Here is a 144,179-nt window from a genome sequence, read left to right as displayed (position 1 = left end):
ACCCATCCCATGCTGTCTCTTTAAAATGAAATAATAAAATATGCAGATAAAGGGCTTAGCCCAGTGCCTGGCGCACAGCAATCTTGAATATATTATCATTGTCGTTGTTACCACTATTTTAATGATAGTCAATATTTTAATATTGGTCTGCTCTGCAAGGCATCTCTTGGCTCGTCTGTAGGATATGAACTCCAAGCACAGATCTGAGTGGACAGAAGCCCATATTCCTTGAGTCATTTGATCTTTGCTTATCTTAACTGCCTTCTGCAAATGTCGATAACAAGGTCCCCATCCCAACCTCGATTTGTCATCGCCCCAAGTTTTCTCTTCCAGCAGTCCTTCAACTAAAATGATCCTGAAAATTGCCTTTTCTTTTTATAGCAGCTCTGTATTAGTTTTCTATTGCTGTATAAAAGATTATCTCAAATTTAGTGGATTGAAACAATACACTTTTATTACCTCACAGTTTCTGTAGGCCAGGAGTCCAGGCACGGCTGAGCTTGGTCTTCTGCTCAGGGTCTTACAAGGCTGCCATCAAGGTATTGGCAGGGCTGCATTCCTTCTGGAGCTCAGAGTCCTCTTCAGAGCTCATGTGGTTGTTGGCAGAATTCAGTTCCTTGTGGTTGTAGGACTGTGGGCCCCTGGCTTCTGGATGGTTATTGGCTGGAACCCACCCCCCAAGTCCTAGAGGCCCCCCACAGTTCTCAGTCACATGGCTCTCTTCATGGGAAGCCCACATCAGAGCAGTTTGCTTCTTCGAGGCCAGCAGAAGAATCTCTCCCCCAGTCTGCGAAGATGGAGTCTTACCGAACAAAACAATTGAGGGAATGAGATCCCATCCATCACCTTTGTCATATTCTATTGGTTAGAGGAAATTACACAAGTTGGGTCATTGAAGCTCATACTGGGGTGTGTCCACAAGTTTCCTGGCTTCAAATTTAATTCTTCCCCCACCTCAACTTCCTTTTCTTCCCCAAAGAGTACCAGGTCCCATTTCATCTTCATTTTCACATCCACACAAAGCACTTTCTTACTGTGTCTATAAAGTTCTAAAATTCATTCTTTTTTCCACATTTATAGAATAGTAGGAGTCCGAGCCTAGACCTCTCGTTTTCTTTCCATTTCACCCAGGACTATAGTTTATTCTTTTTTGTGTGTGTGTGGTACGCAGGCCTCTCACTGTTGTGGCCTCTCCCATTGCGGAGCACAGGCTCCGGACGCGCAGGCTCAGCAGCCATGGCTCACGGGCCCAGCCGCTCTGCGGCATGTGGGATCCTCCCGGACCGGGGCACGAACCCGTATCCCCTGCATCGGCAGGCAGACTCTCAACCACTGCGCCACCAAGGAAGCCCTATAGTTTATTCATTTTTAACAGCTTATTAATATGTAATTTACATACCATAACATTCAAAGTGTACCACTGGGTATATATTTAGAGAATTAGGCAACCATCCCCATGATATAATTTTAGATCTTTTTTCATCACCCCAGAAAGAAACTGCATACCTTTAGCAGTCACCCCGCGCCATTTCCCCTGTTCCCCTCAGCCCTTGGCAACAACAAATCTGTTTTCCGTCTCTATAGATTCATCTGTCCTGGACATTTCATATGAATGGAACCATACAATATGAGGTCCGTTGTGACTGGCTTTTTTCACTGAGCATAATGTTTCTGAGGTTCATGTGTGTTACAGTATAAACAATATTATTATGGCTATATAGGAAGTTCAGAGTGTTGTAGACAAAACAGCCAGGAAATGAAGGAGTTTAACTTACAAAAATAGGGTTAGGGCTTCCCTGGTGGCGCAGTGGTTGGGAGTCCGCCTGCCGATGCAGGGGACACGGGTTCGTGCCCCGGTCCGGGAAGATCCCGCGTGCCGCAGAGCCGCTAGGCTCGTGAGCCATGGGCGCTGAGCCTGCGCGTCCGGAGCCTGTGCTCCGCGGCGGGAGAGGCCACAACAGTGAGAGGCCCGCGTACCACAAAAAAAAAAAAAAAAAAAAAAAAATAGGGTTAGAAATAAGCATCTTCACTCATTTTTCCACCTCTCAATTTTTTTATAAGAACTTATTATACATAAGTCCCTGGAGAGAAGAAAAGATAAATATGATTCAGCCAATGGCCCTTAAGAAGCTCAGGCTGATAAAGAAACCAGGCAATTCACAGGTATAGAGAACAAACTAGTGGTTACTAGTGGGGAGAGGAAGTAGGAGAGAAGAAGTATAGGGGGAGGGGAGTAAGAGGTACAAACTTTTATGTATAAAATAAGCTGCAAGGATATATTGTACAACATGGGGAATATAGCCAATATTTCATAATAACTATAAATAGAGTATAACCTTTAAAAATTGTGAATCACTAATTGCACACCTGTAACTTATATAATATTGTATAGCAACTATACTTCAATTAAAAACAAACAAACAAAAAAGCAACCAGGCAAAAACACAACTGATACACTATAGTTTTGCCAGGTTATTCAGCACCCATAAACATCAGAGAAGAGGAAATGCAGAGTGAATTTTCAACTCACTGGGATAAAACAGAAGCCAAAACTAATCTAACATGTGAATTGTTTTTTAGAAAAAAAGATAATGTTAACCAATAGTCTTCACTTTTAGTTATACGGAGCTTGATGATTTTTTTAATGGGGAGTTTTGGCTTTTGTTTGTTTGTTTGTGTTTGAGAGCTGTCACGTGTGGACCCGGCAGAGAGCTGGGGGGAGGGGCAGGTTTTCCCCAGGGGCTGGGGTTCCCTGTCCTGACAGCAGCCCCAGGAATCCCGCAATCCGTTCTGTAGCGATCAGCCCATGGATGTGTGCTCCAAGCCTGGAGGATTTTCGCTGCGACTTCGCAATTTTTCTTTTACCCAGAGGTCAGCATTTGACTATGGAAAACAGTTCTGACTCAGACAAGCGAGGAATGATGAGCCTAAAGGGTTCTGTCAGCAGGAACTAACCTACATGTGGGAACTCTGGATGCTTCAGAAAAGGGCAAGTTCAAGAATCCTTGAAACTAAGAGGTGTCTGTCACATCAGCTGAAGAAAACAGTAAAATAATGAAACATTTACCACAAAAGGAATACTCATAGCGTTTTCAAACATTCCTCTGGGATAAGCAAGATTCTTGCTTAAGATTTTCAGACGGGGCCTCACGATTTCAAGCTCCGGTCATGGAGCAAGGCCAGGGGCTCGGCTGTGGGACCAGCCCCTCCCATGGCCAGCAGCCCAGCCCAGGCCTCCATCATCAGCCCCGGCTACCTTGGAGCTGGGGGGTTCTGGGATCAGGCCTACAGTGGCCTCAGGAAGATTCTTCACCCCTCAGCCCCTCTCCCACCTGGCTCGCTGCTCTGAAATTCCACCCTTAGACATTTAGATCTTTGCTCCAACGCAAATACTCCTGGGAGAAGCAGCACATTGTTTATCAGCCATTTACACCTCAGTGCAAATGTGTTTATCAGAGCTTTTGCCAGCAAGTGTTTTTAGAGGAGAGAAAGTGAAAGAAACTCAGAGGAAAAAACATGCTTGAGGATGAAGAGAAAGTAACCGAAAGTCACAAAAGGACAGAAAAGGAACACAAGGGGCACCGAAAATGAATAAACTCCGCCTCTTCCCAGGAGTGGTGCCTACGTGAGAGGATGAACAGCTGACTCAGACTTGTTGGGATCTGATGGGAGTCGGGGGAACTCACGCTGTGCCCCTGGCTATGGGGGGGGGGGGCGGGTGGTGGCTCAGGACCTGACCCCTGGTTTGGACGCCCAGCCTGTCTTCTCTCCAAGCGGCGACACGCTCAAGGAACAACGGCACGTTGAGCTCACCAGCGCTGCCCAAACAAAGCAGGAGGAAGCCAACACCTGTCCTTCCAATCACCGAGAGAGCTTCATTCCTCCTTAGAGCACCGCCAAGAGCCTGGAGTCTACTTAATCACACACAGACCTTCTGCACTGAAAGAAAGTGGACGGTGTTTGTCTAACAGAACGTGACCTCAAGCCCTGTGAGGGGAAGCCCCACCCGGTACTCACGCCGCGCTGCGTCTCAGACCTGTCAACAAGGTGGACCCCAGACCCGCGAGAGGCTTGCTTGTTTATGTGACATGATGATTTCACAACACTCACAAGGGATTAAAACTCAGAGCAGTCCAGTTCTACTGCAGGTCAGGGACCCCGATGAGAAGCTGTTTCAGAATTAATTAAATTGCACTCAAAAAAATCTGCTTGGCTTCCTATAGCTAGTATTATTCCAGAAAACCATAATTCATAGTCAAGCCTCTTTTTTTTTAATGTTTTTTAAAATTTTTACTGGAGTATCATTGTTTTAGTTTCAGGTGTACAGCAAAGTGAAACAGTTATACCATAACCAAACCTCTTTGATGAGCCTGAATTTCCCAAACTTATAGTCAGTTTAGGTTACTGGGAACAAACCCACAGAGTTGGACTGTCTCTGTGTGCAGACCAGACCTGGGATATCGATGAATAATGGTGAGACAAGGGACACATTTAACATCAGCTCTAGATACGTATATATCCACATCTTCATTTTTAAGATGTATGCATTTAGAAAGTTCTTTTTCAAAAAAGATATGAATTGCTATCCTCAAAGAACTGGAGAGATTTACACAGAATGCTCCCCAAGTGATTTCATCTGCTAAAAACACAGTTTAAAAGCCTGGAAGAGGAAGATCCAACTCTCTTTAATTTGCCAAACCCCCACGTCTCATTCTAGGGAATTTCATTCTTCTGGACTTTAAGAAAGAAAACGCCTGCCTCAGGAACGACAGTGTTAACAGATCCTCCTTGCAAGTGAATGTCTAATGAACTGTAAAACCCATCATAAAACACTTCATATGGCTTTAGTTACTCCACAAGCCAAACTATGCCTGAGGTATACAAAAGTATACCTTGCTCATCTTTTCAGATGCCTTAGAAACCTCTTTTGAGAGTACTCCTTTTTCCCCAACCCAACGTTTTTGTTATTCTTTCTGACCTTTCTTTTTGGTTAAAAAGATTGGAGAATCTAACTGTCTCTCTCTTCCTAGAGAACGTTGGCTCTGAAATGTTTTTTAAAGTGTGTTTGTGGCATCTGAACGTTCCCTACTCCCCGCACTCAAGTTCTAAAGTTTGAAAGAATACATCATTCCTAGTTTGATGTATATCCAAAACCGAGAACACAATGCAAGGGAGTGTTTGCCATATTTCACTCCACAGTGGAGTCACAGTTTTTCCTTAGACATGGTTTTAGCATAAAGTAAATAGTATTTCCAGGATTGCTGCCAAATGCAACAATACAAATAATGATGACCAAAAACAGCAAAATGTGAGTGGACCAGAAGTGGTGACGTTTCATAAGGAAATCCCAGATATGTTCTAAAGATACGTTGGTTTTACGTGAAGATTAATTAATTAAACCAGGTTAGCAAAGTCCCAACATATAGAACTGTACTAGGAGAGAATTCAGTAGAAACTCAACAAAGACACCAATACTGATTCAACGCTTCTTAGCAGAAATGATGAGTTGTATCTCAACAATCAGCGATTCTGAAAATGAATCTCAGAATAGTCTGTCTCGTTTGTTTGTTTAGGGGTTGGTTTTTGTTGTTGTTTGTTTGTTTTTAGTATTGGTTTAATAATCAATAGTGACTGTTCTCCAGACTCTCTAAGTTGCTCCATTTCCAGATTACAAGGATTTCTAGCAAATCATCATCACAGCGGCATCAAATTATTCATAAAACAGCCATATGAGTTTGCCTCCTTAATATTCTTCAACTGAGTGTGGTGTGGAGCAAAGAACTAACATTTATTCCGTACAGGAATTTTGCTAGGCTGTTCCAACATTTTCTCATGTAATCCTCACAGCACCACTATGAGATAGGTACTAGTGTCTCTATTTTACAGATAAAGAGATTTAAGTTCTGCAAAGTAGACTATTCAAGTTCAAATACACTGTAGGTTTCAGAAGTAGAAAGCAAACAAGTAGGGGCTTTGGAAGAGCGTTGTTCTATATCCTCCTCTACACCATTCAAGCAACTCAAGTTTAGTTTGACCGCTTTGGACGAGCGGGCTTCAGACAGCCGCGCTTCTTTGGGACCGAGGCACGCGCGTTACAGCTTCACTGGTGTGGTTGGTGCTTTACCAAAATGATGGGAGAAAAAATATTACACAGTACTATAATATGGTATAAAGTCACCAAATCAAAATGATTCTTTCTCACTTGTCTTTTTTTTTAATTGAGGTAAAAATTATTTTTTTTAATTTTTATGTTATGTAACATAACGTAAAATTGACCATTTTAAAGTGTACAATTCAGCAGCTTCTAGTACATTCACAGCACTGTGCAAACAGCACTTCTCTTTAACCCTTCAGACTAAGTCAAGGGGTAAGTCTGTTTGGTGCTGCTATATCTTTAACAACTCTAATATTTTATGATCTCTCTTTAAAAAAAGAAAAGGGAAAGCAAACAGAGTCTTTGGTATATAAACATGCAATTAGAATTTGATAACCTAAATTTGGTGTTTTATTTGTATTTATTTTTTATTTATCCTGAATTTCTATTTACGTAGTAACAAAATTTCCTTATTAAGTAAATATTTTCAGTGAAATGGTGAGCTGATTTAAAGAAAAATTTTAGGTAAATAGTTAGCATTAGTGGTACATACATATGGCAAAAATCACGAAAGAGGTACCTCTGCTCGTCTGGCGGTTGGATGGAAAGTGATAAGGAGGACAGGTGATGGGGATTTAGAAGGAGCTGGCTGGGGACGTCCCTCCTGGCGGCCCAGTGGTTAGGACTCCGAGCTTCTACTGCAGGGGGCACGGGTTCAATCCCTGATTGGGGAGCTAGGATCCCGCATGCCATGTGGCATGGCCAAAAAAAAAAGGGAGGCGGCTGGAGCAGGATGAAATAACCTGTCAGAACGTCGTAGGGATAAGGGGCTTGGATTCAGGAAGGTAGAGTCTCATTATAGATTCTAGAATGTAGGCTGGGCCTGAGTCTTCTTTCCTGCAAGTCCACTGGTCCAGCCTGACTTCTACCCTGGTTCTGAAGGCGTGGAGATCCTGGCATTGTCTCCACTGTCTGAATTACAGAAAAATACCCCACCTCAGAGCAGAAGCAGATCCCCTCTCAGGCTGGGCAGGCAAACGAAAGGCAGCCACCCACGAGGGCTGCCTGTGAAAGGGAAGGGAGCTCGGAGATGAGCTGAAAGAGTGGGCCACGCAGCCCAACAATGGCGGTAACACAAGCAGACTTTTCAGTCTCTCAGATAACTGTTAAGGAAGGAGGGAAGGAAGAGAGGCAAGGCCAGGGACTACAGAGCAGTTGTCCATTTGCCTTCAGGCTGTTTTCCATGAAGGCTGGGGTTAGAGCGGGGTGGGCTTGACCCGGGTAAGGTGTCGTCTTCCCTTCCACAGATCTGCTCGCTGGGCCCGCTGGTGCAAGAAACTGAGTGTGTGCCGCAAGGGTGAAGCTCTGCTGCTGGGAGATGCTTCTCCGCCTACAAATCTGTTTCTAATGATTCACCATTTGTAAATGGAACTCCCATCCCAGGCTCTTTGTTAGTAAGAGGTTATCGAGAAGAAAAAGGGGGCACCCATCTGGAGATTAAAATCCCTGATGCCGAACAGATCGTCAGGAAGATTTCCAGCCCCCTAGATGTGAACACAATGTACACACACACACACACACACACACACACACACACACACACCAGAGCTGCCTTAGCCAGAATATTCATGTATTCTAGGTGCCCCACGTATGCTGGACTATCTACTATATGAAAGACAAGGTCCCTCCTTTTAAATCACAAACACATGTGAAAGAAACAATACATTAAGCCACAGTCCTATACAAATTGGTCTAACACCATGTAAGGTGACGCCACCCCCTAACATCTAGGAGAGATCAGATAAACGGGAAAAAGAGTTAGATCCCTAGAAACTGCATTAGCTTCCACTCACTGCCATGTTTCTGTTTTCCTTCCTGCAAAATTTGTCCCAAGGGCTGGTCATTGTCCCCTGTACACATCTTCGTGCTCACCCCCACTTGGCAAGGTCACCAGTGACCTCACATTGTCCAGCCCAATGGCCACTTTCCCATCTTTCCTCCTCCTTGGTTCTTGGCAGTCAGACCCAGTTGAGGGCTCTAACTTGAAAAGCTCTCTTATCTTGGCTTCTGTAACATTAAGCTCTTCTGATTTTCATCCAACCTCACTGGCCACTCCTTCCCAATCTCCTTCCCCTCTGTGCTACTTTCTAGAAGTGGGAGAACACCAGGGTCACGGATCTTTTCTCCATCGACAGCCTTTCCCAGGGTGACGGCATCTAGTCCAGGGGTGCTGAAGACCACCTGTAGGCTGCCAATTCCTAATTTATATCTCAGTCCTGACCCCTCTCCAGAGTTCTGAACTCAAATACCCAACTATCTCCTTGATCGCTCTTATTGTGTGTCGAATAAAGTACTTGGAATAAAGTACTATACAAACCTTTAACTGTGGTCTAAAGGCCATGCCTGACCTGGCACTGCCACCCTCTCTTGGGTCCCAGTTCTAGCCATAACATAAGCCAAACAGCTAACCTGAGCCTCTGAATTTTGAGGCTTAGTTCTTGCTGAGACAAATGGATATCGAGAGCCACAATTTAAGGTAACTCATCTTTCCTAGTGGTCTCTCCCTTTTAACTCATCTTAGACTTAACCTAACTATTTTTGCTTGGCTATACACAATATTTTATCTGGACTCTTAAGATACATGATATCTTAGCCAATATCATGGGAAACAGCCTACATGAATCAATCATCAATAGCACAGCCACGAGGGGAACAAATTCAAATAGGGAACTGTCCCTTGTTCTTAAGGAGTGGATTTGAAGATTCTCAAATTTGGGGGGAATTAAATCAAACAAGGGTAGGCCACATATCCCAGTAAGGACATTTTTACTTTCTCCTCTCTCTTCCTGGTTTAATCTCATTGACCCGTGAGCTTAGTGTGATCTGCATCTCATAATTGTTTGACTTAAGTAATTAATGGAAATTACCAGGCCATAAAAACAAGGAACAAAGGTACATTCAAGAACATCATGGGATTTTATGAATAAGATGAAAAAATGTTAACCCTAACCCCACTCCAAGGAAAGGTATGAAGACATTAAAGCAAACCCATGAAAATAAATGTGTTGAATCTTACATGGTTCCCATTTCATCATTTTTCTTCAGTAAAATTAAATTATCAGATTACATCCAGTTAGACACATTTAGGAGTGGAAAGCAGATAAAACAGACCAGTTGAGGAGAGCAGATGTGTATAAATAGAACAACTATATAGCAACCTTAAAGCAATCTTCAATTCACTTACAGTAATTTGGTACATGCAGACCATGGTCAGAAATATTATGTATAAAAGACAGATCACTGTGGGATGGGGTGAGAGCAGGGAGTCTTCAGGATTCTGAAGGGAAGGGATCATGTGGCTTAAGGGAGAGGAGGCGAGGAGCTTCTCCAAGGAAGGTAAAGCATAAACAAAGACATGAAGATGGAAAAATACGAGTAAAAGAGAGAAGAGAGCACGAGGAAAATGAACTTACTGGAGTAGGATGTGTTTAGTGAGATACTCTGTGAGAGAAAATGTAAAAATATGATTTACTGAGCAAGGCTTATTGTTAGCAGGTTAAAGAGTCCAGACTTGAATTAATTAGCGTAAGATCTTCATCAGGGGAGAGAGATGCTGAAAGCAATGCTGAGTCTGGCGGCAGCCTGTGGGATAGACAAAGTGAAAAAATGAAAAAACTGGTTAAGAGGCTGCTTCAGTCATTTATATGGGTCTTGATAGGGACTTGGCTTTGAGAGGTGGCAGCTGAAACTGACACCCAGGGACAAATCCAAGAGATTCTGAAGTCTCTTGGAGAGGTGCTTGTGAATGACTGTACACAAGACGTGGAGGAGAGGAAGGAGTGAGTGGAACCCTGGACGGGGCAGCGGTGGTGGCACAGAGCAGAAGGAATTGTTGACGTATACAATGCATCTTTCAGATTAAATTTTGTAACACTTATTACTGAGTTAGTCATCGTGGACCCTTTCTTTTTAATTTCTAATTCTAAGACACATGGTTAAAATTAAGATTAATATTCTTGTTGGCTTTAGTTTCCTATAACTTTAAAATTTACAAAGTGTCTGTGGGGGTGGGGGGTGGGGGGGGCAGGGAGCACACACATCAACATAGTATATACTCTCCAGATCATGTTTTAATCTATAACAGGATAGCAGGGCAGCGCTACATGTAATCAAAACATATTTTACTAGGAGAGGCAATCAGCACTCAAAACCAAAATGGTTCTTGAACAAGTATCACTGGTATAAGACAGCTAACTGACCTTTTAAGTATCGTGTAAACCTGACTTTTTCTGCTCTTTTTTATAGTTACTTCTGTAGCAAGTTGAAAGTGGTGCAACTAATGCCAAAATCTAAAGAGAAATAGACCCTCCGCCCAAAGTAAGGTAGACACTGGGAAAGATGTTAAAAACCTGGTGAAAAGCAAAGCATGCAAATTTCGGGAGAAAGAAATGTTCATATGTGAAATGAATGTAAACACAGAGATCTGCCAGGAGGAACGGCGAAAGGCAGGGAACGAGCAAAACCTCCCACCAGTGAGCGGAGGATTTAGGAGAGAGAAAGTTGGTAAACAGAAGATTCAAAAAGTAGAAAACGAAATCTTTACCAGAAACTTTAGCCTTTGACAGTGTCAAGAGTAGAATCTCTTCTCAGATTCCTGAACCTTCAGTGCCAGAGCAAAGGTGGCATCATTCATGGTGCCGTGGAGGGTAAAAGAGAGCCAATGGGAACAGAAATAAGTTCTTCAATAAAAGAAGCATGTTCAGGATCTCTGCCATAGTATCCCCAAAGGCAGGGCTGTAGAATTAAATAGTTCCTAACCTGCAATCCCACTTCTGGGTGTATATCCAAAGGAAATGGAAACAGGATCTCGAAGAGATATCTGCACTCCCATGTTCATTGCAGCATAATTCACAATAGCCAAGATATGGAAACCACCAAAGTGTCTGTCAACATATGAATGGATAAAGAAGATGTGAGATATATGTGAATATTATTCAGCCATGAGAAACAAGGAAATCCTGTCATTGATGACAACATGGATGGACCTTGAGGGCATTACACTGAGTGAAATAAGTCAGACAGAGAAAGACAAATACTGTATGATTTCACTTATACGTGGAATCGAAAAAAGCCAAACTCATAGAAACAGAGAGTAGTGTGTTGGTTACCAGGGGCTGAGGTGTGGGTGAGAGTGGAGGAAAGGTGGAGATGTTGGTCAAAGGGTACAAACTTCCAACTAAAAGATGAAGAAGTTCTGGGGATCTAATGTACAGCATGGTGACTACAGTTAATGACAGTGTACTATATCCTTGAAAGTTGCGAAAAGAGTAGATCTTGGATGTTCTCACCACAAAAACGAACTGGTAATTATGCGATGTGATGGAGGTGTTAGCTAACACCATGGTAGTAATCACTTTGCAATATCTAAGTGCATCAAATCAACACATTGTACACCTTAAACTTACACAATATTACATGTCAGTTATATCTCAACAAAGCCAGAAAATAAAATAAAATAAAATAAATAGCTCTCCAAATTTAGATGCCATAGGTGAGATGATAGAAGGGAGAGAAGTTGGGAATTTATTTGAAATTAAGGTATATATCAGGAATTTCTAATTTATCTCCAATATCTAATCCTCCCTTGTTGCTCAGTAACAGAATTCCCACATGTCAGCAGGGCACAGGGCTGCCTAAGTTAAAGACTATATTTCCCAGCCTCCCTTGTAGCTGAGGTGGATCCATGAGACTGAGTTTTGGTCAATGGATATGCAGAAGTATTTGTGCAACTTCAGGAAATGCCTTTAAAAGAAGGGAGCATGGCTTGTTCTTGTGCCTTTTTCATTCTTGGTCACTGAGATATAAGTGCGATGGCTGAGACTGGAGAAGACGTCTCAGGCCTTGGGGTGAAGGCCACACACAATAAGGAGCCGGGGTCCCTGATGATAACAGAACCGCCATACCAACCACGGAGAATGTTTCCTTGACAGTGAGATAAACTTCCGTCCTGGTGAGTCCCTGATAATGACCTGACTAATTAAGTTATCCTGAGAGTAACTAGAACTTACAGAGGCAGGACAGGCTCAATCCAAAACAAGCTGGTATGAGGCTTCTAGCGCTAGAAAGCTGACAGGGTCCTTTCGAAAGAAATATTCGGGTAAATCTGATCCGTGTAAACAAACACGAGTTTTAGCTTGAGACTGAGAAAAAAAGGAAAATAAGGTCACAGAACCACCTAGTTAGACAGGTGACAGGGTCGGGGTTGGCGAAGATGAAGCGGACATACATAGGTACCTTCTGTGCTTAGAAACATGCGAAATATTTAAAAAGGATTCGGCTCTTGAGCTGAAAATGCGGGGCTTTACACGGTAATCATTAGTAAAAGAAAAATCAGCAATGCACCAAGAGCTTTCCATTACAAACATGAGAGAGGGGGAAGCGTGTTTCCAGAAAAGAGGTACCTTGTGTGTGAGGCACAGAATCAACCACAACCTTGGAAAAGTCTTGCAGAGCTAAGAGAGAATTTCATGGTTAAATCATGACTATGGGGCGACAGAGTTTACTATAAGCCAGAATCTGTGAGATGAAACTAAAAACGTTAAATGAAAGTGTAGAAACCACCAGATCAGGAGAGGCAGAAAAATGGTGGATCTCGTGTTATCATACAAGCTGACGAAACACTGCTGGGGATCAAACGAAGGATGGCTCTTTAGAATTCACAGACAAAGGGAATATCATGTCTTGGCTTTGAGTGCCAGATAAGAACTTACATAGGGAGTATTTTAACAGGAACCACTATGTAATAGTAGTTACAACACGGTTTAGTTCCACATTCTGGCAGAAAACTCAACAAAATCCATTATGTAGTCACCCATCTTTAAAAAGGGAACTGTGCCCAACCCACAAGCAGTAAGTGGGAAAGGTTAAAAGGAATCACATAAGGAGAAATTAATTGAGAAAGCCAGGTTATTGCTTAAACATTACTAGAAGCCCAAGAAAAGCATTTGCCAGGAATTTTTTAAAATTTATTTTAAAAAAAATCTGTATAACCACTAACTGTTAAAAACAAACAAACAAACACCTCTATTTTAGGAGGGGTATCTTTTTTTTTTCATGTAAAGATTGACCAAATGAGAGGGACAGAGAGACATAGAGTTTGAGGAGCAGGTGTAAACCAAAAATTGGGCGGCAAAAAGGATGTAAAGCCTGGTCAGGAGCTTCAAACATGGGGGTAAGAGAATATGACAGCCTGGCTGGGAGTCTGTGGGACCCCTTTCAATCATGGTGCAAAATAATGGATTCAAGATGAAAGGGGAAGACAGAGAAAGACGAATACTGTATGATGTCATTTATATGTGGAATGTAAAAAACAAAAACAAAACACAACTCCTAGAAAAAGAGATCAGATTTGTGGTTTCCAGAGGCAGAGGTTGGGGGTGGGGAATTGGAGGAGGAAGGTTCTCAAAAGGTACCAACTTCCAGTTATAAGATAAATAAGTGTAAAGAAGCTGTTGCAGTGGAGGATTCCTGGACTGAATGTCAATATTATGACATAGTGTGAGTGTGTTTTGTGTTTGGTAATTGCAATCATTGTTGCTTTTGTTGTGGTCATCCATTTACAATGCTTGGGGTCAGTTTATTTACCTCTTGTAAAAATAAAATACAGTGTGTGTGTGTTAAAAAAAAAGATAAATAAGTGGTAGGGATGCACTGCATACCGTGATGACTGTAGTTAACAATGCTTTATGATATATATGAAAGTTGCTAAGACAGTAGATCCTAAGAGTTTTCATCACAAGGAGAAATTTTTTTCTCTCTTTTTTTTTTTGCTTTTTCTTTTTAGAGTATCTACATGAGATGAAGCGTGTAATCACTTCACAATATATGTAAGTCAAACCATTATGCTGTACACTTTAAACTTACACAGTGATGTATATCAATTATATCTCAATAAAACTGAAAAAAAAAAGATGAAAGGGGAAAAGAGAGACTAAATGAAGTTTTTAGGGAAATTTTGCTTCCCAAATTCGGTTTGGAAATCCACTGATGGGAGATATTAAATGTCCAGAATGTTCTAGACATGGCTGATGGAACAAAAGTCATCACAACCAGAGAGCAGCTACTCAAGGTTCTGAAGAAGCCGTTACCCTCATCAAAGCATGACCCTCAGTAAGAGTCTGAGCCACATGAAAATCTTGAAGAACATGCAAACTAAACAGGAGTTTCGCTTACACAACAGGTTAACTAGTAGAAGACAAACCAAGCAGAAACCCTACCTATTTCTTAATGGACCAAAATGGGGGCGAATCATGCTAAGTTAACCTAATATTTTAGGAGAGAAAGAAACACGAAGACAAGGAGGATGCATGGACGTAATTTATTTAGAGCCTCGAAGCTCCTTCCATGGATGCCTGTAATAGAACAGGGCCTGTTTTGAAAAACAAAAGAAAGCAAAACAACAAAACTCGGCACTGTTTTTCATGATGAAGGAATGATGTGTGTACACATTGTATAGCAAAGTGCTGAATTCTTTCAATCTCTCTCTTCTCCGAGTCCTTCATCCTCAGGCAGCCCTTTCTCCATCCCTCTGCCACCCCTCTTGGCCCTGAGGGCTCCCCTCTTCACCCTCTCTCTCTGCAAAATCCTGGTCATGGCACACTCTGCACCTCACCGCCATCACCCGCTCAGACCCAGAAGGCTAGCGCCAGCTCAATGACATTGAAAACATTAACTACTTACAGTTCTTTGTGCTCTTAGGAAGACGCAATTCACACAGTCACTAAGATAGAAATTGTTTCGAAAAAACCTTAAAACATCGTTCTATCTTTGTGCACATGGGAAAAAATGACGATAATAACAAAAGCTAACGTTTGTTAACAGCATTTACTATTCCTGCTCTATTATATTAACTCCTTTTCTCTATCACCATCATCATCATCACCTCCCCTTTTTATTCATGAAGAAGCTAAGGTCACCCAGCTTACTTAGCAGAACACGTTTCTGATTCCTGCTCTTTAGTCTGGCTCCGGAATCCACGTTCCTAACTACTATCGCGTATGGACTCGTCTCTCCCCAGAGAGAGTCCCTTCCTGAGTTTTCTGTCTCTGCGGATGGCACCCCTGCACATCCACTAACCCCCTCTCCCTCACCCCATCCACTCGGCACACTGGGCCTGCGTGGATTCCTGTGGCAGCCTCTCCCTCCCTGTGTTTCTGCAGGAGCATGTCCATCTACTCTCTCTGTCTCTCTCTCTGTCTCTCTCTCTGTCTCTCTCTCTCTCTCTCTCTCACACACACACACACACACTCCATCTTTTCACCATATGTAGCCAGAGTGTGGGTGTCCAGCTCTTAAAGCCAGCACTACAGCTTCTTGTCTAATGAGATTAAACACACACACACACACACACACACACACACACACACACACACAAAACAACAAAGCAACAAGGAACACGAATATCCACTTTTAAAATTATTAAAGATTTTGAGTGTGTAATGGGGTGTTGTAAGACCAGATCTCAACATTTCCGAATGCCTGAGGGTGAAATCAGGGACAAGATGTACTGGAAATCTTCCAGAAATTTTCTTCCTGTGGCTCTAAAATTGGAAGTAAGAACGTGTCTCCTGGGCGGGCTCTTCTTGGTTCTGGAAGGGAGCAAGTCAACGACCTCAGGGTAGTGGCCACTCAGGGTGCATGTGGCAGTGGACACTGGAGCCTGTCCCAAGCCAGCCCTCCCAAGGATTTTAAAAGGAGAATGTTTGGAGCAGGCTAGCTTGGGGTGGCCCTGGCTTGCATGTTGGTGAGAGGAGGAGAGCACTGATCCGGTGGGGGAAGGGCAGGTCTGACAGCACTCGAACCCCTTTACCCTTCAAAGAACAATGGGGTGCCTGCAGCAGTGACCCCAATCAGAGGACCAGACACAGTGCGTCTTTGGGGACAGAACCAGCAACAACAAAGTGTTCTTGGAACACAGCAAGGGGGTTCCTCCAGCCTGGGGCACCTGTGTTCTGGGCCAGCATAAGGAGATAAGTAGAACCGAGACCCTGTGGATTACTGGCCATATAAGGGGGAGAGAGGGGCAAAGACAGAGACCAGATTACCTGCTTCTCTAGGAATACAAAATGGAGTACAAAATGTATTAATTTTCTTTAAAAAGGTGGAACGTGATCTTATTTGTCTCTTCCTATACATGAAATGGGTCATATCAAATTATATTGGTTATTATTATAATTACTTCCTTCTCCCTTTCTCCATCTATCTCTGAGACCATGGCCTAGAACTTGCACCTCCTTTGACTTTGCCTAAGTCAACTCTGTATATCACTGTGTCTGACTGCGCTCTGCCATGACCTCATCTCTTCATCAAAGGGAGCCTTACACTTCAGTGAGAAGTTCATGTTCTGGTCTGGTCCTTCAGTGTCTAGGACCACACAATGCACGTTATCTGTTTGCTCTGTATGATCTGATGGCTGGTAACTTGATTCACACTAATTAAACCCACAAAAGGCTGATTCATGAGCTCAGAGAACAATATGTTAAGTTACAGAGAAAGATAAAACTGGCCTAAAAAGCAAGGACGTACATTTGAACTGGACATTGTGTTTGGGGTAAGTCCACCCAGGAAGCCAAACAACAAAGCAAAGCATTGCCTTGTCGACAGAAAATCAAAGCAAAGGAGTTAGAATACTGTCTCATGATATTTCTAGAAAGTTCTGGTAGACTGAGAATTTGCCTTCCATGATTGCTATGCTTGAAAAACCAAGACAAGTATTTAGAATATGTCCCTCTCTCTCGAGGGTGCCAGACAATAAGTTCTCACAGCCCAACGCTCATTTTTCCCATTGTCAATGAGAGACACCCTCATTCTGTTTGTACGTGTTACTATGCTTAGAACTGCTGAACCTGCAGGTAATTTGCAGCATCATATCTTAATGGATAATTTAGATTGTGCCACGTAAGTCTAAGCATCGTATCATCGCACGAAGGGCTAAAAGGACACCTGCAATCATCTAGCTCCCCGGTTTTCGAATTGTGCGCCATGGATCCAAGGGGCTGCTGAATTAGGAAACCACAGGTGTAGGGAGGACGCTGAGCCCACAGGCTAGAGCTGACCTCCCCCATGTAAGGAGTGTGGATTCTTCAAAGAGCAGAAACCATGGATATGTTTTAATATCTAGGGACAGGATGAAGTTCACACTTTAAATACCAATCTGGAGAAAGTGACTGGAGGAAAGCAAGAGCAGAAGTAAGAAGACCACCTAGGAAGGTACAGTATTTGTCGAGGGGAGATACGATGATGTTGGGATCAGGGTAACAGCAGCAGAGCTGGAGAGAAGTGGATGGATTGGAGACGTCAACTTAAAAGCAGAATAGATAGGACTTGGCTAGTGAGGGAGCAGATGTTATCAAGGGTTCACTCACTTATTTATCCCATCCAGAAAACTTATTGAGTGCTTACAATGGGCTGGGCCCTGGGCTAGGTGCTCTTCTAGACAGCCAAGTCTCCAGCCTTCCTGGAGCTGATGCTCTAGTGGAGGGAGACAGACAATGGACAAGCATACAAGTAGGTAAAATATTAACGTGCTCTGGACTTCCCTGGTGGCACAGTGGTTAAGAATCTGCCTGCCATTGCAGGGGACACAGGTTCGAGCCCTTGTCCGCAAAGATCCCATGTGCCATGGAGCAACTAAGCCCGTGTGCCACAACTATTTAGCCTGCCTCTGGCCCCCATGTGCCACAACTACGGAAGCCCCCATGCCACAACTGCTGAAACTCGTGTGCCTAGAGCCCATGCTCCACAACAAGAGAAGCCACCGCAACGAGAAGCCTGGGCACCGCAACGAAGAGTAGCCCGCGCTCGCCGCAACTAGAGAAAGCCTGCGCACAGCAACGAAGACCCAATGCAGCCAAAAAATAAATTAAAAAATACGTGTATTAACGTGCTTGGAAAGAGCCTGGGAAATCAATTTTCAGGCTCCATGAATTGTGTCCTGTCTCTCAGGCCTCACTGTCCTGCTCCACTTCTTCTCCAACCAACCAGCTGTCCACCCTCCTGAAAATCATTTCCTATATTTTATCCAGTTTTCAGTCTGTAAGATGGAAGGGTGAATCTACCCCCTGTTAATCCCTTCATGGCCAGAGGTGGAAGTGACCTTTTCTTGCATGAATTTAATATAAGGGATAAAGGAAAGGGAAGAGTCAAAACTCACCACCAGGTTCTGACTCTAATAGTACAGTAGATGGTTGTGAAGCAAAACCACATGGCTTTGGATTTATTTTTGTCTCTTCCTCTCTTCTGTTCTTCTTCCTTTCCCTCCTTCCTTCCTCCCCTCCCTCACTCCTTCCTGCCTTCATTCTCTCCTTCCTTCCTTCTTTCCTTCTTTCTTTTTGTGTATGTGTGTTTTAAAATTTGTTTTGCCTTGAAGATTCTTGAGAGCAGACTGATGGTGGCAAGGATGGAAATCAATAGACTAGTTTTGGACACGTAGAGTTTGAGATGTCTGTAAGACATGTGAGGAAGAGTAGGCTAGACATATCCTTCAGCACCTGGGCATACGGAGATGTAGTTCACCAGGATGGAGAATCCTGTAGAAAGAGCAGACATTTGGAGGGAGATCTGGAACTCAGATGTTTGAGATGTTAAGTTTGAAATGTTTACGAGACATTCCAATAACAGTATCAAGTTCACAGTTCAATATTTACATCTGGAGCTCAGAAAAGAGCACTGGGCTACAGCTATGGATTTGAGACTCTCCAACATATACGGAGAATTTAAATCATGAGAAAGGATGAGGTTACTTCAAAAGAGAGAGACAAAAAAGGGAGAAAAAGAGAGGAGAAGAGAACCAAGGAGAGGAGGCAAGACAAGAAGGCCCGACAAAAACACACCATGAGGAACAACAGCAGTAGAAGCTGCAAAAGAAGATGAACCCTCAGAGCAAAAGAAAAGGGAGCAGCCATAGAAGAAGCGGGAAACCAGAGAGGACATTTTCAGAGGAAAAGAGTATTTCAAGAGGGAATACCAACTGGGTCAAGTGATACTGACAGGTCAAGTAAGACAAGAATTTAAAAGTATCCATTAGATTTAGTAGCTTGGAAGCCAGTTTCGGTGGGATGGAGGAAGGGATAAAGAATGAATGGGAGGTAAGTGGAGGCAGCATATGCAGACAGCTCTTCCATGGGGAATGGAAAAGTAGGGTAACAGACTTCCCTGGCGGTCCAGTGGTTAGGGCTCCGTGCTCTCACTGCTGAGGGCCCGGGTTCATCCCTGGTGGGGGAACTAAGCTCCCACAAGCTGTGCAGTGCAGCCAAAAAAAAAAGCAGGGTAATCCCGGAGAGACATGATGAGTTAGTAGAGGTTTGCTGTTTATTTTTAAGATAGAAGACACAGAGAGTGAGAGAGTGTTTGGGTGATAAAGCCAAGAGGTCAGGAATGCAGAGAGAAGGATTAACAGAAGAGCAAGTCTCCTGAGAAGGCTCCTGAAAGGTCCAGGATCCAGAACTCACTTTCTAGCAGCCCTACTACACCCTTCTGTCAGCCTTAGCAGGTCTCCCCTAACCAACGAAGATCTCTCTAAAAGCAGGGAATGCCTCCTCAATTATTTTCTGAGCCCATGTGCGACATGGCATACAATAAGTGTTTGATGTATATTTCTTCAACAAATTAATGTATACATCACACAAATGAATGGATAAGATTTATGTTGTAAAATCTGCCCTGAAAAGAGGAGCAAAGACATCTATGTATTTAATTACCTTGAGATCAGAAGACACTTTCTGTAGAATTTGGATAATGTCCCCAGAGTAGAAAATAAGCACAATAAAAACAAAATTCTTATTATTCATATTTTGGAGACAAGGAATGTGATTTTTTTCCAAATTAATCACAACTGATGAATAGCGACTTCCTGTGTCGATCCAAAGGCTTCTTCCAGCATTCTAGGGTGAAGAGTAATTGCTGTATTTCACATCTGAAATCCATCCTCATTTATCAAAAAACACTTTAGTTTGGAAGTACTACATAATTATTTCCATTATTTCCATAACATCTCTGTATGTTGACATAGTATTATTATGCCATCAATTCTCAATCATTAGGCTAGTGATAGAATCAAATCCCGGGTAATCCAAAGCAGTGAATAATAAGCTGAGTTGGAGACAGCAAGCAGGCTTGTCATCCTAATCTGGGCTCATTTGGGCTAATAGCCCATATCAACCTACAGATGACAGAGGTTCAGCTCAGAACCGTTTGGTGTGGCAAGGGGTCTGCTGGGGATTTTTAAATATCTGAGATTTATTCACAAAGTAGATCAAGAACTGGCTAAAGGATAGACCCCTCTACAGGAAGAAGGCTCTATAGTCCAAGGACATGGCAAAAGGCAAAATTAGATTCAGAGGATTTAGAACTAAGAACAAGAACTAAGAAACCACCCCGTCCTTCCTCCTCATTTTACAGATGAAAATAAAACCCAGAGTGATTCCACAACTTGCTCAAGGTCACACAGCGAGTTAATGAAACACCCTCCCGATAAGTGACTCGTGTTCCTCCCAGGCCAGTGCGCCACATCGTCTTCATCCACAAAGAGTTCTGGTTCCCTTTTGTCTTCTCCAGCAAGAAGAATTGTTTTCAAATTCTAAAGGACATTTTAAAATGTAAAGAATAGATTGAACACCAAGATAGATAAGGCATTAAGGGAAATTCAGATTTTTGAAGCTTACGCTACTCCAGACACTTTCCCAGCTGTTAACTCATTTACTCCTTTCAAGCCCCTGTGAGGTTTTATCCCCATTTACAGATGAGGAAACAGAGGCTACAAAGACTAAGTCATTTACCACAAGTCACATCATAGCAAATGATGCAGCAAGACAAGAATGAGGTCTACACTCTAGTCTGCTTCCCTTTTCACTACAACACGATTCAAGTGGGATCACACCTTCCAGCCCGGACAGATCATAATCCAAAGTACTGAAAGACTCAAAGATGTAATTATGCAATCACTGTTGGCAATCTTTGGGGGGAAGAAAACATGAAGAATAAAGAGGTGCCAGAAGACTGGAAAATAGTTTTTGATTGTGAAATTCGAGAAAGCCTAGATTCTGGGAATTACAGTTTGGTCAAAGCAAATTCTTGATGTCAAATCTTGGCAAAATTCTAGAATAAAATTACTAACTAGATGGCTTGTGAACCACTTAGAAAAGAATGCTGTGATCACGTGGAACCAACACGGGTTCACTAAGGTCAGGATGCCAAACCATCAAACATATCCACTAGGAAATGAGGTTAAGTCTGTTGGGATGTCATTGTGGTCAAATTGAAAATACGTGATTGAAATTATTGGACAGTTGGATATGTTCACAACTGGTTGCCAGTGGCCTGTCCTATGACCCTGCCTAATATAATTCCATTAAAATTTTTAGCAATATCTTTCTTTTTTCAGCTTTGAAAATTGTCAATTTTGTGGATAACTCAAAGTTCAAAGGGAGATGTTATGCAATAAAAACCAGTAATCATTTTGACAGACTGAAATGATGGTTACCCCTCAGTTTTAGATTTAAGAAGGAAAAGTATAGTTATACATGTAAGTAAAAATTAAAAATGGGTAGATGATAGCAAGATGACAGTCAGATAGATAGATAGACAGATAATAAATAGATGATAGATAGGTAGATAGATAGGGAGTCAGACAAGTTCCAAATGGAGAAAATGTGACTTGATCAAAACCTGTGGGAGAAAAGACTAAAGTTTAATTGACCACAAGCTCAGTACAAACCAGCAGTAGCACACAGATGCCCTCTTAACATAGTGGACAAGAACTTGAACTTCAACATCAGCAAAGCTGGACTCACAGTCTAAGTTCATCACTTAATAGCTGTGTGACCTTGGGCAATTTGCTTAACTTTTAAAGCCTTGGGCTCCTATTCTATCAAATGAGTATTCTACAATGTCATATTACTAGTGATAGAACTTGGTTTACAATTCAAGTCTTCTGATCCTCATCCAGTGCTTTTTCCATGGAGGGCTACCTTCAAATGGTTGAAAAAGACATTTTAGGAAAAAGGATTAGAATTATTCCATGGGATCTTAGAGGGCCAACCAACATCAGATCATTGGAGGGGCTTTATGAAGAAGCTGATTGCAGCTCAAGTCCTGGAAGAACACCGTGCCTGGCAGGCCAACATGGAACAGGCCCATGAAACAGAGCCTTCATGGCACCGTACAGAGCAAACAGGCAGCAGGTGTATGATCAACTGTCGGGAATTCTGCTGCAGTCATCCAGTGAGGATGAAAAATGGGACCAGTGGTCTATGAGGTCTCTCCAGCTCTAGGATTTCAGAGATTTCTATGATTCTGGGTTTCTATGATTTTGCAAGTGACGTGAAGAAAGGTTTTTACCAAAGAATCTATCATCATCGACTTTGCTTTATGGCAAGCCAAATTTACATGTATTTGAAGTGACAGGAAAAGAAATTCCCTTTCTCAGCATTCACCAGAGGGTGAAAGTAATAGCACAAATGATTCTGAAGTCCCCCACAATTCCAAGCGGCCCACAGAACAACCATGAGCTTCTCCCCTATTTTCTAGTAATTACTTTTTTGCCTTTCGGCAAGTTTGTGAAATATCACTGGCACTGCACACACCCCAAGTTTGCTTGTCTGCTCTGTCCGTCCCCTGCTGCAGATGCCTTAATTTCCTTGTGCTGTTTCCCATCCCATGGAAACCTGATGTAAGCAACTTCATTCTCCTTAAATCATTAACTTATTCACTCATTCATTCATTTATTAATTCAGCCAATATCTATGACTCACTACTTATAAGAAATAGTTCCCATTTGATGAACACATGTCACGTGCCTGGTGTTTTACACACTTCAGCTCAACTACTCACGTAAGCCACACTAGGAGCTTTACACCTTTTTAAGATAAGAAGATTAAAACTCACAGAATCAAATGAATCCACTCAAGATTGCACAGCTAAAAAGTGATGAAACTTTGCTGTTCTCATTCTACTACGTTCTTACAAGTCAGGCCCTGTGCTGTGAGTAAGCTGGAAAGCAGAGCTACAGTCTCTTCTATCCATCAGCTTACCCCTGGACAGTGAACATCCCATGCACACAGATGACTAACTTAGAGGTCTGTACATGATAATTACATAATACACTTTGGACAGAAACATGATTAGAATAGCCCTCCAGGGAGCAACTTGATAATATATATCAAAAGTCTTTAGAAGCTGTAATGGTTAATTTTACATGTCCACTTGACTGGGCTAAGGGATGCCCAGAGAACTGGGAAGACATTATTTCTGGGTGTGTCTGAGGGAGGAGATTAGCATTTGAATCAGCAGACTGAGTAGAGAAGATCTGCCCTCACGAATGTGGGTGGGCATCACTCAATTGGTGGAGGGCCTGAATAGCACAAATAAGGCAGAAAAAGGGCCAACTGCCTTCCTCTCTTCTTGAGCTGGGACATGGGACATCCATTTTCTCCTGTCTCCGGACCTCAAGCTCCTGGTCTTAGCCTTGGTCCCTGGGATTTACACTGTCCCTCCCCTCTCCCCTCCCCCAGCCTCCGCCCTCCCATTCTCAGGCCTTCAGCCTCATCCTGGGACTTACCCCGCCAGCTCTCCTGGTTCTCCAGCTGCTGACGACATATGGTGGCCTATCTCAGCCTCCATAATTGCATTAGCCAATTCCCATAATAAATCTCCTCTCATGTATCTACACTGGCTTTGTTCCTCTGGAGAACTAATACAGAAGTCCATATTATTTGACATTAAATGATCACTTCTGATAATTTAACTTTCCAGCTATGATGTAGTAGGTTTTAGCAGACTAATACTCCCAAAGAAAACAACTAGAAAGCTGAATATAATACAAAGGAACAACTGTTCGAGGTCGTGAAAGAGCTGCTTGGACAGCCGGGACATGAGAAGCCAAGATTCTAGAATGAAGAGAAGGTCTTTGAGGTAACCCCAACATTTTGCATGCAGCTGTTTTTCCCCCATGACATTTGTTGATTCTCAGTAGAATGGTAGAAGAAGCTGGAAAACTAGAAAAAAGACAGCTGCTAAGAAGCAGGACATCGACAGATCTTTCAGCAATCCCACAGGATTGGAAAGACAAAAATTAAAATTGGGGGAGCATGTAAAAAGGACAAACTTCCAGTTTTAAAATAAATAAATCATGGAATGGAATGTACAGCATGGTGACTATAGTGGATAACACGGTATTATATATTTGAAAGTTTCTAAGAGAGTAAATAAAAACTTCTCATCACAAGGAAAAAACCTCGTAACTGCGTGTGGTGATGGATGTTAACTAGACTTGTTGTGCTGATCATTTCACAATATATACATATATCAAGTCACTATGTTGTACAACTGAAACTAATGTTATACGTCAATTACATATCAATTTTAAAAACTTCCTCCCTGTCTTAGACCATTAGTGCTGCTCTAATAGAATACCATAGACTGGATGACTCCTAAACAGCAACCATTTATTTCTTACAGTTCTGGAGACTGGGCAGTCCAAGATCATGGCACCAGCAGGTTTGGTGTCTGGTGAGAGCCTGCTTCCTCATCTTCTCACTGTCACCTCATATGACAAAAGAGGAGAGGGATCCTTCTGGGGCCTCTTTCATAAGGACACTAATCCCATTCATGAGGAAGTGAGCCCAACATTTGACAACTACCTTTGAGGTACTTTCCAAAGTCTTAAGCTACACAGGGAAGCTATAGTATTCTCACTATGATGAAGATTAAAGAAAAAAAGATTGGCGTTTAAGACCTTCCAGGAAGAGGCTCCTCTAGTAAATACTAATGCTCTAGTAAATAGTAGGTATTAGTTGGGACATCTGGACATTCACACCATAGAAATGAGGATGAGGAGCAAACCAAACAGAAACAAGCCTTGCAGAGACTGCAGCTCAGTCTCAGAACAGTCCTACTTGAACTGCCTATTGGAAGATGGTGTAAGTCCTTTCTGGAGGAAGATTGTTTCATCCAGAATACTTCTTACATTTTTTTAATACAAAATGTCTGGCCTTTAATAAATAATTACCAGCCATGAAAAGAAACAAGACCAAAAAATAAGTAGGCAATAAAAACAGACGTACAGGTAACCCAGATATTGGAGTTATCAAACAGACTTTAAAATAATTAAAATAACTGGGATTTGTATGTTCAAGAAAATCGATGACAAAATGGAAAATTTGACTAAAAAGGGAGAAGACACACAATGGGGCAGAAGCAATGTATTAAGAGATAACACCCTAGATATTTCAAAAACTCACAAAAGTCATCAAGGAAAATTCAGAGATGCTCTAGAACCTAAGTGGGATAAACATAAAGAAAACCACAAGTTTGTATATCCTCATAAAACTGCTGGAAACAAAGACCAAAATCTTAAAAGCAGTCAGAGAAAACACAGACCCGTTACATTCAGAGGAGCAACAGACCAAAACACAGACAAAAAACAAAGGAATGATGTCTTTAAAGTGCTGAAAGAAAATAAATACCCACCGAAAACCCTATATCCACTGACTGAAGATATCCTTCAAAAATGAAGATTAATTAAGGACATTTCAGGTATATAAAGACAGCGAATTCATTGCCATCAGACTTCCATTAAAGGAAATACTATGTTGTGATGGATGTTAACTAGACTTATTGTGCTGATCATTTCACAGTGTATACAAATACCAAATCACTATGTTGTATACCTGAAACTAATACAATGCTATTTGTCAATTATATCTCAATAAAAAAAAGAAAAAGGAAATATTAATGAAAATTCTTACATAAGGAAAATAAGACCAGGTAAAAACAGAAATGCATGAATAGAAAGGGTAAATTAGTGACATTAATTTTGACAGTATCAAGAAACAATAAAAACGTTTTGTAGGGTTGGAAATGTATGTAGAATTAAAATGCATACCAGCAATAACAAAAAGAGGCAAGAAGACGAGACGGGTTACGTTATTCTTTAGGAAGCTTTGTTTAACATGAAATGGTAAGCATATAACTCAGATTAGAAGCCAATAAGTCAAGGAACGATATTGTCATCGCTAAGGTAACAACTAAAAGAATAGTAAAAGGATGTATAACAAACAAGCTAATGAAAGGAAAAGTGGAATAATAAAAAACACTTGATTAAAAGAAAATAAGACAAAAAGGAGAGAAAATGAACCATAAGACAGGTGAACATAAAGAAAGCAAATGTTAAGAAGATAGATATAAACCAAATTATCTCAGTAATTACATTAAATATAAACAGAATAAGAGCTCCAATTAAAAGACAAATATTGTCAATCTGTATAACAACCACAAGAACAACAAAACCAAAACACTATGCAGCTTACAAGATACACGCCCTAATATGAGGAGATGATTGAAAGTCCTCAATCACAGAAAGATGGAAAGTAAAACATGGGAAAACAAAAAACTATTATATCTACATTAATATCAAACAAAGTAAACTTTAAGGCAAGACACACCACTAAAGATAAAAGATATTCACAATGATAAAAACTCGAATCCATCAGGGAACTATGATAATTCTAAATAATATAGTTTCACAAATTGAAGAACTAAAGGAAAAATATACAATGAAATGACAGTAGGTGACTTTAACAAATCTCTTTTAGCATATGAAAGAAAAAATAGGCAAAAAATTAATAAATCAGGAAGGATATAGGAGATGTGAATAACAAAATTAACAAATTTGATTTGACATATGTAGAATACTCCACCCAACAATAAAAAAGTGGTCATTCATTCCAAGTATGCATGGAACATCTACAAAATTTGCCTTATGCTTTCCATAAATAAATTCTCCAGAAATTTCAAATTATTAAAATAATTCAGAGCATATCTGCTGACCACAGTGAAACACCTGAATGTTTGGAAATTGAGCAATTCCCCTTTTAAAATAATTAATATTTTTAAAGATCCACCCTGAGTCAAAGAATAAATCACAATAAAAATTAGAAAATATTTTGAATTATACTATAATGGAAATAGACATCAACCTTCAGAATGTGGCTAAAATTATGCCTAAAGGAAAATGTGTCATGTTAAGTGCCTCTACTAGCCAAGGGAAAAGGCTGAAAATCATCTATTTATGCATCCATCTCAAGCAGTTAGTACATAAAATGGTACATTGAATCCAAAAATGTAAGAAACAATAAAAATAACAATGTGAATTAATGAAATAGAACACAAGCGTACAAGAAAGAAAATCAATCAAATTGCCTCTTTAAAAAGATAATAATAATAAACACCTAACAAGACCAATCAAGAAAAAAGAATGCAAAAGTTGCCAAAATCAAGAATGGAATGAAAAAGGAAACATCACTACCAATTCTATAGACTTTAAATGATAATAAGAGATTGGCTCAGCCACTCCAGGTGGCTGGGTGGGACCTGAGGTGACAGGGCTGGTAAGGTCCCAGAGGAATCACTGTCCTGCACAGAGGCAGGTCTGAGGGGCTTGCTGACCCACACCAGAGCCTGAATACGGACGGTCAACTGGCCCCACTCTGCTCACGGACTCTGATGGCAGCAGCCAGGCTGACAGACCTTCCTCGTTCTCCAGGCCTTCACCCGCCCTGACCTCCACCCAAATCCTAAAGCCACAAGTGAGGGGCACCCGCTCACATCTCTGCAGCCCAGGCCACTGTGTCCAGGCCTGTGAGGTTCTCCTGGGTGGGGTCCCATTTCTGACAGCCAGTGCGATGGAGTGTGGGAGGAGTGTTTCAGGCAGAGGGACCACCGTGTGTAAAAGCTGGGAGGTGGGACTGAGCCGGGAAGATTCAGGAAACCTGGGTTCCTTCTTGTGTCTGAGGGAATGGAGAGTATGAGCAAAGTCATGCCTGGAATGGCAGGCTGAGGCATTGGACTTCATTCTGAGGGTCCTGGGGGGTCGTGAACAGGAGGAGGATGCAGTCTGAGTCAGGGTTTTAAGAGCTTTACAATGTATTCAAATGTCAAGTAACTATGGTGTACACTCGAAACTAAAATAATGTTGTATGTCGATCATACTTCAATTCTAAAAAAAAGAAAAAATAGGTAAGTTGTACTTCATCAAATTTTAAAACTTTTGTTCATCGAAGGATACTATCAAGAAAATGAGGGGACTTCCCTCGTGGTCCAGTGGGTAAGGCTCCACGCTCCCAATGCAGGAGGCCTGGGTTCGATCCCTGGTCAGGGAACTAGATCCCACAAGCATGCCGCAACTAAGAGTCCACATGCCGCAGCTAAAGATCCTGTGTGCAGCAACTAAGACCTGGCGCAGCCTAAATAAATAAATATTCTTAAAAAAAAATGAGAAGACAACCCACAGAATAAGAGAAAATGCTTGCAAGTCATATATCTGGTAAAAGGCTAATATCCAGAATATATTAAAAATGCCTACAACTCAACAAGAAAACAAACACCCCAATTCAAAACTGGACAAAGGGGGCTTCCCTGGTGGCGCAGTGGTTGAGAGTCCGCCAGCCAATGCAGGGGACACGGGTTCGTGCCCGGGTCCGGGAAGATCCCACATGCCGCGGAGCGGCTGGGCCCGTGAGCCATGGCCGCTGAGCCTGTGCGTCTGGAGCCTGTGCTCCGCAACAGGAGAGGCCACAACAGTAAGAGGCCTGCGTACCGCAAAACGAAACAAAACAAAACAAAATGGACAAAGGACTTAGGCATTTCTCCAAGGAAAATGTACAAATAGCCAATAAGCACATGAAAAGATACTCAACACCACTAGTCATTAGGGAAATGCAAATCAAAGCCATGAGATATCACTTCACACCCTAAATAAGATGGCTCATAAAAAAGAAACAAAAAATAACAAGTGTTGACAAGGATGTGGAGAAATTGGAACCCTTGTGTATTGCTGGTGGGAATGTAAAATGGTGCAGCCACTGTAGACAACAGTTTGACAGTTCCTCAGAAAGTTAAACATAGAATTACCATATGATCCAGCAATTCCACCTCTAGGTATAAACACAAAAGAATTGATTCAAACAGATCCTGTACACCCATGTTTATAGTAGCATTATTCACAACAGTCAAAAGATATAAACAATCCAAAAATCCATCAACAGATGAATGAATAAACAAAATGTAGTATATGCATGCAAGAGAGTATTATTCAGCCTTAAAAAGGAATGAAATTCTAAAAAAAAAAAAAAAAGGAATGAAATTCTGACACATGTTACAACATAGATAACCCTGGGGACGCTATGCTAAGTGAAATAGGCCAGACAAGAGGACAAATATTGTATGATTTCATTTACATGAGAAACCCAGAATAATCAAATTCATATGGACAGAAAGTAAAATAGAGGTTACCAGGGCTGAGGGAAGAGGGGAATGAGAATTTATTATTTAATGGGCACAGCGTTTTTGTTCAAGATGCCGAAAACATTCTGGAATTGAATAGTGCACAACATTGGGAAGGTACTTAAGGTCACTGAATTATACACCTAAAAATGGTTAAAATTGTCAATCTTGTGTTAAGTATATGTTACCACAATTTTTAAAAGTAATACAGAAAATTCAATCAACATAATTCACCAATTAACAGAATGAAGAAGAAACACCATGATCATTTCAATAGATGTAGAAATACCATTTGATAAAATTCAACACCCATTTGTGAATAATTTTATGTCTTCACTTACTAGGGATAGAGGAAACTTAACTAAATATCTGTAAAAATCTTAACTAAGTATCTTTTTTAAAAAGTTACAGCAAATGGGGCTTCCCTGGTGGCGCAGTGGTTAAGAATCTGCCTGCCAGTGCAGGGGACACAGGTTCGAGCCCTGGTCCAGGAAGATCCCACATGCTGCAGAGCAACTAAGCCCGTGAGCCACAACTACTGAGCCTGTGCTCTAGAGCCCGCAAGCCATAACTACTGAGCTGGTGTGCCACAGCTACTGAAGCCCGCACGCCTAGAGCCTGTGCTCCACAACAAGAGAAGCCACTGCAATGAGAAGCCGGTGCACCGCAACGAAGAGCAGCCCCGCTCGCCGCAACTAGAGAAAGGCCGCACGCAGCAACGAAGACACAATGCAGTCAAAATAAATAAATTAATTAATTTTTTAAAAAAGAAAGAAATATTAAGCTATAGTAATTAAGACAATGTAATTTCATCACAAAGATAAATAGAGCGATAGAACAGAATAGAGAATCTAAAACCTGGTCATATGTATAAGGTCACTTGACTTATGACAAAGGTGACCTTACCACAGAGTAGGAAGATGATGGATGGGTCTTTTTAATAAATAGTGTGCTATCGATCAGGGATCCCAAAGGGGAAAATCCACTTTGACCTCACACCAGACACAAAAATCTATTCCTGATGGCTGTCGATAGAAATGTACAATGAAACTATAAATCTTCTAGGAGAATGATCTTGTCGGTGGAAGCAGATTTAAATGGGACACAAAGAGCAATGTAACAGTGATTCTGGAGTCAAACTGCCTGAACTTGAAATCTGATTCCAACCTTGGGCAAGTAATTTAAACTTTCTGTGCCTCTGTTTCCTCCTTTGTAAAATGAGGATAATAATAAGCAGATTATGTTGAGGACTATGTGATGATACACGTAAAGGGTCCAGAGCGGTGCCTGGTGCACAGCAAGCACTTACCGAGAGTCACTGTTACGTCCTTTCTGTGAGTATTGCCAAGGCCTCCCCTGAGGGGGAGGGGCTTGGTTTCATTTCTCATAGAAACTTTATGTTCAGTCCTTTGACATGCGACTTTTTTATTTTTTAACAGGAGATACCCATGTTGGAGGCACCGCTTTACCGTCCACAGCATTTGCTGACTACCTGCTGCGTGTGTGGCTGGAGGGAAGGGAGACGGAGGTGAGGAAGATGCTTATAGAGGAAGCAGCGGACAGATTTCTTCCCCGTCCCAAAAACCTCCCCGCATCGTTGGGCAGTAAGACGCAGACCTGAGAAACCACTGGAGAATGTGACAGCACTTAACTAAGAAAGGGCTCCACTTCGCAGAGCACCTAATCAGAAAACACCACTGCATTTTCTAGGTGCTATAACTACACAGAGAGACGTGAGGGTTACATGGAGGAGGGAGAAATCAAAGGCACAGGTGAGGCAGCGACACTGAATCACGAGAAAGTCACGAGCAGCCGCCCCGGAATACAATTTATAAAAGGTGGCAACCCCTCACACTGGCAGGACCTGCTCTAGTTGCTTAAGAAACACCCAGAGCTGGAATTGCCCGGTCAGGGATTACAGGTTCTGGCAGGGAGAGGAAGGGCAGGAAGTCGTCCGGGGGACACCCACCCACGGCCCTCTCCCCGCTGACGTCAGCCCTCTCCCTGGCACTTTGTCAAGTGATAGCTCTAAGAAGTCCTTTGTGTGCCGGCCTGGCGCTGCTGGACGACCCATGTCCAGCAAAGGCCCGTGTATGCATCTTCTCCATCCCACTCTCAGTTTCTTATTTAACCAGATTTGGGGGCAAAACGGTCTCTCACTACTCTTCAGAACCCACCCCCAAAATAAGATGACTAAATCTAAAAGAAATGAAATTCGAAAGACACGTAGGCAGTTTATGGAGCTCACCCACGCAGAGAAACACAAGGGTTTGAGTCCATAGATTCGCTCACTTGTGGCTATATCCTTAGATTCTTTCTTAACTTCTCCCAGTCTTGCATACTAGGTACTCCAACCTCTATCTGATGTAAGTAGGTGAACTGTCAGTTTATGGATTATCCAAGCTCTATTTCTTCCTCTTCCTTCTACTGACTTCATTTTTTGCTATTCACCAGTTATTCTAGAATCTTCATCACAGGATAATGGGGGCGGGGCGGGGGGAGGAAGAGAGAGGTTGAAATGCATATAATTAAATGTCAGAGAAAAGGTGGAAAATATCTGAATCAGGATTTTTATATTTTTTTAACTAGTATTACTGTATTTGGTTTTCCTTTATCCAGCCTCCCTCTTAATATTTTTTCAAAGATTCTCCCCCTGCCAATGATAAATCATGAAGGTCATTTAAGCTTGGATATTGCTTGGTTCTGGCTGAGAGTATACGACTATGCAACTTCCTGTTTAGACATGCTTTCTGAAGATTTTGTTATTACAAATAATTTTTTCGATTATTGAATTCCAGATGTAATGAAAGAAAAGCACACTTGAATCACTATCTTCCTAGACTGTAAGGTCTAGGAAGTTCTTTCAAAAGGAGCAAAATCATCTTCCCCCCTCAAAACATGTTCTTCCTTTTTTATTTTAAAAATATCTCAGTGGGTGGCACCGCCATTTTCTCAGTTGTTTACACTAGACGGTTGGGTGTCGCCCCCAGCTCTCCCTTCCCCTCGCTTGCACCCCAGCAATCACAAGTCCTGCTGAGTTCACCTAGTATTCACTTCTCTGTGGCCCTGCCTCTCTCCTTCCCCAGGGCAACTACCCACGTCCCCTCCCCAGCGCTCTCTCCCGTGGCCACAGTGGTCCTGTCCGCAGACCCTCACCTCAGGTCTCCCCCTACAATCCGTCCTCCACACAGAATGATCCATCTTGATGAGAATATATAGTCAATCAGTGGCTCCCCACAGCCTTCATGGTGAAGGTTAAAGGGCCCTGGTGGAGCAGGAACGTCTCCAGGATCAGCCTCTTCCCACCATTCGCAGATTGGCACAGATTTCCACTCTGGCAACCTGACTTCCTTGTGGTTGCCCCAACGTTCCCTACTGTTTCTTACCTTGATGCCTTTCTCAACCCAGAAACCCTCCTTAATCCATTCACCACTTTCTGCACCTCAATCCATTCAGGTACCCCCATCACTCCATTCCCTACGCTGGCTCATCACTCCCAGTTTATGTGTCCATCCCCTCCCCCCTGTTCAGACTGCCTTCCCTCTGCATTGCCAGCCCCTAACTTGGCACACAGTAGGTGCTCAACAAATATTCACCGAATCCATTGTGTGAATAGTTGCATAGGAAACATGTATATTTAAATTGTTTAGAAGTCAGGTATAGAGAACATAGCAGACGAAAGAGTAAAAAACAAATATGTTTTTGAAACTTTTTCGTTGCTTTGGATCCAGAGCACAGAACCAGTCCTTTGTTCTTCCCACAAATCAGTGGCACATAGCCAATGCATGGGATTGCTTCTGCTTCCCGAATAATCAGAGTAAACATCTATTGCATTACTTATTAAAGGCAGGTGCTGAGTGCTTCACGTGGACTGTCTCACTTAATCCACAGAACTACCCTGTTAGGTAAGAATAGTATTACATTTGAGGAAACTGAGGCTTAGTCAAATTAATGTTAGTTGTCGTTGGAGCTGGGATTTAGAATTTGACATCTGACCCCAAAGTTCAGGCTCTTAACCATTATAATTTCCATAAGAGTTAGGGTCAGAAGGGAGGATACTGGTGAAAAGCATGTAGAGTCAAAATTACTCTTGGAAATTCCTTTTCATCAGAAATCTGTACCTCTTGGGCAGGAAGTTAGAACCTGCGTTGTAATTCAGAGACACAACTCATGGTCCAGGCTCTCTAGACACAAGTCCAATGCTGTTTCAGTCTTCACCAAAGTCTTCTATATATTTGACTTGTCTCCTTAACAAACATTTCAGTACTTGATACCACAGCTTGACTTTTCTCTTGCCAATCTTTATGACCCCTGTTACACTGAATCACATTGGAGAGGGCCATCCCATCTCCTGAAATCTCAGCACAGCCAGCTCTTGCACTGTGAGTTGAAACTGACCACTGGCTTCAGATGAAGGTGATGACTTACGTCTGGAAGCCATGCTGTACGGGAAGAAAAACTGCTAGAATCACACTCAGCAGGAGGAGATGTTTGCACAGAGAGCATGTAAGAAAGCCCAGTTGCGAAATAGCAAATTCCTCTGTCCCCATCCTGTCTTCCTGTGGGACTGGAAAGCCTAGTTGTCAGGTCCCTCCTCACTCAAACTTATGCGTATTTGAGCTCATGTAAATTAAATACACAGAAGGAATGATTCCATTACAGCAGGATGCTCCCATGGCCTTGAGGGTCAGGGCATCTGTTGTGGACAATGATATCCATTTTTATTTTGAGATCTCCATCTTGGGGAAATGGGATAACTGACATGCAGTTCTTCCTTTCCTTTGATCTAAATCCCTTAAACTACATCTTAAAATGATCCCTACCTGCCTTATACTTCTCAGAGGTACAGCACTGATGCCCCAACCCCAGGGGGTCAAAAGACCTACTTGAGGGCTTCCCTGGTGGCGCAGTGGTTGAGAGTCCGCCTGCCAATGCAGGGGACACGGGTTCGTGCCCCGGTCCGGGAAGATCCCACATGCCGCGGAGCAGCTGGGCCCGTGAGCCATGGCCGCTGAGCCTGCGCGTCCGGTGCCTGCGCTCCGCAACGGGAGAGGCCACAACAGTGAGAGGCCCGCGTACTACAAAAAAAAAAAAGACGTACTTGAAACCCCTAAAATTTCTGTATTTCTTTCCTTTGCAATAATATGATTAAGTCTGATGTGTGCAAGGTCTTTGAACCATAGATTGATAGATAGATGAGAGATAGATAAAGAGATGATAGATAGATAGATGATAGATGGATAGATAGATAGATAGATGATAGATAGATAGACAGATAGATAGATAGATGACAGATAGGTGCAGAACTGAAAATAGGGGCCAATAAGTGCTTTTTAAATTCCTTTGAGAAAGTTTAAAGAAACCCACTGTTTTCTCATGGGAAATTTTGATTTAGGCCTTTTTTTGTTTTTTTCTGTTTACCCCAAGTACACTAGGGCCAAACTCTAATTAACTTTAGGTAAAGGAGGTCAAGAACAGAAGGACTGAATATTTCTGCCCTGCAAACCGGTTCATCTGTACCATTTTTCTAGGTTCCACATACATGCGTTAATATACAATATTTGTTTTCCTCTTTCTGACTTACTTCACTCTGTATGACAGTCTCTAGACCCATCCACCTCTCTACAAATGACCCAATTTCATTCCCAAAAGGACTGAATTAACATAGAGGAATCATCAACACAAAGAGCACAACAGAATCTACTGTGTGATTTTTTTTTTTTTTTGGTGGACATAGTAGCTTAGCAACGCATATTTACTTCCTGTTATAAAAAAGATAGGTGCTATAAAATGAAGAGTTCCTGAATGGTGAATCATTTATGCAGCCACAGTTTTCCTTTAGAAATTAGGTGCACAGCCTTAGGAAATAGAAGGTGATCACGAGCCATCCTCGTATAGGAAAACTCTATGTCAGCAACAAGGTGGAGGACTGAAATAAAATTCTGCAACAACGAGTCCAAAGTTTCCAGCAGAAGCATCCCAAAGCAAGTCAAGGTCCTCCTCGTGCTGGTGTTCAATGCCACGACCACCCACCACAGCTCAGGGAGCCCAGCAGGCAGCAGAGAGAGCTGAGTTGCCTCCCAGCGACTGTTTTTTTTTGGTGGAGGGGGGTCCATGGTCACCCAAAGCTAGCAGGTGAGACCAGGCCTCTCCACTCCACACACACCTAAGGCTGCACACTCCATCTTCAGGCTCCTGTGTTTTCAACTCTTGCCTGATTTTTTACAATTGTGGTAAAATACACATAATATAAAATTTGCCATCTTAACCATTTTTAAGTGCACAGTTCAGTGGCATTAAGTACATTCACATTGTTGTACAACCGTCACCACCATCCTACCCCAGAACTTTTTTCATCTTGCACAACTGAAACTCTATCGCCATGAAACACTAACTCCCCAGTTCCTCCCCGCCACCCCTGGCAACCACCATTCTACTTTCAGTCGTTTTGAATTTGACTCCTCTAGCTACCTAGAGAATCATAAGTAGAATCATACAGTGTTTCTCCTTTCCTGAATGGCTTATTTCACTCAGCATCATGTCCTCAAGGTTCATCCGTGTTGTAGCGTGTGTCAGAATTTCCTTCCTTTTCATGGCTGAATAATATTCCATGTGTCATATTTATTGTGTGCTACTGTAGAATATTTGTGTGTGTGAGGGAAGTAAGAGGCTGATTATGTAATTGGCCCACTCCTCTCACCCCCTATAGGATGAACTTGCTGCCTGGATATCACTTTGTCCCTGTCACTAAAGGGGCCACAGAGTGTCCAGAAGAAAAATCCCTTCTACAAAATATGAGGCCCAGAGTTTAAACCAGAGATTCTAAACTGGAATCCATGGTTGGGCTCCCAGAAGTCTGTGAATTCCCTGAAGCGGAAATCAAAATTGTGTACCTTTGTCTTTTTCTGGGGAAAGAGTCCTTAGTTTTTATTATCTTTTCAAAAGAGTCTTTGACCCCCAAATGCTAAGCATCACTGGTCTCAGATACACCTCATTCAGGCTGAGCTGAGAACTGGATGAACTGCTGTTTCTCCCTCTCAGTGCGTGGTTCCACGAGGATGACAGCGCTTCAGAAATACCTACACCAACTCTCCACTGTACCTTGAACCCCAGAGCACTGCTTCTCGGGAGTCTGTTCAGAGGACTAGGGAGTTGGCTGTGCTAGGTCTAGTTATTCTCCACAGTGTATAAGAAACTATTTCTGCAATGACAGAAGAAAAGTTAATACTCAAAATATTTTCACTAGATTAAATTCAAAAGAGTATGGTAACGGGAGGTAGCAAAGACACCCGAACTGTGGTCCCTGATCTCGAGGAGCATGAAATCCAGTGAGAGGCACGGATTGGACGCCATCTGTGAGCACTAGTGAGCTCAACACAACCAGCGAACGGCACGGATGTGCGGCACCGACTGCGTTTGCTGGAGGTATTTTCTTAGGGTCACAGTCTGCTTAAATCACACTGCCCCATGGAGAAAACTCGTATTCATGCTAAGGTCCAGGAAAAATCAGACTTCCACTACCAACTGGTAGGCTTTAACCTCTTGGACAAGGAAAACTATGTAACTGACCTCATCTCCCTCCAAAATGTGGCCACCGGGAAGCTCAGACTCATATTTCTGGCTCAACAGCGCTGACTCTGTAAGTCCGCATAATCTCCGCATATTTGTTTTATTATCCAGCCTTCTTCTCCCATTCCTTATACTTGGCCTTTGTGTTTTCTGTGGGCTGGATTCTGTTTTTGAATTTTATTTCTTCATTGTGTGTTTCTGCTGCACACTGGCCCAATCCTTTGCAGAATGAGGTGTGTTGTCTGTGATGCAGGCAATAAATGGGAGCTGGGATAGAAACAGGAGACGAGCTTGACGTCTGCCATGCTGGCTGTTTTCTGCCGCCCTTCAGAAAACTCTCCGTCTTTCTTCACCTGCTCTGTATCTCCCTGCCAGGCTGTGTGCTGGCAGTGGCTGCGTTCTTTTACCAAAGTCCCCAACTCTTATCCGGCCGCCTTCTCCGAGGCTCGTAGCTATAGCTGTCCTGGATTTTTTTGTTTGTTTTGTTTGTTTGGCCATGCTGTGTGTCATGTGGGATCTTAGTTCCCCGACCAGGGATCAAACCCGTGTGCCCTGCAGTGGAAGCACACAGTCTAAACCACTGGACAACTAGGGAAGTCTCCCAGCTTTCTTGGGGTTTTAATAACTCTTTCCTCCTCCTGCCCCTTCAGCCAGAAGTGGTAACATCACTCCCTTTCTACGCATGCTAGCCCCAGGGTGTGTCCTCAAACCTTACAGGCTCCTTTCAGCCGTGCCCACACCTCTGTAAGTACTGGCCGTGAAGTCTCAGCTATTCCACTCGAGTGTGAGCTGATGGTGGCCGGCGAGGCTCTCAGAATGAGTCAGATTTTTGCCATTGTTCTCCACACACAGTCTGTTCCACTCACCGTGCTTTACGTGTATTTCTGTGAAAGCACCGGCTCCCTCTTGCCTCTCAGTCTTTATATGCTCTGGCCCCTCCACCTGAAATCCCCAGTCCTCGAGCTCATCCTCCTTGATTCCCTTCTACGCACTCCCGGTGACGGTGTGATGCTACCACACCAACTAATCCCACCGACCTGTCACTCTTTGTTTCTGAGTCTGTCCCCTCCACTGAACTGTGAGGGCAGGCTTATGTCTGAGTATCTGTTTTGTTCCCAGCACCTGGTATTCAATTTAAAAAAAAAATTGTTGAATGGAGAAATGAATACATGAGTGAATAAAAACACTTCTGGATCTTCCATCAGCAGTGCCACCTCTGGGCTATGTCTTGGGGCATGACTGCAGGGCTGCCAAGGTGTCCTCCCCTATGGCCAATGGAGCTGTCAGCACCCAGCGCAGGCCCAGAGCTGCCTGGAGAAGGCACAAAGGTGGGATGGGCTGAGTCCACAGAGGGCACCCGAGGGGGTGTGCTTGTGGAGACTGAGGGAAGATGAGAGATGAGAAGAGGAGGGGAGGTCACCGTAGGCACCATCGTGAGACTCTTGGGCTTGAGTTGACTTTAAGATAACTGGAAGTCACCTAGGCTCCGAGGAGCAAGATAGTGCCACCAAAAGAGACCAAGCGAAGGTGTTTGGAGATGGATATGGAATACAGGTAAGAGGACGCATGCCAAGGACAGGGCATCTGCTGGGGGAATGGGGTGGCAGTTGAGCCATGAGAGAGAAGGAGGAAAAAGACCAGAAGTGGATCCCACAAAACTGACAGCTCCCACTCCTTTCTGGCATCTCCCCAAACTTTCCCCCAGTCCCTGTGTGGCCATGGCAACCTTAGCAACTGCCCTGAAGCAGGAGGTTCCAATAACAGGCAGCTTTTGAGTAGAGTCAGTAAAGTTTAGGGACTGAGAATGTGGCCTCTGGTGTCCTAAAACCCTCCTCTGAGTCCTAGCTCTGCCCCACTAGCCGCGTGGCCCTGCTCAAGTGACCCACTCTCTCCAAGACGCAGTCCTCTCATCTGCAAAGCGGGACGGCCGTGGCACCCACCGCCTGCGGTCTGTTGAGTATTAATTTTTTCCACACGTAGAATGTGCAGCTTACCTGGCACATAATACAAATTTTACTGGTTTGTTTTATTCCTTTTATTTTATGGATAATTTCTAAGGTAAAGCACCAGAGGGAAATCAGCTAAGATACTAAGTAAACAAAATCATAGAAGTTCTACTAAATCTGTCCATCATATTCCACATAAGAAGGGAAAAATTCAGACAGTAGCTTACAATGCTAAATCATAAACACCACAAAAGATTCCACATTTCGAATTTCTATCACCATTGGACCCAGGTTCAGCTCTTTTCACACATTATCTTGACCCATGACAGTGACCCCTAAATTCAGTATAATCTCCCCCACTTTGAGGACAGGACGAGGGAATGGAAACTGAGAAGGCTGCTGGCTTGCTGAGGCCACACAACTGGAAAGAACAGAAAGTAAGAGGTGGCCTATAGTCTGTGCCTGTCCTCCGGGCCGCTGTACCTTCTCAAAGTGACATTTTCAGTGGTCCTGACATTATTTAGATGCAGCTGTTAATCAAAAAACATGAAACTCAACGGCAATGTCTATTAGAAAACCCCTGTGTGTTTACAAAAGAGAATATACTAGTTAGTGTAAGTGATGTATTTTAAACTGCTGACCCACGACATCCATCACAGGTACAGAAATGTATTCGAAATTCTTCATTTGAAGTTGAACATCTGTCGAATTGGCCTCCTTTGCGTGCGTAAGCTGGTCCCCTGCATGTGGGGAACGTTTCAGCCCCCACTGATGCTGGCACTAGGTGATCTGCATGCACGGGTGAAGCCTGCACCCGTGCCCTGGAACATCTCTGAAATTCTTGTCTCCATGTGTAATGTTTGGACCGTCTCTGAGCACCATCACCCAGCCTGTACTACATCCTTGACACGTCTGCAGACACTCTGAGAGAGGTGGAGTTGAGAGAAAGAAGTAAAGCCCAGAAATGATTGGGCCCTAATAGTTCCAGCCCTACACAAGTGCTATTTTGGTATCTGGCCTTGTACCTGACAAATGAATGGGAATTCTGAGTGGAAACATAGATGTCCATTAGTAGGAGAAATCAAGGAGGAAGGGGTGGGCCCCTCTGAACACCCTCTTCATTCTCAGCTACTTGTTCATTTGACCTTGTTCCCTCAGAGGACAGAGAACACGCCAAGGTCTTCCAGTGTCTACACCCAACTGCCACTTTCATTTAGCTTGTCCTTAAAATGTCCTACAGGAAAACAAAAGCCAAATTATGATAGCACACACTTTAAAGCCTACACAATGCACCCATGTGTGGTGACTTCACAGCAAACCAGAGAAATAGGCAGGGCTGGTAGCATTATGCTCACCTTACAGATGAGGAAACTGGGGCACCGAAGTTAAGGCAATTAGCCGAGGTCACGGAATTGGAAAAAGCAAAACTCAAATCCAAGATCCCATTGTTCTGAGTCCAAGTCCAGTGCCCCTTTATCTCACCTTATATTTTTTAAAATCTCAGTGCTAGAAGCAAAAATGCATGGATAACATTTGGGAAAGTAGCAGGACAGGGCGCCACAGTGAGGCGCTGTCCCCCTCAAAGACCCCCAGGTCCCAGCCCTATAAATGGGTGTCTTCACCTGCGTCACTGAGCCTATCCCCTACCCGCTGCTGTGGCTTTGCTCCTCTCTGCTCTGACAGCCACACTCCTCCACGGGCCTGCTTGAGTCAGGAGACACCCGAGGCTGCAGCCAGGGTCCCCTCATATTACCCCAAACAACAAGAAAACAGGAACAGAGCAGGATGGCTCATCCTTGACAACACAGCTCGATCCCTTCCCACTCCTGCCCAGCCCTGCCTTGTCCTAAAGGGCCACTGGCCACACCCCGCCTGCCCTGTGAGGCCCACCAAGGCTGAAATGCACAACTCCATATAATATTTGTCATCTACTGGCTCCTCTCCCCCAGTTTACAAAAGAGCAAACCGAGCCTCAGAAATAGGAACGCTGGTTGAGCCCAAGGTCATGCAGCCAGTTCATGGCAGAGCTGGGAACCATGGCCCAACAAAGGCTGCCCTTCGCTTATCTGCAGTTATCACCCGCGCACACGCAGGCAGGCGCAGTGCAGGTTAGCGGGGACCTCGAGGCGCTGCAAAGGCGTGGTGAACGGGCCTGGGAAAAGGGCCCAGCTTTCCTGGATTCCAGTATGGGACTCCAGCCATGGGATCACGTCACTCTCCCTCAGTAAATCAATCTGGAAACGGACAGTGGGTCTCACTAGAACAAGGCTGTCAGGTGTGAGGGTATTTTCCAGATGAATATTAGGGAAAAGAAAAAAAATGGAGCTCAGATTAACGCAGAGATCTATGGCCCAAAATACCAAAAGGGAAAGTACGGTAATTCACAGAGGGCTGAAAAAGAAAACAAAGGAGGGAAAATTGAAACAAAAGCTATCTCTTTAACGATCTGCCATTTCCTTTTTTCCAGTTGCTTTTTTTTTCCCTCTTGGGAAACTGGCATCTGTCTCTCCCCTCACCAAACACATAACATGTAAAGACAAGGACTTGAATAGCTGGTCTAATGAGGCATTAATAGAATGTGACTGCAGAGACCAGGTATCCATGGTCCCCTGAAGGACACCAGGCCCTTTCACCATAGCCAGGCAAACGATGTCCCACCTGCTTGGGAAGCTGTTTATTGACACTTAGAGGTTTCGACAAGGCCATGAGTTTTAAACAGGCCCCTTTCCTGAATTTTATTGTCTGGTTCCATATTGTTTGACAAAAAAAATTAACTTTCCATAACATGACTTATACTGTGCTTTCATTTAGCAAAAGCAAGGTTTAAAAAGAGACCTGAGGGCTTCCCTGGTGGCGCAGGGGTTGAGAGTCCGCCTGCTGATGCAGGGGACACGGGTTCATGCCCCGGTCTGGGAAGATCCCACATGCCGCGGAGCGGCTGGGCCAGTGAGCCATGGCCGCTGAGCCTGCACGTCCAGAGCCTGTGCTCCGCAACGGGAGAGGCCACAACAGTGAGAGGTCCGCGTACCGCAAAAAAAAAAAAGAGAGAGAGAGCTGAGAGCTTAGCAGAAAACAAACAAATATGTAAATAATCCAAAAAGAAGGAAAATTCACCTCTAGGCCAGTCACCTTTTTTGAAATTTGAAAGAACTACTAAACTTTCTTGAAGTTGCTAAACCAGGTAAGTACTTAAATGGAACCCTGTGATAATGAAGCAGTTCCACTCTGTCACCAGATGAACATAGATGATTCTCAGTTTTCCTTTCTTATGGCTGGAGTTAAAAAGGCACACCTCCCCATGCTGCTTTGGCTGGTTCATCTCAGCTGATTTCACTCCACTGGTTGGTGTGGTACACAGGATTTTTAGGAACAGCCCCCAAGATTCCACACACAAATGTCCAGAACATGGGAATGTGATGGATGATCATATCATGTTATATTACATGGTACTGTTGACCTTAAAAGGGGGAGATAATCCAGGTTGTTCTATTCTAGTCACATGGGCCCATGAAAGCAATGAACTTTCTCCAGCTGGTGGCAAAAGAAGATGGTGGAAGAAGACAGAGGGATTAAAGCATGAGAAGGAATGCACCATTGTTGGTTCCAAGATGAAGAAGACCACCTGCAAAGGAAGGCAAGCAGCCCCTAGGGGCAGAGAGTGGCCCGGGTTGATCAACCGCAAGGAAATGGACCTCAGTCCTACAACCACAAGTAACTGGATCCTGCCAACAACTTGAATTTTCAGCTTGGAAGCAGAATCTTCCCCAGAGCCTCCAGATAGGAGCCCAGCCAGCTGACATCTGATTTCAGCAAAGCCCAGTGGAGCCCACCTACACTCATGACTTACAGACCTACGAGATAATAAGTGGGTTTTGTTTTAAGGTACTATGTTTGGGGTAATTTGTTATAGCAGCAATAGAAAACTTATACAGTTGGCAAAAATGACAGCACTCAAACACTGCGACAGAAACAGAAAAAGAAAACCATCAGGGCAGGACTGTGGAAAAGGAAAGGCAGGAGGAGATTTCAGACTGGGACTCTCTAAATTGCCACTTACTGCCATTTCAAGTCCTGGTCTAGTCAACTCAGATCATCAGAGGAGTAACTAGAGAAGTCTCTTCTGATCCTTAAGAACTTTGTTCTCTTTCCAAATAGTGAGTTTTTCTGCTCCTGACCAATGGGTACCAGATTGTCATCAGTTAGGCAGTTCTGCTAGGTGACATGAGGACGATTAGAGCTTTGTGAAATATCTACCAGGTACAGCCTCCTGGAAGAGAATGGTGGGTGCCCAGGGCCATGGCGGGAGGTCATCGTCTCAGAGCCTTCAGCCTCCAGAATCCTCCCTGTTCTCTCAGCCACTAGCTCCCCCCAAAAACGCTTCCTTTTCTCTGTTGGCTTTCCTCCTTGTCACGGTCTTGGCCAGATTCTACTTATTTTCTTGAAGGCAGTCACGATAGCCAGAAAAGAAATATTATTTGGGAGCAAAGTTATTGTTGAAGGGTTTACTCTCCCTACTCAAATCCCATCTTTTCCGTAATGTTGAATCAATTTAAAATAAATGTTAAGTAAAGGAAGATAATGGGAGGTTTCAGGGATCTCCTGGAATTTAAAATATCAGATTCACTCTTCTATATTTCACCCAAGGGCTCTTACAAATAAAAGAATGAGCCTTCCATGTCACTAAACTCTTCTGGATACTGATCCAAAAACAGAAGGAAAGTGTTTGTATTTCATGTCTCTCCTTCCACCTTCCATCTCATGGGTCTGGACTCCCAACTCACTACTGTAGACAATGTATTGCTTTCTTTCTCTGGGGGATACATGTCCAGTGGAGATGGAATTATAGTCCTGGGAAAAGGAGGGGTGTCACACCAACACCCCTCCCCCACTGTCTACCACTCAGGTAATTCCCCAAATGTAGCAGCCAGGCCTTCACTGACAAGCTTGGAAACTGCTTTTTAATGGTGAATGATTCTCTCAGTTTTCAGAAAACAAATGTATATGTCCAAAGTTTCCAGAATCTCTATTTCCAGAGTACCTCTCTATTTCTCACTCTGTGTATAAAATGGAAGCGATGTTCCACGTATTTCTGTAGACACTGCTTATTATGACCAGAAATATTTATATAAAGTACCTATAGAGTGGGTTATATGTAGCAGACAACCACTGGATGGAAGGTTTTCTTTGATTCATAATGATTGTGATCATTCCCTACTGCCCTCTGAGCATCTGTACCGAGATGTCTCAAAGTGTCCTCAAACTTAACACCTCTAAACCTGAACTCATGATCTATATTCCCAAATCTGCTCCTTGTCTGCTGCGTTCTGCTTCTGTCTAACGGTACTACTGCCCACCCGATCACCCAGGCTACCTTACTTCATGTCTTCTTCCTCTCCTCCTCCCCCCTTCCCCTCCTTCTCCTCACTCCAAAAGGGTTGGGCTTTATGTCCTGAGCATTCTATCTCCCAAAGATGACTTGAATCCATTTCACTCACACTGTATTAGTCCAAGATTTTATTATTTTCTGCCTGGATGACAACAAAAACTATATAACTGTCTGTCTGTTTCTACTCCACCACAAACCATCCTCTCCATTGTGCTCTGCAACTTAAATCTGATCACGATGCGCTCATCACTAAAGCCCTTCAGTGACTTTGCACCATGAACAGGAGTGCCCAGCTCCTGGTCACACACGAAATGCCCTCCACAGTCTAGCCCCATCCTACCCTTCCTGCCTCATCTGCCGCCACCACCCGCCACTCTGGCCTCCACTCCAGCCACTCCAGCCTTCTCGCTGCTCCTCAGAGGTGCCGTTCCTTTTCATTCCTCCATGCCTTTGCAGTCACACTGCCTCTGTTCAGAATGCTTGTCTCACACTTTTCCACTTGGGAAACTTCCTCCTCAAGAGCTGATTCGAACATTCCTTCAACTTGAAGACTTTGGATATCTGGATATCGGATATTGAATCAAAATTAATCTCTCCTTCCCTATATTTACATAGCATTTTCTAACAGCTTTATTAAGATAAAATTCACATACCATAAATTTAACCATTTAAAGTGTACCACTCAATGGTTTTCAGTATATTCACAGTTATACAACTATCATCACAATCTAATTTGAAAACACTTTCATGACCCATAAAATAAACCTTATACTCATTAGCAGTCACCCCTCCTTCCTCTGCCCAGCCCTAGGCAACCACTACTCTACTTTCTGTCTCTATCGACTTGCCTATTATGGATAGTTCAATAGAAGTGGGATCACAGAATATGTGGAATCATACAGTATCTTTTTTGACTAGCTTCTTTTCTTGTTTGTAAGGTCTATTCATGTTACACATACATCAGTGCTTCATTTTTTTAATTGCTGGATAATATTCCATTGTATGGATATACCACGTTTCATTCATCCATTCATCAGTTGATGGACATTTGGGTTGTTTCCACTTTTTGACTATTATGGATAATGTTGTGAACATTAGTGTACAAGTTTTGTGTGTCCCATAGGAGTGTGCACACAACTCCACTATGACATTGCTCACTACTGTAATTATCTTTATATTCCTCTCCATTGAATAATACAATCTTCTAGGGCCTTACCACTCTCAGGAACTGCCAAGCCACAAGCAAATCTGATGATTGAATGAATGAATGAATGAATGAAGCTAATAATAAGCGGACACTTTTTTTTTGTAGACATTTTTTAGAGCAGTTTTAGGTTCACAGTGGATACTCTTTTGAGCAAGGTGGAGCATGCATGGTCATATTTATTTTCAAGTAAGCAAAAGAAGAGTTTTGCCAATAAGCCAGGAAGTCAGTGGCAAAGTAGGGACAAAGTAATCCTAAACTCAACTAATGAAATAAATGACACCCACACCTTCCATGCACATGTAGATACTGCTTTATGTCTTCCCTTGTCCTTTCATAAGATCACCTCATCTGATAGCGTGAGGTTGGCAGGAAAGGCTGCTATGAAAACCAAGTGAGGGACTTCCCTGGAGGTCCAGTTGTTAAGACTCCACACTTCCACTGCAGGGCGCGTGGGTTTGGTCCCTGGTTGGGGAACTAAGATCCCACGTGTCCCGCAGTGCGGCCAAAAAACAAAAACAAGTGAAGTGTCTCACCGAAGCCATGTCTGCCTGCAGAGGAGGATGCTGAGCGCTTCCCAAAGCCACCCAGCTGGATGCCAGCTCTTCTCTCCCCACACCCCCCAACTCTCCCTCAGTCATGCTGGCTCCCGGCTCAGTTTTGAGACCCACGTTATTCTAATCACTTATTTTTAGTCCCCTGAGGGCATGGGACATAATACCTGCAAGAATCCACTGCAGACCACACCTCCTTCGTACCCACATGGAAAACCAGCAGGATGGCTTGTCCAGAGGTCAAGGCAGAAGGACTGTCCTCAGACACTCAGGGCAGGACCACTCGCTGGATGAGTCATCTCTCTTTGAATTTCCTGTTGGACGATTTAGACGTTATCATAAAAACTCCCATGGGTTTATCTCCAGAACGGCCTGGAGTTCACCTCCCTGGAGAATATGCCTCATCCTCTTTTGAGCTGATTAGAAATGACAAAGCGCATTCAATGAAAAGAGCTCGAGCCTGACTGGTTGCTATTTAGAGCACATGATGGGCCACCCAGACCTCTGGGTGCCTCCCCACCCCCCGACCCTGTGCACTGACACTGCTTCTCCAGACACCTTCAGTCACCCCTGAAGGTCAGGAGGTTCCTGGTGACAGCTCAGAATGCACAGACCCTAAAATAACTGATTAAGAGGTGGGTGCTATTTCTTTTTTTTTTAAATAAATTTATTTTATTACTTTTTTTATTTTTGGCTGTGTTCGGTCTTCGTTGCTGCCCTCAGGCTTTCTCTAGTTGCAGAGAGCAGGGGCTACTCTTCATTGTGGTGCGCAGGCTTCTCATTGCGGTGGCTTCTCTTGTTGCGGAGCATGACCTCTAGGCGCACGGGCTACAGTAGTTGTGGCACGTGGGCTCAGTAGCTGTGGCTCACAGGCTCTAGAGCACAGGCTCAGTTGTTGTGGCATGTGGGCTTAGTTGCTCCGCGGCACGTGGGGTCATCCCAGACCAGGGCTCAAACTCGTGTCCCCTGCACTGGCAGGAGGATTCCTAACCACCGCGCCACCAGGGAAGTCCCGAGGTGGGTGCTATTTCTAAAACAGTACAGCCTGTTCTGTTTGGGATGTGAGGGGATTACGTCACGTTATCTATTCCCGTCACAAGGAGATGCTTTTCTGGCCTCCGGAGTACCAGCTCCCAACACCTACTTTACTGAGTGGCTCGTGCACATGCTGGGTCCAGGAATCCCAACCAGGTAAAAGGTAAGAGTTTCGCCTCCCATCCCAAGGGAGGGATATTTGAAAACGTTCCATCGAGAGAACAAGCATTCAGGTTGACATGCTTGCTGTGTAGGAGGAGGGACTGAAACCCTGGAACTCAGAGAACTCCCAAGTGACCTGAAGGAGCTGCAAGCAAGGCTCAGTCCCAGCCAAGGAGAGCAGCGCCCTTTCCCTCAAGCATGTGACAGGTGATGTCAGGAGAGGGGAAAGCGACCAAGCCCGTATGTCGCTGTGCCAGGAGGAAGGGTGCAGTGTCGGATCTCAGCTTCCCACGAAGGGGGAGAATGTACGTGACCCGAGGTCACCCACCACAAGCCGGAAGTGGGGAAGAGCTCAGGCTGCCTGGGTTCGGATCCTAATTCTGCCACTTGCTAACAGGACACCCAAACCATCCCTCCACTGAAGAAGGAGGTCAATGTAAATATCCAGTGTGTAGAATTTTTATAAGGACTAAATGAATATTGACAGTTTAAACCTTTTTAAAAGGCCTGGCACATCAAAAGCGACATGTGTTTATAACATGAATTTTAAAAGTTCGACTGCCACGCTGACTCAGGAAGGATTTTCTTCGAACCATCACACACTGCTGCATTTCTGTGTTGATTAAGCCTGGGTACCAGCAATCAGAAATCTCTTCATGCGTCAATTCTTCTAAGACCTGGGACTAAAGATACTGTGAGCGATGAAAATAGTAAAAAATAATAATAGTAATATAAATGTACAATTCAACAAAGGCAGAATCTGAACTGGCAATATAGGTAAGGCCATTTACTCAGATCCTTTTTTACTATCAAGGAACGCCTGTGATTTGGGGGGCTCTTCTAAAAGTAAGCTTGGGAAGGAAGAAAATTTTGGGTTGTTTTAGGTTTTTTTCTCAATCCCTAAATACTTCAAACTACATAACAGATTCAAAAAACGATTATTATCATCCGTTTCTGTCTGAAGCAGGAAGAAACCTTCATGTGACAATGGAAGGCAAGAACATCCTTGGATCCAAATATGTCAAATGCTCTATGACCTGTTTCAATATTTTAGGGGGAGATTTTTATTCATTACAAAAGAAATTTAGCTTTTCTGTTCAGGGACACACCATGAGCTAAATTTCAACTCTGGGCTGTGGGGCGCACCTGTGCAAACAGACTCTCCCACTTGGACCTGCCAGAGCCTGGAGATGTGCGTCTGTCACCAGCCACCCGCGGAGTGTAGGAGGGAGGGGGTGCAGGCAGGTCCAGGATGAGACTCCGCCCACAGGCTGGGGCTGAGGGTGGCTTCGCTGGCACTTGGATGTAAGCCTCAAACACGCAGCGGTTCTGACCACAAAAGCTGCTGCAAGACACACTATCTTCCTATCCTTTCATTAGTATGTTTTAACTAAATGTCTACCGCCGCAAGGATTCCTACTTCAGTAACGCTATCTGCCACCTGCAATGGGAAACTTTTCTAGGATTTGAATGTTATCCGCGCTAGGACATGCCTGTCACTCAGTACCATTTTAAGACATATAATGAGAGAACCAGGAATATGTGTTTTCTCGAGAGGAGCATCTCAGGAACATAAAACCAAATGCATATCCAGAAGAAATGTCTGTTAGGCTTCTAGAAACAAAAACCAACTGGAATATTTAAAATCATGAAGAAGGGGGAGGAAGAGAAAAAGAAAAATCTTAGATGTAAAGCAGGTGTGACAAGGTTTGCTTTCCTCATCAGTAAGAACAAAGTAAATATTAAGTAAGATTCCTTATTATATTGCACACACACACACACACACACACACACAAAATGGGCGGCAACTCATTCCTTCACTTTGACAAATACATACAGATACCTATGGCTCCTGCCATGTGCCAGGCCTGCTCTAGGCACTGCAGATCCATCAGTGAACTCAGACGCAGGGCTCTGCCCTCCTGGCACTTCCTCTCCCGGAGCAGGAATACAACAAGCAAGTGAAGCATATGGAATACTGGTCGGTGCTCAGTGCTACGGAGGAGAATAAAACAGGGATTGGCCACCTGCCAAGCAGGAAGACAGCCTTCTCCAGAAACTGAGCCCTGACGGAAACTCGAGCTTGGACTTTCCAGAGGCCAGAACTGTGAGAAAATACATTTCTGTTGTTTAAGCCACCCATTGGTGCTATTTTGTTATGACAGCCCAAGCAGACTTGATTTGGGTACCGTGGAGTGGGGGGAGGATGCTGTAACAAATACCTACCATGTGGAAGAGGCTTCGGGACTGGGAAACGGGTAGAGGCTGGAGGAGTTTCGAGGCGCATGTGAGAGAAAGCCTACATTTCCATGAAGGGACCATTGGTAGAAAGATGGACCTCACAGGCAATGCTGATGAGGGCTCAGAAAGAAAACAGGGGCACTGGAGAGACTGTCTTCATCATCTCAGAGAACAGAGAAAGAATGTTGGCGGAAATGTGGACCCAAAAAGCCACTCTGGTGAGGTCTCAGATGGAAAGGAGGAACATGTTATTGGAACTGGAGAAAAGGCCACCCTTGTGATAAAGCGGCTAAGAACTCGGCTGAATTGTGTTCTAGTGTTTTGTGGAAGGTAGAACTTGTAAGCAAGCGATCGGACTGGATATTTAGCTGAGGCGATTTCTAAGCAGAGTTTAGAAGGCTTCGCAGTGGTTTCCCCTTACCACTTACAGTAAAATGCAAGAGGAGAGGGAGAAATTGAGGAAAATTTAAGCCAAGAAGAACGAGAACTTGAAGATTTGGAAAATTCTCAGCCTGTTCATATTGCAAAAAAATGAGAAGAACGTGTTCTGAAGAGAACCCTAAGGGTGTGGCTGAAACACTCACTCTCTGATAAGGAGATTAATATGGGTATGAACCACAAATTTAATCCACTGCCTCAGAAGAAGCCCAGAAGAGACGGGATTATACCAGCAGAAACACTGCCAAGACCAGGGAGAGGGAAACGAAAGATGAAATGAAAGAAGGCTGCTGGATTTCTTGGATCCCACAGGACTGCACAACAGGGCTGCGAATGTTCGCTGCTCTTCAAGAGAAGAGAAGAATGACCCCAGAGGTGACTCGGGTCACCGGGGCTGCCTCCATCTTGGTTCCAAAGGGTGGAGCCACCACTGTGGTTTCAACGGGCTGAGCTGCAATGACCCAAAGCCCCTGGGGGCAGGGTCACTTGGCAGAGCCTGGGGTAGGGGGTACCCGCACCTAGCAGAGCCGGGGACGCTTGCCTAGAGCATGTGGGTGGCCGGAAGGCAGAGCATTGAACCAAAGAGGAAAATTCGTGAGCCTAATGGAATTCTCCTTGCTCGTTTTTGGATTTGCTTAGGACCCAAGGAAGCCAGTGGGGCTCAAGCAGAGTGAGTGAGGGGGACAGTGGTGGGTGAGGTGAGAGAGGAAACAGGAGTCAGACCACATGGGGGCTTGGAGAGCTCAGGCTTCATGGTTTTTTTTGGCCACACTGCACTATCTTTTTTTTTTTTTTTTAAGATTTATTATTATTTTATTTTTATTTTTGTCTGCATCGGGTCTTAGTTGAGGCACGCGGGATCTTTGTTGAGGCATGCCGGATCTTTTATTGTGGCGTGTGGGCTCTTTGTTGCAGCACACGGGCTTCTCTCTAGTTGTGGCATGGGCTCCAGGGCCCGTGGGCTCTGTAGTTTGCAGCACACAGGCTCTCTAGTTGAGGCACGTGGGCTCAGTAGTTGTGGCGCGAGGGCTTATTTGCCCCAAGGCATGTGGGATCTTAGTTCCCTGACCTGGGATCGAACCCGTGCCCCTCTGCAGTGGAAGTGTGGAGTCTTAACCACTGGACCATCAGGAAATTCCCTCATGCTTCATTCATGAGTCTGTAGTGAGTTATAATCCACACGTGGTGCTGGGGCTATAATAAAAATATCCTCAAGTTAAAATAATAAAATGTAAATATAAAATCCTCAACATTAAAAATCACAAAATAGGGCTTCCCTGGTGGCGCAGTGGTTGAGAATCTGCCTGCTAATGCGGGGGACACAGGTTCGAGCCCTGGTCTGGGAGGATCCTACATGCCACGGAGCAACTAGGCCCATAAGCCACAACTACTGAGCCTGTGCGTCTGGAGCCTGTGCTCCGCAACAAGAGAGGCCGCGATAGTGAGAGGCCCGCGCACCGCGATGAAGAGTGGCCCCCGCTTGCCACAACTAGAGAAAGCCCTCGCACAGAAACGAAGTCCCAACACAGCATTAATTAATTAATTAATAAGCTCCTACCCCCAACATCTTCTTTAAAAAAAAAAAATCACAAAATAAATGTGAATAAGTTCTACCAATAAAAAGGTGAGCTTAGTTAAAGAAAAAGTATAGGGCCCCTTGAGGGTATATAAAACTCACCCAAGCTGGGGGGTGAAGGGGGAGTTGGAAACGTCTCCTTGAGGACGAGACATCCCAGTTGAGATCTGAGATAAAGAGGATTTAACCAGGAGGACAGGGGTGAGGATGCAGTTGAGGAGAGAGGATTTCAAGCAGAGGGGAGGCCTACGTGAAGGCTCCAAGATATGTTGAAGACCAGTGGTTCCAGGAGGTGAAAGGTGAGCTGATATTCCTGATCCAAGGGCAAGTGCACAAACAGAGCTGGAACAGAGGCAGGGCTGGATCTTACAAGGCCCTGTGAAGTACGCTTAGATTTTGAACTTTAGAGCAAGGCGATGTCAAGATGATTTTAAGTTAGAGAAACATCATTTTTCCATGTGCATTTTTAATGGAAAATGGATCATAGGAACAAACAGGAACCAGTGGAGACCTACTGGGAAGCCCTCACAAAACGTCCAGATGAGAGATACCGGCAGGTGGGTCTGGGGCAGCGGTTATTATATATCACCTGAAGCAGTCTACAAAGGCTCTCATGTAATTCCTAAGCCCAAGCATAAAGCAATGAAATGGATCATCAATGCAAAGGAGGGAGCAGGGCTGAAGCAACAGGCCCCAGGCAAGGAATTCACAGCTATGCTCCCCATTGTTGGGGACAGAGTAGGGTAAGGTCACCTCCACTAGTGAAAAGAAGAGAGGAAGAAAAAGAAAACTACTGCATACTACTGCCCGTGCTGAAGCTTTGAGCAAGTTACAGCCCCAGGAGGACAAAAGGACATGGATATAGAACAGATTCCTCACCACCACGAACTGAGCCAAGCTGCCTGCCTGTTCTGTGACCAGCCCTGTAATAGCCCCAAATCACTGCAGGACCAAAGTTCTGAAAAACCATTATAAGCCTGGATCTGGGCAGGGGGCCCCAGAGAACAGGTGGAGGAAATCTTAAAACCACTAGAGAGGGAAGGGTAAGACAAACGGGGAAAAACTAATTCAATGAAAGAAAGCCAACAAAATCAACAATCTGAATAAAACCAATGCCAAATTAAATGCATCTTCTAGAATACTATAGAAATATTATATATATATATATATATATATATAGGAATAAATTTCATTTTAAAAGTATAAGAAATTAGGAGACAAAAACAGTAAGAAATGAAACATGAACAAATGGACATAAGTAATTTTAAAGCTTGGAAGTAAAAAGATTGTCATTAGTATAATAACAAATAAATGGGACAGACTCTAGTCTAAACAAAACCAAAGTGTTCACTTCAGCAGCACATATACTAAAAAATTGGAATGATACAGAGAAGATTAGCATGGCCCCTGCACAAGAATGACATGCAAATTCGTGAAGCATTCCATATTTTTGGACATGGAAGCAACCTAAGTGTCCATCGACAGATGAATGGATAAAGAAGATGTGGCACGTATATACAATGGAATATTACTCAGCCATAAAAAGAAATGAAACTGAGTTACTCATAGTGAGGTGGATGGACCTAGAGTCTGTCATAAGTAAGTCAGAAAGAGAAAAATAAATACTGTCTGCTAACACATATATATGGAATCTAAAAAAAAAAAAAAAAGTGGTTATGAAGAACCTAGGGGCAGGACAGGAATAAAGACACAGACGTAGAGAATGGACTCGAGGACACAGGGAGGGGGAAGGGTAAGCTGGAACGAAGTGAGAGAGTGGCATGGACATATATACACTACCAAATGTAAAATAGATAGCTAGTGGGAAGCAGCCGCATAGCGCAGGGAGATCAGCTCAGTGCTTTGTGACCACCTAGAGGGGTGGGATAGGGAGGGTGGGAGGGAGACGCAACAGGGAGGAGATATGGGGATATATGTATATGTATAGCTGATTCACTTTGTTATAAAGCAGAAGCTAACACACCATTGTAAAGCAATTATACTCCAATAAAGATGTTAAATAAATAAATATATAAATAAAAATAAATAAACAAAACCAAAGAGAGAATATCGTATAATCAGAAAACTTGCTAAGAGACTAGAACTTAATTATTCCAGTCATGAAAAAGAAATGACAATTATGTAACATGAGAGAGGTGCTAATTTTCACTCCAACGGCAATCATATTACAATACATAAATGTATCAAAGTAACACATTGTACACCTTAAATTTACACAATGTTATATGTCAATTATATTTCTTTTTTTAATTTTAATTTTATTTATTTATTTATTTATTGCAGGATCTTAGTTCCCCGACCAGGGGTCGAACCCAGGCCCCGGCAGTGAAAGCGCCAAATCCTAACCACGGGACCACCAGGACATTCGCCAATTATATTTCAATAGAAAAAAAAAGGTATGGGAAATTGCCTTATTGTTCTAGGTTCTCACTTTTCCCTATATTCATGCCTTTTGATGTGTGACTTTGTGGTTGTTTGGGGGTTTTGTTTGGGGGGGCTCTTTTTGCTGTTTTTAAAATATATAGTGTTAGTCCTTTTACATTAGTAATAATAATGAAAGTGAACCTTTATTAAGTGCTTACTATATGGAGGAAGTGTTCATTTGACTAATTTTCTTACAGGGTTTGTAGGGAGAATTAAATGCAGACATTTTTACATCACAAAAGCAGGAAACCGTTGAAAGTATTTAATATCCTACATGTGGTTTACATAGTTTGGTCTGTCAAACTGTGCTGTTGTTTTCCTTTGTGTGATAATAGACAAAATGTGGATGCCACATTTTAAGACTGACATGGGTAAACGAGAGTACTTCCTGAGGAAGTGATGGGATGGCAAGAGTATGGGAAACAAGGCCTGTAAGGACCAGTGAAAGGAAGTGAAGGTGTTTATACTAGAAGGAGAAGGCTTCCAGGAAACACAAGAACTGCTCTCAAACCCAACAAGACAGTGTGTGAAAAGGGGATTACATTTATTCTGAGTAGTTTGAGAGGATGAACTATAACCAATAAATGAAATGCATATGATAGTAGATTTTGGACCAAAAAAAAAGGAAAATGCACCAACAATTCAAGCTGTCTAACACGGAAGAACCTGCTGCGTGTGAACCAGTGGGTTTCTATTCCTGGATGTCCATGAAGATCAGAGCTTTGGAGAAGCAATTTGTAAATTAAGTTAAAAATTATACCAGATGATATGAAAAGACTCTTCTAAATCTAAGCTAATATATGACATCACCAATATTATAATCCCTTTTTTTCACTACACCTGCTACTGGATATTGAAATATATGCTTTATATATAAATCTCCAAAATGCACCTATGGTGAGTTCAGTCTGCATAAAAGTGATGTTTATGAACTTCAAATAGATACTACACTGAGTGAGGATGAGAGGCTATTGCTGAATTAACGATTCATCATTTGGGAGAGAATGGACCTTTTCAAAGAAATACAGAACAATATTTAAAGTCTACAAAATGCAAGTGTATTAGACGGTATATCGACTTCTTGTGCACCTTTAGTATATGTTTAAAATCACCGTATCCACTTCTGACCAAGCCTCAATTCTGTCCTCTGCTGAGGATTTAAGAAATCTCGTCAAGCAGAGGCAAGAAGAGCCCCCGCCCTCAGTCTCAGGAGCCAGCAGGACTCTGAACCCCCAGGGGATAAGAACAGCCCTGCTTCTGGCCCAAAGCACAGGGTCTCCCCCCACACGCATGCTCTCCAGGGAGGTAGACGTGACCTATTCATAGTAAGGAAGAGAAACTCAGAGGACTTAAGTGTGCCAAGAAGGGTCTTTGTTTTCTTTCTGAGTCAGCAGCAGTTTGAATGCTCTAGCTTAGTGCATTAGAATGGCCTTCAGGATGGGGTGGAAGAGGGAAAGGGGGAAAGAGAAGGTGCAGCACAAGGAGGTCCCTGGTGGGGTCACCTTGATTAGGGCGGTGGTCATCCAGATATGCATGTGAGATAAAACTGCATAGAACACACACACACACACACACACACACACATATGCAAATACCGGTGAAAGCTGAATGAAACCTGTAGCCTGGTTGCCAGTTTTGTACCAATGTCAGTTTCCTGATTTTGATAATTTCCTAAAGCTATAAGAGATGATACTGATGGGGGAAGCTGGGGGAAGGTTAGAGAGGACTCTGTACTATTTATGCTACTTCTTGTGAGTCTAAAATCATTTCAAAATAAAAAGTACAAAACAAAAGAAAGGAGGAGGAAGAGGAAGAGGAAAGGGGAAGAGGAAAACTTGCCTCAAAGCTGTGAATGAAGAGGGAAATACGAAAAAGAGGGAGAGAAGGCAAACCCCCATAAGAGCTGGCTGCCTGTTTCCTGGATCCCCTAGTTGCATGAAGTCCCTACGAGGCTTCCTTCTCTAGCCTCACCTCCCTTCTCTAGCCTCACCTCCCTCAAGTCCATCTTCCTCTAGGGCACTGGATATACTTTTGAAAAATCTGACCAGGTCTCTCTCAAGCTTACCCATCATTAACAGGGCCCTCTTACACCTGCTCCCCCCACCCCATGGACTCGGCCGTCTGGGGATGCCTGCACAAGCCTTGCCTTTTAACACTTCTCACTTGGCTCAGCTAATGCCACTGCCTGTTACACCCTTTCCCTCCGCCTTCAGCAACTCTGCCTCCTCTTTCAAGTCATCAGCTAAGTAACCCAGATTCTGAGGTGTCTCTCCTCCCCGTCCCAGGGCTGAGCTAAGTCCCCCTCCCCGGTGCTCTGCTTGCTTGGGTCCGGGAGATATTCAGTTCTGTCTGTCTGGGCACCATCGACTCAGAACAGGAGCCCAAACAGTCAGAATGGAGGCTGGGCACAAGCAGCAGGTTTGGCTAAGCCCAACAGTCTGAGGGACTTTCAGGGGAATTCCCCTTCTTCACCCCTCAATCCAGCACATTGTCTTGAAATGACAAGTTCATGTCTCCCCCCACCCCAGACTGAGAGCTCCTCAAAGCAGGGATGGTCTTTCTTCTCTGGACCCTTGGAGCCTAGCAGAGCGCCCACCGCAGGGTTGGTTCTCAACAAATCTATGCTCTGATCACCTGACCTAGAAGACAGACTTCCTGGCCACATGTTGCTTAGAAGCAAGCACTTCACGTCCAAATCCATAAGGCAGGATGAGTAGCCTTTTCCCGAGATTGTAAAGAGGCAACCAGAGAAGTCACTGCTTCCAAGGCGGGTGCAGCATCCGGATTGAACCAGAGGGAGGCCATGGAGGCCGAATTGCCAGAGCCAAAGGCGTGGCTCCTGCCCCGACAGTGACCAGCCACACAGCCAAGGCACGGGCTCCTCAGAGACCTGGGCACCTGACCAGGGTGGAATTTTCCTGAACACAGAAAGAGGAGCATCTCCCATGAGTAGAGAAATTCATCAAACTTAGAAATGTGCTGATGCAATAAGGCATCACAGCAGCCAAAAAGCAGTAGCAATTAAGGTTGAAAGCTGCACGCATTTCAAAAGCGACCCGCCCCTGCAGCTAGCCTAAGTGTAAATACGGGGCAGCAACAGGAGACCCCGAACGCGCAGGTAAGCCAAGGAGAGCGAGGACTACCAGGGCTGGCCCGTCTCACAATCCGGGGTGAGGTGGATGCCACAGCTAATTCTTCTGTAGTCTCTTCAAAGTTCCCCAGTTTTATTTGGGTACTTTCGCTGTGGAGCACAGGCTCCGGACGCGCAGGCTCAGCAGCCATGGCTCACGGGCCCAGCCGCTCTGCGGCATGTGGGATCCTCCCGGACCGGGGCACGAACTCATGTCCCCTGCATCGGCAGGCGGACTCTCAACCACTGCGCCACCAGGGAAGCCCTGGGTACTTTTAAAAAAAATTTTATCTTATATTGGAGTATAGCTGATTAACAATGTTGTGTTAGTTTCAGGTGTACAGCAAAGTGATTCCCTTATACACATAAATGTATCTATTCTTCTTCGAGTTCTTTTCCCATGTAGATTATTACAGAATACTGAGCAGAGTTTATCTGGGTACTTTTCAATTTAAATTTCCAAACTTCTGAGTAACAGACACTCAGCTAAGGACAGTTAAAGGAGAAACAATTTAAAGTAGAGTGGAATTAGTCATCATCTCAGCCTGATGTTAACGCCCTTACTGTGACTGCCCATAACTTAATCTTCCAGGCCTCCAATCTCATAGACACTTGTTAGCCACTGGGGCTCTGACTTAGGGAATTCTAGAGATCAGGCCTCCTCTGACCTTGCAAAGCCTCTGTGATTTGGCCGTGGTTTGCACTTAGGGAAGCCTTCAAGTGTATATGACTCAGTAAGGCAGTTGCAGAGGAAGAAGAGGACAGTTCAGCCCAGTGATGCTTTTGAAAGGACCTGGGACTCATATACATCAAATATAAAGTCCTTCAGGCCACCGGGGCAAATCAGGCAGTCAGGGCTTCTCCCCTTCAAACACATCGCTCAGACTGCCCCTTCTCCTTGAAGGCTGCCCTAGGCATCCGCTGAGACCTCACCATTTCATTTGTCCAATTTTATTCTGGAGAGGAGGGCTCTCAACCAGCAGATGTGGGTCTCCTCTCTCCTCCCCCTCCATTCCCCAGCCCTTTAGGATATCAACTATGAACAGCTGTATCCACCCATTGTGGGAACTGGAAAGCCGTGGGAACTGGGAAGGATGCTCACGTTAACTGAGGACCCATTTTGTGCCAGACACTTGTCACAGACCATCTCACACAGAACAAGGAATAAAGGGCTTCACTAGCAAGTGAGAAAGATAACTCCCAAAAAACCCTTTTCAGTTCCAGTTTGATAATTTCTCTTTGTCATGTCCATTATTCTCTAAATTTAGGGTGGCCCCATGTAGAAGTAACTCTGCCACGATCGTTGCCTTCAGCTTGGAATCAGAGGAAGTCGGGTTTTTGCACCTTGCCTGGAGCTTCTGAAGGCTAATCTTGCCTCGAGTCAAAGGGGAATGCCCTGAGGTTTCTAATCGTGGGAGCTGAGGAATGCCTTAGGACAGGTCTGCTTTTCAAATATATTTACATTCCAAGGTAATGAATGGGCAGTACCTGGAAATTAGTCAGGGAAAATGTTATTTTTGGTAAATGCCAGCCTCCTGAAAAGCAGCCCTCCCTTTTCCTATTACTCCCACAATAGCTAAAAAAGAAAAGGGATGGACAGTGGGGAGAGGTCAGGAAGAAGCATCCGGGGTTATTTCCCAGCTGGGCTTTATGCAGGGAGTGGAGTACTAGCAAGGACAAGAGTGCTTAAATGAGAGAAGTCAGTGAAAAAGCAAAGTTTTTTACAAGCAGGTGCCACCTTGGGGCAGTTTGTGATTCTAGAGCTAAAAAAATTTTTTTTAAATCACCTTTATGTTTAAAATAGAAAGACTGGAAGACCAGCATGTGGAAGTTCAATCGCCTGACCATGCCTTACACCGAGGGAGTGGAGATTTGCTGAAGAGCCTTCCAAGGCCAGCCCCACTCAGGGAGAGAGGAACTGCCCTCTGGAGAAGGGGCTTGAGGGGCACCTGAGGTTTACTGCCCCCAGAGAGTCCAGAGGGCCTCTGTGTGGGTCTCGTCAGAGACTCACTGACTCAGAGAACATCAGATCTTAACAATTCCAGCTCCTTCATTTTACAAACAAGGACCCTGAGGTCTGAAAAAGTGATGTGCTATCCAAAGGTTCAGAACAAATCGGCAGCCAGCACCTGTATGTAGGAGCATTTTCCCAAATGTAAAGCATCATTGTGCGCTAACCCATATTCCTGACCCTGAGCAGAGGCGCTGCCTCCTACAAGAGGCCTCGCAGGGGCCTGTCCCACCCATCACAAAGGGCTCCCAGACAACCAGAAAGAGCTGCTGAGAGCAACACTCAGACTTCACCTTTTTTTTTTTTTAAGCCAAATGAAAAAAAAAAAGTAACCCAGAGTCTTCATGACTAACATTTTCTAACGCAACTGTGCGAAGTATTTGCAGAGCGCCCTTAGCAGAGCCATTTGGAAAGTTTTGTATTGTTTTCCTAGAGGCCCACGTGCTGCCTGAGCTCACTGTGAGCGTGAAAGACGTTGCCCTGACACTCTCCGCTTCCTGCTCATCCTCCTGTTAGCAGGATGTGAAGCGGGTAAAGAGGATGAGAGAGACTTCCTGCGGCCACACAGCTAAGCCTGGGCTGACCCGAGCTGGAGGAGGCTCTGTCCAGCAGAGCCAGGGAGAAGGGAATCTTGTTTCCTCTTAAGTCACCCAAGAGGTGGCACAGAGGGATGTGTAGGAAGTCAGTTAATTGTTGCTCAAGTCACAGTCTGTTGCTTAAACAGGAGGGTCACAACTCTGATTATCTCAGAGCTGAGAGAGAAGGGGGAATTGAAGGAAAAGTTTCCTCAGTCACTTGGAGAAGCAGCAGCATTGGCTGAAGAGCTGCCAGTGGCTCAAGAAGGTCACATGATGCTCTCAGCCCCAGAGCCAGGACCCAGGCGCCCTGAGTGCACTGGCCTCCATAGCCAAAGGCCAGTGGGCACCCCGCTCAGCTTTATGCCAAAAGCAAGCAGGAAAATAAGTCTGGTTTTGAAAGCTGCTTCTCTATATTTCAGACAGGACCTTTCACATGCTTGGGAGGGGGCCCAGGGAAGGAAGACATTTGGGAACCATTGTTAGCTGGAGAAAAAAACACTCACACTGTAAACATGTATAAACGCCTGGGTAACTTAGCTGCCCAAGATCCTGTCGAGAACTTTTACTCATTACTCTTGTTATTGTTACTATTGGAGACATTGCCTCCTACACATCCTTCCTTGCTCCTGGCGGGAGACATGTCTTGATCAAAAGCAAAGAGTATCCACGCTCCCCTTCCAGTTTTGAAGGATGGGGCTGGATGGGGGTGAGGGGCAAAGTCCACCGTCAGAGCAGTTGTCCACCATTAGTAAGAAATGGGGATTTTCATAGGCATCAGACAAGCAAAAACATTTAGTCCAAACTGACTTCTGAAAAGGAGATTACAAGCCGCATGATTCAGAAAGCTATGAAGAGCAATTTAGGAAAATCTTTCAGAAAGGGGACACTGACAGCAAGCTTTCTATCAGACGCACAGAGACACGATACCATCACAGCCAGGGACGGAATGGTCTCCACTAAGAATTTACACTAAAGAAGGCTTAATATAAATGAGGCAATCTGAAATGGGGCTGCATTTTTTTCCCCATTAAATCAGGGAAAAATAAGTCCAAATTTATTTTGCCATCAGTGAACATCTGAGATCGAATGTGGGAGTCCATCCCTCAAGGTCCAGGTCCAAATGCCACTTCCTCCTGGAGGCCCTCCGGGATTTCCCAACCAAAAAAAATCATCCTTTCTTTGTGATCCCACAACACCTTCCTCTTACCTCTACTCATTTCCTCTGCTTTGTATGAGAGTTATTTGAACACATAACTTCTCCTTCCCTAAACTGTAAGTGCTTTAGAGCAGCGGTCCCCAACCTTTTTGGCACCAGGGACCAGTTTCATGGAAGACAGTTTTTCCACGGACCGGGGAATGGGGGAGATGGTTCAGGCCGTAATGAGAGCTATGGGGAGCAATGGGGAGCAGCAGATGAAACTTCGCTCCCTCATCCACCACTCACCTCCTGCTGTGTTGCCCGGTTCCTAACAGGCCAAGGACTGGTACTGGTCCATGGCCCGGGGGTTGGGGACCCCTGCTTTAGAGAATGGAGGCCGTCTTAAGGACTTTCGAGTCACATGAAATTAAATCCCAACTCAGCTTGGTATGAGCTCTGAAAACTTAAGCAAAGTCTTTAACCCATGTAAGACAGTCTCATCATCTGTAAAGGGACATCATAATATTACCGACCTCATTCTTTTTTTTCAACAAATATGTACGTGCCGGACACAATTTTAGGTACTGAAGCCAAAACAGTGAACAAGGGGCAAAGGCTCTACCCACATGGAGGCTTCATTCTAGAGGAATTATTATGAGGAAGTAAGATAAGACATAGAGAACGCTTTGCTGGAACATAATAATCCCTAAATAAATGTTCACTTTAATGGCCTATTAAATCAAAAAATCAGTGAATGAGTGAAAGATTAAGAACCATGGACAAGTCTTTCAAGGTGAAAGCACAGCCTCTATTCTCTAAGTGCTTTGAAAATATTTATCCACTTCTGGGAGTCTATCCTAAGGAAATAACCTTTTTGGGAGGGACTTACTATTCACTTCCTAAAGACTGGAAATTGAAAAAAATAAAGATTGTACTCTGAGATTTGAATGTAAAAAGCACGTCCAAAGCAAGGAAAGGAATATTGGTAACGTAGTCCTCAACTGTAGAGAGAAATTAACTCTTTCACCCCAGAGTCCAGGGTCTTGGTGAGAAATAGCACACAGTATTTCTGATCTAGTTTTTTTCTGAGTTGAGCGCTGGAACCAAGATGTTAGAAAATGCTCTTCCATCTCACGTGCAAGAGAAAAGAAGTTGGGGCATTGTGATATTTGCTATGGCCTTCTGCCTCTCCCCGCCCTCTCTCACTGGGGGACCCCTGTTTCCATCATCAGGACCATCTGTCCTCAAGGGTTCCCTCTTTCATTGAAGAAGGCGAGCTGCCTTCCTTTGCTCCGACACACCTCCTTTCCCGGTGCCAACTCCCACCTGGAGGAGACTTAAAGGATTTGTTTGTGTCAGGAGTGGCTCAGCCTACCTCTCAGTCTTCGGCCACCCTCCTGCTCCTCTTGGCTTCACCACCTAATTCCCAGCAGCTGGCTTTGTTGCCACAACAAATGGGAACTCTTTCTTAATGTGGCCCAGAGGTGTCTGTAGGCAGCCAGCCCTGGGACACCGCTGGCCACAGCTGGCTAAATGTGGCTTTAGAAACTTGTTTGTGCCCCAGTGTGACTAATACTTAACCTACCGCCTGGCTGACAAGAGACCTCTCTCCTACTCATCTGGCGCTTGGAACACAATCCATTGGCTTCTCAGCCCTTAGCAAACTCATTCACAGGAGAGGCAGGGGGACGGAGTTTGGGTGGGACTGGAAGATAGGGCCCCCAGAGGCCCTCTCAGCTGACTGGGAGCTTATGGGTGGTCTGAGTAAAAAGCAGGGAATCCATACGAAGGCCTTTAACATTCTCCTGTAGTTGAACATGTCTTTGCTCACAAAATAACGTCATGTTTCATTACAGAAAGCTAGGTTCAAAGCAGTCAAGAACTTAGAGTGATAGACAGCACAACACAAGCTGTGGGTTGAAAGAACTGGTAAATAAACAAATGAGTGAGTGAGCGCGTGAGTGAACAGACTGTTAAGGAAACATGGAGGAACAGGGGAGGCAAACAGCCTTGTATTCTAAGAATTTACCCAGCGGGTACCCTCCGTACATGTCCAATGACTAATGAACAGATTAAATAAATTACGGTACATCCCTGTTATGGAATACACCACCATGTGACTGTTAAAAAAGTGAAACATAAGGGCTTCCCTGGTGGCGCAGTGGATGAGAGTCTGCCTGCCGACGCAGGGGACACGGGTTCGTACCCCAGTCCAGGAAGATCCCACATGCCGCGGAGCGGCTGGGCCCGTGAGCCATGGCTGCTGAGCCTGCGTGTCCGGAGCCTGTGCTCCGCAACGGGAGAGGCCACAAAAGTGAGAGGCCCGCGTACCGCAAAAAAAAAAAAAAGTAAAATAAAATAAAAGTGAAACATATATATACATATGGATATGAAAGTATCTACCATCTACTTTATGTGAAGAAGACAAAAGCTAGGAACAGAACAGCGTGAATAGCACGCCACTATCTGTGTGCATATTTTTTTAAATATATGTCTGTAAATGCATAGACTATCTCTAGAAGGACACAGCATAAATAGTCACAGTGGTTGTGTGCGGAAGGAGAAGAAGATGCCTGGGACCAGAGGTAGACGGAGACTTATCACTGTGGCCCCTTTCACATCTTTTGAATTTTACATATATTACCTATTCCAAAAAATTAGTACATTTTTATCAATAAAAAATAAAATTAAAAGCATAAGGTAGATCTATATCTATAGAAATAAACGTATCAATCATATATTAAACATGAGAAAAGTCACACAAAATATATACAGTATGAAACCATTCATGTTTTTAAAAACACCCTGCATGTGTGTGTATACACACACGTGTATATGTTAAGACACTTTAAAAAGTCGCGGGAAGGGAATGGAAAGGGGCTTTCACTTTTTATTCTGTATATTGTATATTATTTAAAGGTTTTATAACTTATGATTGTTTAGTAATTATAAATTTAAAAATGAAACAGCTCTACACATACCAATAGTTATCATCTCTAAGATAGAGTGCTAGTTAAAAAAGGGACAAAATCGTATGTATATTTTGCAACCATTTGTGGGAACTGTGCACATGAATGCACAGAGATTCTCTGAAAAGATTTATGTGGAATTGGCACAGTGGTTCCCCCTCATGGGAGGGAAAATGAGTGGCTAAGGCAGCAATCAATGGGGAAATATCCTTCCATGGTGTACAATTTGAATATTTTGTAATCTTGCACCATGTGTACATAGTTTCTAGTCAATTTTTAAATTTATTTTAATTTTTAAAATATAGCTCTTCCTTATTAGACTAGATTATGTCAACAATAAGATTAAAAGCCTAAAGGAACTTGGAGAATCAAGTGGTTTATTTCCCTCCACACATGTGCACACGATTCCCATTCTAGAACCTTGTGTTTGCTTGGCACCCATGAAAACACCGCCTCAAAAGACTGAAACACAACTCCTCCTGTGCCCTCGGCACTCACCATGCTTTTGACATCCAGCCTAGAGCCCCCACCCTGCATAAAACTATATGGAGTCAAGACTCAAATCAAACTACCGCAATATGTGCTCGAAGCAAATTATTCTAACGATTCAAGAATTATTCTGTTTATTCAAGTGACTACTATGTGCAGAGACTGGCAATTCACACTCCCATTTGTCTCTTAAACGTGCCAGCATCACCAACCAAAAGCCAACTGAATACAGTTGGATAGAATGTTGATTTTTAATTCTACCTTCTTCGAAGCATGGAGAGTGGGTAGAATGTATCTTCTGGCAAAATTCCCCTCCTCTGGAAGTCACAATTTCATTTCTAGTCACAATTTGTCTAGATGTTTAATGAGTAGCTCTTAAAATAATTGCTTGAAAATTGGTCAAAGTTGTCCGGAGTCCCAGAAGAGGGTCCCTTCTGTTCCTACTGTGCCTACCCTGACCCAGGCCAGGGCCGGGGGCAGGGAAGGCGGTGCAGTCAGCTGCCACTCAGCCTCTTCACTGGTCCCCTCCTAGCTCCTCCCTTCTCACCCCACTGGGTGCCACTGACTAATAGGGTGATTCATGGTTCTCCACGAATACCTCACTCTCTACCCGCATCAGCACTACCACTGGAAGGTCTGCCCCTTTCTTGCACAGTCTGAAGCCTGCCATCAAGGCCAGCCTAAGCCTCAGCACTTCCCTCTTTCTCCAGCCACCGTCCTGGACAACCCTCTTCTTCCTCACTAGAGTCCTTCTTTTTTTTTTTTTTTTTTTTGTGGTACGCGGGCCTCTCACTGTTGTGGCCTCTCCCGTTGCGGAGCACAGGCTCCGGACGCACAGGCTCAGCGGCCATGGCTCACGGGCCCAGCCGCTCCGCGGCATGTGGGATCTTCCCGGACTGGGGCATGAACCCATGTCCCCTGCATCGGCAGGCGGACTGTCAACCACTGCGCCACCAGGGAAGCCCCGAGTCCTTCTTTTATACTGACTACAATTCATTGTGCACCTCCTGGGACACCTGATGCTCCGCTTACTGGGAGTTCCGTGACTTGTATTTGCTGGTAATAATTACAGTGAGCAGGACCTAGGGCTTGGGAGGCGGAAGAGAAGTGGGCTAAAAGGACAGGAGTCGGGTTTCTGTGGTCCAGCCTGGCAGTGAGGAGGGAACCAGGTCAGATGCACCAGGGCCTTTTCGCCACCTTCCTGCCCCTGGGGGAGAAATCTGGATGGGATAGGGTGGGAGAGGGCGGGCAGCCTAGCCCTTTGGGACACCTCAGGCCTGGTCAGGAGAGGGGTCTAAGAGCAGAAACTTTAGTGCTCCGCCCACATCCCACCCAGCCCTCCCTCCCCACCCCCACTTCAAGAAGCTGTCGATCCTACAGCTTCGCCCTCAGGCTCTTCTCTGGAGGACCGCCCTCAGGTTACTGGAACCACTTTACCCAAAGGGCAGAGAGCAAGAGGGCCTGGGAATTCTTCCCCCAGGGCAGCCCTGCCCAGTGAAGGCCAGGTCCTGGGATAACTGAGGCATAACTCTCTTTCCAGGATTCTTCCACAGAGTGGGGCTGAAGCCACCCCCTGGGCCACTCCTCCTGAACCGAGCCCTGGCCCGGGGACCTTGGCTTCCCTGCCTTGATCTTCCTGCTCCCTTGCCTGTCCCCCCAGGGAGCAAGTCCTGATAAACCACAGGTGCGGGAGGCCTCCCTCTGGGGAGCTGGAACATGGTTTTGTTTGGTTTTGTAACTTCCTAAAATACCCAAGTTCTTTTGTGCTCTGGGAGTATTGGCAACACCAGGAGATGTAAGATAACAGAATGGTGCTTTGATTTCTCCTGTCCTTAGATCTCATTGACTAAACTGGTGAGCAACCAAGGTCAAGGGCTAAGTATTAGACTTTATTCATAATTATTACCTCCACTTACTGGACCCTCCCTATGCAAGCACCGTGCCAGGAGGTCTAGGCCCACTCTTTCGCTCTCTCTCTCTTAATTCTTCAACACAGCCCTCCATAATATTATCCCCATTTCATAGATTAGGAAACTGAGACTCTGAGAAATGAGGTACTTGGCCCAAGGTGACAGAGCAGGGACCAGGCCTGCCTACTTCTGCCACGTGCATGTTTAGCCCTGATTCTAGACTCTGCGTCCGCCCCCCACCCATGCCCACGCCAGGACCTCAAGATCAGACTTACTCATAATTCTTTATTGATTGCTCTGAATGGGAGAACCCTCAAAATAACCAGAAAGAAGCCTCAAAATAAGAAGATTGCAAAGTGAAATAACCAGTTTTACTAAAATCTAAAGTAATATTGTTGGGGGTTGGGAGGGATTTTAAAAACAGTCTTAAGATCACAGATTTCCATCATCCCTCCCCCACTCCCCTGAAAAGGCCTGGGTGAAAAATAGGTCTGAGGTCCCCATGGTTGTTCTGATTTCAACTTTATAACTTGATAACTTCCACTTTTTCCCTAGTTATATGTGAGTTTTAACTTCTTTTTTCCCTCTGACCTCCCAAATAGGCCAGGTGAGAATTTTTATAGAAATGTTCTTTGTACATACATAAAAAGTAAGGGGGAAGAAGTGAACAATGAACTTTTCTGGTTGTCAGGAAATGGTATCTACTTTATAAAACCAAATTCAAAACATATTGTGGGTCATAGGAAAGAGTGCCACACAGATGCACGTGAAATTCTTCTCAAAAGAGGTTAAAAATTAGTCCCTTTGAGATTAATCTCCAAAATATACAAACTGCTCATACAACTCAACAACGAAAAAAAAACAAACAACCCGAAACAAACAATCGAAAAATGGACAGAAGACCTTAATAGACTTTTCTCCAAAGAAGACATACTGATGGCCAGTAGGCACATGAAAAGATGCTCAACATCACTAATTATTAGAAAATGCAAATCAAAACTACAGTGAGGTATCACCTCACACCAGTCAGAATGGCTATCATTAAAAAGTCTACAAATAACAAATGCTGGAGAGGGTGTGGAGAAAAGGGAACCCTCTTGCACTGTTGGTGGGAATGTAAGCTGGTGCAGCCACTATGGAAAACAATATGGAGGTTCCTCAGAAAACTAAAAATAGAATTACCATATGATCCAGCAATCCCACTCCTAGGAATACAACTGAACAAAACTATAATTCAAAAAGATACACGCACACTTATGTTCATAGCAGTGCTATTCACAATAGCCAAAACATGGAAACAACCTAAATGTCCATTGACAGATGAATGGATAAAGAAGATGTGATACATATATACAATGGAATACTACTCAGCCATAATAAAGAACAAAGTAATGCTGTTTGCAGCAACAGGGATGCAACTAGAGATTATCATACTAAGTGAAGTAAGTCAGAACGAGAAAGACAAATACCACATGATATCACTTATGTGTGGAATCGAATATATGGCACAAATGAACCTATCGACAAAACAAAATAGATGCATAGACATGGAGAACAGACCTGTGGTTGCCAAGGGGGAGCGGGGGAGGGAGAGGGATGGACTGGGAGGTTGAGGTTGGTAGATGCAAGCTGTTACATTTAGAATGGATAAGATCCTACTGTATAGCACAGGGAACTATATTCAATATCCTGTGATAAACCATAAGGGAAAAGAATATAAAAAAAGGATGTCTATATGTGTATAACTGAGTCACAGAGACTGCCACAACATGGTAAATCAACTATACTTCAATTTTAAAAAATTGAAGGGAGATCAGTTCAGTGCTTTGTGACCGCCTGAAGGGGTGGGATAGGGAGGGTGGGAGGGAGGGAGACGCAAAAAAAAAGAAAAAAGAATAAATAAATTTAAAAAATTAAAAACTGAAAAAAACTTAGTCTTTTTGTTTGCTTCATTAATTGGAAAGTAGTTCCACATGCTAGCTTACTAGGTGGTTATTAACATATTTTAACAGCAACACAGCACCGTTATGGAAAATGCTGAACACTGCTTTTCTAAAAGAAAAATGAAAAGAAAGCTCCATTGTATTTATTAAGCTTGCTGCCCCTCTTATATATCTTTGTTTTTGGCTTAAATTGTGAGCATATGGCATAGGACCTGCAACCTTCTCTTCCCTGGGCAGCGGGGTCAGTGGAGGGGTCGGGGCAGGGAGGCGTGTCTAGGAAGCAGCAGTGAGAGTGAAGTGAAACCACAGAGGTGATACCAGGCCCAGTGGCCAAGCCAGAGGCAGGAAGGGAAAAATGGGGGACCACAGAGGCAGCCGACCAAGGAGGCATTGGGAGTAGTGGGGAGATTGATGACATACGGGGGTCTGAGGAAGTAAATATATTAAGGACCATGGGAACCTGTTTCTCATCATCAGAAAAGGAATTTATGAATATTGAAAAGGAGAAGGCTAAAAAGAAAATGGCAGTGTTAGATTAGAATTAGATGTATCAGTGTACACTCATTTTATATGTGTACAGGAATATTGATGTATATGAGTGTATATGTCTGTGTATGAACCAGATTCCATTCTTCTCTAAAAGGAACAGTTCTTTAGAGAAGGGGCTGATTCCTAGCCTGAGGCAATGAGTCTGGAACATGTGGTGCCACAAAGTAAGGAAAAGCTAAAAGAATGATGGGGCATTACGGTGCCAGTTTGAAGAGGTTCCCACTGGTCAAACATGTAGCTCTTTGAGCATCAAAAATAAATAATGATAATAACAGATAGCCCTACAACAGAGTACTACTCAGCAATAACAAAGGATGAAATCTTGCCATTTGCGACAACATGGATGGATCTTGAGGGCATTATGCTAAATGAAATGTCAGACAGAGTAAGACAAATGCCACACGATTTCACTTACGTGTGGACTCCAAAAAACAAAACAACAAACAAATAAAACAAAACCCAGACTCATAGATACAGAGAACGGATTGGTGGTCACCAGAGGGGAGGGGTGTTGGGGTGGAGGGGTGGAGAAATGGGTAAAAGGGATCAAGAGGTACAAACTTCCAGTTATAAAATAACTAAGTCATGGGGATGTAATGTACAGCATGGGGAATACACTTGATAATATTGCATTAACCTTATGTGGTGACAGATGGTAACCAGACTTATTGTGGTGACCATTTTGCAATGCATACAAATGTTGAATCACTGTGTTGTACACATGAAACTAACATAATATTGTATGTCAATTACACTTCAATAAAAAAAACCACCCCATTAAATCATAGGAATTTATGCATTCATTCATATATATGTGGATATTGTATATCACATATATTATATATGTGAATATTTTATATATATGTATATATATACATAAATATATAACAAGCAAATAAATGGAGAAGGGAAAGCTCTGCTTACAATGGAATGTCAGTAGAAGGCAGAAGGAATGATAAAAATAGAAAACCGTTATTTGACAACCATCATAGAGGTGGTTGATTCAGAAGGCAGTCATCAGGGGAGACTCAGGCTGGTGGGAACAGGATACTGATGTGGTCTCCTCACAAAATCCTTATCATTTATGAAGGGAAAATGGAAACTTTATGGTGAGAAACATCTCCCACGGTGATACAGCTGACAACTGCTCAGTGCACGGCATCATTTCTACAGGATTCCTGCCAAGAATATACGGCCTGAGTCTGGACAGGAGGAGGTATCAGACAGACCAAGGGGTGGCCCGCCCTACAGAACAAGAGGCCAGTCCTCATTCCACTCAAGGTCCCGAAAGAGAGGGAAAGACCAAAGAGCCATTCCAGATCAAAAGACACTGGAGACACTTGACCACTAAACGCAACACAGGACCCTGAATAGTCTGCAGGACAAGAAAGAAAGAAGTGACATCATTGGGACAGTTGGCAAAATGAGAATGGGGTCTGTGGACGAAATGATAACACATGACAGTGACTTGGATGGCTGTATGCTGGTTGTGTAGGGGTGTCCGTGCTTTGGGGCAATATACACTGGAATAATGAGGGGTGATGGAGTAGCACGACTGCAAGTTATTCTTAAGTGGCTCAGAAAAAGACTTCGTATTAATTATTTATCTATGTATATTATGTGTAATTAAACTACATATATGGAGAGACAGAAGGCAAGAGAAAGGGCTTGCACATATGAAATATTAATAACTGGGGAATCTGGGTGAAAAAGATACCAAGTCTCTTTGTACTGTTCTTACAACTTCTATAAGTTTAAAATTATTTTTAAATAAATTATTTTTAAAATATAGGATCTAGGCAGGACTTGAGGTGACCAAGAGAGGAATTGGAATGAAGAAAAAAAAAATGAAATGGGAGGTGAAGAGAAGAAAGCAATAAAGCCATATATGACCTTCTCCCCCTTGTCCCTTTTAAAATAAATGACTTGTCCACAAATAATAAACGCTGGAGAGGGTGTGGAGAAAAGGAACCTTCCTACACTGTTGGTGGGAATGTAAATTGGTGTAGCCACTACGGAGAACAATATGGAGGTGCCTGAAAATAGAGTTGCCATATGATCCAGCAATTCCATTACTGGGCGTATATTCAGAGAAAACTATAATTCAAAATGATACGTGCACCCCAATGTTCACAGCAGCACTATTTACAATAGCCAGACATGGAAGCAACCTAAGTGTCCATCGACAGATGAATGGATAAAGAAGATGTGGCACATATATACAATGGAATACAACTCAGCCATAAAAAATAATGAAATTTACAGCAACATGGATGGACCTAGAGATTATCATACTGAGTGAAGTAAGTCAGGCATAGAAAGACAACTATTATATGATATCACTTACATGTGGAATCTAAAAAATAGTACAAATGAAAGAAGTGACATCATATTTACAAAACAGAAACAGACTCACATACATAAAAAACAAACTTATGTTACCAAAGGGGAAGGGGGGCAGGGTGGGAAGAGAGATAAATTGGGAGCATGGGATTAACAGATGCATACTACCACATACAAAATAGAGAAACAGCAAGGATTTACTGGATAGCACAGGGAACTATATTCACTATCTTGTAATAAACTACTATGGAAAAGAATTTTAAAAAAAGGAAAATAGATATATATTCCGAATCACTTTACCATACACCTGAAACTAACACAATATTATAAATCAACTGTACTTCAATTTTTAAAAAATTTCCTAAAAGCCAAATGGAAAAGGAAAAAATAAAATAAAATAAATGGTTTGGAAAATACCTGAAATATAATTCCAGTGGGCTCCCTTGCATGCCAAACCCAATTCTATGTATTAATATTGTGAAGTACAACAAGCGGGAGCTTTGTTGTCAGACGGACCTGGATGCAGACGCTGCTGCAGCACTTACAGCTCTGCTCCTGGGCACATTATCTACCTTCTGAGCCTCAGTCTTCTCATGTGTATAATGGGGATGATCACATCTATCTCACCGGTTGTTATGCAGATTGGGGGGAATCAGACCACATGGGGTCAGTTGTTGAAGCAAAGTTCTCCCTGAGGACTCACTATTATTTTGGATTTACACCACGCACATTGAGGTTTGGATTCCCGGAAGCTTAACTTTCATCCGAGTTTGTCGCTTAGGAGTTTGTGTTTAAAGGACAGTTTGCTTTATTAGGCAATCCAAAAAACTGTTGCAATTAGGGATCAGGATTGTTATATGCAGAAGATGGGATAAAAGGAACTTGAGGCACATTTATGATTCTGACACCTGGTGAGACGCCCACTGTTTAAACAAATTCTAACTTGCTGAATGTTATTTATCTACCCTGTGCTTGGCAGGATGTGTGCAGCAAAATTACCTCCATCCCCTTCTGAAACAAGTACCCGTCAGTCACACTCCTTCTTCTACGCCCTGAAATGTATGACATCTCAAATAAAACGTCTGTTTCTGACATTTGCTGGCCTTGTGATAGGGTTTCTGTATTGACCAATATTGACTCATCAGTTTTCTTTTACTGTGAGCCCCTCAAACTCCACCTTTGTAACCCACGGAGGTAGCCAGCGGTGGGTCCAGAATTTCTATACAGTAGAGCATGAGGTTAAAAGGAGAAAATTCAGGAATGTGTCTTGAAGAAGTGTTTTTTATAGCAAGCATATCTTTGAGGCAAGTTTAATAAAAATAGCAATGTTCCTTTAGAATTATATACAGAATTCAAAAATAACATTGTCCAGATCCAAAGATATTATGAGGATGACTATTTTCATTGCTGGGTAACTTTAGCAGGGACTGGTGGAGACAATGACGGTGGCAAATCCACCTTTGGTGGCTCAGCCACTGGCACATAGTCTACTCTCATGCCAGCAGAGCCCTGTCTCGCCAGCTGAATTGTAGAGACTTTTAGATTCAGCTCCCAACCAATGACCAGGCAGAGTCAGTCACTCTGCCTTCACTGTGCTATTAGGTGTTTCTCTGTCTATCCTGAGAGTCTTACACTCACAGGCAGTAGAGAAAGCCAGCACACGTGAGAAATAAAGGCAAATACAGCCCAAAGAAGGTATGTAACTAATCACGGCTGTGTAGCCCCGGTGGTGAGGAACTGTAGGAGTGACTGCAGGGATGGGCCGGCTGGGGTTAATGGGGAAGAAGCCTGGGGAGGGGACAAGGTCAGCAGACCCAGTGCTCATTGCTTGCTGCTAATTGAAAACAACAAGAAAGGTAAATGTTATTTCAGATCCTCTTGCCAAGGTAGATGATTAAAGTGGTCATGGGGAACCCGCTCAATATTTTTAAATCGATGGCACCTCCCCAAACAGTCTAAATGATTGAGCCACCCCCAGATTCCCAGGTTCCGCCCTTCATTCTTTCCAGGGACTGCTAATAGCCTCGACTTGCCAGTCTCTCTGACGATCTTTCCTGCAAGAATGGAAGCACGGAAGGCAGCCTTTTGGAGGCTTTGGCAAGTGGACCCAAAGGCAAGGCCATCTCAGAGGGCCTCCCTGCATCCACGGCTCTGGACGCCTTTGAGTCCATGGCCAGACTCCTTGAAAGAACAAAGAAGTTTGAAGCTCAGAACATTCTCTCCTATCCACAGAAGCCATCCTGTAGATATGAAACATGTAACTTAACTGATCATTAATCACCGGGAACAGGTTTTGTGGGCAGTACAAACACCCACCTGCCATTAACTTGGATGGCAGATGTCGGTAGGTGAGAACGCTGGGCTCTGAGTACCAGGAATGCGTTTCTCCAGGACTGGAGGACGGTGAGGTGAAAAGAGAGATTTAGGCGATGCAAGCTCTTTCTCTCTTTTCTTTCTTCCTTGGATTTTTCTCTGTCTTGGGTAAAGTTCGGTTTTTAGAAGATCAAGCCAGGTTGTAAACACAGTCTCTAAAACCTTTGCACTGCTTTACTGCAGAATTTATGACTTGTTTACATTTGAGGCGAGGAGAGGTAATCCTGGGGCCTTCGGGAGACTACTCAAAAGAAAAAAGGGAATGCAGGACACACGAATAAAAATACTTCCTTGTTCCATCCATGATTTGTAGGTGCAGAATTCTCCCAGAGAGAAAGGTCATGCCCTAAGGAAATTGACCCAACCAGCCCTTTGTAACCATTAGAATAAGCCCCTGAGTTCTTGACAGAAACTTCCAGAAAGCCACAGATTTCAGGATTTGGAAAGCGCACGTGAGAAAAAATGAGACAGGTGCCTCCAGTGTTCTCTTCTGGGAACTAAAGGACCCTCACCAGCTTGGCCTGGGATCCTCCCTAAGTGGAAACGCAGTGCAGTCGAGTCCAGGGCCACAGAGCAGACACTTGGAACAAGAACCTTCCAAACAGAAACCCAGGCATGAAGTAGCCTTGTGGTGAGGATTTTGCAGAAGTCAGAAGCCAAAGAGAGTGACTTAGCAGGAATCAAATAATCCAATTTATGTTTTTCAACATCAATCAAAGATTTAAATTCCTCCCTCAGAGTTACACAAGGATTTGTCGTCTCAGTAACAGAAGGTTTAATATAAGTGAACAGACAAAGGAGAGGAATGAAAAGATCTGGGCTCTAGTGAGAGCTTGTACCTACTACCTACTCATACCTACTGGTTATGTGACCTCCAGCAAATGACATACTCAGCCCCAAGCCTCACCAGCAATATGGGAACACTAGCACCTGCCACTCAAAGGTACAATGAGGATAAGAGGGCATGTGAAAGTACGGGAAAACGTTAATCCTATAAAATGCAAAATATAATAATGGTGATAATGGCTATGATAAATACTTTTGAAATAAACTATCAGCCCCTACTCTAGAACGAACGGGTTTTAGAAAAAGAGAAATGTTCCTCTTTTCTTAACAGGCCACCCAGGAGGACAGCTGCAGCTTCTGCTGGTCAGCCTCACCTGTATGAGTTCCCAGCTCAAGGTGAGTCTGAGACTTCTTTCTTCAGAGGGAGTGTTGAGGTCACGGCTGGGAGTGGGCATTGCCGTGAATCACTGGTGTCAGTCAGGAAAACTGGGTTCCATTCCTGGGTCATCACTAACTATCTCTGAAACTTCAGGGAAGTTATTTGATCGCTTTGGACCTCCAGTGTTTAGGTCCGAGATAAACCATAGGTTTCCTAAGTCTTTTCCAGTTCTCAATTCCTGTGACTCTCTATCAGGTAAAAATAATAAATAGTTGACTTCAGGATATGTTTTTTTTCAGTATAAGTCCCGTGTTAAGTAACAGAAGGGATTAAGCTAAGATGGATTGTGAATTGACATCAAGCAAGAATTAACTTGGATTTTGTTGAAAAGATGTTTTTAGTTACTGTACAACTCATATCTACACTAGGCTTGTCAGCCATTCTTACTGTTTGAAATACAAGATTAAAAATCTTTAATCATTGATTTAAGGAATTTCAGTAATACTGTTTGGCTTTTTCCCAAGCATCGTCAATGTTTAAGAGAGAATGTGTCAATATTTGGGTTAAACAAAAGCAAGATGCAAGAACATATGCACCCTGTTGGTTACTGAGACAGTCCCCATTTCAGAAACGAGGTGGATTTTGTGGCCAGCATAAAGCTGCCCTGGTGTCAAGCTGGAAGAAATAGAGCAGGGAACAATTTGAATTCATGCAGATTCCATACTCTTTAAAGCTTCTTTGAACCAAAATATGTTACCTAAAGTACATTGGATTACATCACATAAGTATGGAGGGAGCCAGTTATTCAGAGGTTTAGATTGTACCATGTAATTCCACAACATAAAGAAGATAATGTGAGTGAGAAACTGTCAACAATAAAGCTATGTAATAACAGAGCACTCTCGGGACTTCCCTGGTGGCACAGTGGTTAAGAATCCGCCTGCCAATGCAGGGGACTTGGGTTCGAGCCCTGGTTTGGGAAGATACCACATCCCGCGGAACAGCTAAGCCCGTGCGCCACAACTACTGACCCTGTGCTCTAGAGCCCACGGGCTGCAACTACTGAGCCCACATGTCACAACTACTGAAGCCCGTGCACCTAGGGCCCATGCTCCGCAACAAGAGAAGCCACCACAATGAGAAGCCCGTGCACTGCAACAAAGAGTAGCCCCCTCTCGCAGCAACTAGAGAAAGCCTGCGCACAGCAACAAAGACCCAACGCAGCCAAAAATAAATAAATAAATAAGAAACAGAGCTTTCATTTAAAAACAGCAAATGGGGCTTCCCTGGTGACGCAGTGGTTGAGAGTCCACCTGCCGATGCAGGGGACACGGGTTCGTGCCCCGGTCTGGGAAGATCCCACATGCCGCGGAGCGGCTGGGCCCGTGAGCCATGGCTGCTGAGCCTGCGCGTCCGGAGCCTGTGCTCCGCAACGGGAGAGGCCACAACAGTGAGAGGTCCATGTACCACAAAAACAACAAAACAAAACAAAAAACAAAAAACTTCTCTCTTAGAACTAATTTTGCTCCATCCCATAGGTTTTACGTTGTCATGTTTTGTCATTTGTTTCTAGGTATTTTTTGATTTCCTCTTTGATTTCTTCAGTGATCTATTGGTTATTTAGTAGTGTATTGTTTAGCCTCCATGTGTTTGTATTTTTTCCTGTAATTGATATCAAGCCTCATAGCGTTATGGTCAGAAAAGATACTTGATACGATTTCAATTTTCTTAAATTTACCAAGGCTTCATTTGTGACCCAAGATATGATCTATCCTGGAGGATGTTCCATGAGCACTTGAGAAGAAAGTGTATTCTGTTGTTTTTGGATGGAATGTCCTATAAATATCAATTAAGTCCATCTTGTTTAATGTGTCATTTAAAGCTTGTGTTTCCTTATTTATTTTCATTTTGGATGATCTGTCCATTGGTGAAAGTGGGGTGTTAAAGTCCCCTACTATGACTGTCGATTTCCCCTTTTATGGCTATTAGCATTTGCCTTATGTATTGAGGTGCTCCTATGTTTGGTGCATAAATATTTACAACTGTTATATCTCCTTCTTGGATTCATCCCTTGATCATTATGTAGTGTCCTCCTTTGTCTCTTGTAATAGTCTTTATTTTTAAGTCTATTTTGTCTGATATGAGAATTGCTACTTCAGCTTTTTCTTTGATTTCCATTTGCATGGAATATCGTTTTCCATCCCCTCACTTTCAGTCTGCATGTGTCCCTAGGTCTGAAGTGGGTCTCTTGTAGACAGCATATACATGGGTCTTGTTTTTGTATCCATTCAGCTAGTCTATATCTTTTGGTTGGAGCATTTAATCCATTTACATTTAAGGTAATTATTGATATGTATGTTCCTATTACCATTTTCTTAATTGTTTCGGGTTTGTTTTTGTAGGTCTTTTCCTTCTTTTGTGTTTCCTGCCTAGAAGGAAATGTATGTTTCCTGTGCAGCTAACATACAAGCAGGACAAATGATGGGAATTTGAGGTAGCACAACACAGAGAGATATTTTGACCCTAGGAGCCTCCGGAGATCCATCGAGTGGGTATTCACATGGTTTAAGCATTAAAAGCCAGCCTTAGACAAGCCACCCCACAAAAAGCAGAGCTTTAATAGGTGGCATTTGTAACAGGGCGAGAACAACAAGAATCACTTCCTATACATACTTCTTTTACTGTTTACAGAGCACTTTCACATAAATTGTCTTATTTTGATAATGATGATGCTGACACATGTACTTGTGTGAAACTAAAAGCTTACACCCAAGTGTCTCTTTAAACACGCCACTCATCATGTTATCACACAGGACAATGGAGCCATTTGTATTTTTGAAGGCGATTTTTATGAACTTAGGGAAACAACTATTTTTGTTTGTAGGTTCACTCTTCTACTTCCTCCAGGTAGGCAGGAAGGGACTTGAAGCCATTTTCATCTTCTTTTCTAGTACATATCTCTGTAGTGTGACCATCTCCACACCCTGGAATATTCGTGGGCGGGAAGGAGAACCAATGTCTTCCTGCTAAGAAACCTAATAGCAAGGCAAGCAACATGTCAGGAAGCAGTGTTCTTCAGCCAAGGAAGCATTTACGACTTCTTGACCCTTAAATACATAAAGGGAGATATCCTTCCTCATCCTCTCCCCCACATCCCCACCACCCTATCCACGGTGGGATGAGACAGGAGACTTCAGGGAGAGGGTGGAAGCTGGGGACCCCAGGAAATTGGGGGATGGATTTCCCAGGGCATCACCAGCATGTTAGACCCAACCCAAGACATGAGTTTCCAGCCAGGACCTCTGCACCTTCACACAAACGTAAACACCACAGGGGTATGCCTGCTGAACCTCCAGGTGGTGGAACAATTCTTGCTTCTACCCAAGCACACATTCACAACTCCCCGGATTCCAATTAGGAGTAGGAGGCAGAGAGTGGAAAGGCAGGTCAACCAGATACTTCAAGATGAAACATCCCAGGTGTGAGGCCAGAGGCCAGGTGGCTCTGCATGAAAGAAAGGTGGCAGTTTTTGTTTATCTAGAAAATGCAGGAGGGGAGGCCTGGCACACTCAGATACCCATGTCTCTATTCTCTTCATCCAAACTGAAAGTTGAGCACCACAGGTCACTGGGAGAAGAAGAGATGTCACAGCATCTTAGGATATAACAAAGTCTAGCTGCCGCTTTCCAAAAATCTTACTCTTCGAAAAATACCCAGGTAGATATAAAGCCTAGTCAAGTTAGGTTTTATAGGAGAGGCACTAAAGCAAATGCAAGAGTATTGCACACTTCACTTTTTAGTGTCTCTAAAACTCTGTTCCACAGAATACCTGGGTTTCCATAGTCAGACTCGATGGGGAAATGCTACATATGATTCCCTGCTCATGAAAACTCCTAACGCCTGAGAGCATATGCAACGCTTTCTAGATGGATGGATGGACGGATGGATGGACAGATGGATAGACGGCTAAATAAAAATCTTTATATCAAAAAGAAAAGAGATAACAATTGTTGGTGAGGATGTGGAGAAAAGGGAACCCCTGTACACTGTTGGTAAGAATGTAAATTGGTGCAGTGGAAACGGCATGGAGGCTCCTGAAGAAATTTAAAATAGAACTTCCATATGACCTGGCAATAATTCCACTTCTGAGTATTTATTGGAAGGAAGTGAAATCACCATCTCAAAAGGTATCTGCACCCCTATGTTCATTGTAACGTTATTTACAGTAAAGAAAATGTGACATATATGAGATGGAATATTACTCAGCCATAAAAAGGGAAAATCCTGCCATTTGTGACTACACAGATGAACCTTGAGGGCATTATGCTAAGTGAAATAAGACAGAGAAAGACAAAAACTGTATGACCTCATTTATATGTGGTATCTAAAAAAAACACACTCTGAGGGAAATAGGGAGAGGTTGGTAAAAGGGTACAAAAAAGTTGAATGAAATCTGAGGATCTGGGCTTCCCTGGTGGCGCAGTGGTTAAGAATCTGCCTGTCGATGCAGGAGACACAGGTTCGAGCCCTGGTCCGGGAAGGTCCCACATGCAAGTGGAACCCTTGCTTAGTTAATTATAATAAATTTTAAAAACTTAGAAACCACACTTATAGAAAGGAAGAACAGATTGTTGGTTGCCAGGGGCAGGGGATAGAGATGGAGGAAATGGGTGAAGATGGTCAAAGGGTACAAACTTCCAGCTATAAGATGAATAGGTCCTGGGGATGTAATGTACAACACGGTGATTAGAGTTAACAATACTGTGTTGTATACTTAAAAGTTGCTAAGAGAGTAGATTTTAAAAGCCCTCAACATAAAAAAAATATGTAACTACGTAAGGTGATGAATGTGTTAACCAACCTTACTGTGGCAATCATTTTAGGGTATACACACATATAAAATCAGTACATTGTACACCTTAAAATGCACAATGTTATATGTCAATTATATCTCAATAAAGCTAGAAAAAATTAAACTAAAAACTCTAGCCCCTAGGTGATTGCATCTGGGTGTGCCCACCTGGACCCTTTAGTTTGCCAATAGTTCACTTTCTGAGCTCTAAGAAACTGCTAGAACAGCCACCTTGGAGACAGCTGATGCTCTTTGATGTTTAACAGTCTGCCAGCCTAGGATCTCTTACGTATATTAAAAAGCTAGTGTCTGTTTGACACCTGTAAACTAAACAGGTCCAGAAGAGTTAAATAACAAAGTTAACACTGGGGATAAAAGGCATTTGCCTGAAAAGTTACATTTTAGAAACTTCTTGCAATAAACCCTCTCTGAGGGAGACAAGATCCTTTTAAAAGGCAGAATTCCAGTGACCACTACAATTTCTAGCACATACTCAGAACATGTTTGTTGAAGGGATACATGGAAGAATAAATGCATTTCAAACCATCTCTCTGAGACTGAATTTGCAGACACATGTGCCAAGCATCAGATCAGTCACTTTTCCAGCTGTTCTCATGCTCACCAGCTACGGGATGATGGAACCAGCAACTTGAAGAAATAATCTGAGAGATAGGCGTTTTGGCTTCCCATTTTATGAAAGTCTGCTTGTTCCCACAACCTTATGATTTTCAGAAACTGACCTTCTAAACTTCTGGCCTGGTCAAGTTCAAGGAATGCAGTAAAATCACTGAGTTCCACTCTAGGCTTAATCCAGATGCCCTGCAAGACCGGAGTCACGAACCTCTGATCGTGGAACGTAGATCTTCTAAACGGTTCTCTCTGCTACTGATTTGCCAACCTTTCAAACAAATGATATCCGCAAAATGGATCTGAACCCAGGTTCAAAAAGTGATTGAGCAAAAGAAGCCAGTGAAATGAAGAAAAACAAAGTGGAGAGATGACACGACGTAAACGTCAGGCTCAGCCTCTCAGTGGCTCACAGAACTTCCAGACAACGGTCACCCAGCTCTCTGTGCAGGGCCCGATCACCCTGCTGGCGCCTGCGCTGTACTATGCTCGGAAAGGCAGGCAGAGGAGGGGCCAAGACCCTCACTCTGGATGCTGCACGTACAGCGCCCACACCCATCCCTCCCCTGGTCCACTCCCCACTTAAAATAACCTGTTCTGTACTTAATGCCGCAGATCCATATGCTAAAAAATGGTTAAGATGGTAAATTTTATGTTACGTATATGTTACCACAATTTTTTTTAATGAAAAAAGAAATGTACTCATTACCAGTGGAAGAGCAAACCTAGCATTGATAATATGTGTGAGGACAAGTTAGCCTTTATAATAGCAATAATAGTTAACATTTATTGACTAGGGGACTAACTTAAACACAATCCATCCACCTAATAACCATATGTGGTAGAGACCAATATTACTGCCTTTTCATAAATGAGGAAACTGAGGCACAGAGAGGTGAAGTAACTTGCCCGAAGTCACACAGTAATGATATTGGATGTACCAAGAGACCCAAAGGACAAGATGAGCAATTTATGTAATTCAATTAAAATGCAATTTAAACACTTATGCTTCTCTATTAGCAGAGGGCAAAAATGTTCACTTCTGGTAGGGCCACAATTTACTGGAGATCAAATCAGCATTATCACGGCAGCTCTGCAGCATTTCTGGAGCAGTTACAGCATTCCAGAAACACCTTAGAAGTGACAACTCTCCTTCAACCCACACGTCAGAACATTTCTGTTTAAATGCCTCATGTGGGCTTCACATGGTGTCTAATGGGTTCTTCAGCTGACCGGGCTTTCCTTTCCTCCCCTCTTCCAATTCTGTTTCCTGAAAATACCTGAGGCTGTCATTTCTGGGCCTCCTGTATTGACCATTTCACCAATACAAAGTCCAATGGGGTCTCTGGTATTTTAACAACACAAGAATGATACCCATGAGACAGACAGAAAGACTGTAAGAAGAGACAGTGGGAGCAAATCACGGAATACTCACAAAGACAAAAAAGGATGAGATTACACTAGAAGTTACCATCACTTTTCATGTCAGAGAGACAGCACACTAGACAAATACATAACACTGCGTTCAAACTCTGACTTAACAACTGAGCGCCTGAATCCCTTACCTTCTTCTGCCTCACCGTCCACTTCTATAAGTGGAAGCAGACCTATATCTACTTCACAAGTTGTTATAAGAATAAAGAGAAAATGTATATTAAAATGCTTGTTGAGCTATAGAACAATATGTAAATAGAAGTATAGGTACCCCTCCTATGCAAGTTATATAAACATAACAGCAAATTCATAACCACCAACACATTTCAAATACGAAAACAGATTCTGCATTAGAAAGAACCCTTTTGTAGAAGCATCTTACTCAGCTAAGTTGTTGTAAAACCTGAAGTGAAGGGCCCTTACCAGATAGGGTTTTGATTTCTCTCCTACTTGACGTAATTTCTGTTCAACTCATGAAAGACCTTAGCTAAAATTATCTAGGAAGGTTAAGTATATATCACTAATATCTTAGGATAAAGTCAAAAAGGATAACAGAGAATGGATGTCAACAGAGGATGGATGGTCCCGCTGGCTTGATCCAACAAGGGATTTTTATACCTGAAAAAATCCTCTCTCAAGTTCACCCTCCATTCTGAAACTTCGAGTATTAAAATATAGAAACTGTCAAGGAGTTCCAGTCCTACTGTTCAACGTCATTGAAGGATTATCCCAAAGCTATTTGCTTGTCATTCCCCTGAATTCAACTTGGCAGGACTCAACATGCTCCATGGAGCTATATCTGAGTGGCCAGCACCCCATCCAAGCACCTTCTCGAGTGGCAATATCCCCCGGTAGCAGAAGCCCCAGACATCGCGTTTTCTGAAAACACAGATGACAGCTCAGAACTGCCCCCTTCCTGTGAAGCCTCTTCCCTTAGTGGTCCTCCCAGGAAGCCCCATTCATTTCTAGCACAGGTCCAACCTCCCTGAACATTTCTGCACATCTTCCGATCACTGACACCTTATAACGACAACATTGCCCGTTGGCCAGGTGCCAGCAGGGCTCTCTGTTCTCCATGGTGCATGTAGAGGCAAGGCCCTTGCCTTGAGGGCTCCTGATGTAAGTGGGATAAGAAATAATATTGAGCTAAGACATCAGATCCAGAGACTGATACAATTCAAATGCATGTAGTTCCCCTACCCTCTCCATCCCTCCAAGAACAGATCTTCAGAAAGGAGCCAGGAGCGAAAAGATGGATCGGTCAGACGAGACCCTTCCAGGGATGGGGAGACGATGTTTGCGAGGAGTCCAAGAGGCAGATTTGGGTTGAGGAATGACAACGAGAGAGGGAGTAGGAGAGAATGAAGGCAGAAGCGTAAGTAGGAACCTAGGACAGATATTTTAAAGCGACTGAATAAGCACTTCAAAGAGCAGCCTCGTGAGACGGTTTGAAAGCACTGAGCATCTCCCTCCAGTGTGGACAGAAGCAGAAGAGTGATGCCATCTGCCCAGCTAACTTGCTTTCAGTTGTCACTGCCGGTATCTCCTTAAGAAAGAAGACAAAGAAGCTACACACCAAAATGTTGCTGACCAGCTCAATAACAGAAAATCTAGAAAGAATCAAAATGTTCATCAAAGGAATTGGCTAGTACATTCAAAGTGTCAACGTGATAAATATGGCGCAGACACTGAAAATTATCATGATTAAGGCAACGCATAGGTATGATATCATATTAAGAGAGAAAAGTACAGTACTAAATGGTTATGTTACAGTGAGGCTGTCACAATACCAAATGCCCCGTGTGGGCAAAGACTAAATGCTACAGTCACATTAGGATGGGAGTGTTATGAATTTTTTCATTTTTTCCAAACTTCCTTAGCATTCTTTTGACATCCATCTTCTCAGTTTTAAAAGTCTTGACTACTATGGTGGTTTCATTGGTGGAGGCATCCTTCCATTGTTAATCCAAGTAGCTCAGAAGGGAAGAGAACAGGAGGAGTCGGTCTTCTTTTTAAACACTCACCTATAACCTCCACTGCTGTAATTCGGTAGAGGGGTGCTAATTAGTAACTTCTCACATTTGCTAATGAATAAGCCACCTCCGGGAAAACTGGTCCGAGGTGTGGAACACAGGTCACTGGGGGGCCCAGCTGAGTGACTGGCTTGGAATGGAAGCTGTAAATTCGAAGACGCTAAAACAGCCACCTGGACCATTTGCCTCAAATCCAGATAATCGGGCTTCCCTGAGGGCCTCGTGGTTTCACCCAGTTTCCTCTCTGTTCAGATGAGACCTTAGCTTGGCATCCCTGAGCCCCGCCTAAACATTTCACTCAGCCTTGTTTTCCCGGGTAGTTTGTTTCTTAAAACTTAGCTCCGTGGATAAAAATGAGGCTTATTTAAGCGCTTGGCAAAAACAGCATAGCCAAATGAAAAAAAAAAAAAAAGTCCTTTTAAAGAATTGCTTTGTTATATTGTTTTCCACCCTGATCCTAAATCTCTTTGAAAGTTCTGTCTTTGGAAAAATCCCGCAAACGCAAACACACACAGGGTTAATTTTCTCCCTCAATGGCTAACCAGTAAAGCGTCACCTATTTCGCTGACCTAGTTAGTTTTTAAGCAGCATAAGTGGGACCCCAGGGCTTAGACCACAAACCTTGGGATGCCCGAGGAAGAGTCCTGGGAACGGTGGTTCATGTTGTCCGCAGCACACACGTCACGCACGTCGCCCACGTCACGCACGTCACACACGTCACACACGTCACGCACGTCACCCACGTCACCCACGTCACGCACGTCGCCCACGTCACACACGTCACCCACGTCACGCACGTCGCCCACGTCACCACGTCACCCACGTCGCCCACCGGCATGCCCCTGGGGCTAGTCATTTCCCTCGCAGGTTGCCTGCTTCTTCATTATCTGCAGGACAAGCAGCAGCAGCCACCCTGATGCTATCATTCACCACTCCGTTTACCAGACACTGTCACTAGAATCAAATGAGATACAGGAATAAAACGTTTTATACATATGTTAGTAATATTATTAAATAAACCAAAAAACTGAGCAAAACTCATAAAAGGGCGTGTTTCAGGCATGCTAACTGCCCCAGGAATTGACGGTGAGGGCACAGCGTGGGAACTGGGCTGAAACGTCTATAAACTAAGGTCCGGGCTGCCTGGTGTTAGCAGAGCCCTTGAAAGAGCTACCACGGGTCACAACCATCCATTGAAGAACAAAGAGGAAACGCAGCCCAGAACAGCGGAGAGAAGCCGAGGCCAGCGCCCGGCACTTGCGGGCGGGCAGGAGCCCACGGCCAGAGCCCCAGGCCTCAGTACCGTCCGCATGGCCCCCTCCCACCAACTCCAAGCCTGGGCTGCTCACCGCCAGCGGTGCGGGCCCTGAGTCACCCACATGTCAACACCCTGGGTTTCCCTTGGATCCTCTCCCACTGGTGTTGCCAGATGATGAGATCATGGCACTTGACAAAATCCTCTCTTTCAAAAGCACCTTTTATCCAAATGGATAAAAAAAGAATTTAACAGGCTTTATCTTACTGGCTGCCCCATCTTTGGCAAAGCTCAGGGCTCACATATTCAATTGTAGTTGTTGTTTTTAACATATATCTTTAGAGCAGTTTTGGGCAAAATTGACTGGAAAGTACAGAAAGTTCCCACGTACCCTCGTCCCCATACATGCACAGCCCCCCACTGCAGACGTCTGCACCCGGGTGTCACATCAGTAACAATCCCTGAACCCCTTCATCACCACAGCCCAAAGTTGACATTAGGTTCACTCCTGGTGTCGTGCATTCTGTGACAGATTCCGTTTTCAAGGAAGGAAGCCTGCAGAAGGGGATAGGAAATTCACAAACCAGTCAGTAAGCAAGGACTCCACTCTCCACAACCAGAACACCCTTCTGTCATTCTTAGTGTGATGCATTTCTTCTTCAGCCATCAAGCCAGGAAACACTTGATGTTTATTAACACGTGGGATGAGTTTTTTTGTTTTTTTTTTAAGTCATTTAAACCAGTTTCATGTGAATATGTATCCCCTGAGAATCTTATTAAATCCAGATTTTGCTTGAATAGGTCTCAGGGGAGCACCAAGATGCTCCTACAAGTCCCTAGGTGACACCCATTCTGCCAGACCACACCTTGAGAAGCAAAACTCTGGCTTCAAGCTGTGTTTGCAGGGCGGGGAGCTTTCCAGCTAAATGGGTTTGGGTTAAAATCATAGCTCAGCTCTGAAGGGAGAGGAAGAGAAGGGAAGGGAAGGGAGAAAGAAAAAAGAAAGTGTAATTTGGGGTGTTATCGACTTCATACTTTATTGAGAAAGAACTGTTTTCTACAGTTACTATTCACGATTATCATTATCCCGTAAAAAGGAAAGAATATGTTAATGCCAAATAAAAAAATATATAGAACGAACATAATCCTAGAATAAAGGGCATTCTTAAAATTTTTAGGTTTATGAAAAACTCAATGGTATCTCCTTATTTTTCTCATTTTATTGCAAACCAGCAATCAGAAGTGATCACTGGTTCTTAATCTACGTTGAGTCACAAGTGCCTTTGAAAATCTGATTAATGAACCTTTCCCCAGAAAAATGCACATAACTATATTCATATAAAATTTCACATCACCTGCTCTTAGCTGACAATTTAGCCTCTACCTGACTCACTAATGACTTTATCCTCCGGTCATCACTAATGGCTCTGAGGTCCTCTGTAAGCTGTAGTAGTCTCAGGACAAGATCCCACACTCAGGCCCTGAGGCTGTCAGGACTAGCCTTCTGCACAGTGGCACATATTTTGATGAGAGGAATAACAAAGATGGAGCTTCTTATTCTGTTACCTGGACCCTGCCCATCAATGATACTGCCAAACCCAAAAAGATCTCCCCAGAAAAGCCCCAAGCCCAGAAGTTCATCTGAGCCCGGGACCAAAAAGCTCCACCTGGTAGTTTAAGGTCTTTGGAATCTGGGAGGTAGACCAGGGAGAGGGAGTGTCCCTCCAAAACAAGATCAAGGAACACAGATTTAGGTCCATCTGGGTCTCACATCCAGATCATTCTCAAAGTCCTATGGAAGAGGCAGCAAAACGTAAGAGAGCTAAAAGTCAGTCCAGATTCAGCCCGGCAGGCAAGGGTGTAGGAGTCGGGTGAGGGGCACCTAAAAATCCTAGAAACCGTGTCTGGTGACATGGGAAATGAGGGATTGCCAGGTACACTCATAAAGAGATGTGTGTGGGTGACATCATCACTGCTCTTGAGTGATGAGCAATGGAAGATGCTTCTTGACCTTGAGTGGCAGGTAGACATCAATGCTGCTCAGAATGGCCTCTCAGCCACCTGTCTGAAGATGACCTAACCTACCTGCACCATCCAAACCCCCAGCTTGTAGTTCCCAAGGTCACCCATGCAGAATAGATGAAACCATTTACAACATCCCTCTGGAAAATGCCGGACAAGGAAGAAGAGAATTCTTGGTTGAGAGCCTCAATTCTGCATTTTAAAGAAAGGAAAATCGTATTTGCCACTTACCCTTCCATCCCTCTTCCTTGAAAGGCCTGAAAAGGTCAAGTCCCTCGTCTGTGCTGCCAAGGGGGTATTGCTGCTTCCTCCAGTCTGTAAGGGTTCCTTGCTCCAGCATCACAGAACTCAGGAAGGATCGGGTAGCTAAATGGATGTTATTCTTGGAAATAGGTCTCCCTATATGATCAACCCACTTTTTGGCAAACAGAAATTGGGGGAAATCCTTAATAGTGGCAGGGGTCAGAGATAGGTTAATGAATAGGTTTGGGGAAGTAGGGAATCTTTCAAGCCACTAAAGCCATCTCTTACCTGGAGAACGTCAAAAGAGGTGATAATTTTACATATTTAAATGTAAATGTCTGGTGGATTCAGACATCTGGCTGTGGGTTAAGTTAGCCACAGGTAACTGAAAACTGCCCCTCTGCCCCACAAGGGGTACAAAACTACTGGTAATGCTCTATTTCTTAAGCTGGGTGGTGGGTACCTGGGTATCTCATTATTTTTATAATTATTCTTTAAATAGATTATATGCAATATATATGCTCTTTTGATTGTATATTTCATTAAAGTAAAAAATTTCATCTGAACAGTCTTCTCTGTTTCCATTGTCCTCTCTACCTGAAGTTAGCTGAATGCCAATTACTAGACCAGATTTGAGAGAGTATCTTTTCTGTGTCTTTAGGTCTCTCCCTCTGTACTTCTTTCCTTTGTTTGGCTTCCTGTTTCCTGACCCTGCTGGAATGTGAGCAGTGAACCTTCAAGAATTTGTGAACAGGACTTGGGCCAGTCCCAGCCTTTGTGTGTTCAGGACAGAGGCTGGGCCACCGGGACCCCTGCCCTCCATGACCAAAGGGAGAGACAGACCAGGTGAGCAGAACGGAGGACTCCCTCCTGGGGGCCCGCCTACCGTGGCCTCCACCCAGGTGAGAGTCAAGAAGCTGTCGGACAGGTGACAAACTACATGGGGGGGTAACGTGGGGCAAGGGCTCTACAGAAACACCCACTCAAGGCCTCTTTAGCGCTCTTTTTCTCCCTTTTCTCACCATATAAATGCCAGCCATCCACTGTAGGGAAAGATCCAGAGTCTGGTGAAGGAGGAGCTTGCCTTTCCACTTCGGAAAAGAAGAGAAAGAACCCAAAACCCTTAGCCCTTGGTTACAATCAGCTCTGTTGGAAACGTCTTCATTTACTCCACGTAAAATTGGACTTGAGACTGGTGTTGGTTAGTAACCAACCTGAAGAAGATGTGCATCTAAGGGTACACGTGACACCAAGTCCCCACTGCAGCTATCTGTGGAGTGTCCATTACAATCACATTTAATGAGGTGACTTTTGTTTTGGGTTTTGTTTTTTTTTTTTGGTCCTGCCGCGCGGCTTGTGGGATCTTAGTTCCCCAACCAGGGATCGAACCCAGGCCTCCTACAGTGGAAGCACGGGGTCCTAACCACAAGACCGTCAGGGAAGTCCCCATTACAATTACATGTAGGATGCAGTGATGGGACCCCCAGCCACAATCAAAGGAAAGAATAACTGAGAACCTATCTTCTCTGAAGAGCAGAAAGGTTGAAAGAAAGTGATTAATGGTAACTAACAATAATTTAGGGCTTGAATGAAACCAGGTGGAGAGAGAGAGTGAGCCCATCCTGGTCCAGCACAAATGATGCTGTAAAAAGGGTTGTAAGGGGGCTTCCCTGGTGGCGCAGTGGTTGGGAGTCCGCCTGTCGATGCAGGGGACGCGGGTTCGTGCCCCGGTCCAGGAAGATCCCACATGCCGCTGAGCGGCTGGGCCCGTGAGCCATGGCCGCTGAGCCTGTGCGTCTGGAGCTTGTGCTCCGCAGCGGGAGAGGCCACAACAGTGAGAGGCCCGCGTACCGAGAAAAAAAAAAAAAAAGGTTGTCAGCCCTTGTGCTCAGTCTGCCAGAGGGCGGTGTGGGCTGGCCTCAGGGCCCCAGCACCGTGGCACTTTCCAGGCAAGTCGGGGCTTTTCTCCAGTACCCAGAGTCCTGTTTCTAGTTAGTTAGTTAGAACACTATTTACCGTTATTTCTTTCACTGATGGTATTCTAAGTCTTTTGATGTAAAGTTGTATATATATATATTTTTTTGCCAGTGATTAGTTTTGTTTTCTTTTTAACTTTTTATTTTATATTGGAGTATAGCCGATTAACAATGTTGTGATAATTTCAGGTGCACAGCAAAGGGATTCAGCCGTACATATACATGTATCCACTCTCCCCCATAAAGTTGTATTTTAAGTAATTTTTTTTCAATATACGCACCTTTCGAGGCCTTGGGGAGAGAGTGACAGTGATTAAAAGCCAGGATTAACTAACTCAAAGATGTTGACTCCAACCCTGGGATGGCAATCTCCACTCTGATGCCTCCCAAAATTGTTCTCAACTGAAGGTTCTATTTTTAATTACTTACATTGATAAGGTACTTGAGAAAGAAAACAGTATTTCTTGTAATGATTCATCACTTCTTCCTAGAATGGAAGAACGGCCAGTTCCTAGAAGACAGACCGTCTGTTGTAAAAGTAAAGCAACATGACTTAACCCTCCTTTTTCACATTTGACAAGCGCAGAAGGTGACCACATCCTGATGTGGGGTTCTTTTTTTTTTTTAAGAGAAGGCAAACATTGACATCTCTGAAAGTGAGCATCTTGCCTCAGACCTACTAGTGGCACTGCAGGGTTCCAGAACATCAGAAAAAATCCAAGGGAAGAGAAAGGAACGCACTTTTATTTCAAGTTTACCCTGTGCCAAGTGTTATGCTTGGCAGTTCACACACAGCATTTCATTTAATTTCATGACAACCCTGTCGTGACATCCCATTACTCCCATTTTATAGGTGAGTAAACTGAGGCTCAGGGAAGTTAAATTCTATGACCAAGTTCACACAGGTGGTAAGTGGAAAAACTTAGGTTTAAGTCCAGTTCAGTCTTCTTCCAAAGCCTTGGTTCTTTCCAATATACTTTACATATTGCTAAACTTCAAGAAAATGAATGCAAAGGGTGTGTCTACCTATAATTACCCTGGAGTCTACCTATCCCTTACCCTGGAGCTTCCACTATGAACATGTCTTTTTAATGAGACATACTTTTTAAAATATTTTTAATCGAAAAAATACCTATGGGGACTTCCCTGGTGGCTCAGTGCTTAAGAATCCACCTGTCAATGCAGGTGACACAGGTTCGAGCCCTGGTCCAGGAAGATCCCACATGCCGCGGAGCAACTAAGCCCGTGTGCCATAACTACTAAGCCTGCGCTCTAGAGCCCGCGAGCCACAACTACCGAGCCCCTGTGCCACAACTACTGAAGTCCACGTACCTAGAGCCCGTACCTAGATCTCCGCAACAAGAAAAGCCACTGCAATGAGAAGCCTGCGCACCACAACGAAGAGTAGCCTCCACTCGCCACAACTAGAGAAAGCCTGTGCACAGCAACGAAGACCTAATGCAGCCAAAATAAATACATAAAATAAGTAAATTTATTTTTAAAAATTGTCTTAAAAAAAGAAAACAAACTTATCGTTACCAAAGGGGAAAGGAGAGGGAGAGATTAAGAGTTTGGGATTAACAGATACACACTACTATATATAAAATAGATAAACAAGGACCTACTGTATAGGACAGGGAATTGTATTCTGTATCTTTTTTTAAAATTGTCATTTATTTGCAAATAATATAATTGTCACCATAGAAAATACAAGACAACCTAAGGATCTTTTTTTTTTTTCTGGCTGTGTGGCATGTGGGATCTTAGTTCCCCGACCAGGGATCAAACCCATGCCCCCTGCATTGGAAGCACAACATCTTAACCACTGGACCGCCAGGGAAGTCCCTCAATATCTTGTAATAACCTATAGTGGAAAAGAATCTGAAAAAGTATATATATAGGTTATAAATATACATATATATGTATGTTTTATATATATATATATAACTGAATCACTTTGCTGTACACCTGAAACTAATACAATACTGTAAATAGACTATACTTTAATAAAAAAAAAAAAAGAATGCAACATAGTTATCTTGCCTGAGTCTCTAGCAATAATTCAGACTCAAGGCTCCAACATCAACTCAACCTTCAGACTCGGCAGCCCCCAAAATAATCGAGTGAGCCAATTTTTTTAAAATAAATATCTTTAGATAAGAAGAAAGGAAAGAGAGAAAGAAAGAGATAGATATCCACACACAGAGAAAGAGACGCATATGTATATATATATATAAACGTACACATATGGTTCTGTTTCTCTGGAGAATCCTGAAAGATGGAGAATGAATGAATGATGTTGTTCTAGGCTGCACACAGGAAGCAGAAAGCAATGAGTGTCTGTCTTGTGAAGGCATCACGCTAGCGCCATGCCTGGGGTTGCAAACATTGCTCCTCTCCTCACAAAGCTGAAGTTGAGTGAGGTTTCAAGGCTGATGCCATCAGCCTTGCCATCAGGTGGTAACATTGCTGAAGCCTGGAGTGGTTAAGTAACCAGGTCAAGCCACAGAGCTGGTATGTAGAGCCAGGATCTTAACCCAGGTTTTCACGGCTCCAAAGTCCACCGTGTCCCCATTTCATCAAGCCTCTGATTTATCTATAACATCATGAAAGTCAAAAGGGGAGGCTTCGGGAAGAACAGAGTGGGCCACAATGTCAAATGCTTGAAAGAGGTCAAGGAAGGAAGGCTGAACCGGGAGTAGCTCCTTCCACAGCCCCGATCCAAGATATAACCAGCAACCAAAGGCTTCCTACCGTCAGTTCCAAAATAAAAGAATCTCTCGCCCATTTGTAAATGAGGGGAGGCACCTTTGGGAATTTCTCTTAGAAGGACCCAACTGGAAAGTCCATCACTGAATCTAGTGGTATCAAAGAGTCAGAAACGTTCATTGTAGACTCAAGTCATTAACAAAATGTAAATGGAAGAATAGAATTTTTTTTTTAAAAAAAAGGAAGTCCTGGTAAAAGTACAAAGAATAATAAATGTGTAAGAAAGAGTAAATAGGATAAGAGTTATAGAAATGTTAAATATCGTGTAATCAAGCAGTGTGTTCCACAGGGACCAGTTAGTATTTGGCTTTATAAGTGATGGGAAATATACAGGAGGTGCTCCCAGCATGATTTTCCATGAAAAAGATGCCTTTTGTTCTCAAAATACAGGGTGCTCTGAATTAAGTAGAGTGGGTTTACAAAGTTCATTCAACTGGAGTCATCTCTCTCTCCCAGCCAGCCCAGCTACTGGTCATTGCCCAGCTGATTGGAGCCAGAGATCTCCCCTCTGCCAGATTCAACACGAGGGGAGAATGAAGAATGCAGTCTCTTATTTACAAGCTGTGAGGCCTGCAAAAACTTTGCAGAGTCTATCTCTCCATTTGGTGATAACTGATCTCCAGGGGCTCAGAAGGGGAAGCTGTTTGGGTTAGCAAGTGTAGGTGTTTGTCCCGATTTCCTGCTCTCACAATGCTTTCACTTATTCCAGCAGATGCAGCCTGATGATTCACTGGAGACCAATGGTCATTTGTGCTGCTCCCTGGAGATAACTCAGAGCTGGTGTTTGGGGATGTACGCAATCTTTGAAAAACCAGACTGGCCCAAGTCTCAGTAGCTTGTTAATTCCTAAACTGATGAATGAAGCAATGCTCAGAGTAGTAAGAAGTTGCCAGGCTCTGCCAAAGGCCAAGCTTTTGCTCACAGTGGTTGGTTCTCAAGTTTCACTCAGTGATCTCTCAGCCTAGCCCAGAGCCAAGACCATTGAGCAAGGACTCTGGAAACCCAGGTTCCATACTGATACACAGGACTTAACCTCTCAAGACTCAGTTTCCTCAGCAGGACCTCAGCAAGGTCCCTTCTATCTCTAAAGGTGTACGAAGCCATGATTTAAGTGAACAAGTGCACTTATGTATTTCCTTAATCAGACAACACCAAGAGCAGGGGTTTCCCACCAACATCCAATACACCGGCCGTGCAAGTAGAAATTGCATATTGCCCCAGAAAATGCAAGAGAATCAACTGAAAAAAAGATATCAAAATTCAGAATGATTCCGGGAAACAAGCTTAATATACTCAGCATACCTAACAACCAATGAGAAGAGTTATACTAACATCAAAAAGTGTAAAACACCTAGGAATAAACTTCCCTGGAAACATGCACAAGATCTACATGAAAAAAAGTTTAAAATGTTAATGAGGGACACAGAAAAATATTTAAACAAATGAAAACACACACTTCATCTTGGACAGGAAAACTTAACAAAATAAAGATATTAATTCTCCCTAAGTTAATTTAAATTTTTAATATTATCCTAATAAAAATACCAATGGGACTTTTTTTTAACTGAACGATGGTTCTAAATTTTGTATGGAAAAATAAATAAACAAAAATAGTGATCAAACTCTTATTTTTAAAAAGATTAATAAGAAGGCGCTAGCCCTCTCAATACATTGCAAAGTATGATAGTCAAAGCAATTTGATATCAAAGCTTGAATAAACAGATTATTGATACAGAAGAGAAAAATCCAGAAATAAACCCAAATATATATAAAAATTTATATTAAATATATATCCACATAAGAATTTATACAAGAATACATAGACATATGAGAATCTACATTTTTTTAATTCCCATTTTGAATTAGTGGGAGGTAAATAGATTATTCAGGAAATGACGCTGGGACAATCAGGTTGCCATTTGGAAAAACATAAGGTTGAATATATGTACACTCTACATATTACAAACAACCAAAAACAAAAATTCCAGGTGAAAACAAAATGTAAACCTTGAAAGCAAAACCACAGAAGTCCTAGAAGAAAACATGGGATTTTTAAAAATAATCTTAACAGTGGAGAAGGTTTTCCCAAATATTATACAAAATTCCAACATCATAAAAGAAAAGATCGATAAACTGAATTACCTTTAAAAAAAGAAAAGATCATCATGATTTTTTAAAAACGTAAACAAAGTCAAATGAAAAACCAGGAATAAATATCTTTAAAGTATATTTCAGACAAAGGGCTAATTTCCTTCATGCAAAGAACTTCTCAAATCAATGAGATAAATAACCCAATAGAAAACGGAAGTAAAAATATGAACAGAAATGGGCAAAGAGTTCACATAAAAGGAACTACACACGGCTCTTATCATAAGAAAAGATGTTCAATCTCAGTCACAATAAGATAAATGCAACACAACTCTCAGAGATACAGAATTGACAAAAACCAGAATGTTGGATAACAGGCTCATTTTACTAAGGAAAAATAGGCACTCAAAATTGCCTGAGAGTGCAAATAGGAAAATCCTCTAAGAGCAATTTGACAATTTCTATCAAAATTTAAAAAGTAGAGATACCCCTTGACTCAATAATGCCACTTCTAGAAACTCATCTGATAGGTATATTTGTATATGAGTGAAATGACACAGATATGGGGTAATAATTGCAGCATTGCTTGAATAGCAAAAGATTGGAAACAAATGTTCTTCAGTAGGGCGCTGATTAAATAATGAACTACTCAGATATACTAAGTGAAAAAAGCAAAGTGCAAAGCAATGTGTACTGTACACTACCACATGTGTTTAAAAAATATTGAATATTACTTACATATGCTTGTATATGCATGGATAGTCAATGCATATAATCAATACAAAAACTAAGAAGTTTTATCTGGGACAGGAACTGAGTAGCTAGGAAACAGGCATGAGAAGGGCAATTGTTTTTCACTGTACTCGCATTTATAACTTTTAAATTTTGTACTATTCAAGAAATTTCAATTAACGCAAAGGCCCACAAACTGCAGATTCTTCAGCCTTACACAGGACCTGCAGGATCAAATTCTCTGGGGAAGGAGCCAGGGGCTGCAATTCTAACAAGCACTGTGTGTGATTCTCATGCAGAGAAGTTTGAGAAGCCCCAACAGAGAGCATCATTGGTAATGCAACGGGTAATGCAACTTATCAAAATAATAATAGCAACAGTGATGTAAGCAGTAATGAACACGTATTTAAAAAGATAAAGCCTAAGACACGACTGCCAAAATCTTGCACAAGTTTTCCTGAAAAAAAATGCTCTGGCACAGCGTAGCATAGAAAGAGTTTACACCACGACGAAGTATTCCTTGTTCTCGCTGGTGTTTGGCTTCAACCACTGTTAATCATTTCACTAGCTTTTTATACTTTGCAAAATGCTTTACCCTAATCCTTTGAAATAGGTAAGAGCATAACAAGCCTTACTTGAAGTTACAGGAAAAAGAGATAAGTGAAATGTTCAAAAACAGCTCACCTCCAAATTCACTACTTTCCAGCTAACAACTATGAACCCAGCTTCCGTGTTCTAAAGAAACTCACGTCTAGAAGAAACGTATACATTTACTAGGTTTCTTCAATCTAGGCATGGCTTGTGTTACAAATCACAGTTGTGTATTTCTGAGATGCTAGGGGAGAGAGAAAGGGCATAGCCCCAAGTCTCAGACAGCTCTGGCTCCCCCTCTGTGTTCTTCAATTTATTCCCCTGTAAATCAAGGTGAAAAAACAATATGGTGGAGTGATTAAGAGCATGTGCTCTGGAGCTAGAATGCCTGGGCTCAAATCCCAGCTCTGCCACTGTGTAACCTTGAGCAAGTTACTTAATTTCTCTGTGCCTCCACGGACACATCTGTAAAATGGGGATGGTACCACCTCACTCACTTGGTATGGGGATTAGATAAATCAATACATGTGCAGCACTTTGTATAGAAACTGGCACATAGTAAGTGCTAGATAAATATTTGCTATTATTATTTCAGACCAGTCTTGGCGTACTAAAGGAAAAGAATTCACAAAAATAACGGTAAACCCAGGGAAGGGGTGGAGAGACAGGGAGGAAAACTCTGTAATGGCTAAAGAGAAGACACAGAAGGCAAACAACAATGAAAAGTTGGTTGTTTCCAAGAAATAAAAAACCAACTACAAGATATTGAAGCAATGGGCCAAGCAAAGCAAAGCTGTTTTTTCCTAGTTCTGTGGACTGCTCGGCAGCCAGACGTTTCCATTTTCCTGTCTGGGTCTGTATCGCTGTATAAGTTTTATGTCAGGAGCCCCAAACCAAGCAGGTTTGGCGTTGGGGGTGGCAGCACCTCTTACCAAGCCCCTGTGCTCATAAGTAGGACCAGGACTGTCACCCTCACTGTCCCCTAAGGCAACAGAAGGGCTTTGCCTCCACAGAAAAACCCGAGGTGGTGAAGGGACTGAAAGCGCTCAAAGGGAATCCCAAACCCACCAGCTTCCTTGGTCATGGACTCAGGGAGCCCAGAGCAGACCACAGACCCACCATCACTTCATTGCATACAATCTGCACTTGGGACTCTGGGCAGCAAATGCAGATGGAAGGGACCCCTGAGACCACACTGCCTGATTTCTCCATTTTACGGTTGCTGTGGGGACTGAGGTGCAGAAAGAGGAAATGACCTGCCCCAAAGTTCAGTGATACCTAGATAATTACCTTACCACAGGGACCACTGATAACTGAAATAGAAGCCCTTCTACTAATTATGCATTATTTCATCTTTAATTGCCATATTTTAGCCATTCTTAAAATGTTCGTTCTTTAAAAACAAGAAAAAGCCCACTACGTAAAATAAGTATCTCGTGAAAACAGTGACTTCAACTGTGGAAACATCCCTTCCCTGTAACAGCTGCTGAGCAGGGAAAACGGTGAAGTAGCAGCTGTCCCCCTAGTTCTCCAGGGCAGATTTGGGAGATGCTATACAGTGCTTGGAAGTGTTGTCCACTCTGACCTGAATCTCAGAGCTGCACCTCCATCAACCTAGTTTTCATTTCGAAGCTGTTTGGAACTACCAACCATAATTTATTTATCCAAAGTTCCTATGAACTTACTTAGGCTCTTAGCCTAATATCTTAACCAACCGAAAACACCGCATGATTCCTTTCCTCTGCAGGTCCTCACAGCCATCACTTTGTCCCTGACACACCCTTCCTCAGAGGCCACCGCAGAGAGGTCTGCTCAGAACCAACCCCAGCTAAAGAGTCAGCCACACAGAATCCATCCTGGGGTCTCAACTGGACAGAGCTGCAGGTACCAAATTTTTGCCCATGGACTGTGTTTTGAAAGATCTGGCCTAGCAAATTTATTTATTTATTTATTTTTAACATCTTTATTGGAGTATAATTGCTTTACAATGGTGTGTTAGTTCCTGCTTTATAACAAAGTGAATCAGTTATACTTATACATAGGTTCCCATATCTCCTCCCTCTTGCGGCTCCCTCCCACCCTCCCTATCCCACCCCTCCAGGCAGTCTCAAAGCACCAAGCTGATCTCCCTGTGCTATGCGGCTGCTTCCCACTAGCTATGTATTTTACGTTTGGTAGTGTATACATGTCCATGCCACTCTCTCACTTTGTCACAGCTTACCCTTCCCCCTCCCCATATCCTCAAGTCCATGCTCTAGTAGGTCTGTGTCTTTATTCCCGTCTTACCCTTAGGTTCTTCATGACCTTTTTTTTTTTCCCCTTAGATTTCATATATATGTGTTAGCATATGGTATTTGTTTTACTCTTTCTGACTTACTTCACTCTGTATGACAGACTCTAGGTCCATCCACCTCACTACAAATAACTCAATTTCATTTCTTTTTAGCAAATTTATTAATATTTGTTTCTCCTTTTAGATAATCAAACATATCTGACGGCCCATCAGAGCTTCCGAACAACAGAAGGTAACTCGTTTTGTCACCAAACTGACCTGCTATTTCAACCCAGAAACAAAACGCACTTTAATGAGCCTGAGCTGCCTTATTCTGAATAAATGTTTGATTCCCTGCTCTGCCCTCCCGCCCTCTCTCCACACACCTTCTCAGAGTCACGGGGATCCGAAGACCCCGTGGACAATGCCGGTATATATACTGAAGCCACCACACTGCCTCGAACTGAAAGCAGCCTGGAACCTGGCAGAGCCAAAGACTTGCTGTATTGCCCTCCCAGCAGCAAAATTTATCTACAATCTGAAATTACATCAAATTTCCAAGGACTGGCGAAAACATTTCCCATGAGCAAGAAGTTAATTTATTTGCAGGGGAAAATGAATGGTTCCTCTGCTTTCCTGACCCTCCCATAGGCACCGGGAAACAACACGAAGTGACCCTGAGGAGAGACCCCAGACAGAGCCCTCACTTATGTAAGATGACCTAAAATCAACCAGGGCTGACAGAGGACATAAATTCTGCAACATACAGTAATGGGTCTGAGGAGTCTCGAAGCCAAGATCCAGACTGGACCTCTATTTAAATGTACTCCCTAGGGCTTGCCTGGTGGCGCAGTGGTTGAGAGTCCGCCTGCCGATGCAGGGGACACGGGTTCATGCCCCGGTCCGGGAAGATCCCACATGCCGCGGAGCGGCTGGGCCCGTGAGCCATGGCCGTTGAGCCTGCGCATCCGAAGCCTGTGCTCCGCAACGGGAGAGGCCACAACAGTGAGAGGCCCGCGTACCGCAAAAAAAAAAAAAAAAAAAAAAATGTACTCCCTAGTGAGAAATAACTTGTTTTTTTGTATGTTATACTTTGGGGGAGGAGTGCTGAAATTGTGTATTTGGAAAAAATTATCAAACTTATGCCTTATACAATTACAGGTAAACAAGTTATTGAAAAGGCCCAGGTTAGTGGAGTTCATTGTGTTAGGACAGGCCACAAGAAGCCCTCTCCCCCTCTTTCTGCCCCTTGTAATTTATTTCACAAATTCCTTCCACTTTGTGTTCAAAAAAAAAAAGAAGAGGCACTTTAGAACCTAATGGCATCTTAGGATTAGAAGAAGCACTGTTTGCGACCATCCCCAGAAAAAAAAAAAAAAAAAAAGATCCTTTGGAAGACCCAATAAGAAAAATTCATTTTCCAATCAAAACATATTAACTCGAACATCTCCCAACCCACCAGAAAACACTCAAAGTAATGAGAACCGTAAGAAGAGGAAGGGGGGGGAAAAATGAGTCAGTCGGGGTAATTTCCTTCTGCTGTTGACCATCCCTGTTCTGTAAAACAATCTGCCAAACTCAGACTAATATCTCTGAAGCAACCATCTCTACCACCACCTGGGCTGGTGGGGATCCCTCATTTCATTCTCCCCAACTTTGTTCAAAAGTGCAGGTAAGCCAAGGGACATCAGACTCTCACAGGCCATAAACTTCAGATACTCCACATGGAGTAAGACATCCAAACACCCATGTGCTAAGAGCTCACGCCACCCTCCTTCAAAGTCAAGTGAACACTTAGTGCTGGCTATGTGAGGAAAATGAGAGCTGGGTAACTTGCCCAAGGTCACAGAGAGCACAGACTTGAAAACTCGTGGTCTGACTCCAGACCCTGCTTTCTTAACCACTGTCCCAGCCCACCATAGGGTGTCAGGGTACAAGCGAGCTTCACCGACTTCCCCAGACACACACGCGCACACACACACATCCCAGGCCTGAGGCTGGCTTCCAGCACCACCCCACCACAAAGGAAGACGTCCCTTCTCCTGATTCAGACTGGACGCCATAGACCGCTGTAATCAGTACATGAAAAATGAGCCACAGTTAGGGAGCCAAAATGAAACGCCATCATTTTGTGTTGTGAAACAGCCTCCCGATTTCCTGAAATCCATGCAGCAACATAGAAAAAACAAAGGGGCTGTTCAAATCATTTTATATCTTCGGCTGAATGTAAAGACTTTAACTTCAGATGAGCTTTGAGATATCACAGCACTTTGTAAAAGGGAGGAACTAGAAAGGAAATCATTCTGTTTCTGGGCCACAGAGTATTTTTCATTCAGAGGAAAAGAAACTCTGGCTTTTTTAAATGTTTTTAAGGATTGATCCTAAACAGAATGCTTATAATCACAGAAATGTCTTATAATACTGGGTCCTTTTCACTTATAAAGTTGTCCCCAATGCAAGTTGAAAGTTGATAACTTGACTCCATGTGCCAACTTCAAATGAACCAAGGTATAAAACAGCTCCAAAAGGACAATTCATTGAAAAGAAGGCCGTAAGGCAATTTGCAAACATCACATGCACTTGCTTTATATGAATAGCTATAGCCACATACAGTATCAAAATGAAACTATAAGGGAAGGAATTCACTGTACAGAAGACAAAACAATACCCTTTTTATTTTTAAAACTCTGGTGAAATAGGTTTCCATATGACATCCCATTTTTTAAAAAATTAACGTAAACCAACCTGCCTGTGGGTTAGTCACGCTACAGAGACCTCATCATAGTGTGTACAGATGCCTAGAGTATTTACAAATGTTATCTGTTAGGTAGTAAAGTTTTGTTGCCATTTTTCCAGCACATATTCCACAGTAAAATAAAGGGGAGATATTGGTGTTCTTGTACAAAAATTCTTAACAAATGGATAAGGCAATTTACCTGAGAGAAGATTTGTTCTTGAAATATTTCTCTTTTCACAATTGGAAATATAGAAATGGGATGTAGTTGTAAAAGAAGCATAAGAATGTCTAAGTTTACATTTTTTCTTTTAAATTATTTAAGTACCATTAAGTTAAAATGTTTACATTCATTATAAAAAATGTTGTTAAATCTTATGCAAATGATTTAACACTGATTGCTGCAACGCAAATTGCACTTTTAAAAAAAATTATTGTATACATGGAAGAAAAATATCTTTTGTTTGCTACCCTGTTTACAAATTCAGACTGACTTCAGGTCAGTCACACAATATGAACTTTGAGAAACGTCAGTCACAGTGTATGTTACAGTTACGATGCAGTCCTGCAAACCGAGTGATATTTTTGACAGGAGACCTCAAGAACCGACTTAGCCTCCAGAGGCGTGTACCAAACGAATGGTCTTCTCCACGAACGCATGTGAAATCTGGGGGCGGAAAAGGTATGAAGAAATTCTGGAATAACCAAAACCGATCAGAAGACGCACAGGAATTGGGGCAATACACATAAAACTTTTGTTTAAAAATCTCTCTCAATATTCCTTAGCAGGCAAGGCCCCGGTTCCTAGTCCAGGTTTCTGGAAGTGGCACACTGGACATCAAATCCCCTGGCCGACCCCGGAAGTGGCCGTGTCTGGGGAGGCTGTGGGCTGCTCTGGCCCTTCTCCCGAGCCGGTCCATCTTCTCCCTGGGTCTTCAAGACAGGGCCAGGGTGCTAAAGGCTGAGCAAGCCTCACGGGAGATACATCTCTTTCAAATAAAGGCACGGAAATCCTGTGTCAGAGGAAGATGTCCAGTCGGCATCCTCAGCCCAGTCCAGACTGCTTGCCAAGAAGATCACGAAGGCGGTCCCACGGGCCCCGGCTGTGTCCTCCTCCTGTTACCCGTGGCCGCTCAGGCCAGGGCCAGGGCACACCAGGAATCCTGTCTCACCGACGACGTGACTTCGGCCGGCGAGGCCAGGCTGACGCCGATGTACAGCCCATCTTGACCTGAGTACTTGAGCTCGCTGTTCTCGGGATTAGCGCTCTCCCCTGCTCCAGACATCACTGAGGCGCCTGCCTGATGGAAGAGGGGGACGGAGAGGAGAGAGAGAAGGGGAGAGACAGTTACCAATAAATTGTCAGGTAGCTGGTCCCTGCTAGGTAAACATTCGGGGACAAGTGAGACGGTTGCTCCCTGGGCGGTACGGTGCCATTGACCTAACTCGGGCGATTTCTGCTCTTAGAAACAGCGTCCTATTCACGTCATTAACTCGTGGCAGGAACCACCAGGCAAGATGCGCAGCTGGACGCAGGTAGGAAAGGGAAACTGGAGGTGGCCTATTTGTAAAAAGTGCCAAACACTCAGATCTCCGACAGTGAAACAAACCACACCACGTAGGTCAACAGGCCATAAGGATGCCCACACAATCTAATCACTGCAAAAGAGAAAAGGCAGAGCATGGCGCGTACACACACGCGTGCGCGCGCGCACACACACACACACACACACACAGCGGAACCACGAGGCTTAGCAGTTCTATCAAAGTCTGAGAAGGAAAGATACACAGTTCAGCAAGACCTGATAAATGAAATTTTTGAGCCCTGACTTCATGGAAAATTAACCCATGCATACACAGGCTTTAATTCTTCCCTAAAGCACAGGCCATGTTTGAAGCAGACCATGTGATAAAGAAAATGCTAACATCCTATATCTGTCATGATCGTGGCAATCATTTCTTGAAGCAAAAGGTCACCTTTCTCTTGTTTCATTCCTTCCTTCCTTCCATCCAAATAAGAAAAGCCAAATAGCAAACATGATATAATTTAGTAAAATCAAACCAAAATAACTAAAATCATGTTTAGACTATGGTTGGAGAAAACAGTTGCATTTGACTTTTTTTTCTTTTAAATCCAGCCATAATCACATACTTGTGAATCATGCTTTCTTTCCTTTTCAAAGCTCTGAAGCCCATTATTTCTTCTGAGCTTTCAGGGTTCCATTCCATAAACTACTGGATACTTGTTTTTTAACACAGGTAGAACATCTTGTACTTTTCAAAGCATTCCTTTTCTACATTCACAATCCCATTAAATCCTAAAACATCCATCTGTCTGGCCAAGTTGACGGTACATCCACTTCAGAGAAATACAGGGCACCAGACACTGAGCGAACTGAACGGAAGGGCCCCAGCCCCTCCGTGGCTCCACTCAGGAGCCTAGCAGTCAGCGTGGTCCTACCCTCTCCCAGAAAAGATCTGGTTTTCTCTCTGACCCTCACAATAGCTGTATGGGACTGAGAGGTAGGATTTTGGGAAGTGTGACCATGGAACTTCCTGTCCACCCATCCCAGTTCCCTCCCAGCTGGACAGACCAAGTGTGGCCCCACCACAGGTAACGAATCCTTCCCTTTCCTAGCAAAAATGAATGTTTGTGCAAAGCCAGCAACAGTCCCTACCCCTGCCCCCAAACTTCTTTTTAAATAATACAAACTTAAAGATGTAAACCAAGGGCTTTGGGTGCCTAAAAAAGCAAATTTCACAAACTCACTGAGATGTCTAAAATTTAAAATAGATTCTTGTGAAATAGATGAAATAATCCCGTCCAACAAACTAAAGCTATGGATTTAGTTACACGTACAAATACGGTGATTACTTTTAGCTCAGAACCTCGGCTATAAGCAAACTCAACATAGATCCAGATTTAACCCCCAAAGAAATACACAAAAGGATGCTATTCAATTACAAAAAGGGTCTTCATTTTAGAAAAGAGCTATCATACAACTAGTAGAAAGAGTGAGCTCCCTTATAAATGACTAATGTCATACCCAGCTTGGTATTATCTACCTATTCCCCAAAAAGGCACATTTGCATTTATCTGACTAAATCTGACTTCACCACAGCAAGTGCTATTTTCTGAAATGGAGGGGGTGCCTGGACTGACCCAGGAAGCAGCCCACCTCAAATGGCCAGAAATGCTGAGACAGCAGAGGGGTCTGCCGTCACCACAAGTCGCAACAAGAAACATGAGCAGGGCACCTCGGCCCCGGGGCCAAGTCATTCCCAGGTTGTGTGGGGAACTAGGACACGCACACACTCGAAAGTAAGACCACTCAACAGTTATCATGAGTTTATGAGTGTTTGAGACAGGGAGGTAGAACAAGAGGTCAGAGAAGGAATCGCAGAGGGGAAAGGATGCCCGGGGACAGCCACAGGCAGCCTGCACGGTAGGACCAGCATGGACTTTCAAATTCTACCCTGGTTCAGCCACCCACCTCCTGAGCTTCCTCCTTGGGAAACTGGCCCTACCTCAAGCATGTTTCTGATGATTAAGTGAGCTAATGTGTGCGGGCACGTCAGAATGCCTTGCCATGTTAAATATTCCATGAAGGGAAGCTATTGCTGTGGGTGAAGAAAGGGTGCTCAAAATTGGAAGCATGCAGGATGTGGAGAGGTCTGTTCACAAGACAAGACAGCTGAAAGGGAAGGATACTAAGCAATGAGTCAGAAAAGATTCTGTGGGAGGGAGAAACTAGAGTCTGACCTAGAACTTTCTGTGCCTCAGTTTCCTCACCTAGAAAATGGAAATAAAGAGGCACATATGTCAGAAGGTTGCTGCAAAAGAATTAAATTAGTGTATGTAAAGCCCTCGTGAAAGTGTCTGACAATAGTCAAGACTACACACGTATGTGCTATTGACACTATGAGAATTTTGTTACTGTAGTGAAGGAGCGTGGACCTCACTCAATCTCCCCAATGTCAGCCTTCACCAGGCAAGGTGCCGCCATCACTGGGTGGGAGCAGCCCTACGAACTCAGCCAGAGCCAAGTGAAAACCACCACAGCCATGACCTTATTCTAATCATCACTGACGGCTCTGCGCAGAGAGAAAGCGAGGTGCTCCTGCGGCCCTTCAAAAGGCTCATCGGCCCTTTTTCAAATAAGCCGCATTAAAGAGACCTTAATACCCTGAACATTAGTCTTACACCTGAACAACAGTCCCGAAAGCTACTGTTGAAATACCTATTTACTGTCTTCTTTGTTCAGACAAAAACGTTAAGCTATATGGCAGGCAAACCCCAAATTACGTGAGTGATGAGCTCCTGAAAAAAATATCAGCTCATTGGAAATCAAAAGCAACATCTGAGTTTGTCAGAAAAAAATACAAGTACTTGTGCCCAAGGTTTGAGAACCTTATTTTTAAATGGGGATATACTATTTAAACACGGAATGCTGTGATGCACAGCGTTTTTTTCTATGTCAGTCATACCTCAGTAAAAAATAACTTGAAATTTCATGTCACAATACATAATGAGATCATCACGATGAGATCAGATGGGATGGATAACGCCAGCCCCCTCATCCCTGGCTGGCGGGGTTATACCCTGGCGCACACCTTAGAAGGTAGTTAGCAAAGCCATCAAGAACTTTATACCCTACTTAGCTCTGTAATTTCACTTCTGGAAATGGATTACAAGGAAAAAATTCAAAGGGACGGAAAGGCTCCCCACAGGAAGACATCCATTGCAGGGTTACTTATAATAGTGGAAACCATGGAAATAATCTAATGTCTCATAATATAAGGATGGTCTGGGAACGAAGGGATACCTGCTTAATGAATTATTATGCAAGTATTAAAAATAATAAGATCATGTAACAAAATGGAAAAAATCCTGTAATGCAATGTTAAGTGAAAAACAGCAGGATAGAAATTCTAGGTCATAATTACAACTTACCCATGTGCATGCAAATGTATTTCAAGAGAACCCAGTGTGGGGTGGGAGACTGGGGACCACCTGGGAGGGCCCAACCAGTTAGCCATGTATACCTTCCTTCTGAATATTTTAATTGAGTGGCTTACTGCCGTCTAACTCTGGGGGAGAGGAACAGAAACATGAGGCACCAGTACTTGAGAGCCAGCCTGGACAGTCATAAAGCAGCATGAAAAACAGGGGGGAATCAGAGTGGAGGGAGGATCAGATGGGCCCCCATGCACCCCTGAGGTCACCTCTGAGCCACCTGGCATAGGCTGGAACCCAGCCAGCCATGCACGTGTGCAACACAGTTCCAGGTACGTGAAAACCCCAAACACAGTACACAGATGGGTGCAACAGTATAACCTGAGGTCTTGAAATGGGCATTCTAACAGCAGAAGACGACTAGAATTAGCACAACTCTCCTTAAGAAACCTGGCTTGTCACATTGTCATCTTAAGTGCCTTCCCTTCACTGGCGATATTCACGAGCTACCTCTCAAGAATCAGTTCAATCTGGGGGGAAAAAATTATTAGGACCCTGGACCCAGTACACACACACACACACACACACACACACACCCCAATATAAATGCCAATTGGTTAAGGTTTTCCCACGTCTACTTAAATCCCTGAAAGGATCAGATCGCAGACATCTCAACACGGCCAGAGCAGGCACGTCACTAACCCTAAACCAGCCTAATCCCCCGAAAGTTCCTGAACAACAGTAGAGGAGAGTGCGCCGGACGCCCACAGCCGAGCCATCCTTCCTTCTTTGGGAGGCAGCTCCGCCGGGCGAGGTCCTGGCTCTTTCTCTGATCAAAGTGCAAGACGAGGGTGGAGCAGAAATCTGTTCTGTGTTATCACTCCCAGCTTATCGGCCTCCACCCTCCCACTGACGACTGAAAATCGGGGCACTTCCTGTTGAAAGAATGTGTTATCAGCCCCGACCCAGGCCGGGCTTAGCACTGCAAGCAGGCCCGGTCAGGTGGGGGACCCGCAGCCACTGGCCGGACGCCCCCCTCCTAAAGGAATAAATGACTTCAGGGACACGTCGCGGCTGCAGACCTGGACGTGGAAAATCTCCACTGGCCCGTGAGGCAGCACAGTGATCTTTGGATCACCCAGATGGTTTTGCTGTGAAAATAAGCCTTCGCTCATTTTCGGACACGTATCTAGATGTCAAGGGTTTCTGACTTGCTGAGCTCCTCTAGCCGATGCCCAGCAGTGTCTGGCTCACAGTGGGCTCGCCAGCCATGAGCCTTGTCACATCCCATTACAGGCAGGCCCAGAGACAGCCTCCCATAATACCCACGAAGCAGCTCTGGAAAGTGACACGTCAGAGCAGAGGGAACCCTTAAAGGACACAGTCTTTCCAGAAGAATTACAGAGGCTCTCTGGCTTGTGAATTATAAACAGGAATTTCATTTTTGAGGAAGAAAACCAAAAAGGAGTCCGCTGGGGTGTGCTCTGTCTGCCTGCCATGCTTTAACCTCTCCTAACGCTGCCTCACAATCTGGAGAGACAAACCTTGGCACCCCCGGCAGGCTGGGGGGGGCGTGATCATTCCCAGAGCACAGGATTTTGAAGACGATCACACTGCCTCCTCAGTTTGGATTCGGGCTGTCAGCTTCCACGGCCTCTGGTCTGTCCTTCCTACACATCTAAGCAAGTTGTGGTTACAGCTTTTCCTTGTGTGAGGGGAAGCCAGCCACCCCTCACTGCCAAAGCTTTCTTCTCTGCTTTCGTCACCTCTAGGTTAGACTCTGTGGTGTTTGATGGCATCCTTCCTCAAAAGAAAAATTAAAAACTCTGTCTAAGTTCCTAACAAAGGAGAAACACTTTCAGATAAACCTTAACTTCCACTCTAAAAACCAAGGTCATTTCAGTTTGGATGGAGGGAACAGGACCAGACACAAAAGTGCCCCAATAGTTGAGGAGGTAACGCTAGGAAGATACACAAACACACATGGGTTCTGTCTCCACCAGGACACGTGAAAACCATCAATCACAACAAAACCCTCTAAGTCTCCCACAAGGGCTCAAGAAAGCTCAAGAAGGGAGAGTCACGGTCACCTCAGCCGATGACCCAACTCAGTGTTTAGCAGAATCGTTTATTTTTTTGTAATTTAGCAAACAAATTCCTTACTGAGGAGAGCTCACTGGCTGTCCCCTTGACCCCTTGTGCCCCTTCTGGGCCTGAGCTGGCAGGGTTATATCCATAGCCAGGATGCTTCTCTTTTCAAGGAGGGAAAGAATTATTCTACACACACTCTACTCCGGACAAAGGAGCAAACTGTTTTATGCATCTGTACATACACACAGCAAGCATGTTGTGATAAAGAAAGGCATGGCCCCAAGTTTATAGGTACTCTGGGATTATCAGCAAAACACTGATGTACAAATAGAAATTGCAAGAAGAAGGGTTTGTCCCGCAACTTCAAGTCACTGGCCTACTAAAGAAAAAGTTTATCTTTGGAAATGAATCAACATGGACGGCTTTATTCTAGTCAAATTCAGTGGTGAAAGATCCAGAGGTGAGATTTAAAACCTGATGGATTAGGATCTTATTAAAGACGGGCTTTTTAGGAGCTCAGATGGGCATCTTCCTCTGGCCATATCTACTAGACAAAGCAGACCACGGTCCGGGCACCAAGCAGCATTTACAAGAAGGCATTATGAAAGTGCTAAGAATCATAACGAGTGAAAAACTGTTGCTATCAGGGAGATAAAAGTATTTAAACATGGTTCCTTTGTGAACACAATAGCTTTACATCTCTAAATTCACGCCATGAAGAAAGGGAATGACATTTATGTCTAATGTCTTGGGATAGAAAAAATTCCATGCAAATAAAGCACATCGCTATTAACTTCCAAGGTCAAATTTAAATAGTGCTATTCTTCTTGAGCTTCAAAGTGGTCTGCAGGCATCTCCCACTTATGCTACACTACACTCCTAAGGACCAGATGGTAGGAATTACTCTTCCCCTTTAGGAGAAGGAGGAAAACCTTGGCAGTTTGCTATAGTCACACACAGAGCTGGAGCTAGCGCTTGGTTGCCTGACTGCTTCCTTCCAGCTGCTAATCCGTGAACCCCCAGGATAAACTTCAGACCATATTCAGGCTTCATCATGAATCAAGCGACTAAACATAAGGAGAGCTCTAAATTAAAAGTATTTCGCGTTTAATAGGATAAAAATATGATTCTGGAGCGTGTGCACCAGCTCTGGTGAAACCATGCCATGCTAACAACCAGCAAAAGGGGCAGTACACCAAGTAAATTATCATTTAAATATCATCAGAGGGCTTCCCTGGTGGCGCAGTGGTTGAGAGTCCGCCTGCCGATGCAGGGGACACGGGTTCGTGCCCCGGTCCGGGAAGATCCCACATGCCGTGGACAGGCTGGGCCCGTGAGCCATGGCCGCTGAGCCTGCGCGTCCGGAGCCTGTGCTCCGCAACGGGAGAGGCCACAACAGTGAGGGGCCCGTGTACCGCAAAAAAATAAAAATAAATAAATAAATATCATCAGATAATGACTTGGAATTGTTCACTCAAAAGACTCCAACATGACATTGAAATCAATACCTGTTATTTGTTCAAAGCTTTCTTAAAATCTGAGGTCAATAAAATAATTTCTTTTTGCTCTGGCTCACAAACTCTTCTGAGTACTGGCCCTGATACGATAGGTAGCTGCATCACGAATGATCACATATGTCAACACCTATCTTTGGAGGTACTTTTTTTAATTATTAAAGTTTCAGAGAAAATTAACAAATAGGTCTAAACACAGAGTTAACAGATTGTATTTAATTCATATCCATTAGATCTTCATATTCCTAGTAACTCTTTTGGCAGACACCCAGGAAATGCATAATCAATTACTTTTTGTTCCAGTAAAGGAATTCATTTTCTTCGAAGATTCATTTAGCAATAACATTTCAGAGTATCCTAAGCCAGCTTTCTTAAATTTGGCCGTGTTTTCCGTAACATTATTTCATGTTTTGTGACAATTTTTGTATATTCTTATAGAGGCAGGGGGGAAAAAGAAATTACAAGGCATCTGTAATCCGCAAAGAAAAGTTGTGCTCTGAGATGAAGCCTTCTAACTTGAGGCCATATGAAAAGGCAGCCCACACTTATTCTTTACCTAGTATTCTGGCTTTCAGATTGTGATATTGAGTCAGTTATTAAACAAACCACAGTCCTGTGATAAATTGGGTGGACATATATGGTATAAACTATTTAAAGAGCAATACAGTTTTACTGTTTCCTAATATACATACAGGGACATTGTCATATTAATGTAGTAAGTGTATTTCTGATCACCATCCTCTCCATGACACGCGCACGCGCACACGCACACAAGAAAAAAAAAAAGAGGGAAGTCTAGAAAAGGCCTTCAGATCAAAGTGAAAGTATGCAAACTCCACATGCTTTCACATTCCCTGCCAGGGTGACGTGTGACTTTCACGGCGAAGGCCAATGTGGTCAGACAGGAACGTGAGTGAATTATTAGAAGGGTCTGTGAAAGAAGAAAAGAAAGGGAGCCTGGCACGTAAGGAGCGTGAAGATAAAATGCCAACAAAATATTTATGTTCATGGCTAGCAGCAAGTGGCGAGTGGGATATTAATAACTGTGATGACTGCCAACTCCCTGGGAGAGGTGGGAGACATCGGCTCCAGCCCCGGCTGCAACGCGGGCTTGTCTTATGACCTTACGGAGTCACTCCGGATCCTGGTTTATAAATGAGGCAATAATAATACCTAAGTGCAACTCTCTCGCCGACCCTCGTGGGAGACTAATGCCTTTTTAACTCTTTTTATTCATTTAGAAAAAAGTATCTTGGACTATAAACTCTGGGGGGAAAATGGACACTTGCCTCTTAAGAAATGCTTTTTTAATGATTTTGTAAAAATTAAATTGAAGGCAATTTGGACATTCTAAAAGTTCCAACTCACTTGGCACTCACTGTGTATGGGTTTAAATCACACCATCAGAAGGATTTTAATACCGCGATCTTAAAGTATTTCATATTTTAAGGGAGACTTTTTACCATCACATGCACGTCAACAACAGTCAATTTTACTACTTATTATTTTTCCTATTACCCAACTAACAAAGTCTTAGAATTATAATACATTTTATTGATAAGTACAATGTTTCACAAGAAAATGTATACAATGTGCCTTGTGTATTTGGTCATGAGAAAATCACTTCTCTAGTGCTATTTTCCTAGCTGTACTTGATGCTGAAGTTATAACCAAAATTAGTCAGCTTTCTTTAAGAACATGGTATTTCTTCTCTCTAAAGGCTTCAGCCTACTGCATATTAATCCAGCATGCCACAGGAGTAAGAACACTGACTCTGCCTCGGCCAGACCTGCATCCGAACCCAAGCCCTGCCTCTTAACCTGATACATAACCTTGGGGCTATTACTGGGTCTCACTCCCCCACATGGAACATGTAAATAAAAACACTTCATTTGTACAGTGATAATTGGGAATAAAAGAGAAAGGGTACATAAAACATCTGGCACTTAAAAGGTACTTGACAGAAGCTAGTTTCCTGCCTTCCTACATCCACAATCTTATGAGAAAGTACAAGAGAGGAAACTCCCCCAAAGCAACCGAACGGTAATTAATCCACTAAGCCCTGGCTCTCAAGTACCCTAAAGGCAAGCGTGGAACATTCAAGGTAAGAGTTAAGCAGGGGGACTTCCCTGGTAGCGCAGTGGTTAGGAATCCGCCTGACAATGCAGGGGACACAGGTTTGAGCCCTGGTCCGGGAAGATCTCACATGCCGCGGAGCAACTGGGCCCCGTGCGCCACAACTACTGATCCTGCGCTCTAGAGCCCGTGAGCCACAACTTCTGAGCCCACGTGCCCCAACTACTGAAGCCCATGCACCTAGAGCCCGTGCTCCACGAGAGAAGCCCGCGCACCGCAACGAAGAGTAGCCCCCACTCGCCGCAACTAGAGAAAACCCGCATTCAGCAACGAAGACCCAATACAGCCAAAAATAAATAAATAAGTAAATAAATAAATGTATTTAAAAAAAAAAAAGAGTTAAGCAAGAACTTTGGTCCCCACTCCAGCAGCCTCTTGAATCTTCTCTTCTTCACACTCAAGTTACCCTGCGTGAAAGCAACTCATACTGTATGCAGGTCCTTCATGAACGTTCCTTTCAAGTATTTAACTACTACAGAAATAGTTAATAACAATAGAAGCTATTATTTTGTGACCAATCATAGTGCCAAGTAAATCCAAAGTGATTCAGCTACTCAAAGAAAAAGACAGTGGAATATAAACTTGCTAATAAAGAAATAAGCTACGTGACTCAAGCAATGTTTTCCAATTTTCATCACAGTATGCAAATATTAACATATAAAATAAAATCTATAAAAAGAATATAAAATATTAACCTGCCAAGTACCTAACCTTTCTTCAGAAGGCCTTATAAAGACATCCAGATATCCCAACAAATGTCAGTCCCTAAATCACTGCCCCTCAGCTACGGAGCACTTAAGCACTTAACTCTTTCAAACCACTTCTAGCATGAGATTTAGCACCATGCAGCTCAGAGGTATTACTTCTGACAAGGTCATCGAATAAAGCTATTACCTAGGACTGACTGCAGTAGGGAAATGGGTCCCGCTAGGCACAGTGCATCCCAGAAGGATAAATGAGGCAGGAATGAAGATACCTATTCAACACGGAGAAACTGACCAAACATGGGCAAGGCCCATCCAAAGGCAGAGAACCAGCCAGAGAGGAATCTGAGATGTGGTCCTTGTCTGAGTATAAGGATGCCTGCCTCTCTCTCTGTGGAAGCTGTCACCAACAACAAACCACAAAGTGAGGAAATGAATTACACTTAGACACACCATCCTTAACACATCTCCATTTGGAAGGGTCACCTGGCAGCTACCCTGAAACCATCTTGCCCCAAGTAGTCCCTCAGGTCAGGACACGTCACCAGCTCCAAGGAGGTAGTTTTCCTTATTAACTGTGAAAGGAAAAGCTGCTTGTAAAATGTACAAACAGGCATACTAACATTTGTTTACATCAATTATCTAAATGCGCCCAGTTAAGGATGTTTTAATTGTTGGAGTATAACAACACATTTTTGGACAGAAACACCACAGTGGGTGTTAGAGAAAGTCCATCGTTTAGAAATGAACATAGTGTGGACCCTGACTTAAAACTGACTTGAAACAGTTTTAAATATCTGCCTTCCACCTAATTTATCCACCTCAGCTCCTGCCTTTGACTTTTTCTAACCTACACTCCAGCCACACTGAATTCCTAAAACTATGTCCCTGAAGCATCATAGTTACCATGTTCTTCTTCCTGGAAACCTCTATCCCGATTTTTCCCCCACAAAAATCCTACACAACTAATTCAAATTTCCTCTCCTCTGAGAAGCCATTTCCCACCCTGCGGTCAGAATTCACGGCTCCCTACTTTCGACTCCCAACTGTGTTGCTCATTTAAAACACTTTCAAATCTGACCAGCAGGAAGATCTGTCTATACACACGTGTCCCCACCACGACCACCACGTTACCAACAATCTGATATCCAGGACCTTGTTTTACTACACTGAAAACAGGGCGTCCCGTAGCACAATGCTTCTTAAATGGAACAATGACCGTAAGGCAAGGGCTAGTCAGATAGAGTTCATTTATTTCCACATTATATGTTTAATGATGACTTCAACATTATATTTGCAGTTTTAATATAAACTTAAGTAGGCTTTAATTTTTGTTAAATAATTATCTACAGAACTACTTGTAGGCAGACAAAATATATTCAGTGATTTTTTTATCCTCAGCCATTGTCTTATTACTCACTTTATCAAATTAATCCTTCCTGTCCCAAAGAAAATTAAGAGATAACTTTATAAATTGGGGGATGAGTTATAAAGTTTTTGTATATTATAGTTACATACATATATACAATATACATATGCATTTTATATATGTAAAGTATCCTCCAGTTTTACAAATTTTTAGTTACAAGTCCTAAGAGGGATAGAATGTATAGAGACTACTTATTAAATCTTATTTGGGAATTGCTGAGATAGAATGTTACCATATTTGCCTCCTAATAACAACAAACGTAAAACATAACTCAGTCAATAAATGGAATTCAATGAAAAATTTAAATATTCTTACAATCCACAGAGACTCTAAATGCCAAAGAAAATCTGATGTCTGTTTAGGTCACTAAATAAACATTTTTCAGTAAATCTAGAAGATTTAGATAAAGAAGATTTCAGACTGAATGAAAAACAAAACATGTGGAGGAAATTTATCTTTAAGTTCAAAACTCACAAAATTAATCAACTGCATCAAAAATTAAGTTCAACACATTTCTTAACAAACATAAAGAATTCCATACAAGAAACTGATTACAAAATTCTGATAGGACTTCCCTGGTGGGTCCAGTGGTTAGGACTCTGCACTCTGAACGCAGGGGATCACGGGTTCGACCCCTGGTCAGGGAAGATCCCACATGCCACATGGCAAGGCCCCCGAAAAATAAATAATTAAAAAAAATTTTTAAATACAGAGAAAAGAAGGAAAAGAAAAATGAAAAATAATAAGGTCTAATGAATAGTAAATATCATATAAATGAAAGCAAATAAATCATTTATTGCAATAATTTAAAAAAAGAACTCCAAAGGAACAAGACAGGGGCTCTTTTAATACCAGGCTGCCCGGCAGCAGCAACGGGTCTTCCTGTTCTCATACAGGAGACAAACTGCCCTCCCTTCACCTCCAAAACTTACACACCACACCTGCACAGCCTGCAACAGAGAAACTGAGTCATAAGGGAGCAGGTCAGCAGCCTGATGACTATCAGAAGAAACGAGACAGAGGTCTAGTTAAAACACAAAGGAGCAACACGTACATAAAGGTAAGACATGCCACAAAGTCAACAAAATGAGGCTTCAGAGCAGTGCAAAAATGATTTTCGTGTGCTCCAGCCAGGCTTGCTCAGGTGCCAGGTCACGATAGCACCACCACTGAATATGCCCACATGCAGGGACATCAGAACTTAAAAGAAGTCCTCTAGGAATGCCTCCTGGTGATCTCCTACAGCTGACTTCTCAGAGGGGAATTAAAACAGCAAGTCTGATACAGTCTCTGTGCTTTAAATCACAGTCATTAGGAAAGGTGGAGGAGAGGGTATGTTGCCACTTGTATCTCTAAGTAGAGCGTGTGGCCCCTTTCCTTGTTCCACTGGGAGTATGCCTACGATTGTCCTTTGTTTTGTAGCTTGGCTGTCCCTATTAAATGAGGACAACCCTGCAGGACTGATTTCCACCCCGTCAGTCACAGGGGCCGCTGGAGATCCACGGGGCAGACCCATCATCACTGGAGGTTTTAAACGCCAAGCCGAAGAAGGACCCAACCTTGCTGTGTGGATATAATAACATCCCCCTCACCTACAGCGCTCACAAAATCCTATAAAGCAGTCATTCACAACGCCAGCTGCCCTCCAACGTGATAAACTGGGACCAAAATGGGAAAATGTCACTTCTTTGTCAACACAGACGCCTTTCACAAATGCTTCTGCCAGTTGCTCACAGATAACGGCTCCAGCAGGCTCTTCACAGCACCGCCGCTGCCACGCTAGCCACGCGCACAAAGAACCAGCCGGCCCAGGAGGGTCTGAAAAGTGTCCAGGGACCAACGGACACACACTGGCACTCCTGGGGAAACCACTGAGTCTGCTACAATTATCCTTGGAGGGGACAGTTTCCCAAGGCAGCCAGTCGGGTAGCTTTTGCCGGGTAGTCAACACCCACATCAGGAAGGCACCGATGCTGGGAGACTCCGTGATGGGCTGGCCATCCGGAGAAAACCCACGAGCCCAGTGCCAGCCCAGGCCAGGAAGGGCGGGTCCCTGGAGGGAGGAGGGGATGATGGGCAGTCCTCCGCCCCAACGCCCCCCACCCTCCCCTCCCCCGCCAAGCCCTGACCTCACCCCACCAGCTTTGGGAAAAGCTGTCAGGAAGCACTTCTGAGGCCACCTGGGCTCAGAGAACTGCCCACCCCCGGGTCTGCAACTCACACCGCTGGTTCCCACAGAGGCTGCCCGGGCTCCGGGAGTGATGGGGAGAGTGCAGCAAAAGACCTTGTAAGGAACTGCTCTCCAACTCCCCCAATCTCTAAAGTACTTTTTAAAATATTTTTTTTAATACTAAAATTGCTTTGCATCCTGGCCTCTGGTAGAAGACTGAGGCTTCCATCCGACGGCACTGGCCGACGAGCCGCCCCTGGCATGCTGGGTCCCAAGTGAGAGACAGATGCAGGGACACCAAAGCTGCCCTGGGACTAGCTGCTGGACTCCCGAGGTCCTTCTTCCAGACAAGTCCGGGCCTGACCCTGTCACTGCCTTTGCACTGTTCCTCCCCTGGAGGGCAAAATTGATTGGACTTGCAAATAGCCAATTTTGAAATTTTACATCACAAAACCACAAGGGCAAAACAGACTCCGCCCACTAAGGTTCCAAAGCCCATTGTTGGGCAAAAATCTCTATTTCTGTGCCATTTATCATTCAAATTTAGCTTTTGCCATGCTAAGCTTGGACTGTAGCACCAACAAAAGTGAGTTGGAGCTGGCAGCAATCCACTTTTTAGCCAGGAGAGACAGATACTGAGGCTGAAACCCTAGCTGATCCCTCAACGCTTTAGAAAACCAGAACATCTTTTCTCCTGATTTAAGCCGCATAATTGCTTCTGAGGACTTAGGGCACAATAAAGGATATTTTAAAATAATATTGACCTTTTCATTTCCTCACAACTTCTATTTACCACTTTAGACCCTTGAAGTTACGTCTCACCCTCCTGTAAAAAAAAGTCATTCACCAGAGTTCACCTTTATAAAGGCTAGAAACGTTCTTTGAGAATATGTGTCTGCAACAAACAAAAACAGCAGAAAGGCTTTTTCCCTTTGGAAACTCTGAACAAACTTCTTGTTCATTAACGAAAAAGAGTCCAAAAGAGTTTGAATTGGAGGAGTCAAAGAAAAATATCAAATATACCTTTAAGCAGTTAACAACTTTTTTAAATTTTTTGTTTGTTTAAGCCAGTAAAAATACCAGCTCAGTGGTTCCTGGTTCAAAGACAACTCAAGGGCAGTAGTTTCAATTTCACCTGTGGCGACTGTTCAAAAACACAAATTTCCAAGCCCCACCCCCAGAGACGCTGACTCAGAAAATCCAGGGTGGAGCCCAGGAATCTGTAGTATTTCAAAGTACCCCAAATAAAGCAAAATTAAATGTAGAAAAGAATTACTAAGTAGGAATTTTAATGCTAATGTTTCGTCCTAAACCAGTCTCAGTGTAATCCTCACCCGGGGCTGTGAAATGCTGCCGCACAGGTCGGGCCCTGGATCTCTGAGGACCAGGGTGCGGCCCGGTCATTTTTAAAGGGCATTCCAGGTAAATTTGGGAAACACTAGGGTGGGAAAGTGCTCTTCATTTGAGAAAAACTGAGTTTCAATTACAGCTTTACTGAAACGAAGTCTGTGATCTTCACAAAGACCCAGGCACCCTTGTCCTCAGGGGCGCGAAATCACACACAAACCGAACTGCTCACAGGCTGATCACCAGGCTGAAATAAGCCTGGGTACAATCAAGGTGCATTAGAAGACGGCGAGGCTGCCCAGCCCAGCAGAGGACTGTTAGGTGAAGATCAGCGAATACAGCAGCACATCACATGACTCATCGTGATGAGCTTTGCTCTGGGTAGATGATTTTTTTTTTTTAATGTAAAGAAGGAAGAAAAGAAAGAAGGCTGGAGTTGATAAGACAAGCAAAAGCAATTTAAATGCCATGGGCACTGGGATATATAAAACCACTGAGCTGGTACTTTTCCTGATCTACATTAGAAATACATAATACATGTATATACATTTCTACTGTACACACATGTACATATATATATAAACTCAGATAAAAACCTGGAAATAAAACAATTTAAAGCACTTCAAAACTTCTTGCCTTTACTTGGGTTAATTTAACCATAAAAAAATGATGTGGATCTTAATTAAGAGGTTTGTAAAGTACTTAAGTTTGTCATTTTGTTGACATTTAAATGTAATTTCCTCTAAAAACTATTCTTAGGTATCAGCTAACAAAACTGAACTGTTGGTTTAGATTATTGTACTACCAGATAAGATAAAATTTGAGATAATATACCGGGAGAGCAACCCACTAGCTTAGAAGGAGTCTATACTGTTTTAACACTTACCCCTGAGGCTGTCGGTTGTGTCGTAGGGGAAGTATTTTTGCTGCAGTCATCTGAGTTAGAAGAGGTGGAAGTTGGAGTCATGGGAACAGAAGTATTGCTATTACCTGCAACAGTCAAAATTAACCTCATAAATATACATATACTCTGCTAAGTTTGGCAAATACCTGACAGTCAAATAGTATTTTGTTATATTTACCGGAGCAAGCTTTTGACTTATTTATGTTCTTAGGTTTTCGTTTCCTCGTTTGAATTCCCTCTTTTTTCATAGCAAGCGGTCGAGGCACCTAAAAATTGTTCACATAGGCCATGAGTTTAATAAATATTATATTGAAGAAAAACCAAACTAACTAAAGACCCAACCTCAGTACTGAAAGCCCTCATTTAAAAGAACTTGGCATAAAGCCAATCCAATTTTTACATACACTTCGAACTGCATAAAGACTACACTTTCCCCATCAAATGCAGAGATTCCTCCAGAAAAAAAAATAGGGAGGGTGATTTGCCAGGGAGAACTTACTCCTTCAACTTAATGTTTATTGTTTTAAACAACTTCAATTACAGAGTAAAACCACTGAATACATTCAGTGTAAAAACACTGAATACATACAAGAAAAATAAATATTTTTATTTCAAAGAGATCATGTATTCTTCTCCCTAGATATACCAAGGAAAATTTTCTTTTTAAAATTGACACGTATCTTGCGCTATCCTTAAAATGTAGAATCTAACTATAGCTATCAAATATAGCTGTTTCTCTTTTGTATAAATGTATTTGATTGCATTCACATTTTTTAAGCTATAAACTAGTGTGAATTTCTAGTTGGTTCCATGCTTTTTTTTCTTTTTAAGTGTACAGTTTTTTAACATATACACACTACTATATACAAAATAGATAACCAACAAGGACCTACTGTATAGCACAGGGAACTATACTCAATATTTTGTAATAACCTATGAGGGAAAAGAATCTGAAAAAGAATACACATATATTATACATATATAATATATATATTATACACACACATATGTATCACTGTGTTGTACACCTGAAACTAACAAGAACATTATAAATCAACTATACTTTGACTTTACAGCTTTTTTTTTAAAGCTTACTACCATCTTATCAATTCTAAAACACACTTCCCCACTTTTTAGTATTTCTAAAATTGGGATGTCTTACTATGGATTTGTGTGACAGTTTAATTGGCAGTATTTTTTGTTTCTTACTAGTAAGATAAAAGTTTCCATTATAATTAACAGGACCCTCGAGTCACAGAAGTACATATAGAAAATCAGATTTTTCACTTTTATGCCCTCTCCTTTGCTGATTTTTTTAACTGAAACTATGTACAAACAAGACACTGAACATGTATACACATGAGCAGAGTAGGTGGCGCACCCCATGGAGTTTCATGTAGAGTCCACAAGCATTGCACACAGGTTCACCCTCGGCGTTTCTGCGCCACAAAGTGGTGGTTGTGGTGTGACAGTTGGCACAGGACAATCCAAGCCGGCGGGAGGAAGGCTAAAAAGCAGCACAAGAATGTAAGTGTACAGATATGTGATTTTTATGCATACGTTACATACATCAATGTATCACGTCCCTGCCATCAACAAGCATGTACCTGGTTATTATAAATAAGAGGTCCCTTGAGAAAAAAACCTTGACGTGTAATTAGGTTGACCTTCCTGGACCAAAGTGTGCTCCATCCAATACATAAGATTGATTTGCTCCAGCCCATTAGCATAGATTAAAGCAGTCACAATGCTGGCCAATGCCTGCACTCACTGTTGTCAGACGGCTGAGACACAAGAGTAAAGAAATGAGTTTTTCTGTGCCCACTCCTCTGGAATTCTGCTCGCACAAGGGAAACCAAGCTTCCTGGACAAGAAATGTTTTCTATCTGTGTGTATTGTCAGAGGCTCTGGCAGACCTGGTCCCAAATGAGGAAACTGTTCATTGAGGAGAAACTTCTAGATTTTTTTCTCTTTTTAAAAGATGTTCTAGGGGACTTCCCTGGTGGCACGGTGGTTAAGAATCCGCCTGCCAGTGCAGGGGACACGGGTTCAAGCCCTGGTCCGGGAAGATCTCACATGCCGTGGAGCAACTAAGCCCGTGTGCCACAGCTACTGAGCCTGCGCTCTAGAGCCCACGAGCCACAGCTACTGAAACCTGCGTGCCTAGAGCCCGTGCTCCGCAACAAGAGAAGCCGTTGCAATGAGAAGCCCGTGCTCCGCAACGAAGAGTAGCCCCCGCTCACCACAACTAGAGAAAGCCCGACTGCAGCAACAAAGACCCAATGCAGCCAAAAATAAATAAATAAAATAAATAAATTTATTTTAAAAAAAAAAGAAATGCAGTCACAAACCACCTGCCAACATGTTAAGTGGCTTTGGGGAGTCTCTGCTTCACCTGAAAACTGAGATATCGATCTATTTCTCAGATATGTGCAGAGGAATAAACCAGAAACTGCAGAAGGGCCTATATATATTCACAGAAATGGATTTTCGAAAATGTACACAAATTTTGGAAAAAAATATATTTTAATACATCTCATTAATTATCATGATTGCCTATTGCGTGAATTTTTGTATTAACCATTTTACAAAGGATTAGCAAATTTTACAACATTGTGTTAGTGCTGGCATTGTCTTATATATGGTGATGCTGCTATATTTTATTTAGCCTGTCAATATAGTACTCAACTTTTGTTCATACAAAGGGTTAAATTTATCAGAAGAGGGCAACAGTCTGTCACTCTGATTTCTCTGTTCCCTTTATACCCATAACATCCTTATATGGAATTTATTTCCTCTAAATTATTATGTGTGAATTATAAAGAGGGACTATTTAAGCTAGTATAAGTTCCTGCCTAGAATGACAAAAATCTAAGTTTGTTTTTAAATTACCTAGATAGGCAACTAAAACCCTCCTGTGATTTCAGTTAAACAAACAAAAAAAAAGCTATGGGGAAAATCCAGGGACCAAAGCAAGCTGAAAGACACAGAATTAGGGAAGTTGGTAACGATGATTAATTTAAGAAAAGAAGTTATAAAGAATGGACAACAAAAACACAGACTGAGCATTCACTGAATATTCAGACTAAAAAGACAGAGAGTTCCAAAATCTTCATTGGCAAATTTAAAAGTTAAAATTGTACTTTGCTTTTATAACTCACATCCTGTTGTATTGCTGTAGCATACTCTTTACAGACAAGTTGTAAAACCAAAGAGACACTGGGAAGCCTTTTAGTACTGCCACCTTTTTAAGAAATCAGTGCTAAGAAAGAATCAATTTGACTTTTGGTTGAAATGAATATGTTTGGCTAACAGAACTGTTTGGGAAATTGCTTTTAAAATGATGAAAACATAAAATCTTACACATCAGGGCTTTTTTTTTTTCTTTATGGTTAAAATAAAATAATTTCCCAGAAGAGCACTCCTTTCTCTTCATAAATGTGAAATCAGTAAACTAGGGACAGGAAGTTTCATTTTATAAACAGGTCATTTATGACAGTTTCCAGTGGAATTTGGAGCCAATGTGAGGCGAACTTGTTATCAGAATTTGCCATTATAACAAAGAACTTTATGACTGTCAACTGCAGATCATAAGTGAAGCCAGTCCCCATAAACATGTGAAATGAAGGTGAGTGGGTTATAAAAGTTCCTGTAACAAGTGATCTCAGCTATAGTCATCACTGACAAGGAATTCAAGTTACACCATAAATCTCTTATTTTGCAATGTATTACAAGTTCAAATTCAGTGATTGGTTCTGTACTGCTAGCTAAACAAACTTGGGTTCAACATTCTGAGAACTAACTAGATCCAGCAAAACAATAAATAAGAAGCCCACAAGGAGAACTAATTGATAGACACACCCTTCAATTGGTATCATTTATAACACATTTACCAAGCACATTGGCTGACCTTGGTCACTGCCAAGACACCTGCTACACAGAAGGAAAACTCATAGATTCAGAGATGTTAAAAACTGGGGTTTTTTTCCTGTTAACAGTTATTTTTACTGGTAAGTGCACAAAACTAATGCCGCCATCTAAATATGGATGTTACTAGATCAAATTTAAAATGCCACTAGAACCTAAATTCTGCCAGTTTTTTTGCTCAATCTTGAGAAAATGTTACCTTCTGGACTCAGCTCAATGCGCCTTTCCAAAAAAATAATAATCAGTTTCATTGTTCATACATTGGCTAATACATGAAAACAAGGAACTTCCTTGGAATATTTTCCGGCAGTACTTTTTCTTTTTAAATATGATGCATATAAGAAAAATGAAAACCACAGGGAGTCAGGCACTGAAGTTAAGGATGCCCTTTGAAGAAAAGTTTAAGCTGTGGGAGACTGTAACAAGTTTAAGGCACATACACTCATTAAATTAACCTCAGCCACTTTATTTTAAATGCATTAAAAACAAAACAACCATAAAACTAATTGCTTCTCTTTAAGGTGCCAGACTTACATTGTGATGCAATTTCACTCTAATCTATTTAACACAAACAACATGTGTAGCATTTGTTCCTGCTAATTAGAGTATAACAATTAAATAAATTACTTGGATACTTAAGATGTCTGGCATCTAACTGTAAAATATTTTACTTTAAAAGGTATTAGAGTATGAGTGCTTGGCTAAACAAATGTTAGCCTTACGGTGGGGCTTGTGAAAGCTTTCGTTTATTTTCTCCAATCACTACAGCAGTAAATACCCTTTCCTTCTTAACAACACGCAAGACAATAAGAGATTAATCCCTGAAGAAAATCAGAATTCCCACACTTTAATAGAACATAGTGAAATGTGTCGGGATGGTGAAAATCCTCTACTTGCAAAAAACATGCAGACTGCATTTTCTTCTCAAGTTCTATGTAGTTCTCTGAACAGCCACATTTCAAAATAACAAAGGTTAGAGTAAATAAATTTTTCACCCGACTCAAGGACAGTCCAAAAGACGGATGGAATTTGGAGCTAAAACGAGTCTGGCTCCGAGAAGAGGTGGAAGGGGCCCAGAGGTAGAAGGGACAGAGTCAAAGGGGTCCAGGAGGATGAGGCTGTGGGGAGAAAGGGACTGTGGGTTCGCTGTTGTCATATCCATTTGAGGGGGCATGTTACAAAGAAGCATGCTTTTTTTCAAGAATAAACTCCAAACCAGACCAAAGAGTCCACAGTGAAAATAAAAATCTCCTTCCTTCACCTGACCTGGGGCTGTAGCCTCAGTTTTTCTCCCTGAAGGTTACTAACATTACTCATTCCTTGTATCTCCTTCCAAAACTATTTCACTGCATTTACAAGTACATCTAGAGATTTGTAAATATAGGGAGTTTGGGTACTTTTAAAAGATGGTAGCACACTACACCATTATTTTTTTTTTTCCATTTAAGGACGTCACTCTCCTTTCAGGACCTGCGCTCGTGGGCGCTCAAACGACCGGAGAACCGGGCGTACCGCTGGGGCCGGCGCTCGGCCCGCCCCGGGTGGCCCCGCGGGGACAGGTGCGGTCGGGCGGGGCCGGGCGGGGAGACCCCGGCCCCAGGGGAAGAGCGCCGCTTGGGGCCGGGCTGCAGGGGAGGGCGGCGCTCGCACTCACCACGCGCTTCTGCGGCTTGATGAGGGGCCGGCTGAGGCCGTTCATCTTGCTGTAGAGGCCGCAGGCGTTGCACAAGTAGTGGCCGGTGCCGTCCCGCCGCCACAGTGGCGTCTGGATGGAGCCGCAGTTCACGCACTCGCGGCTCTCAGGCAGGTCCTCCAGCAGGTCTGCGGGGACGAGAAGCCGGTGAGGTCCCGCCCGCCCGCCGGTCCGTCCGTCCGTCTCCGCAGGCCTCCCCGACACCCCAGCACCCCGATCCGCAGTGCCGGCCTTCCCCACCGGGCTTTCTGCTCGGCGGCCCGGCCGGGAGCCGGCTGTTGATGTCATCGCGATCGACCTGTTGACCAACACTTTGTCCAATATTTCTGCACCCCTGGGCGCACCCAGTGCAAACCCCAGGGCAGTCGGAGACAGAGCTGGAAGCCCGGCCCGAATCATCTGCCTCCTGTCTCCAAGGACCTCAGAGTTGAGCCGGGGGGAGGTTGGTTTGGGTCCTCTGACACCTTCTTTCCGGCTGTTCCCAAGCTTTTTAAAACTGAAATCCATCATAATTACAATATACCACTTGCCAAACCCCAGCAAGTCTTGCAATATTAACAATGATCACTGACTCCTGCCCTAACCCACAAATATCCCCGGACAAAGTGAGGCTGTCTTCTTTACTTCTATCTCAAGTTAACTTTTTGAAGGTATTTGCTGTATCTACTACTCTTCCTTTTCCTCAGTAAAAAATAGACAAGTGAAATTAGAAATACTGTTCTTGGGCACTTTTGTCAATTAATTAGAAATTACTCAGGTCTCCTCAGGGGGCGGGGAAAGCACTAAAAGATTAATAAACACAGAGATAAATGTTAAGCTCGATTTTCATGCCACAAAGACCAAATACTAAAATATTATGATTTCAAAGTGGGTCTTATTGCTTCAATCTACAAAACATCTACAAATGGTTGATGCTTTACCAATTCAGAAAATTACTCGGACTGTCCCAATGCTAAATAAATTTTTTCCTATTTTCCTGCACTAAAATTTCAACTTATGTCATCTATTTAAATTATATGTGTCATTTGGCTACTTGGTTAGTTTTCCGGAGTTCACAATTAACCTAAACCTGCTAATTTACTCTAAAGAAGCCTTTAGAGTAAATGGTTTTAACATTTATTACTTCCCCTTGAATAAGTTAAATATGAATAATTATCTAAAATGAGGTTCTTATCAAGCACTTTTTAAATAGACTTTAAAATATCTCCAGTCTAGAGTTACTTATATTATAGAAAATTTAAATGTTACCATTTGGCTTTCTTTAAGGAGCATTTCTGAATCAATTTTTAAAGTAAATAAACATTACACTTTACAGTTTATTTGAAGAGTATGCTAGCAAGCCTTTCTATTCACGAGCAGTCTCCAGCTTGTGTCTACCATCAACTTTTGTACAGATATTTAAACGGGATTTGGACATACAGAAATCTTTCATTCCATTAATATTATTTACCCTGCAAAACAAGTCTCCTTCCTCCTCAAGAAATACGTTTAAAAGAAACTAGCCTCCCACATAACTCGAATTCAAAGTTGTCATGGGGATACTGCAACTTAGAACACATCACAAAGATTTATTCTTCTCCTCCCTAAAAGCTACTATTGACTACGGTAATCAGTAAAATGCTCAGGACTTCAAGGACACTGAAGTTAAACAAGGTATTTGTCTTTGTTGTTGACTTTAAAATGTTACCTATCAGAGCCCCTCTCCGTGGAGAATTGGGGCATTCCCTGGAGAACCCAGCCCTACGCCTGGCCTCCTTCTCCCGGGCTGGGAACAATAAAGACTCCCCGGAGAAGACAGTGTGAACGCCCCAGGTAAATCTCTTTAGTCAGCTGAAAACTCAGAGACAAAACGTAAAGTCTACTTTTGATAAATAAAATTTAGGAAGTTTGCTTATTTTTAATTAAGTAAAAGCTACAGCTCCCATTGCGTCCACACTTTTCCCCACTCCTCATTCAGCAGCTGCAATCCTATAACTAAAATAAGAAAAAGCTACTTTTTATAAATCACGAAATCTGATTGTGCTGGAAGCTCTCTCACCATTTCCCCCCAATTCATCCTCTGTCTCCTAACCTGGCTGCTTTGGGTGGCCCTGGACAGTGACAGACTCAGGGGAGAAGGGCAAGGCCAGCGAATGTCATCCCGGGACCGAGAATGGAACCCAGTTCAGCGGCAGCTTGTGAGGGCACTGGCCTCTGGAGACAGAACTCACCCCAAAACTCCCCACCAGCACCAGCACCAGCACCAGGGAGAGGTGAATGGAGCAGGTTCCCAGAGAACAGCCCCCTACTCCACCCCGCACTGTGCAGGTTGAGAAAGCTCAGTGCTCAGGTTTTAGCCCTGCCCATTTGCTCGAAAAAGAGTGCCTCCAAAAATGGTTTGTTTAAAAAAAAAATCAAAGTGGAGAAGCAGAGAATCAGTTAGGAAGCTGGCAGGAGAGGTGCTCTCTAGCATGGGAACACCTGTAATGGACAAGCAAAGTTAGGGTCATTCATCTCCCCCACCCCCAGACTGGCTTATTCTCAGCAGCTTCCTGCCTTCTTTAAAGACTCTTTATGCAAAAGCTGGGTGTTCCCAAACCCCTTTCCTTTTTTTTTTTTTTTGAAACATGCTCTGAGTCTACACAAGATTTTTCTAACTTTGCAGTGTTCTACCCAGAAAGGGAAAGAATTAGTGAAAGGATAGGCTAAGTTTAGATTGAAAAACTTACAACCTGTCTGTAATTGCACCCTACCACCTCTAAAAGGATTTTTCTCACAAAACCAATTACTTTAAACATCCAAAGACTTCGATTATGTCTTTTGGACTGCTTCTCTGTCCTGTGTAATGCTGGAAGAGGGCAAAGGGAAACGGAGGTCACGCTAAGGTGCGTCGCCAAGCAGGCAGAGCTGCCCCCTACCCAGCTCACACAACCTTTCGGATTCCCTGCTGGATTCTTGACTGACAGAAACCTCACAGCCTAACCACCACCCCCTTCCATCCTTTGAAGATCCTTCTCCCTGTCTCTCTGCTCCCGGGAGCCAGATGTGGGTCCCTAATGCAGCAGGAAGGGTGACAGGGCTCTGTGGTCTCAAGTCTCCAAACTTCAACAGGGCCCTCCCCACCGCCCCACTCTACACACAGACCATAAAGATGGTCTCCAGGACCAGCTTTGCAAGGAGAGGAGAGGGGATTTTCAGCCCAATGTTACTGAGAGAGCGCAATTCAAATAAGATCCTTCACACCTTCAGGCCACTAGCATTCCCAGGCTGTCTCTGAACACAAGGCTAGCAGTGCCTCACTTGACCCTCACCAATTAGGGTCCCTAAAAGACTTGCTGTCCCTAAGTGAAGGGCTCTCCCGCGAAGCCCAGACCTGGGGCCTGAGAGCACCAGGTAGGGTACCTTAGGCTGATGTGCCTCCTTTGTCTTTGCCACTTCTTGACTCCCACAGCTCCCCTCAAAGAAACAACGGCCAAAAAAAGTCCATTTTTTTTGTCTTAGGAGACTGTCAGGTTATATCAAACAGGTTAAATACAAAGAGAGACCTCTGAAAGCACGAAAAAGGACCCAGAAGCTGAGGAAAGAAGCCAACGTGCCTCTGTCAGGCCAGACAACAGTTCACACCCTCCCTTGTCCTTGAAGAGCAGGACAAACACTCTTCAAGATGTGGGGCATTTGCAGGAATTTTGACAATTGTGTTTTCCCAGTTCACTCCAAACTGCCCCCAGACACTGGAATGGAAAGCATGAGTGGGATTGGAAACTGAAAAATTGTTGGCCTGGGTTCCGGAGGAAGAATAGGCGTGAGTGCTCCTGGATCCCTGGTCCCAGCCTGGGGGACGCAGGCGGGAGCAACAGCACGACACCCCGCCGGCCTGCTGATGCCAAGCAAAAGGGCCCCGGCACCAGCCTTCCCTCGGGACAGTCACAAGGCTGACCTCTCTTCTTGCCCTCTCACTGAGGGTCAGAGAGATGCCAACTAGGTCCTTTTCCACCATGGACCTCTTTAAACACTCTCGTTGAGGGAAACACACGCAGCTCCCGACCTTGGGAGAGCTGAATTGGGTGTGACTGTGTGTATTGGAGGAGAGGGTGAATCGTATGCCCAACACGCTCCTAAAGTTACCCTCCAAATGGACTCTCACGCTTCCACCCAGGCAAACTGGAGTCTGCGACCAAGTTCAGGCCCTGTCCGTTTCCTCCTGGGCTCATTTTTTTCCAACTGCCCACTCCAGTCGCTATCCATCAAGTCCCTGGACCTCCTCCCAGACCCTGAGGCATATCTGCGCATCTAGTCTCTCTCGTTCAGAACAGAAGCACCACAACAACGCGGTCAGACTCCGGGCACCCAGACAGGAATGCCCTGGAAACAGGGCCCAAGTCAACTAGCTACTCCACACCCCCTCGCGCCCCGACTCCCATGCCGCGGCGCGACCCTTACCTGCGCTGGGGCCCCGCGGCACAGGGAGCGGGGCTCCGGCGCGGCTCTGCAGGCTGTGAAGCACCGGGGTCTCGAAGGGTCCGGCGGGCCAGGCGGGCGTCAGCGGTGCACCCACGTAGGGCGAGTAGGCGCTCGGGTGGTGGTGGTGATGGTGGTGGTACGTCCCGTTCAGCGGCCGCGCGGCCGACAGCGAGCCATATTGGTGCTCGCGGCCGCCCATGGCCGCCAGACTGCCGCCTCCACCGCTCACGCCGCCCGCGCCCCCGCCGCCGGCCGCCGCGTAGCCCCCCGGGTCCCGAGCCGCGCCGTTGGCCATGGGCGGGCTGGGCGAGTAGGGGAAGCGCGCCGAAACGTGCGCCGCGGCGGAGCTGGCGCTGCCGGGCCCCGCCGCCCCGCCGGCTGCCGCGCCGCCTCCGCTGCCGTACGGGGGGCTGTCGGCGGAGGCCTGGGGCCAGCCGGGGTGCGCGCCAGCGCCGCCCGCGTGATTGGCGGGCCCGCCGCCCGCCCCCTGGAGGTACGGCAGGCCGGGCAGCATGGAGCCCACGCGCGTAGTGGGAACGTAGACTGGGGAGCTCGCCGCGGCCGCGGCCGCAGCCGCGGCGGCCGCCGAGTGCACGAAGCCGCCGGGCGCGCCGTCGTAAGCGGCGGGCCCCTGGCTGGAGAGGGCGGCGAGGGTCTGGTACATCTCCTCGGGCTGCTCGGGGGCGAAAGGGCTCAGCTTGGCGCCGCGGCTGGACCACAGCAGCTTGCTGGCGGTCGCGGCCTGGTCGAGGTCAGTGAAGAGCAATAGGTCCTCCCAGCTCGACAGGGCGCCCCCGGGGCCAGAGATCCCCGGCGCCGAAGGTCCGTGGGGAGCCCCGAAGGGATGCGAGGCGTAGGGGCTAAGTAGCAGCGAGCGGGCCGTGGGTCCCGCCGCCGCCTCCGTGTCGAGCTGCGGTGTCCTGCAGTTGCTGGCGCCGCCGGGGCCGCGCTCCCCACCGCGAGAGCAGCAGGAGGAAGAAGAGGAGGAGATGGGGGAAGGCGGCGTAGAGGGCTCCCGCGCTGGAAAGGCTCCGGAGTCGCTGGCGTCCGCAGGCGCGGCCCCGAAGCGCTTCGGCAGGCACCAGCCGCCGTCAGTCAAGGCCATCCACGGTCCGGTGCCCTCCTAGCTGACTTCTAGCTCCTGAGACCGGATGGGGAGGGAGACAGGGTCGGGAGGAGAGATAAAAAAAGGAGTTATCCAAAGCTCAGGCTGCACGACATCTTACCTCCACTCGCCTCCCTGGCTAATGAGATTCCTCAGAGATCCCGTTTCTGCCCCGGGCTCAAGGGGTGGGTAAGGAGAGGGGCAAGGGGCCTGCGCAGCCGCCACAGGATCTTCCCAGGACCCGGATACAAGCTCTCCCTCACCCGCACGGCTCGGGTCCCTTCGCGCTCCCTTCCCACCCCCCTCCGCAGCATCCTTCATCAGCGCGAGCGCCAGACCCCAAGGGTGACTGCGAGGCTGGCCGAGGTTTTCCTTCCGCCCCGAAGTGGCTCCCTCCTGGCTGATGGCACACAAAGGAACTTTTTAAGTAGCCGTGCGTGTCGGCGCTGCCTTATCATTCCTCCGTACGGGGGTCGCTCGCCCGGAATGCCTCAATATGAGAGCTGCCCGCGTGAAAATCATTAGCACAGGGAAGGCAACCTGTTCCCGAAAACGAAACCGCCGCGTTCTCCCATACTGGCTTTCCCAGAGCTTCCCGGACTGCGCTGACGAGACAGAACGCGAGCCCCAGAGAGAAATGCAACCCAGCCCTGGAAGGTGGGGCCGCAGGGCGGAGATCGCAGTCTCGGACCTTCGGGACATAGGCAGTTCGGGGTGCGTGCGGGGCCGGAGTCTCCTGCCCAACCCGCGTCCCCGCGGCGCCGCACACCTTAAGACACCGCTCGCCTCTGCAGCCACCAGCGCGTGCGCTCACGCCGGCCGCGCCACGCCGGCCAGACCACCCCGGCCCACCCCGCGGTCATCCCCAGCCGCGGAAAGGCCAGACCGTTCCGGAATCGGACGTAGCGGGGTGGAGCGGAGCGCAGAGAAAAGGAGGGGGAAATGTAAGGGGGGACGCGAGACCGCCCCGGAGCCGAGGCCACCCCAAAGGGGAGAGCAGGAAGAATGACAGGGAGACAAGGAGGGGGTGGAGGAGGGAGGCGAAATACAGCCGGACTGGCCTTCTCGGGGCTGCTTTTCCAAATCGCCTGGGCTCATCGGAGATAACCATACTAAAATTAATACCCACACACAGACCGGGACTAGATAGCAGGAAAGAAGTCTCTGCCCGCCTGACTGCCGGCTCCCGCCCCTTTGCGCCAAGATAACTCGGAGATAAGGCTGCGCGCAGATAAGCGCTTCGGGGAGAGGAAAAGACACCATAAGTCGGTCCGCGGTGTCCCGGGAACCTGGGTGCCTGCTGGGAGTGGAGAAGGTAGAAACCCTCGGAGCCGATCGCGGCCCGCAGAGGGCCGGAGAGCCGAGGCCGACGGGCCAGCGACGGGTGGGGGGTGCAGAGGAGGAAAGAGGAGAGATCGTGCAAGAGAGGAAGCAGCCGAACCTCGGGTGGGCGCTGCGCATGGAGAACAGCCGTGGCGGAGGGGGCTCCAGAGCGCTGAGAGAGGCCGAGGGCGCCGGCAGGCGAGCGCGAGTCCGGGGTCTGCGCGGTGTTGCTGGTGAATAAAAAGGAGAGAGGAGGCGCCTCTTACAGCTCTGCCGGAAAACTGCAGCCTGCGCTCCTGATTGGACTCACCGAGCCCTAAACAAACAGCGCTCGCCGAAGGGTGCCAGGCTGTGGGTCGGAACTGCGCTCTGCGAGCAGCTGGGCGCTGGAGGTGAAGAGGAGGAGGAAGAGGAGGAGGAGGGAGCTAGGGGAGGAGAGAAAAGAGGGTGGGGAGGAGACGGCGGGCGGCGGGGGGAGGGGAGCGCGCTGCCCGGGCAGACAATGAGCCCCGCGCAGCCTGCGGGTGTGGGCTAAGCCGCGAGCACCGTCCTGGGAGTAGGGGCGAGTCCATCCAGGGGGCGCCGGGGGAGGGGCGGAGGTGGCAGAACGCCTGACCTGGCTGGCGACCCACACCCATTCCTCCTCCCCCAGTTACACGCGCGCTCAAGGGGGCGGGGGGGGGCGGCGGTGGCGCTGGAGGAGTTGACCGTGCACAGCCCCACGCAGCCACCGCAGCGGGAGAGACGCGCCAGCTCCCTGGTCAGCGCGCCCCCCAGAATAAGGGGGGAAAGTGCTTTCCTCCGCTGGCCTTCCCCGCTCCTCCCTGCACATTAAATGAGCTTTTAGCTCCGCAGTTGTGTGTGACCGACCTTAAACTTTCCCAACCTCTTCTCGAGACCCTGAGGCTCAGGTCGTGGTGGCCGTCGGGGGTCTCGTCTCCTGTGATCTAGGAAAAAAGGAACTCGAGTGCCCAGCTCCCTATCTCTGCCCTGCTTTTTAGAAATGTACTAAATTCCTGGGAAGTTTCGGGAGGTTCACGTCAGCCCTCCCCAGCTAAACTACGGGAACTTTGGGGGTCATGGTGTACGTAAAGGTTACTCCATGAAGTGTGCAGAATGGAAAAGGGTTTCCACGCCGGTCACCCCCGGAGGTGCTCTCCAAGTTTTGGTATCCCGTTTGCTCTGAGCTTTCCCTGGAGAACTTCAGGTAAGTATCAGATAAGTCGTTGGAAAGAGGAGGGGGTCACCTTCCCAGGTCCCAGCGCGAAATACCGCTTCCCCACCCCCATCCTCACATACACACCCCTTCTTCGCTCCCTCCAAATGGTTATCACAACTGTGTACAAACTGATACGGTCCTTAGCCAGCAAAGGGACTGGAAATGAACGTCGCGGGGTTATCAGCGCCGATCTGTCAGCGGGGAGTCGCGCGGCCGCAGGTTCGTCCGCGGCAGGAGCCGTGATATATGTCTCGCTCCCTTTCTCTCACAAAAAGGATTTCTTCCGACAGATGTGACCCCAGAAGACTGTCGAGAGAGAATTTTAACTAGGGCAGGAGCAGTTGTTTTGTGGCAATGGATTTTTACACTTTTTTTTTTAAGGTAAATCGAAGTAAATGATTTTCTAAAGGTCAGTCTCCCTGAAAGCGTTTGGGCTGTGTGTGTGTGTGTGTGCGTGCGTGCGTGCGTGTGTGTGTGTGTGTGTGTGTGTATGTTTCCAGTTGGGGAAGAGAGAGGAGCCTGAGCAGAGTTGAGCCGGGGTAGGTAGGGCCATAGTAAAATAGGGTTTCGAGAGATTGTGAGACCTCCTGGCTAAATGTATGTTTCCTCTCTATGTGACTGTGAGCTATGAACCTGTGAATCCTGGGGGACAAGGGGCCAGGGCCTGGCAGAGCGGGGGAGGAAAGAGTGGAATCGAGGAAGTCGGCGATTCTTTTTTTTTTTTTCATTCTTCGTAGTAAATTGCTGCTAAACACTTTTGAATTTTAAATTGCTATCGAAAAGGTCCATAAACCGTTCTCATCCAATTTAGTCACTTTTATTACATTCCTCTTTGCCTCCCCCAATCACTGCGGCGGCTCCCAGTTTCAGCGTGGCCGCAATTCCGAAAAGACTGAAGGTAGAAAACTCTGGAACGGAGACTGGCGACTGGAGCAGGATCCAGGGGCTTTAAAATTTAACCTGAGTTCGATCGAATGCGTCTACCAAAGTAGATAACCCGGCGTCCGCCGTCCACTTAACTCCTACCAGGGCTTCCAATGCCTTTCTTTTGTTTTTTACGTGAGTTCCGATCAAATTTTTATGTAGACTGAGTTTTGCAGAAGCTCCTTTGTAAGCCGTTACAGAAAGGTTGTGGGCATTTGATTTCCTTTGAGTCCAACTGTTCTTAAATATTTCTGAGGTTTGCTCTCAAAAGCAAAGTTTTTTTTTTTAATTCATATCTCAATGAGGTGATTTCTAACGAAGACAAGTTAACAAATAAATAAGTCCATTGGCTGAGTTGGAGTCCGGGCTGTGAACGGCCTCCAAGCCTGAGCCCCGAGGAGAAAGAGCCCCCGGCGCGAACCTGATTCCTGCTGTGTGTGTGTTTCTTATATTTGCAATTACGTGGGTGACCGTGTGAATTTCCTTGGACAATAGTTGACCCCCAGGGACCGGCCTTTCCCGCCAATCCGCAGCAGCGGGGAGAGGGTGCGCTGGCCCCGGCACGGCTGAGACAGGGGTGAGCGGCGGGACGCAGACCAACTCCACAACGTGCGAGTTCTCAGGCTCGAGAAAGGACAAGGCATTTTACCCTCCAGATTCCCAATCAGTTTTGAACATTGCTTAAAACAAAGGTGGGGGCAGGGAAGTCATTGTTTGCTCTTTTGCAGGGTCACAAGTTGTTTTCTGGTTTTTTAGACTGGTCTTGTTTCTCTTGTCAGTTAACAGAGAAATAAAACAAAACTGACCCGTGGAGTTTATTCAGACAGAATGCCAGGTTGCCTGACTGTTCCAGTTTGCAGTTTTCCCAACGCATCGCCTTTGGCCTTGGGGACAACACCCCCGGGGCCCCGGGGAGCGGCACATTTTCAAAGCCACCCCCCAGGGACCTGAGGCCCGGCGCTCTGAGCTTCCTCTGAGCGCCCCAGCTGGTCCGGGAAGACCGGAGGGATTAGGGGGGCGCAGAGGAAGAAGTGCACCCCAAGAGCTGGCGATGGTCCCCACAGTGCTTCAGGTAGACGGTCATGCTCTTAGAAGTTTTATTCGTGTTTCCTTTCCTTTCTTTTTTTCCATTTCTTTCCCTAACGCCTTTCTCTTTTTGGTGGATTTGCTAATCTGGAACGAAATTGTTTCTCTCGGGACTGTTGAGACCCAAGGAGTAGCCCCTCCGGAGCGATCCTGCCTCCGCGAGCGGCCCTCCTCACCCTCGGAGGGGGGCGGGGTGCCTCCCGGGCGAGGCCTGTCCCCAGGGCTGATTTATTTGGGCCGCGCGCGCCACCCCGCTCTTGGCGACTCGAATCCAGCCCGAACCCAGCCGCCAATAGGGCAGGGGGCGGGTGCCTGGCAGCCAAACTGGAAGGGTGTTTGGGAGCCCAGTTGTGCGCCGCTTCTGGACGAGCCGCGAGGCCCCGACGAGGACCCGCGTCTTCCGAGGATCCGCCTTTACGCCCGCAAACTTAAGCTCATCCTCTTATCATTTCACCAAGCTCCTGGGTGCTCCAGCGACGTTTCAGGAAGAAAAAGAATACATACGATTTCTGACTTTAAAGCATAGGTTTTAACTTGAGAGGGTTTTTTGTTGTTGTTGTTTTTAACCAGATTTATGGGGCCTTCTCGCTTGTACCATATTTCTTCCCGTCCCGGGGACGCTTTGGCCAAAGGACACTGGGTCACCTCGGCGTCCTCCACGCCCGCCAGCGCCCGGGCCCACTAGCCGGGTCGGGGCGGCGGGTTCTCCGATTCAACTCGGTGGCTGTCACTCCGACGCAGGCCATCGCCCAGGGCCCTGACAGTTGTTGGAGGGAAGGGGGGGGGGCGTTGTCGTTGTTTTGTTTTTTAATTCTCGAAAATCCCAAAATACTCCTTAGAAATGTCAGGTGGTGACGGCGGAAGCGCGGGACGTGCGCAGCCTAGAGGTCGCCCCAACCGCGTGCCCCGGCTCCCCGCCCCCTGCCCGCCGCTGGTCCCCGGACTCAGGAAGGCGCAGCGCCCACGCCGGACCCCGGCCGGCCGCGATCGCGGCCCCGCGGCCCCGCATCCCCGCGCCGACCCCGCGCGCCGCCGGCGGCCGCCAGCGCGGCGCGGAGGTGGGCTCGCGGCGGCGGCGCGCGAAAGGTCACCGCGGTGGCATTCCTCTCCGCGCGCTGTTTACGTGACTTAATGTACTTCATCCGCTGCGGGTAAGTTAGGGCCGCGATAAGGGGGCGGCCGGAGGAGGGTCGCTGTAAAAGCCCCACGCTGGGCGCCTTCCAGCCCTCCCCTCATCCATTAACCTTTTTACTTTCTTCTTCCCTCTCTCTTTTAAAGCTTGTTATCTAGGCCACCCAATGACCGACGAAAGATTTTCCCTCCCTGCTTCTCCCAAGGCCGCTTTAAACCAAATAAATTTAGCTATTAAGGGCCAAGATGTCTGACAAAAGATCGAAAGGTGTCTTTCCGTGATCGCTTAAAGAAGCGAAGGGGAAGCTTGTGGCTCTCGGATCCCGATAAGACATTCCACACCGGCGCCGGCCTCCCTCCCCGAGGCCTGCTTGCGTCCCGACACGCTGAGAACCCCACTTGGTGGCCCCGATCTCGGATGGCCGCCAAGTGGGGAGTGCCAAGCCCCGGGGTCCCGGGAGCCGGGGACTTCAGGCCGGAGCTGGACTCCCCAAACAGCCCCCCTGCACTAGGCAGAAAAACTAAACCGAACTCAGTGGGACCCAAATTACCTCCCATTTGGATTATTTTCTGATACTGAGTAATACTACAAAGCCAAACCACTCCTAACCTCGTGCCCCGCTCCCCGCGGTTTGCCGAGCTAGGGGCAGTGTTACTCCCCATCTCTGGTCGTCCGAAGCAGACCTTTTGAACCCCAGTCAAAACGTGGTGGGTGGAAGGAACCCGGTGTCGGGATCATACAGGCTAATGGGGAGGGTGTGGACCCGCAGAATAACAGTGTCCAGGTTGGAGGCAGCAGTCCAGATACTCAGCCATCCTCAGGTTGAGTTTGGTTATGAAGTGTGGTATTTACTATTAGTACTATTAATTACTACGGGCTTCACTACATAAAGCCTCGGGCTGCCAGCTGGGCTGAGGCCCTGACCCTGGAGTAATCCCTTCCCTCTCACCAAAGGTGAAGCAAAAAATAATCCAGTTTCCTGATCCAGGACTGAGAAGTGGGCTTGGGGGGTCAGATGCCATGTTTTCCGTTTCCTGCACAGAGCTGCTGCTTCTCCCCTTAAGGAGATGGAACATCCTCCATACTCCAGGCCCACTTAAGCCTTTTCTACCACTTTGAAATACGGCAGGGTAAGAAACTGGGGGTAACAGTTGAGAGCACTCTTAGCTTCGCTGCTGTGGGGCTTCTGCCCACATCTTCTGCCTTTCCCATCTGTTCTTCTCTGGCAACATCAGAGACAGGACTCTGAATCCCAAAAGGCAATCCAGTATCTTCAGCGTCTGTCTGTCCTCTCATGCTGGGCCCCAGAAGTTAAAAATGTCTTTCTTCTCACTTCTCCCTCCAAATAAGGTGAAGTCCCAAATCATTCACCTTATCTAATCCTAACCTCTTACCCAGCCTCTGGAGGTGAGAGAAATCAGAGCATCAGAGGGAAAGGGACCATTTATGCTCTCAATAAGGTGAGAGAGATGCAGAAATTTCCATCCCACTAGACAGGCAAAACCTGGGCTTTCTCTGGGCTTTGCAGGTATCACTAAGTGTTTAGGCAATGCCCATTCCAGGGTCAGGGTGCAGATGCCACCGCCCCAGAGCTGTCTCAGCTCAGAGACCTTTGTGACTGGTTTCCTAGTGGGGCAGGGGGCATTGGGGAAGCAGAAAAAAATGAGATGATAGGCTTTAGCTGTTTGCTAAGTGACTAATGTCCTCCTTGAATCAATTAAAGAAAAAAAGTGCCCAAGAAATTAAAAAAAAAAAACTTACTGCGTTTGCCACCCAGAAATATGACCTCTCCAGCTGTGTTGCAAATATGCAGAGAATTAAGACCAAAAGGCTGTCTACTTACATGCAGTCCTCCAGTTTCCTGCACTTGCGCGACAGTACTGAGTATGCACTGCACAAAGAAGAACTAGAAGAGGTAGCTACTAGTTTTGAAGTGTTTACAGTCTGAAAGGTTTGCAGTTCTGTAGAGCCGGTTAGGCAAAGCACCACAGACAACTTTCAAGATGGAGGGAGATGTCTGAGTCTTTTTTCTTTCTCTAGAAAAGTACCCATGCTCGGATTTTCCTCTAGGCTTCACAATGAGCTTATTAAAACGGGAGGGTGGTGTTCTAGCTCAAACACTAGGGAATTCCTAGGAGCCCAGACTCTGGGCCAGCCTTCCTGGGTTTGAATCATGACCCCTCCCCTTCCTAGCTGAGTGACCAAGACAAATTGCCTAACCTCTCTGCTTCAGTTTCCTCATCTTTAAAATGGGGTTGATAAAAGTACCTCCCTTACAGGATCATTGAGAGGATTAAAAGATGTCTTATGTATCAAGGGCTAAGAGTAACCAGCATACGGTAAGCACTGTGTAAGCATGACCTGTTTTTACCAATATCTATATTGTAATAGACTTACACCTACTACATCAGATTTCAATTTTTTGGGAGACCCACCTATCCCCCAGAGTTAAATTAACTCCCAGGAAAGAACTTCTTTGAGCACTCATTCAACTTTGAGACCTGCCATTCACCAGAGGTCTTGGGCTTTTTCTATGTACCAGCAGTGAGGACTTTATTTATCGCATTATGGTAGGAAAGGGTGATGGGGTAGACAATCGTAGATCTACTTTTGTTGGTTCCTTTGAAGAGGAAAAATTCCTTGTTCCCTTTGCAAATGCCAGCAGCAGACTACAGGACAAAGATAACAATCTTAAGGTTTGTCCTCTGCTCTGAGAAAAGAACTCCAGTCCTCAGAAGCACCCCCCTCCCTGGAAGCTTCTTTCTGGCAGGAGATAGGAGTGAATGAACAGATGGGGCCATGAAGGCGGGCAACCTTGAGGACTGGCGTTAGATATAAGGGAGAAAAAAGAATTAACTAAATTGACCTGGTCATCTCACTACTCTCATGCTTTTTGCCTTTCAATTTGGCATTGCTGTTTATGCAGGAGACTTATTCTACATTAATCACATTTTGTTAAGGAACTTAAAAATAAATAAATAAAGATCTGTGAGAAGCTAGGGGACCCAATATTGATAGAAGAAAATCTAGACCATTCCAGACTTTTTCCAATTGATTTTCTTTCTTTCTTTCTTTTTCTTATAGCATCCCATCTTCTAAAACAAGATCTAAACTGCAATAACGAAAACTTAAAAAGAATCCATGGGACATAACAAAGAATACTGTTCTCTAGATAAAATGATGGGGAAAGAGCTTTGTTTTTCAGGAGGCAAAGTCTGGAGGGATCATAAAAGTCTCCCACACTGTGCAGGTTTCCAGCCACGTTTGTGCCCAGAGCCTGTTTTTCTCTTTCTCTGACAGTCGTGATCTTCTCTCTATTTGATTTACTGAGTGCTGTCATTTCTCTGCTCTTTACTTTCACAATCACACATTCAAACCTGATAAAGTTCAAGACCCTGAATACTTGCAGCTTTCCCAGATTTACAGTCCTGTTGCCCCCCACCCCAGCCAGTGGTCCCCCGGCTGATTGAATCCTCATGGACAAAAGCCATGGGGGATCAGCAAAAAGCCAGCAGGTCCACGAGGGCTGGATCTCCAGAGAACGATATCCCCCATGTCAACTCTGTTAGTCAAAGCGAACCTTGGTAGCTTCCTCCCCCTAAAAAGAGATGTCAACATTCTCTCATTTTAGTTCCAACTTCCAGTTTGTAACCTGCCTGTGGGCAGGGACAGGCACGGTAACTTGCAAATTTTACAGTTGGTGAGAATTGGATGTAAAATCCTGGTCAGCTTACATGATTTTCCTGGATCTACTAAACAGCCTTGTGATCGAGGGCAAGCCACGTAACCTCTCAGTGCCTCAGTTGCTCCATCCATAAAATGGTAGAAATATTACTTTCTATAAACATTAATCACAAACCAATGACTTGAGTCCTCCTCTCTGTGTGTAGCTCTGTCAGGGCCCCAGTAAGACCACGAACACCTGTCTGATCTGGCTGTTTGGATTCTCCCAGGTTAAATACAAACCTAGAAGTTAATCTAAGTACTGTACCAATGGGCTAAACAAAAGGAATGATTCATCTCCAAAGACTGATCAGTTAAATTAGGCTCAAGTTTTCAAACCGCTGAAATGTCTTATGATGGAAGATGCTATCTAAATAATCTATTCTTTGCCTATAAATATGTCATAAGTCAACTAAATCACAGAACAGTGACAAAAAGCCATCAGTGACCATGAACATCCTTATTTCCAGTATGGTGACTATATGGGGACTTCATATTTATGACATAAGTAATTATTTTACATGATTTAATATTTTCATTTATGTTGAACTATCAGAATTTTCTGAGTAAGGTAAGCAGAGATTTAAGTAGGTTTTTTTTTTAAATCACTGTTCCAAATCCATGAATTAAAAAGATGTGATTTCCCCCTCCCCTTTTTTTTTCATATTCTAGAAAGCTAAACTGTCATAATATCTAAGAGGAAAATTGTATTCACCTGTTAGGAAAGAAGGTGAATTATTGCCTACCTTCTTCAGAAGGAATATTTTTAACTTAACCAATCAGGAAACACCGATTGGAGTATATTACGATGTTGCTTTTTCTCCTGACCATAACAATGTTTACTTCTACAGAGGTGAATAAAAATAGAAACTTGACTTAGTGGATATCAAATAACTTTTTCTGGCTCCTCCTGAGCTAGGTGACTACTCTGTTTATAATCCCACAAATTAAAGACATGCAATTATCCAACAAAAACAGTGGGAATATTACACCATTTTTTAAAAGACTGACTACCACATAGCCGGTGCCCAGCCAGCTCTAGCCAAAAACCACAGTATGGACCCATAAATAAAGCTGTCAGCCTTTGCATTTCAAAGGCACCTTTCTGTAGAGAGCTCGGCTTGTGGTGAATAGAAAAGGGCCTACCCAGTGGTTGAGCTGGTGGGCCGGCAGCAGAATCCGTCCACACCTCAGCACTGTGGCTAGATTAAGCTCTTGCATGGAGGTTGAGAGCTGGGGGTCTGGGTTCGAATCCCAGCTCTGCAGCTCACTCTCTATGTCCTTATGCAAGCTATTTAATCCCTCTACTTGTCATTTTCGTCATCTGTAAAAAAAAAAGGGGTGGTAAGAACAGTAGCCTCCTCAAAGAGTTTTTATGAAGTCTCAATGAGTTAATATTTATCAAATGCTTAGAAGAGTGTCTGGCTCAACATGAAGACTATTTGAACCATTTGATAAACAAGGAAAAACACAAACTTCTATTTCAGGCTGCCTTCCTAGAGGAAGAGAGATGAGGGGGGAAGGGAGGACGCCCCAAGTCCTCAAAAAAGTTAGGTAGGAAGGCAAAGGCATAAAGAAAAGATATGAGAAGAAGCCTTTAAGAATGTCAGATATTTCCTACTGGGGATTATTTAAGGTCATAAACTCACCCTTTCTGTGTATAAAACCTTCCAACGTGCTGTCTTTACAATGACAAATGTGCCAATACCTTGATCAGTGAATGGAGTCATAAGGTCTTGCCCAGCATATCGTGTTTATATCAGAGGCAAAAGTGAAGGTTGCAGAGGCAATAAAACTCTCAGGGTGCAAATATTTTAACACCTCACACATGTAAAGATTCTTCTTTCTGGCACATGGGTAAATTTTCTCACTTGAAGAAGCCCCGCGTGATGGCTAGAACTTGGCCCTGGGGTTGCAGCACCAATTCTGTCCTCGTGAGCTCCCCAAGTGTCCACAGTCACAACTGGTATGACTCTAATGGCCATGAGATCCATCCTAAAACCAACGAAGGCTAACACGTGTTTCTCCACCACACAATGGCCCTCTTCTTTCTTCACTCACCCCACCACGTTCTCACGATTATGGCTGCCTTCCTGATGCTCAGGCAGCACTGTGGTCACTGGGACATGAGGTGGGTCATAGGTGGGTCATCTTTACTGCGTCCCTGTGCTCCCCTGGTCTTCAACACCTGGGGGCTCGGATCACGTCTTGCTCATCTTTGTATCCTCATGGACACACGCAGTGTCTGGCCAGACTCTTGAGTGTGATCATTTTGAAAGTTTTAAGATACCACGCTCCAAGCCCAAACATGAGTTCCAACATTATTAGTATCAGACTTTTCTACACTAGAGATAATTATCTCTTTATTTGAAGTTTTAAAATTCACTCTTTTCTCCTACATCCTCCCAAATAGAATTCTCAGCCAGAAGGTTTGAACGTCGACTTTTGGCGGGATTCTATATTGAATAGTGTTGATTATCAAATGATATCTTTATAAGCCACTTTCTGATCCAATAATCCTAATACAAACGAAACCTGACTGTAGCCTGTAGAAATTCGCTAATCCCAAGTACTGTATAGTTAGTTGGTCCTTAAAGGAGCTATTGCGAGGCTATTATTGCAGCAGACGTGTTCCTTTACTTCCCAGACTCTGTCTCAGTTTTTATGGACTTTATATTTCACTACGTTCTACCACTTCCGACTTCAAAATACTTTCCACATTTTTCTCTCTTAATTCAGCCACTTGAGAACATTATATTGTCTGTGTTCAGAATTCTATATTGGCCAATAATTTATTAAGCTAATTAGAAAGCGCACTTTAAAAGAAGAATCAGGGCTTCCCTGGTAGCACAGTGGTTGAGAGTCCACCTGCCGATGCAGGGGACACGGGTTCGTGCCCCGGTCCGGGAACATCACACATGCCGCGGAGCGGCTGGGCCCGTGAGCCATGGCCACTGAGCCTGTGCGTCCGGAGCCTGTGCTCCGCAACGGGAGAGGCCACAACAGTGAGAGGCCCGCGTACCGCAAAAAAAAAAAAAAAAAGAAGAATCAATGGCAAACAGTCAACAGCATCGCCAGCACCATGAACGTGAAGCGGAGGTGCAAATTCCGTTTTGAGTCCCGGCCACATACTCCTCTTTTGTTTCCATCATTCTAACATTAAGGAACAGATGTCAGTCCTGAGAGCAACTGCCTTTTGCCAGTAGGTATAACAAAGGAACAGATTTATAACTGGCACCTACCAAAAATACAATAGGATAAGGTCACACCAAAAAAAGTTAAACAGCACAAGAGAAACAAGGTCCCTCCTGAAGGATTCATTTGAATACAATGTCAAGTTCCTGTCACTTACATTTTCCACTGTGTGGTCAGGGCAGTGCAGATAGCTTTTCAGCTGTGGGGACTTGCCTGATGTGAGAGCGGGTGCCCTATCTGGAGAAAACCAGCCATCAGCTGCACCACGGTCCTCCCTCCCTGGAAGCACCCAAATACATGGCAAACAGGGCAAGACATGCTAAGGACATGCAGTTCAAACATTCTCACACAACACCACAAAATACAGAGCACCTTACAAGAATACCGTCGATGAAGTTCCTGCCCTACAGAATCCTTTTTTAAAGAATTGTCACCATAAGATATCCTACCTAATTAGAAGCCCCCCAGTGAGATTCATAGCACAGTCCCGGACCCACATCAGATCAACTCTACTTCTTCTGTAACCATCAAGAGCAAACATCAGTATCATATTTTCTCATATTTCCTTCATCTCTCGCACTGATGCAGGGACTGTAGGCTGGCCGTGATGAAGAGGCCAGAAAAGAATTGTCTCTCTCTTCCTCCCTCCATGTACCAAACCAGGGGTTCACTGAATCCGTATTAGTTCTGGACATAAACCTAAGGAACTCATTCAAGAAAAGCAGCATCCAAACAGCTACTCTTTTGCCTACGGAGCAACTGCCAGGCGCACACAGGGGTCCTGTGGAGACTTCTTTGTAGGTGACCAAACAATGAGCAACAACAGGGCAGAGAATGGGGATTGATGTGGAGGGAAGAGCTGTTCCAGTCCACACCCTCTGAACCTCAAGAAGGAAAATGAGATCTATTAAATCGAGATAGATAGGGAAAGCCCAAGGCAAAGCTACGAAATACGTCAGATTGTCTTTCAAAGGTCTCTTGTTCCCCTACCCAGTGCTGTGTCGCCAACAGGAACAGTCATCAGTTACCTCACATTCAATCCTTCCATTCTTCCCTTTCCCAACAGCCCGCCCCAAACAGGTAGACACCAGGCTGATCTAAGTAAGGCTACTGGGATAACCAGGCCATCAGAGGTGATACACTCTTGTTTCAGCGGAGACTTTGTATAGTATGGTTTCTAAAAGGTGTGACTGGTGGAATTTCAGACTCCTTGGCAGTCTCGTGGGAGAGATTTGGGGGGACGAGTCTCTTGGTAACCTTTAATTCAGGTAGGCCGTCTCTTGCCACCCCTATATGCAAAGTAAGTTTTATCCAATCACGATTCCAAGCATGGATCCTTTCACTTCAAGGCACTCTCTCTGCTTACTTGACCAATTGTTTTTCAATCTATAACTTAAGTGTTGAGCCCAAAGCATTACGAACCGTTGCATTTTTGTGTTGAAACCATCTAAAGATGACAGATATCTCTGCTCTTAGAAAAAGTCCCTGCTTTGACTAACCCATGGGTAGAGAAGGAGAAAATTACTATTTGCTTTTGCTTAGAAATACGAACCTGTTTGGATCTCTCAAGTTTCCATAAATCTGACAGCTCAAAAAATGAGTTTACTGTAGGAAATAAGGTTTATAAGTATTCAGAGGCAAGATATGAGCTCTGTGCTAGAATTTCAAAACTGGTTAAAATAATGACGGCAAATCCTCAACTGCTGTGAAAACAAACAAGATACAGCTTGCTGAACGGTAAATGAACAATTGGCAGATGTCATATTATTCAAGAATGCTGCCCTGTTACAAGAAGTCACTTTTTTTTTTTAAATAAATTTATTTATTTATTTTTGGCTGTATTGGGTCTTCGTTTCTGTGCGAGGGCTTTCTCTAGTTGTGGCAAGCAGGGGCCACTCTTCATCGCGGTGCGCGGGCCTCTCACTGTCGCGGCCTCTCTTGTTGCGGAGCACAGGCTCCAGACGCGCAGACTCAGTCGTTGTGGCTCATGGGCCCAGTTGCTCCACGACATGTGGGATCTTCCCAGACCAGGGCTCGAACCCGTATCCCCTGCATTGGCAGGCAGATTCTCAACCAATCCGCCACCAGGGAAGCCCAAAAGCTCACTTTTACTTACTTTCTCACCCTTGTGAGAAACCTGAGACCCAGATGATTCCCAAAAGTTCATTTGTAAGTTGCTTCCAAGAAGTTGGAGCAGATTTTCTTATAGAAATAATGTGATAAATGATGGTTAGAGCTCAAAATACCACCCCTCCCTTCATCATTATACAGTATTGTAGACATGAGCATTGTTTTCTAGTATTGTTCACTGCAAGTATATACCATTTAATCTACATTCCTGGTTAATATGAGCAATTGGCTGCCATTCATAACATGTCAGAAGGAAGACACAGCCCCTAGAGATGGACCATATGATGCCTAGATACGAGACACCCCCAACCCTCTGTAAAGGTCCCAAGACGCAGAAACTCTCCTCTAACTGGATTGAGCAGTGAGAACGGTCATGTGCTGATGTAACTGAAGTTCAGAGTCAGTTTAATCCAGGAGCTCCTGCCCCATTTCTCTGCCCCTCCCCCTGTATATGTCTCTCCCATTTGTTGACTTTATCTTGAGGTCACTTCTCTCAGGCGGCAAAAGGACTTCTTCTGGCATCCAGCAGAAGAGGAAGAAAGCCCTGGTCACAGGATTCTAAGCAGGAGTCCTGAAATTCACTTTAATTGGACCCTGTAAGTCATATGCAACCCTGAACCACTGACCTTAGCTGGGGAATGGAATGGGCTGATTGGGTTAAGACGATCAAGAGTTAAGGTTGAGATCATCTCCCCTCAAAGTACACGGGTGATGATGTAAACGAAAATGAAAACGTGCGCCCACTGAGCTGGAGGAAGGGGAGAAATGGATAGATAACCAACAATAGCCACTAAACCATCTTTCCCTGTTGACCCCA

The 144,179-nt window shown here is 44.3% G+C and overlaps 1 protein-coding gene across 1 annotated transcript; it reads right to left on the bottom strand.

Moving 5' to 3' along the window:
- Positions 1–100,131: 100,131 nt before the first annotated feature.
- Positions 100,132–130,180, bottom strand: GATA6 (GATA binding protein 6). Its single transcript, XM_082667981.1, has 7 exons — positions 130,072–130,180; positions 127,505–128,666; positions 123,047–123,213; positions 118,847–118,972; positions 117,644–117,731; positions 117,448–117,551; positions 100,132–101,514 (listed from the first exon to the last, which is right to left on the bottom strand). Exons 2-7 carry the CDS (start codon positions 128,628–128,630, stop codon positions 101,347–101,349), a joined length of 1,779 nt encoding a protein of 592 aa, XP_082524107.1. The 5' UTR covers positions 128,631–128,666; positions 130,072–130,180; the 3' UTR covers positions 100,132–101,346.
- Positions 130,181–144,179: the final 13,999 nt, after the last annotated feature.

The sequence above is a fragment of the Grampus griseus genome (assembly GCF_964374135.1).
Source record: "Grampus griseus genome assembly, chromosome: 12".
Lineage (NCBI taxonomy): Eukaryota > Metazoa > Chordata > Mammalia > Artiodactyla > Delphinidae > Grampus > Grampus griseus.
Note: the sequence above shows the minus strand (reverse complement) of the source record. Positions and strands in the feature narration are given on the sequence as shown.

Excerpts from the sequence above, each read along its gene's own strand:
- GATA6 (XM_082667981.1), bottom strand. The coding sequence starts at position 128,630 with ATGGCCTTGACTGACGGCGGCTGGTGCCTGCCGAAGCGCTTCGGGGCC. Across the intron at positions 118,973-123,046 it reads TCAAGCCGCAGAAGCGCGTG|CCTTCCTCCCGCCGGCTTGG; the intron begins GTGAGTGCGAGC and ends GCTGCTTTTTAG. Across the intron at positions 117,732-118,846 it reads TCTACATGAAACTCCATGGG|GTGCCTCGACCGCTTGCTAT; the intron begins GTGCGCCACCTA and ends AACAATTTTTAG.